Source organism: Nelumbo lutea, chromosome 8, assembly GCF_056320005.1.
Source record: "Nelumbo lutea isolate HS-2025 chromosome 8, American lotus-T2T, whole genome shotgun sequence".
In the NCBI taxonomy this organism is placed as follows: Eukaryota; Viridiplantae; Streptophyta; class Magnoliopsida; order Proteales; family Nelumbonaceae; genus Nelumbo; species Nelumbo lutea.
The window spans coordinates 22,524,464-22,668,642 of NC_142691.1; the positions used below are offsets into that span (position 1 = coordinate 22,524,464).

At 39.2% G+C, this 144,179-nt stretch overlaps 5 protein-coding genes and 1 pseudogene across 7 annotated transcripts in view; 3 read left to right on the forward strand and 3 right to left on the reverse strand.

The window, feature by feature from the left end:
* Positions 1-5,760: 5,760 nt before the first annotated feature.
* On the forward strand, positions 5,761-15,237 carry LOC148843321 (leucine aminopeptidase 1-like). Its single transcript, XM_088958818.1, has 10 exons — positions 5,761-6,264; positions 6,447-6,867; positions 6,961-7,155; positions 7,701-7,926; positions 8,381-8,507; positions 8,617-8,712; positions 9,623-9,700; positions 13,228-13,288; positions 13,514-13,701; positions 15,001-15,237. Exons 1-10 carry the CDS (start codon positions 6,061-6,063, stop codon positions 15,127-15,129), a joined length of 1,725 nt encoding a protein of 574 aa, XP_088814944.1. The 5' UTR covers positions 5,761-6,060; the 3' UTR covers positions 15,130-15,237.
* Positions 15,238-20,704: 5,467 nt separating this feature from the next.
* LOC148843322 (uncharacterized) lies at positions 20,705-25,045 on the forward strand. 3 transcript variants are annotated; one of them, XM_088958931.1, is made up of 7 exons: positions 20,705-21,192; positions 21,539-21,580; positions 23,077-23,159; positions 23,265-23,366; positions 23,491-23,705; positions 24,441-24,535; positions 24,610-25,045. In XM_088958931.1, exons 1-7 carry the CDS (start codon positions 21,051-21,053, stop codon positions 24,861-24,863), a joined length of 933 nt encoding a protein of 310 aa, XP_088815057.1. In that variant the 5' UTR covers positions 20,705-21,050; the 3' UTR covers positions 24,864-25,045. The 3 variants fall into 3 exon arrangements, with proteins under 3 accessions (XP_088815057.1, XP_088815058.1, XP_088815059.1); XM_088958932.1 differs by lacking the exon at positions 21,539-21,580; XM_088958933.1 differs by lacking the exon at positions 23,491-23,705 and having other exon boundaries at positions 20,760-21,192; positions 23,265-23,335.
* Positions 25,046-44,008: 18,963 nt separating this feature from the next.
* LOC148843323 (putative disease resistance protein RGA3 pseudogene) lies at positions 44,009-45,280 on the forward strand (annotated as a pseudogene).
* Positions 45,281-51,918: 6,638 nt separating this feature from the next.
* On the reverse strand, positions 51,919-82,736 carry LOC148843324 (ATP-dependent caseinolytic (Clp) protease/crotonase family protein). The gene is made up of 14 exons (XM_088956844.1): positions 82,374-82,736; positions 82,221-82,301; positions 81,900-81,968; positions 81,660-81,723; positions 77,965-78,044; positions 64,834-64,917; positions 64,527-64,611; positions 59,683-59,768; positions 59,460-59,581; positions 58,327-58,387; positions 52,657-52,755; positions 52,472-52,573; positions 52,342-52,383; positions 51,919-52,244 (listed from the first exon to the last, which is right to left on the reverse strand). The coding sequence occupies exons 1-14, from the start codon at positions 82,494-82,496 to the stop codon at positions 52,125-52,127; spliced, it is 1,218 nt and encodes a 405-aa protein (XP_088812970.1). The 5' UTR covers positions 82,497-82,736; the 3' UTR covers positions 51,919-52,124.
* Positions 82,737-107,373: 24,637 nt separating this feature from the next.
* Positions 107,374-117,402, reverse strand: LOC148843325 (uncharacterized). Its single transcript, XM_088956482.1, has 7 exons — positions 116,897-117,402; positions 116,603-116,807; positions 115,418-115,619; positions 112,307-112,500; positions 111,766-111,919; positions 108,663-108,827; positions 107,374-108,146 (listed from the first exon to the last, which is right to left on the reverse strand). Exons 1-7 carry the CDS (start codon positions 117,075-117,077, stop codon positions 107,685-107,687), a joined length of 1,563 nt encoding a protein of 520 aa, XP_088812608.1. The 5' UTR covers positions 117,078-117,402; the 3' UTR covers positions 107,374-107,684.
* Positions 117,403-135,767: 18,365 nt separating this feature from the next.
* PLMT (phospholipid N-methyltransferase) overlaps positions 135,768-144,179 on the reverse strand; it is a 14,907-nt gene continuing 6,495 nt past the window's right edge. The window contains exon 2 of the mRNA XM_088959729.1: positions 135,768-136,441. Coding sequence (XP_088815855.1) covers positions 136,192-136,441 — 250 coding nt within the window. The 3' untranslated portion in view covers positions 135,768-136,191. The remainder of the gene's footprint in view (positions 136,442-144,179) is intronic.

Consider the following 144,179-nt stretch of genomic DNA (forward strand, 5'->3'; position numbering starts at 1 on the left):
TGTGGACTTGTATAAATTGGACTGTATTCATGTTTTGTATAATCTTGAAGAAAACTTTTCAATGTTGATAAACTTGTAAAAGATCATCCAATTGAGAACCCAAATGAATCACCAACATTGATGGTTGTATTTCCATCACCTACATTATAATCTATTGGCTCTATACATTATAGGGGTCAAAATAATAATCATCAATAAAGTTTTACTTGAGTTCATCTTCATGGTGTCCCTTTTGAAGTTCCATTGTTTGTTGTCCATTTGTTGCTTTTTCATAATTGAAGTCATTTTCACATGCTTCTTGTTTATTTGGACTTAAACTAAAATCCTCTTGAAAAATTAGTTTGTTTTGGTTTAAAATGGGGTTGAATTACTCTTCCAGTTCTCTTTCTAGTTAACTTTTCAATGTATGATGGAAGTGTTCTTCTATCATTGGTTCTTGTGACCTAGAAAATATCAAAGTAAAATCAATTATAAAGAATCACTATAAAATAAATAATCATTTCTTTAAATAGTATACATGGGAAGTGATGAAGGGATACAAGATATATTGGACCATCACTCAACATTAGATATACCACCAGGTTTGGTATTTCCATTCATACTCCCAACTCCTAATTGAATTTTTGCTTCAGATCTAATTAAAATAACAAAACATAAATTTTAATTCAAATCAAATAAATAAAACATCATTCAATAAAATGATGAATAAAATGCTTAATAACATGAAAAAATGACTAAAATACCTATGACTTATGGTTGTTGGCCCTGTAAATGATTGATTCAAAATGCATACCACAACTGCATTACAATGTTGAGGGTATAAATCTATCATAGATTCTAATACTTAATCCACTTTTACACCTATGGATATTGAAGAGTGTTAATCAAGTGGATATTGACACTTGATTTTTATTAGTGACCCCTTCATTAGTAAATTACATGTTAAATGCAATTTTTGAATAAATTCAATAAAACTGATACCTTTAACAACTTGATCCACCTTGGAGTGTAATTTTCAACTATCCATCATAGTAACATATCAAAGACATGTATGATGTATTTATCTTGAACTTGTCGTCCTCATTCTCCTATATTTCTGTACATAAGGAAAAAAAAACCTAAAATGATTTAAATTCTTTGAATTTGGCAATAAGTGTTTGTGAGTCAAACACTTTACTATAAAAACTTAATGGTCCAAATTTGTTCATAGATGAAGAAGTGTGGAAAAAAAAAATTGTTCTCTTTGTTTGTGCTAATGTTCTCACAAAAATTCTTCATCTTGACAATAAGAGCAACCTTATGTATTACATTTTGGAGAACACAATGGAGAGAAAACATTGTAGGAAATTGAGGAAACCCACCACTTGTTACAAGAACAACATCAATTGCTTTATTATCCTAAGCCCAAATGAAGCCACCAAATTATCTAGTATGGGGAACTTCCAATTAGGTTCTTGTCATTCTTGTTATTCTCTATCTTTATCTTATCTTTTGATCTTAATTGGTTTATTTCCACTAAAGATGGATGAAGTGGTCTCTATGTTTTCCCAACCAAGCAAAGAAGTGGTCTTTTCAAACTATAAGGTCTTGGGAATTTCTGAGCAAAAAAGATGGACTTTATTGGAGTAAGGGAGAAGGTTTAATGCACAAAGCCAGATATGAGCAAGATGTCATCATTGGACTCTTGGATTCAGGTAAATAATAAAGCAAAAGAAAGGGAAGAAAGGAACCCTAAATAGCTTTATTTTAGTAATTAATGTTGTTGTTTATGTGTTAATGCATGTGTTGTGTTATTGATGATGACCATGTATATGACTGGAATCAAAGATTTCTAGCGATGAAGGAATGGAGCCAATACCAAAATCATGGAATGGAACTTGTCAAGTTGGAGGTTCTTTCAACTCCTCTCGCTATGATAAGTGTTTTTCTGTTCAAAGATACTTAGATCCAATTGTGATGGACTTTTTGAAGTAGGACCCCGTTTTAATGTTGTTAGAAACCAAGAAGGGTGTTTCCTATATCCCCTTGTAAAATGACATGCATCTTATCCAATAGTTAGAGGTTTTCCATTTGAATTGATTGTTGACACGTAATAGTAGGTGTTTGGTACCAGAGCATTTCACATGTAGGTTCTAATTCACAAGTGATTTGTTTTACCTGCTTTTTTTTGAAAAATAGAAAAAAAAAACTGGGATATAGGCTGACTAGGCATTTAAAGTGATTTGTATTAATATTATAATATATTTACAATGACAACTATATAACACCTCAAAAGTAGTTTACTTTTTCAAATTTTAATGTGTCATGTCATTAGTGTGATTTAGAATCACCCAAGTGATTCAAGAAACTTTATTTTGACGTTTCAAGAAGCCCCTCCTTTCCCGAATTTCAAGGCTAACGCGACTTTCTAGACAATTCTATTTATTTGTTGATGTGGCGCACATGACACATCAATAGAAATGGAATGGTTGTGAAATGCATTGGTGCCAAACACCTTCATAGTTGCTTGGATTAATTGGATAGGATCAACCATCCATTCAGAGCAATTTTTCTTTATGTAATAAGCCTATAAAATTAATTTGATCATCATTAAATGGGCAGTTTGAACAATTTGAAAGAAACCTCATTGACACGTTTGAATAGCTCTATATACAGAGCTTTTGTTTGGTTACTAGTATTTGACGTAGATGTGTTATAGTCTTATAGATAGATAGATAGATAGATAGATAGATAGAGAGAGAGAGAGAGAGAGAGAGAGAGAGAGAGAGAGAGATGCTTACTTTATTAAATAAGAGGGGAAAGAACCTTCAGGTGATGAAGATTGAGGATAGTGAAAAGAGAGAGAGGAGTTTGGTTTGGGAGTAGGAATGGCAATGGGATGGGTTCGAGGCGGGGATCATATTCCCCAAATTCGACCCCGATTTTGAAATTAATCCCCATTCCCATCCCCAATCCCCGCTGAGGATATAAGTTATCCTCCATCATCGATCCCCGATGGAGATGGGTTCCCCATGGGGACCCAAATCCCCGAAATTTTTTTAGATAACAATATTTTTTGAAAAATAAATTTATTTAAAATAAATAAAGTTTTAAAGTATAAATAATGTTTTGATATATATAAATAATATCATATACATAATAATATATTTAATATATTCATAATCAAGGTCAAGGTGGGACGGGGACCAAGGTTTAAAATATCGCAATGTATCGGGCCGTATTGTATCGTTCCGACAAGAATCTAATACATGGAATGTGTATGTGTAAAAACTTCAAATTTTAGCCATAACAAGATTTGAACCTTGGTAACTTGATTTTAACAACCACTAGTTCACTAACAAGCCACACATATTTGTTTATTATGATCATATGCATTTTTAGTTTTAAGTAAATTTTCACTTTTCTTAATGAGCAACAAATGTTTATTAATAACTACTAGAATTAATTAATAAAATTTATATATTAATAAACATAAAGATTAATTATATTGGTTTTTTGAAAATTGACACACATTTTAGTTTTTTTTTTGGTTTTTTTTAACATTTTAGCTATTCCATCATTTTCAATGGTTACTAATTGCGTCTCGATATGTCACACTTTATATAAACCATTAAATTATGGCTTTGTTACATTTAAATTACTTATTTATAATTATATAAAATTTATAAATATTGTTAGTAATATATTTTTTGGGATTTATTTGAATTTTCTACTATATTTACGTGTATATTGATTTTTTGTTCATATTCATACATATGGAAAGCGTATCCCAATACATTTCTTATAATTATCTTTTCGGTACACTTTGCAATTTTGATACTTTGAACCTTAATGGAGACTTCAATCCCTGATCCCTACTCAAACCCGATTGGGGATTTCTATTAATCCTCGTCTCCGTCTCTATCCGCCAAAGCACTCCCCATCCCCGACCTGATGGGGTCAAGGAAGTTGGGTCCCTATTAGGATGGGGAAAATTATCATCCCGGAGAGATAGAGAACTTGAATGAGTTTTTTTTTTTACTGGTGGGAGAGAATAAAATTCGGGGCTTTCTGGTCAGTGGTCCCAAAAAATTGACTTTTTTTTGTTCTTTCACTGTTTTTGCAATTTATTTGAAAACATTACGGAATTTGTCAATTTGCTTATTTATTTACGCTAATTTTCTAAACTTTATTAAATTTTAAAGTAAAATATGAAAACCTCTCCTGAGGTTTCTGATAATCATAAAACCCCCTCAAGTTTTACTTCAACAAAAACCTCCCGGAAAACTCAACACAAACCTCCCTTCTGGTACTGTGCCAAACGGAAAATGTTGATGCAGTGTCTTTTTAAATACACATCCTATCCTTTTACCATTTCACAATTTTTCCAGATGAAGAAACCCAGCTTCTCCAAAACCGTCCCATCGATTCTCCTCCTCAACGAAAACATTACGTGATCTTCAATGAAACGCTCAGGAAGGCCTTGATATTGATGTTCATGAATGACCCAAAATTGAACTTCTGTAGTTGGCAAACGGTGGGCAATGGGTGCTTGACTACTACTTGCTTCAGACTTTGCACAAGTTGGGGTTCTTCTAGATCATTCTCCGATGGGCAATGGCTCTCCTGGTCAAGGTTCTGGATGAAGAAACCCAATGCCACCAAAACCATCCTTGTCAATGCTCCTCCACACCACGATGAGGAGGAGCATCAGATTCTAACAAAATCTATATAGAAGACCTACTACTTGATCCAGCCAAGCCCTCTGGAAACCAGGGATCAAGTGCACGTCCGCCATAAGGTTCTGGATGGATCTAATAAGTTGATCTTTCAGCTCAGCTCATCCAACTTTCTCATAAGCTAGCTCTGCTCGATCTTGTTCCAGGTACTCAACTTTGTTGGACCCAGTTGGTTTGTTCTGATTCTTTATGGAAGGCTGAGCATAGCCATGAGAAGAACCTAGGTGATAGTTCAAAGGGCCTTCAACTGCTACAGTTCTGGGGCTCTTCTAGAGGCATGCAGTCCTCCTCTTTCCCCCATCTCACCGGCTCACCGCCCAGTTCAGAGAGTGTTTAAGTCCCAACTACCCATTGCCATTTAAAACAATTCAAGATTTTACTTCTCTAATTCCTTTTTCCACTCTCAAGTCTCAACCAACATAAGGTCTCTCTCTGAAGATGTAAGCTAATATACTGGTTGCATCACTGTTGGAGTAGGAGAAAGAAGAAATGAGAGGGGGGTAAAAAAGTGGAGGAAGAGAAAAAAAAAGAAAAGAAAGAGCAATAGTGCACTGGTTTGGTTGCAAAAAACAGGGGGGGAATGAGAAACCTACTTCTACCAAGAAAAGAAAAAATATATTCACCATGTTTTGAAAATTTAATCAACAGTGAATGGTAAATTTGTCCTTTAGATTTAACATTTGAAAGTCAACAAGGTATTTCACATTTTCACTTGGCGAAGAACGATTTAAGGTAAAATAGGTATTTTGGAAAAATAATGCATCAGTCAAAAGTTTTTCGTCTCGTCAGTAACGGAAGGGAGGTTTGTATTAAAATGTCCAAAAGTTTAGGAGAGGTTTTTATATTTTATCCTAAACTTTATGCAAAAAATCCATAATAATAATAGTTTTATTCGACTCGGATTTTAATTAAGATAAGGTGGGTATGGATTCGCCTTAGATCCGATTATTAAGCGGATGCAAAAGCTATCACATCCAAATCCAGGAAAGTCGACTTCGGATACGTGTTCACTCGATAGATTATGTGTTCTTCGTGGTAATGTACCTCCGTCAGAATCAGATATTAGACACTGTGAGATCTGCTAATTGTCACCGAAATCGGAGGATGTTCGAATCCAATCCAATGGTCAAAAGTGTCCCATCCTAACATCACCATTCTACCTGCTTGGAACACCTTCTATAATAACAATTCCAAAATCAGAGCTTCGATAAGGAAGAGCGACGTATCAGCACCACCACATCCACTTGACAGATGCATGCAGCGTGCGTATGATGTCAATGCCCGACATTCGAGCGCACCTGATTCTTCTTGATCCATAACGGAAGGAAACTTTCCTCGGACTATGGCTGTAAATGTTGTTTCGCTAGTCTCTTCCCTTGTTGGTTCCTCCACTTCTCTAATCCTTACCAAACTACGCCCGTCTCCTGCTCTGCGCCTCTCTCTCCTTACCCCTCTCTCTTCTCCTCGCCGTCTCCGCATGGCTCATACGTCGGCCATTCGGGCCACTCTTGGTCTTACTCAACCCGCTAATGTTGAGGTCCCCAAGGTCTCTACTTTTCCCTTCCTTGAAACTTTTGCAATCTCATTCTCTCTTTTTACATGATTATTGTTGCTTAGAGATTGAAATATCCAGATGGGTTTGTCAAATTACTTGTTTGTTGGCGTTTGTAGTGTTGATTGGTTTAGAGTTTGGCATGCATGTTACCTGTTTGTGAAAACTTTTGACAGATTGCCTTCTCTGCGAAAGAAATCGATTTGGTGGAATGGAAAGGAGACATCCTTGCAGTGGGTGTTACAGAGAAAGACATGGCCAAGGATGAAAATTCTAAGTTCAAAAATTCGATCTTGAGAAAGCTAGATGCCCATTTGGGTGGCCTATTGGCCGAAGCGTCCGCGGAGGAGGACTTCACAGGGAAATCTGGACAGTCAACGGTTCTCAGGCTTCCGGGTTTGGGCTCGAAAAGGATCGGTCTGGTTGGGCTTGGGCCGTGCTTACCATCGTCGGGCACGACTACTTACCGGAGCCTTGGTGAAGCTGTTGGAGCAGCCGCTAAGGCTGCCCAAGCAAGTGATGTTGCTATTGCGCTTGCTTCTTCTGAGGGGATTTCTGGAAATTCAAAGCTTAACACTGTTTCAGCAATAGCATCGGGTATGTGTACGATGAATTGATGCCTTCTTAGGTTGAGATTGGCGTTCTTGTTATATTATGATGAATTTGTTGGGACTTTTCTTGTTGTCACAGGAACTGTGCTGGGGGCTTATGAAGACAATAGGTTTAAGTCAGAGTCAAAGAAATCGTTGCTTAAGTCGGTTGATATCCTTGGTCTTGGGACTGGACCTGAACTACAAAATAAGCTCAAGTATGTAGGTGATGTTTGTTCAGGGGTGATACTTGGGAAAGAGCTTGTAAATTCACCCGCTAATGTGCTTACCCCTGGTTCGTAAGAGTTCTTCTCATCTTTCTGAATCTGCATTTCTAACTATACCTGGACTTATTTTTTTATTTTTCTATGTTGGTGTTCTATGCATATTTGGTAATTTGTTCATGAAATAGTTATTTTCCATCTAGGAACAATACTTTATGATTTGTTCTTGGCAAAAGCGTGGTTTTTGGCGTTTTAATCCATCGGATATGTGACAATGTAATGGAGAATCTGGAATCAATAAATGAACTTGTCTTCGGCTTAGCGGGACAATCATACTAAAAGTTGTAGAAAAGCATAATGCCTTTCAAGTGATCGTCTTTTTATATTTTATGTTGACACGAAGGACCAGTAGCATCCCACCAAATATACTATCTGCTTCATAGATAATACTGTCTCCCTTCACTTACTGTCTATATGGCTATATCATCCATTTGGGAGACCTAATTGGCAGTCGAACTTCTTTCTTGTGCTTATTTGGCCTTGTATTTGTTGGCCTCTGGAAGAAACTGATAAAGATTACTGAGTGTGGCTCGTCACTGTTTGTCTGTCATATCAGGGGTATTGGCGGAAGAAGCTTCCAAAATTGCTTCCATGTGCAATGATGTTCTTACTGCAACAATATTGGATGTGGAACAATGCAAAAAACTGAAAATGGGTTCCTATCTGGGTGTTGCTGCTGCTTCTGCAAATCCTCCACATTTCATTCATTTATGTTATAAACCTCCAGGTGGTGCAGTCAAAGCCAAGTTGGCATTAGTCGGAAAGGGTTTAACATTTGACAGGTAATTACTTCCCTTCGCTATTCTGTTCTTACTTAAAAGCAGAGAAGTAATTGAGGAATAACTGCTTTAAAGTGGGATTTCATGAGGGGAGCCATATTCATGTTTATATCTATGTGGCACACAACAAGGTCTTAAGAAAATTTAACTGATTTGCCACATGCAACCATCTAATTTAGACATTTTTTATGTGATACATTTAATGATCCATCTCTTTATGTTGGGATTGGCTTACTTTTATCCTTAAGTAGAAGTTTCAATTAATACATGTTTCATAGGTCTTCCTGCACACATTTTTTTGTGAAAAGGCTGTCTGTGTCAGACTCATCACACAAATAACACCTATTCCTGTTTCTATTGTTGCAACAAGAAGGCAATGGAGGGAATATCCTTGCTTCTTTTTAGCTTTTGCGTCTATTACACTGACTTGAATGTTTTTCATCTTCTATGTTAACAGTGGTGGCTACAACATCAAGACTGGACCAGGTTGTTCTATTGAGCTCATGAAGTTTGATATGGGAGGTTCAGCAGCAGTGCTAGGTGCAGCAAAAGCCATTGGCCAAATCAAACCTCCAGGAGTAGAGGTAGGTTGTTTATTTTTTGTTGGGTTCCACAATTTGTTCCCCCCCCCTTAAAGCAATTAAAATTGGTTGGGCATGGTCTTGTACATGGCTAATGGTCCTTTATCTTCAGGTCCATTTCATTGTTGCAGCTTGTGAGAACATGATTAGTGGTACAGGCATGAGACCTGGGGACATTGTCACAGCTTCAAATGGCAAGACTATTGAGGTAATACGTTTTCTTTTAACATTATCTTCTTGTAATTTCTAGGTTGCTTTCTTTAACACCCCTGCCCTGCCCCCCACCAAAAAAAAAAAAAAAAAAAAGAAGAAACTAAATAAACCCTTCACCTGCATGTGGGAGGGGTCTCAACACATGACATATCCATCGTATTATATATAAGGGTAAATGACCATGGTTTCTATTTTACTTCATACTTAACTATCATATTCTCTGTCATACAACAAGGGGTAACATTTATCTTTGCCATCTGAATTTTTCTTCATGGGAAAAGGGTTCTGATCTTTCAAAACTTGATTTGTTTCTATTTTTCATCTCTTGTGCCATGTGGTGTTGCTTCAAACATTAAACTGGATCCACTTGACACTCATGCCCAACCTTGTATTGGCATGGTTCCCCTTTGACATCAGTCTAGTTAATAATTGGAAATGCACATCTGAGCACTCAGTTTGGATTTTTTTGTTCCATCTTTTAATACTTCGGGTTTTCATTCATCCTATGGTTCATCAACCTGCAAAGAGACCTTAGATCAGTCTTTTTTTTTTTTGTTTTTTTGATGGTCATACTTTGAAGACAATTGTATTTGTACATATTTTGTCGATGCAACTGTTGTCATCTAGCTGCTAGTCCACTAATGATTAAAAACTGCTTTGTACCTTAACCATCTTAAGACTTTGGTGAAAAGTGCTTTGTACCTTAACCAGTATCTTCCACTTTGTTCTTGAATGTTATTACTGCTGGTTGTTTATTTATTTTGAGGAGAACATGTTGCATAGTGTCATAGAACAATCTGGTGGCCCTTCAAAGGCCCTGCTTACTTTTTATGCTTATGCTGAAAAATTCTTTCAGTTATATGTGAGGTTTAAGTGTGGCTTGTGGGATTCATTATCTAATGCAGGTTAACAACACTGACGCAGAAGGCAGACTTACTCTTGCAGATGCCTTGGTATATGCTTGCAACCAAGGTGTAGGGAAGGTATGGTTCAAATACAATATCATGAATTATGATATTAACTGACTTTAATGGTGAAAAAAGTTCAAATTGTTCTTTAAGAGAAAGATATGGCCTCTAGATAGGGCATAATGATAGAACATGATTCATACATCAGGTAAGGAAGATGAGGATGATTTGGAATGAAACTCATGTCTTTTGGCTTTTGTTTTGGGTTGAGGACTTCATTGCAACTGAATCTTCAATAATGTTTTTTTTTTTTTTTTGATAATTATGAATCTTCAATAATGTTAGCACATATGTATGTGTGTCAAGCTTTTAAAAGGCTAAAAGTGGAGGCGAGGCATAAGCCTCAAGGTGGTTTGAGACCAAAGCCTCAAAGTATAAATATAATTTATTTTTAATTTTTATTTTTATGTATTAAATTGTGTTCTTTATAATGTGATGCTTTTCTTTTAATTTAATTTTATATTTATAACCTTTTTACCCAAATAAAAATGGCTTTAGATATTTTACATATTTCAGACTTTTCCAATACAATCTAATTTATAAATGATGAAGAACTAAAGCTAGCAAAAGGGGGATGGGGGTGAGGGGTCTGCCGGAGTGTAGGTGGGTTAGTCGAAGCAGAGAGAGCCCCTTACACAACAAAGATGTTGGGGACAGATTGATCCCCAAAAAAAAAGATGTTGGGGTTTGCCTCTGACCCAAAGCAAAACTTGTTTAGGGATATTCTTGTTCATTGTAATTAGATTTGGGGAAAAGAAACCCTATTCTAACATGTACATTTAGAAAGAGAAAAATAAATGACATATTTTTGGTTTAAAATAAGTACTATGGGAAATTTTTAGTGTAAATTGTTTTATTTTATTTATAAACAACTAAATAATCAATTTTCTTAAATTTTAATAAGTATTATAACTAATTTATAATCTATTTTCTTTTTTTCTTTTTCCGGTTTTAATGCTTTTTGTATGAGGCATCAGCCTCTCAATAATAGCAGCAGTAGCCTCTTAGCAGATGGGTAAGGCGCTTGAGGCCAGGCATTTTGGCTTCACCTTGCCTCGGGGCATGCACCTCAATGCCTCACTTCAGTGCTTTTAAAACTATGATGTGTGTACACACATAACATAGACAAATGCATAATGATACATGCACTTATGTATTTGAGATATTAAAAAATGATAGGGAACCTTTTTGAAGAGTTTGTTGTTGACTGTTACTCTTTTTACTATTTAATGAATAAAGTGTATAAAAATCTCATTTATAGAATATACTTTCATTGTCTTCTTCGATGTTACCAAAAGTTGCACCTCTGGTGTGCCTGGGCTCATAGGTGAGACTCATTTTCTGGTGTATGACTCACCTGAAAGGAGTGTCTTGCCTCGATTTTTGTCATCTTTCGATGAATTAACCTTAAATTTGGTATTGAATGGGCAACTTAAATATGTCACAAGTTGTAACTTGTAAGTATGATGTTTAGAGTCTAAAACCTATGAAAGACTTAAATGTACAAGGCGTTTTGTGTTAATAGCACAGTACTCTAAAATCAAATTAATAAACTTTCTGTAATATTTAATTTTTTTGTTTCTTTCAGAACTTAGATTTGGATATTCATATATATTAAGTTTTTCTTTTATTTTTTTTAAGTGGCACCACACTTCATTCAGTCGTATTCAGTCATGCCCTTGCCTTGTACATAGGGGTGACAATTGGGCGGGTGTTTGGATGGGTTGGGTTTGGGTTGAGCTTCAACCAACCCATCTAACTCGTCAACCCATTAATAACCCATTTGGAGAAAATAAACGGGTTAGGTTGAACCCAAACCTGCCTTGACCCCACCCAACCCATCAATTTTTAAATCATTAAAACATAGAAAGATGCAAACAAAAAAAAATTACAAGAAAAATAAAACAAATATTATAAAAAACACAAAAAATGAAAAAAAAGCTAACAAAATTACAAAAGGCATAACAAAATATTAAAAAAAATACAAAAAGATAATAGAAGTTGTAGGAAAATATAACAGGGATTATAAAAAACACAAAATGAAAATAAATAATAAAGTTGCAAAAGAAAAATAGAAAAGTAAATCGTAGGTAGCAAGAAATAGAGAAACAATGAAAGCTAGCACACGATGTATAGAATTAGTTATTAATTCTACCTTTGGGGATATTCATGAAACACTTTCTGGGCTCAATTTTTTAGAAGAAACAAGGGATAACTTAAGCCTGTCCACAATCGTGAAGTCCGAGAGTTCCCACCGATCACCGACAATGAGCCACAGAATTATCTGAGCTCATTGGGCCTTTTACCCCCTCTAGTTCTTATGACAGCTGAGGTCTTGATTTGTGGTGTTGTTATCCAAGTCTCGAAATTATCCAAGCTTTTTAGCTCATCGATCCTATAACCCCAATTCTTGGATGAAAACAGAGGTACTGTAACTGAATTCTTGATCCATGGTGGCGGTGCATCCATTGTCTCCTCACATGCAAGATGTGGTAAATTTATCACTTCTTCGTTTGAAATGGCTCAAAGTCACTGATCAATACCTGAAAATGAGTAATGGAGAAGATCCCAATAGCAGACATGATGGATGATATGCTGGTTGGGAAAATGCGAGGGATCTGCTGATAAAATTGTAGAGAGAGAGAGAGAGAGAGGTATAGTGTGAGAACAATTCAGGGTTTGGAACCAGAGAGGGTCAAAATATCATGAAAGGTAATGAGTTATCTGTTAGGTATCCATGACCCAACCCACCCAAACCATCAAGTCACCCTTTATTGGGTGACCCAACCTGTAGTGACCCAGAATTAAATGGATAGAACCCAACCTATCAATTAGTGGTTGGGTTGGGTTGAAAAATTGCCACCCCTAATTGTACATCAGGCTCTAGGTCTAGGAACAGCCTGAGCTTTTGTTTTGCTTGTTTCTTTTAAAGTACTTTTTTTTTTTTTTTCTTTTTGTATTCTCAAAAGAAACAAGGATAGGAGAAAAAGAGAAGTCTACTGAAATGGTTTTGACAGTTAATTTCTTTTGAATCCTGAGTTTGCAGTTGAGTAGTTCTTGTCTATATTGGTGGGCCAAGGTCCAGCCCAGATAGGTCATTCATATGGGTTCCTTCAGGTGGAAATGCATTGTCCTTGAACATTTGTGACGTTTGTCATCAAGCCACTAAAAATCAATGTAAGAAATGGGAAATTTGGGGATTTGACTAGGGAATTCACAGAAATTGTTTATTGGCCTTTATCATCATCTACTGGTAGTAACACTTATGAGTTTGTATATATGGTCTGCCAGCTAATCTTCTATTTAACTTAGCAGTTTGAGTTTCAAGATTTCATGGAATTTACATTATTCATGGATTCAATTTTGTCTTTGAACTTTTGTTCATTTGAGAAGATCCATCGTCCTTGACATTCTTTTGGATTCCGGGTTGTAAAATATATTCATTGAAAGTTATATTCTTTTCCATTGTCTCATTTAGATATTCCTTTTGATTCTACATAGGCGTTCCTTTTTGTAATTTTTATTTAAACTTTTTGATACAGATAGTTGATTTGGCAACATTAACTGGGGCGTGTATAGTTGCACTTGGGCCTTCCATTGCAGGTATATTCGGTCATATGTCTTTACTTTTTTATTCCATTCTTTGAAATTCATTTTCCTCTGGTCTTACTTTACCCTATGTTTTAATGTAACACAGTCAAAGTGTGCATGACCATTTTATATGGTGGCCTGCGTCTTACTCTTCAAAATATTTTCTAAATTTTTCTAAAGAGGTTAATTAGAAGTTTTTATCCATCTATCTATTGGAAACCTTTATTTATGATGCAGGAGTCTTCACACCGAGTGATGACCTAGCAAAGGAGGTATTTGCAGCTTCAGAAATCAGTGGGGAAAAACTTTGGAGGATGCCTTTAGAGGATAGCTATTGGGAGTCCATGAAATCAGGAGTAGCTGACATGGTTAACACTGGAGGCCGTCAAGGTGGTGCTATCACTGCAGCCCTATTCCTGAAACAGGTACCTACATGATTATGATCTGGTATACTATATACTTGTATAGGAAAATGCTTAGATAAGGACTTTTGCTCCTCTAAACTCCATTGAGTGGACATGTATGCCACGAAATTCATGAACTAGTTGGGCCTTGTTCAATAGATAGGTTCACATTGGAGATCTCTCAGCCAAAAAAGTTTGGAAGTTTAGTGTGAGAGTGATCCTAAGTCTTAACCATTCTACCACATTCCAATTGGATGGTTAGGGGAAAGTTTTCATGTTGTTTCTCATAATCGGAATGGTAGCTAACTGGCTACTGACCCATCTTCATGTCTGCCATACAACCACATGAGATGGTGCAAGTGAGGTTGATGACATGACATCAGACCGGCTTCTGAGTTTAGCCAAGAAATTTGGTTGGGCAAGCAGAGATCATTGGCAGAGGCCAATATTCCCATGAAGGGAATCCAGATCTGCTAGTACAAACAACGCTTGGCACAGTATAAGTTGATGCCACCTATCCTTAACATACAAGCACTACATGCATTCGTGCACCTTGTTTTTTGAAAATTCTCAAGGGTTAAGTACAGGTTGCACACAACAGGGCTGTCCCTAGTTTTGTTTGTTATTGGCAGATTCAAACTCGTGGTGGGCTGCTGACCTATACGGCTTTACCTTCGTCCCCACCACACAAAAAGAAGGGTCCGTTTGGTTTGTGGGAATAGGGGTCTAGAATCGGAATCGGAATCGGAATGGCCATGCTGTTTGGTTGGATGGAATCGTAATCCAATTTCCGTTCTTGGTGGCATGGCGTTTCTTCCTTTGAGGGAGGGAATGGTTATTCCAACCTCCATGAGATTGGGAATCCCATTCTAGCCTCAAAAACATGACTCTTCCAAACCCTATTTCTCTTTAACCTGATGCCAATCCTCCTTCCATCTTTTCTTGCTCCTCAGCAGCTAAAGCCGATCACTCTAGTGAGGTCAATCACCGCTGGTCATTGATTCTCATTTTCTAGCATTGTTTATTATTATTATTTTATATTTTTCAGTTGTTTTTCTTCGTCTCTCTGTTGGCCCCCTCCAAAATGCATCAATTGGAATTCGATTCTGATTTCCAAACCCAACAGGTGGGGGGATTAGGCCGTTATGATTCTGATAGGGGATTTCGATTCCCATTCCAACCACGAACCAAATGCAACAATAAGAAAAAACAAGTGGACAACTGGATGTATTAGTTTTTATCTAGCAAAAAGGAAAAAAGAAAGAAAGAAAACTGAAGGCATAATACGATTCTAAGATTGGATGGTTTCCCTTTTTGCAGTTCGTTGATGAGAAAGTTCAGTGGATGCACATAGACATGGCGGGTCCTGTTTGGAATGAGAAGAAACGCACTGCTACCGGATTTGGTGTCTCAACCCTGGTGGAGTGGGTTCAAGCAAATTCATCATAGTTCATGTTGAGGCATGGTAATCATGTGTAAGCACAATTCCAAGAGAGATCTCAGTTGGGTGTAGAAAAATTCGTTCATTATCAAATAAAATGTAATTGATGAGGAAAAGGAAAATGGAAAACGTTTTTTTTTTTTTTTTTGTTTTCAGAGTAAATCGTGGTTTGAGTCTGCCTTTTAATGATTTTCAGTGGTAATGAAAATGCATTTATGGTAAACTTGCTAGAGGGAAAATAAGATTAATGAAAACACAAAGGAATTAAATGGATGGGCATTGGTCATTTGGGTAAACAAAAATAAGAAGCAAAATATATTAGGGCTACCCCATTGCAGGGGGTTGTCTTACGCAGCCTCCCGGTTCTAAAATTGCTATGGATTTGAATCTTTGGGCTATCATTTGGAAGATGTTGCCCTGGCAAACAAGTTGCAAAATTCAGTTATTTATTTGCCTATAATTTTTATTAGTCATATATTGCCTGTATCTTTTATTACCTATTTAAAGCCTGTTTCTTTGTATGAAATTTCATTACGGTCTTCCATTTCATTGCATTATAGACTTGACTACCAAATAAAAAGCTTTCCCGGTTTGTCAAGTATTTGGACGGCCGGGGTGAACAAATGTTACACGAAACCTGGGAAATCGGATTTGATGCAATACAAATATGAAGATATTCCAAATGCATGGAACGGAACAGTGTTAGTACAATTTTGTTTTTTCTTGTGACGTTCAAACAATCAATTAATAAACTGCTTTACGATATATATTTAAATTATATTATTATTTATGATTTATTTTAATGAGAGTAACTTTTCTTCACTCTCTAGATGCCTTTCTGTGATGTTTCATTTGGCTGTATCATGGTAGATTTGCATGTAACACATGATGTGCAAAGGGGTTGAAGCATTTTAATTTCAGCTATTGGTTTTGTCATTTTTGTTAGCAATTATTTTCCTCGCTTTAATTTGTTTTGATACTAAAAGCAACGGACAACATACTTATAAAAAATGGAATTAGAAGGAAGCATTTGGGCGATTCTTAAAATTAAGAAGTAAATAAATTTGCTCAGTCTCATTCAAAATGTGAATTCACATGGGCATCCCACAGAATGCGCTCCACATGCCCCACAGCACATCCCAATGGTGTATTGAAAATGTCTCTCCGAGTTTACATCTGCACCTCACGGGGCGTCCCATAATGCCCCACAGCACATCCTGGTCTTGTGTAGGAAATATTTCTTAATGATGTCTCATCATCTCTCATACTTGTCATTAAGCCCAATGGGGCACAGATCTGAATTCCATCTCATCATGACAAATATGGAAGTATTCTCAATGTTCATGTAGGGTACCTGTGGGCCGCTAACCTGAACTTTCAGAATTTAGTGCACTGTGCACTGATCATACGTATTCTATAGTGTGGTGGCAGCTGGCAAGATTGTAGCTCTGTGTTCTTTCACATGGAAAGTGTACTGTGGTACTAGGTATTCCACTTCAAGTTGGCAACTCTTGTCTGTCTGGGTCTTAATTTCTTGTCCATGTATCTGTGTCTCTTTCTGCTTGCATATGTTTAAAAAATAGTAAGAGGAGGGCTCTGTAAACTTGAGTGTAGGCCAATGTTGTGCAAAGTTGAATTTCCATGATCTATATATAACATTAAAAACTGATATGTATGTATGTATGTATTAATCTTTATTAACTTTTATAAATGCTTTAAACCCTAATTGCTCTCACCTGATGATGAACATTGAATTCCACTGGAACCAGAAGGTTGCCATAAATCTTGATCATGTTTCGTGGGCATAAATCCACGATACCTTCTGAAGGGTTACCGTAGAAGAGTCTGGACCGCAGGGCGTCCTTCTGGTTGTTGATGTATACAGGGACGATGATCCCATGGCTGTCCAAGGAAAGGGTACTAAAGTTTTGTCTTTGACAGCAGAAAATGGGTCCATGAGTTACCCATTTCATAAAATGGCGGGGGTTTATACAAGAGCCTTATCAGCTCCATATCTCCACATATGACTCGAATCTGGCTATAGATCCTATCAAAATTTAGATCTGGCATGGATCCCACCATATATGTGTTTTTCCTTGTAGAGGTTGGATTTGCTCTAGATCCGACCTGTTTGTTCCCCTAATGACAAGATGAAGGGATTTCTTTTAACCATAGTTTAATTGAAAATGTGAAGATTTGGGGAGTGCTTGCTCATTACAGAGGTAGGCTCATTTGGGAGGGCTGAGTTGAAGATTAACTGCTTTAAAGCACTTGAGATTTGAAAAAAAAAAAAGTTGAAAAGGATAGCTGTCAGTCAATTTGAGCTCTTCAGATTTTTTACGAAACATAGCTTATAAGCTGTTCATGAGGGGCCCACCTCAGAAAGCCAGAGCCGTGTGTGTGCTTCAGCCCTTCAAAATGGGCACATAGTGTAGATACATAATTAAGCAAAGTGGCAAATCGCTATGTTTCCTTTGAAGGAAAAGGTAAGGAAATGAGGGGAAAGGTAGAAAAATCTTTACAAACATTATATAAATTTTCCTACTTTTTCCCTCCTTTCCCTACCTTTTCCTTCAAACCAAACATAGCCTAAAGGGCTATTGGTGGGGGATATATGGCCATAGGCCCATAGTCTAACACAAGAGTTTCACTACTCACTACTTCTTGGATGGCCAAGATTGCTCATTCCGTTTTTTTTTTTCTGACATGGTTAGAGAAAAAAATATAGTTCAATGTTTTGTGGTAATTTGTTTTCCTAGAAAGCAAGAGATTTCTAACATTTTCATTTTTAGGTATGGGTTTGCTAGCAAAGTGATTTAGGTTTTAAGCTCAAATTTTGTGTCTATAAGAGTAAATGGATTATATAATTATTGGAGGAAAACTAAAACGTATCGGCCTTCCTAAAATACAACATCAAATAAGCAGGCGGAAAATGTTTTATTCTAATTAGGGGAATATTGCTTATCTTAGAGGAAAATGATTTGACTCTGTTGTTCATAAGTTAGTCTTGTCGGTGCAGGAATTTTGGATTTTGGGCGTTCTCCTTTTGTTTTTTTAATCTTCTCCATTAAGTTCATGTGTTCTGTGAAGGCTTAGAATAGCTCCAACTATTTGCCATTATCCTAGATTTGTTCATGGGTTGGGCTGGGCTTTCACTCTTCATTAACAAATTTTTTCCAGGCCCAAACCTGAGCGTAGATCAACCATCGGGCCTATAACTTAGGCCTGAGCCTGAAACCCAAATCTCAACTTACTATCACTGAACAGAGAGAGAAAGAGAGAGAGAGGACCTGGTCAGGCTTGCTGCCGCCACTGAACAGAGAGAAGGAACAATTGAGAAGAAACAGCCGAATAGGGAATTGAGAACCACTGGTCCATTCGTCGGAGATTGCTACCTTGCTAGAGAAGAACGCATATTGATCCACTGGCCGTTGCTAGGTTGAGCTCTGACCTTTGAGACATGAGTTTCTTAGGAAAACAATGAACAGAGTGAGAGAGAAAAGGGGAACGTTGGGCTCAAATAGGGTTTTGGGACTTATGAATTTAGAAATTAGAAAGAAAAAAAAATAAAAACATGTATATATATTAATATATGTTATAATAAATATTATATAAACTAGTTGGGCTGAGCTAGGCTTTTTTGACAAATTCCAAGCCTGGCCCGAAACATAATCGAGCTTGGTGCTTTGGGCCCAAGGTCAGGCCGCAGGCTTAACTACATGTCCAAGCCCAACCAAGGAGCAGGTTGGGCGGTTGGGCTACCTGACCATGAACAGGTCTACACATAAAAACAAACGTAAAAAAAAAAAAAAACATGTTACAAGTTGAAAGGTTCAGAAGAGTTAGAAACAAGCCAAACAAGATAGACATAAGTTGAAGTAGTGCGAAATGATTTAAAGGCCCAATCTATAATTGTAGGAGCCATTCTACAATGTGAGTTGTTTTTGTCGTTGTTTGTTTTAAAAACAAATCAAAACCATTTGGCTTGAAAATAGATTATTTATCAAAAAAAATACAAATATATTTTTGGTTGTGCATGCATTTTTAATTTTCAGGATTAAAACCAAAAACATGTTTTTGAATTTTTGGTTTCAAAAACATGTTTTTATTTGGTTATTTAGCATCATGTTCCACAAATCATATAATTTTTACACTAGAAAATTTATTTTTATTTTTAAAACTATTATTTTGATGATTCCAAAAACGTATATATTTTTTAAACTAATCTAAACTTATTTTTGCTTACCAAAACAAAAATAAAATTCAAGAACATATTTTTTCTTTGTGATGTGATAATTTCAAAAACAAATAAAAGCAAAGAACATTGATGTTGTAGAACACCCCCATAGAGTGATTAGGCATTGTTGATTAGAATTGAGTTTGTAATCAGGCCAACCTGTGTTGTTTGCAACCCTCTCCTACTCCAACCACAATCTAGTGCTGTTAATGAGCTGGATCTGGTCCAGGATAGGATAGATCCGGTCCCAAACCAATAAATGAATATCTGAAACCATTAATTGGAAGTCACCTAATTCGAAGCTGCATTTAACATTCTTTATTTTAAGAAGTTATCTCTTTTTGCAATTAAATACTTAATGTTCATAGAGGAATTTTAACTGTAAAAAAGAAATAAGTGCTTAAAATAAGGAATGTCAAATGAAGCCTAATATGATGAATATGAACATTATTTTAGTGTCTCTGAGAGGAACTAAGTTGAAGGAAGTAAAAAAAGGCTAAAAGCAGACAAAAATGACATTGACCGAAATAATATTAAACGGAATGATATTGCAAAACTTGATCCTTGACCCCATATATATAATTGCAAAATGGTTTGGGCAGTGTTTGAGATTGCTTATTGTTTAAATAAGTGCTTATCCCAATAAGAACTTATTAGTGATTTAATGCTTGCTGAAAAAGTGTTTCTATCAAATGGGGGTAGTATGTATTTTGATTGTTAGGTTATTGAAAAAGCATTTATAGAAATGCCATATTTTTTGGCTTTGAATGATGCTTTTTGGTAAAAAAGAGCTTATTAAACATTCTTTGACGCCCATTTCAGCTTAATTGGATGCTTTTTGAATCTTTTAAGTACTTGTCTCAATAAACACTTATAACAGACCTAAATTATTAATGAGGACCTATAATTTGACAGTTGACCTATTCATTTTTTCAAGTTGATACATTTTATACGATGATATGATAGTATGTATGAGGGTTTTTAAAATTGAACCGGTCAACGAACTGGTCAGAGTCCGGTTCTCAGGTTAAATAATCCAACTGTTTGAATTGAATGAATGGTTTGTTCTAATAAAAAATAAAAAAAAATAGAAAATGGTCAAATCATTGAATGGTTTGAACGGTTCAATCACTTAGATCAATATTTATCGATTAAATCAATGGTTTTTGATAAAATAACAATTATGAGATAAAACGAAACTGATCACATGACTGATTCCTGGTTTTTTCGGTCCGATCCGGTTTAAAAAACCATGTTATGTATTACAAGTATACCACGATAATTGGATTAAGGGTATTTTTGTAACATGATAAGATATAGTAGGACCGGTCAGGTTTGCTTCTTTCAGTCCGACCCGATCCATTGACAGCCCTACTCCCCTACATCAATCAAATGCCTGGTCTATGTGTCATTTTGATTTTGTAGTTGGGTTCACTCTTCACAGGACTCTGGTTTCAGACAAAGGATTGATTCGTCTCAGTTTCTTTCTCGTTTGCTTGACCAGGACGACGAGATTTACTCAGCTCCAGGTTTAGAAGACTATAACCCAATAGAGTGTATCACTTGGGATCTGATCACTGATCACAGTGAGAAGAAAAGAAAGAAGAAAATGCCACTTTGTTCTTCGTATTCTCATAGAAGTTTCTGGATTGATCGTTGATCATGTAGAAGTAAACTTAGATTCCAAGAAAAATGAGCGTTTCTCTCACTGTAATGACCTTCAATCTCCACGAAGATCAGCCAGAAGATGGTCCAAACTCATGGGAGAAAAGGAGAGATTTGTGCATAAGCGTCATTACCAGCTATTCTCCGATGATCCTCTGCACTCAGCAAGGTTTTCCTCGTACTTGGTTCTTTTTTTCTTTTTTTGCTGAAGTGGTCGATCTGGGTTTTAATTTGGTCTGTTTTTCGAGATGGGTTTTGCTTCCTTTTGCCACTAGTTGAGTTTTCTCTTCTGAAATGATTGACTTGGGTTTTGTATAATGATGCTTCCTGACATGGGTTCTTGCTGCATTTCACGCTTTTTTCCTTTAAGGGAGGTTAACCATGGTTTTTCCGTTTTGACATTTTGTTGCTTACTTTTGTTTTTGTTTTTGTTTTCTGATGAATGCTTGCTTTTGTTTTAACTGTTTAATATGGGATCCTGTATCTGAGATTTTAGTGATGGATTCCTGCTGTAGGTGTAAGGTCGCAGTTAGATTTTCTTCAGCAAGGTTTGCCAGGTAATATGTCAGATTGATCTGGTACCAAACCCTATTATCACGACGGGAGGAAGGATTTTTATTTTTACAAAAGGGAATTAAAGATGAGGTGGCAAACAACTAATCAAGTTTTCAGTTCCTTTCGGATCTAAATATACAATCAATCATTTAATCTATCAAAAGGAGTGTCAATTAATTCAATGTTTTTAATTTCTAATTTAGATCTAATTATATAAGATTTAAATTAGTTGGTGGCTCAAGCTACAGTATTTACATTGTCTTGTGACTATTTGGGATTTCAAAGTTAAGGTATTCAACATAGAACTTTTAGTTTGCCATATGCTTGTAATTTTGGAATAGTTAGATATGTTTCCCTTCTTTTAGAAAGCTTTGCCAAGGTATTTTCATTTCCTTTCCCACTTCCTTATAGTGATTGTCAATTTCACTCCTTTCCTTGTATTCATTTAGTTCTCGTATCCATGTTTATATTTCCATTCCACTGCAAGACTGCCCAGTACAGGACACATTTTGTGGGTGGGTTTCAAGTTCATAATGACCCTTACCTTCAGAAAAGAAGGCGTTATCTTCCAACAAGAACAGCCATTCTTCTTTTCCACCTTCATGGAAATTGGTACTTCCTATAGGATTGCTCTAAGCCTAGATAACAATTCCTTCCTCATCTGAGACAAAACTGCCACTTTTCATGGGCCCAGGGTTGCCCAATGACCTACTTATTGATGGAATAGGATTAATCATCAAGTGGGTAATAGTTGTTACCTGTGATATGAGGAGGACACAGATAGACAAGGTTTCAGATGCAGAATTTACACAAAAAATTGAAAGTATTTGAGTATCTGACATAATACAGCAACCTTATATAGGTACCTGGATATCATAGATTGTTAACTTTTGTGAGTATTACACTGTTAAAGATATAATGGAGCGGAGAAGATTTATACTAGAACATTGAAGAAAAAACTTACATGTACTTAGCCTTTTGATTTTAGGAGAAGACATGCTTTGTATTAAGAAGCTTCTGTCATTGTATCATTTATTTCTTTGCAGTTTTTAGTTAGAATTTAAACCATTCTATTCCAGTTTTTTCTTGTTTTTAAAGTATTTTCCTATATTCTAACTTCAGACATTTTCTATAGCTAAAATGGCATGTTGCAGAAATTTTCTTTATCAGCTCATACTTTTGGACATGGTCTGATGTTTCATTCTAAACTTGGAATAGTTTGGATATACTGCTGAGACTTCAGAATTGAATACACAGCTTAGAGAACTAAATGTGGTGTGTCCATGGAAGTTTATTTTGGTTATCACTTATTAGTCATTTCATATGAAGTTTTCTTTTTCTTTTTCTTTTTTAGTTTTCCCAACAACCAATGTAATAATCAACCTACTTTTTGCATGGGCAGATATCACATTCTTTCTGCTTCAGAAGCTTTAGCAGCAGTTAAAAAACCACCTTTTCATCTGTGCTAAAAAATGATTCTTTTACTCTTGTCATTTAGGTTATGGCCAATTTGGGATTTCAAGAAAAGGACCCCATGACACTTCAGATGAGCATTGCACTATCTTTTATGACAAGGAGAAGGTATCGAATCCTTTCACTGGAACCTGTTTTAGATAATTGTAATATCTATTGTGAAGGGAATTTTATAAATATTACTTATTCCTAAGATTGTCTTATTTAATGAAGGTTGAGCTGCTAGAAGGTGGAACCTTTTGGTTGTCAGAGTCACCTTCCGTTCCAGGAAGCACATCATGGGGGTCTGTAGTTCCATCCATTGCAACTTGGGCAATATCCTGTTTTTCTTTTAGACCCCTACACTTGTCTCTTTTTTTTTCTTTCCTTTGTTGAATTTCTATCCAGATTTGTTACTTTGAACAACATTATAGGTTTGTTTGATTGACATGATTTCCACACATTTCAACTCAAAGGAGTAGAGCCACCTGGTTTTTCATTCCAGATAGTAAATACAAACATGGATGAATTTAGCCCTCGTGCCCGTAGAAGGAGTGCTTTGCTCACGTGGCAGCATATAGCATCCTTGCCTCCTAGCTTACCAGTTATATATTGTGGAGGATTCAACACTCAGAAGGAATCCACCACAGGACGCTTTCTGCTTGGAAGATCAAGGTATCGATTTCTGGAGATTTTGTTGATTTTATATTTTAGAGCTACATTATTTGTATTTTATATATTTTCCCATTCATATGTTATTTCATTCTAATTATACTATTTTCCAGTGTTACAATAACTGGTCGAGACCAGACAGTTGGATTATTTGGACTATCAACTTGTTGCAAAACAATTTGGGACAAGTTGTCTGTCCTTTGATCAAGTTTCCTTTCTGTTTTTTTTTTTTTTCTTTTTCTATTCTTCCTTTTATGTTCTTTAAATATTCATGCATTGGATGATTCAAACAGAAAAAGGAACTATGTAACCTTGAAGAGTTAACCACTATTACCAGTAGTTAGATATCCTTAAAGAACCAAAAAAATAGGAGATTTTTTTTCAAAATGGTTCAAGTGTTTTTTTTTTTGGGGGGGGGGGGTGGGGGAGGGGTGAAGTTAAAGAGGGTAACTAGCTTAGGTGGGAGTTTAGCCCCCAAAATGTTAGGATTCCTATAGGTAGGTTTTATTCTGTAAAATAGTCCTTATTTAGAAGGATGAAAGTACTCCTGTATTAATTTTTGTTACTATAAATAAGGACAACTTTTGTGTTTTTAGTGGGGAGGTTCCCATTTTCCAAATGGTACATTCCATATCCAGTTTCAGAATTCTTGCCTTTTCACTCTAATGCAATTACAAATATCTGGACTTCAATGTCATTTTGGCAACTAATGATTGCTGCTGGCTATTTTCCCTGCAGGGAGCATGGCGTTGTAGGTGACATGAGAGATGCATGGCCTAATGCACGTGTGAGGAAAAATGTTTCACTCATACGCACTTACCATGGATTCAAAGGTATTTTTATTTTACTTCCAATAGTGCAAATGACAATGAAAGTACAGCATACTCAGATTTCATCTCTTTTGCAGGAGATAAACAGGGAACTCTTGAATTCCTCAAGCTGATATTCAGAGCACTTTGCCTTTGCTGGGATCGGCAAACTCAAGATCTACATATTGATTGGGTACTATATAGAGGCCGATCTCTGGTTCCTGTTTCTTGTGAGGTAGTGAATGACAACATTGATGGTTTTTATCCTTCATCTCATTATCCAATATTTGCCGAGTTTATGCTTCCTCGTACTGTCAGGCTACTTGAAGCACCTGTTCAAGATGGAAGTTAGAGTGTGGTCTATGTTGATTTTTATTTCATTTTCTATTTTTTCATCATTTCCCCTCTTTTTGTGGTTCACTGTTTCACTAAGTTATTTCTTGATATTGTATTATGGCTGTGTTTGTTTCTCTATGTAAAATTTTTCAGACTGAAATATTTGAACTGTTATTTCCATCGCTTTTACAAGGAAAACTTGATATTCCATTCCTTTTAACTTTTTTTTTTTGATGTTTATAGTTTTGATTTTGAAAACAAAACCAGTTGCTATTCATCAAAAAAAAAAAAAAAAAACAAAACCAGTTGCTACATAGAAAAATAATATAATTTTGTGATGTGGTAGTTGTTTTGATTTAAAAAATAAAACCATACATATTGGTGAACAGCCTGTAGATTGACTATGAAGATTAATTAGAAAAATGTTTTTGTTGGAAAAGACTAAAGGCGTTGAAAATATAGCTCAGGTATTACAGCCTAAAAACAAATCACAATCATTTTAGATTGAAAAAGCTGTCTACCACCTATGTAGAAAATAAAATAGATATTTTGAAACCTATAGGTCCTTGACAAAGTGATGAAAAGGAATTGTTTTTATGTGTTTTTGACATAACACCAAAACCAACTTCATTTCCAAAATATTAACAAAAGAGTGCATTCTATGTTTTTTGGACAGATTGCATACTATGGTCTATAACTGATCCAACCAGTTGAGATTAAGAACCTTCTCTCTTAGTTTTATCTTTTGCATTTGGAAAAAATATCACATTTTGAAATCCTTTCTCCCTGCTGCCTTTGAGACCTTCCATACTCCTTTGAATTCTCATAGCTTCCACTTGCTCTACACTTTGCCCTTGCTGCAATGGAATTATAAAAGATAACATATATCCAGCTCTATTCTTTGTTGCATCAAAAGATCCTATTTATATATTGAATGTTACACCATACATCATGATAACTAGAGCTTTTTTTTCTCTTTTGTTGTCTCTTCCGAATCCCAGTGTATATGTAATCTCATTATATAGGATTCTTTTTTAACCCTAAACTTTACTCCTGATGGTGGGGTGATCACGTTGGAATTTTATTAGAAATAAACAAGATAAAATCACAAAATACAGGGAGGACATAGCCCACCTTGCCCCAAAACCCAAGAACAAAAATTTCACCCTAAAACATTCCATTCCAACCAATGAAAACAGAGTTGATCAATTCTGAAACTGATGATCCAGAAGATGCCATTGAGTTCACACCAGTGATTTGAGAGAGCATCTTGAACCCAGTTCTCTCAGCTCGGTAGGGGGAGCTCTGCAGGCTTGCCAAGAGATGGACAGCACGGGGTTGGGGAGCTCCTTGTATAGCCAGCATTTTGAGTTGTTATCTGCCCATCAAGGTGACCATTTGGAAATGGTTATGCCGGTGAATGGATCTACCATTACATAAATTGCAGAAAATAGAAACTGGTCTTACGAGTTATTGATTTGCTTGATAAGATCCTGAATAGGGATGGCAGTTTTTCCCATTTTTCCTATCCCTGCAGGATGTGGATAGGGAAATTTCCATCCCTGGTCCCTGGATGAGTTGCGAGGAAAATTAGTTCTAGCTTGATAGGTTGGACTCCTTATGGGCCTCAGGGCCTCAGACTGATTGTATTTGATAAAGGAAAACCTTATACCAAAAACTTCAAATTTGGTATTCAGTTCACCTTGGTTTTAACTTTTAAGTATGTACAAACGAGTATCATAGTTATCATTTTTTGTTAAAATTAATATGTAAAAACAACCCTAATTTCTGGACAACCAAGGATGTAATAAAACGTGTTCCAACTTTAAAAGCACTTTTATCTGGAAAGTCTGTCTTGGTACCCAACAAAAATTTCTTTGGAACTGCATTTTAGGAAGTTCGAAACTAAAGTCTCATGAAAAACAAACCCAGTGCATAAAAGTTGACAGAGAATAGCACCATGTCATTAGATATAGCATGCGTATCCATTAATATCAAACATACGTTAACTCTTTTGTGAAACAAGCAAAAAATTCACCCTTACTTCCTAACCACTATGATTTTTAGGCATGAACTATGAACACTGCAGAAAGGGTATTTGAATTTCATATATTAGTATGAGAAAGCTTTCTCCATATGTTTCATAGATATCTTTATCATTTTATTTGGACCATGTTTCAAGGTTTACTAAATCATGTAAGGAGGTATAGAAACAGTTGATTGATACTAATATTAGCAGGAAATGCATAAAATTTGTGTGGCATCTATCCAACAATTGATAATCCCTCCATACTTGTGATATTTTTTGTGTATTTGATACATTTTATTTGACACCCATTTTATGTTGTAAATTTAGGTTATTATTTTATAAGAAAATTCCCATAAAGTACTCAGTACTTTGGGCCTAGTGCCACTTTGGTCTGACAATTCAGTACCCAAACTTTCAAAATGTGCCAATCAAATACCCACTGTTAACCCGTTAAGTGGCATTTGAAAAGACACAAATGCCCTTCAAGTGTCATCTAATTTTCTTTATCAAACATTCGAACATTGACAAAAAATGAACATTCCCAAATCCTTGACTCTTCTATTCCAGAAAGTTGGGGTGACCAGAATGCCCATTGGGACATGACCCCAGCTTTCTTGAATAGAAGAGTCAAGGATTTAGGACTGTTCATTTTTTGTCAATGTTCGAATGTTTGATAAAGAAAATTAGATGACACTTGAAGGGCATTTGTGTCTTTTCAAATGCCACTTAACGGTTGGTTATTGGCAGGTACTGCATTATCACATTTTGAAAGTTTGGATATTGAATTGTCATGTTTTAACGTTCGGGGACCAAAGTAACACTAGGACCAAATTGCCCATGACCTAGAAGAACTCGCTTGGTCTTTGGGTCGATTTTTAAAACATTGGTTTTTTTAGAATGCATAGTTTTGGGCTTTGTGGCACCAAGCAAAAATCTCCGATATTCCAAACTATTTTAGGAAATTAGTTGCCTTTGATTATGAAAGTGCCATGTGCCTTTGGTGAGGGAGATGATACTGGACTTATTTATGGACCAAGTAGCCCAATGGGCCAGCCCAGACCGATTCATTCTTGATCGGGCTTGGACAAAATTTTAAGCCCATGGGCTCTAAGCAGTGAACCCGACCCAGGCTTTCTCAAATAAGTCCACTCCAAGCCCAAGCCCAATCCAATAATATTAAATATATATCTAAATATATAATTTTATTAAATTATTATCAAATTAATATGATATTAAGTTGATTAAAGGGTAAATTTCTTAAAGTATCGTTAGGTTCTTTGACAATTGATTAAATCCTCCCTTGCCATCATAATCCATTCGCATATGACACATGTAATGAAGAGAATTTTTTAAAACTCATTATTACAGTAATGGTCACGTTTGCCCTCCTTTATTCTTCAATTTTTTAAAGTAAAACCCAACATCTATCAAATTCATTTGCTGCAAGTTACAATAACCTCTCAATTTTGGTGTCGGTACTTTTGAAAGATTTAGTTCTAGTATCGTTGGTTTTTCCACAGGCAACAGTTGCAGTTGAGTTACTGATCCTTTATCCAAACTGAAGAGGAAGTTAGGATTATTTTGTGTTATAGGTGCTGGTGGAGAAGATACATCTAGAAACCGGATGGGGAAATTAATCAAAGTGTTGGCAAACCGCTCACTATCAGTTTTAGGATCATTGGAAGCGAAGGCATTCTAGAAATGATGGAGAAAATTGGACTTTACTTCCAAACCCTTATCCATAAAATAGGCTGATTTCATAGGATGGGACCCACACATTTATCCGACCAAGTAGATCTAGCTAGGTTAATCTTTTGGATGTTATCAACAATAGCTTGGGGAAAGATTTGATTTATAACATCCAAATACCATCCTAAGGTCACAAACAAACTCTAAGACATGAATATCCATCCTAAGCCCCATTGGCTTGAAAAATTCACCCTTGGCAGTCCAGGGTCATCCAGATTCTAATCTCCTTACCCTCATTTATTGCCCAACAACCTCCTTCTTTGAGAACTCCTCTACAAGACAATAGGCTCTTCCAACCCCCCGGCCCATCTCTAGTAGGGTAAGTGGACCAAAAACTATTATGATCTAGTTATTTTGCTTTTAACAATCTCAACCCATAGAGAATTTGCTCTGTACAAAATATCTATGCTAGCTTAGCTAAGAGAGTCAAATTAAAGTGATGTAGTTAGAATAAAACCTAACCCATCGTCTAGCTTATTCTTTGATAATTAGTCCGGCCAATCCAAGGTATTTTTCTCTTACCATTCTCTTCACCCCACCAGAATTTTCTAAAGATTGTAACAATTTCCTTGCACAAGCCCATAGGAAGTAAGAAGCAGGTCATAGTGTAAGTCGAAACAATAGTGATTACTGCTTTAATAAGAGTATCCTTACTTGAGGGAGATAGAAAATGCCGCTTCCATTTTTTTTTTACCTTTGATTCCAGTCTACCCAATAAATAGGAAAAGGCGCCCTACTTAGATATACCAATATGCGAGGGAGACCAAGGTAGACTAAAGGATTTGAAACCTTCTTAATCCCCGAAGATGGAAACTAAATTCTACAGCCTATGATGGGGACTTTTATTAAAGAAGAATTCCTATATCTGGAAACTTACATGTTTTCCATAAGCCAACATTGTTTCCTTGATTGGACCAACTTTAGTAATTTTGGTCTTCAAGAATATATAGGAGTCATTTGCAAATAAGAGGTGAATAACAGATGGGAAATTATTAGAAAATGATATTTTAATACCTAGATTTCTCCTCTAATTTCTAGAGATACAAGTATTTTTTACAATACATCTAAGAAAAGTAAGGATAGATAGGGAGAAAGAGGGTCTTCTCCCTGTCTGAGTCCCCTAGTTTGAGAAATTCTTTTACCAAGGCTACCATTAATCAAGAGATATGGCAAGAGACATAAGTGAGACATTCTATTATCCATCCCACAATTTTCTCCCCTAAACTTAATTTGCACAAAGTCATCCTAAGGAAGTTCCATTCAACCCTATCATAAGCCTTATTCATATCAAACATGACAGGCCATGAGACCCTTTTTTTGTTTTATATTTTTCATGAAGTGAAGCATCTCATGGGCTATCAAAATATTAATAGAAATCGTCCTATCAAGGAGGAAAACACTTTGATTTTGGATGAAAATTTATTGAGGATGGGATTCAACCTATTTGAAATTACTTTTGCAATGATTTTATAAATAGTGTTGCAAAGATTGATGGGACGAAATTAAGTAACATCCTTTGGACACTTGCATTTCAGAATTAGGGCAATGAAGTTTCATTCAGCTCTTTATGGATTCTTCCAAAAGAGTAGAACTCTTTAACTACTACAGTGAAACTTTCACCAACTATGCTTCAATAGGATTGGAAGAAAGAATTCAAGAACCCATTTGGACTTAGGGCTTTCCTAGGGTTCATTTGGAAAAGGGCTTCATTTATTTCTTTTGAGGATACATTACACTTCAATCCCTTATTGCCGTCGTCCTCAATAACCTTATCAAGATCTTTAATTACTCGTTCCATATTCTCAAAGTACAAGGTAAATTTTGGAAATAATCCTCTATCTCTTTTGAAATAAACCTAGGACAAATCGACTCCTCGTCGTTATTTTTATTTGGGATTATAGCCGATAAAGGCAACTTTTGGGTCTTAGTATCAATACAAATAATTTTTTTAAAATAATTTCTAGAATAGGGTAATTTAAAAAAATATATATCAAAAAAGGGTAGAAACGCTGTTCATCTTCTACCACTGAATAAATCTATCCACCTCTTGTCTCTATCTTTCTCTTTCCTCCTCATCTTCTTCTTTTGCTTCTTCTTTTCTACATCTGAGTTTGGAGAGAGTTGTGATGAAGAGGAGAACGAAAGAGCTTCATCCTCCCCTTTGGTCATCCCCTCTGCCTTCTTTTCTGCACATCCGGTCATCTCCTCCGCCTTCTTTTCTTCTTTTTTAAAAGTGCTTCGTTTGCCTCCATCTTCCTCCTCCTCCAGGTAGTGCTCAACAAGGAAAAATAGAGACCATGCATTCCATCAAAGTGGTCTAAAGGTGGAAGGCAGACAAAGCTCTTTCATGGTGATCCTAGCGATGGCCATTGAAACTCCTCCAGGTAGTGCTGAGCTCTAGATGCCGATCTTTCATGGAATCCACCTTCCCAACTCCAAGTAGCGCTCGACAATGAAGCTCTTTCATGGCCATCAAAAGGAGGAAGAGGAGGAAAGAGAAAGATACTGGAGGTAGATTTATTTGGTGGTCTGAAGGAAGAAGATGATGGACAGTGTTTCTACCCTTTTTTTATATATATATTTTTTAAATTACCCTATTCTAGAAATTATTTTAAAAAGATTATTTTTATTGATAATAAGACCCAAAAGATGCCCTTATTAGCTATAATCCCTTTTTATTTTTACTATTCAATTCCTTGCTCTTCTACTCAAAGTGGATCTATGAAAGAAGTTAGTGTTCTTGTCACCCAACAACATCTAGCTTTGTCTTGAATTCTGGACCTAGTGCATCTCCTCTCTTCTTAGTTGTTTATTTTGATTAGCTTCAAGCTCCAAGACTTTTGCCATTTCAAGCGGAGCTAGGATTTTCTTTTGAGGGGGGCCAAAAAGTAATAAACATGGATGGTTGGGGGGCAAAGTTAGTAAATATGGGTAGGGGGACCAAAATATAGGTAAGGTTAAAATGGGTATTGCAGGGATTTTCAAGGCAGGGGGCATATCCCCCCTTTACCACCCCTGGCTCCGCCATTGGCTCAACCCTAACATTTTTAATTATTTTAGGAACCTTTCCAAACACTTCTCTATTCCACTTTCAAAGAGCATGTTGCAAAATTCTGCATTTATTTCTTTAGTCCACCTAAAACCAACCACTGCTCTTTCCATCCTAGGTCTTCTTAATAAGCTCTACACAGCCCTCACTTGAGTTCCACATATTCTCAAATGTAAAAGGCCTTTGCAGCCTTTAGGGGATTTATGTCTAGGGAAATCGAAAGGTGATGGGAGCTAGTTATCGAGTAGTGAATTACTCTAGCCTCTTCAAACTTCATCCTCCAACTCTCATTACTTAAAGCCATATCAATTTTTTCCATGACATTTGCATAACTATCCCTTTTATTGTTCTAGGTAAATTGATGAGCATAGAAAGGAAGGCAGCTCAAGTTACAATCTGAGATAAACTTTTGATTTAAGAGAATTTTTGTTCTACTTAGAGGTCTGTCCCATTTTCTTATCATCCCTAAACACAATGAATTGAGGTCACCAATGCATAAGGGTGTTAATGGATCGATTTTGGATTGGACCCCGTCCAGTCCAAAATTAATTTGGACGGATTGGACGAACCAATAAGACATATTGGATTGGACCAATCCAGTCTAAAATATTTATTAGATTGGATTGGACTTAGTCCATCCATAATAAATTTATATTGGATTGGGTTGGATTAAGCCAATATCCGATCCATTGATATAAGATAAGAATATATGTGTCAATGGACTGGATTTGGGTTGAAACTAATCTAAATCAAAATGAATTTGAACAGGTTGGATGGTCTAAACATTGAATTGGACCGGTCCAAATTGGTCTAAAACATTCATTGGATTGGATTGGATTGGACTTGGTCCATTTATAATTGACTCAAATTGGACTGGATCGGATTGGACCAAATCTAGTCCAATTGACACCCCTACTAATGCATACCCAACGTTGCTTAACAGATTCTGCCAACTTTCTCCAGTCACAAAGAAAAAAACACATTTTCTCTTGTCACTTGGCTCTCCATAAATGAAAGTAGATAACCAATCACCCCTGCCCGAGTCTCTTATGAATCCACCTCTAATGCTTTGATAACAGTTAGGTCACAGTTCTCATATGAAAAAGGGCTAGCACCTTGGGTAAACCTACTAAGTCCACCCCCTAACAAACCCAACTTCTTAACCAAGGAAATTTCTTTCTACAATCCAGCCTAGAACACTTAGTTTTAATAAGAAAAAAACATCACATTAGGGTTAATTGATTTTTGTGACTCTTTTAGGGCTTTGGCTGTCATAGGAAAGCCCAACCCTTGATAGTTCCAACTCTAGATAGGGGTGGGCAGGGGTGTCAATTGGACTGGATTTGGTCCAATCCGATCTAGTCCTATGCGAATCCATTATAAATGGACCAGGTCCAATCCAACCAATGAATGTTTTGGACCAATTTGGATTGGTCCAATTCAATGTCTAGACAGTCCAATCTATTCAAATTCATTTTTGATTTAGATTGGTTTCAACCCAAATCTGGTCCATTGACACATATATTCTTATCTTGTATCAATGGACTAGATATTTGCTTGATCCAACCCAATCCAATATAAATTTGTTACAGATGGACCAGGTGCAATCCAATCCAATAAATATTTTGGACCGGATTGGTCCAATCCAACATGTCTTGTTGGTTCATCCAATCCGTCCAAATTGCTTTTGGATTAGACGGGGTCCAATCCAAAACCAGTCCATTGACACTCTTAGGGTGGAGTTGTTTTGTGACAGCCTCCCCAACCCACTCATTTAACTTGGATTCACTGAAAAAAAAAATCACTTTGCAGTACGAGGCTAAAAACTTACTACAAAAGAGGTTTGGTTTCAAGAGAGAACCAGCTTTTTGCATTTCCCTTCTTCTTTTGGCTAGTCACGTCTTGTCCTTGAATTCTCTCTTGACATTTAGAGCTACTAAGAGCTCCAGCTGAAAATAGTGATTAATGATACTCCACTGTCCAAAACCCACACCCACTACGCAGGCAAGTATATTATATTGTGCCCAAAAGCCATTTTAATTTTGGTTTTGAGCCTCAAAACCCACTTCTTGTTTTGCTCCCACCTCTTCATAGTGGTCACTTAGGGTCTATCTGGTTTCCAATAAACAGTGGGATGAGATGAGAAAGGAAGAATTTTTTTTTTTTTCATTTTCTTGGTCCATGTGTTTGTTTGCTGAGACCTAATATCCTACAGAATATGCTTCTAACATTTGGTTGATGAGACAAAGGGATGAAGAAATACTACAAAACTAGAACAAATCCATGGGGTTAGGAATAGATTTGGAACAAATCCATGGGAAAAACTCCAGATGTGGAGCAAACACATGTCCCTAGCCAGATCTAGAGTGCCAAAGTTAAACCAAAGATCTGAAGATGAAGACAATAACTTGTCCTTACCTTCGGTGGAAACATTAACTTCTCTGGATAACACACATGTCATTGAGAAACGAAACCATCGGAAACGTTACCTTTGCCGGAGAAGATGAAGACAATAACTTGTCCTTGCTGTCTTCGCCGGAGAAGACGAAGACAATGACCGCTGGAAACATTACCTTCTTCGGAGAAGATGAAGACAATAACCTATGCTTGCTGTCTTTGCTGGAGAAGATGAAGACAATAACCACCATAAACATTACCTTCGCCGGAGATGAAGGATACAGATGGTCGGAATTCAAACTGTTGCATAGGTGGGAGATGAAATCTGTCCACCCCTCGATAAAATTTCCTCATTGCCGTCGCACGACTTTCATTTCTCAGTGGAGTCGCACCTATTTGGTGAGACCCCACTTCCCATCGCAGCATCTCTCCCAAGACAAACATGAGAAAATAAGAATATTCACCTAATATTCTGATTTTCTAATCAGTATTAGGGCTGTTCATAAGAAGACTCAACCCGACCAACCCAAATCGATTGGGTTTTCTTTAGCACCGGTCGGTTTCGGGTTGTAAAAAATCATAAATCGATGGTTTGGGTCGGTTTCGATTTTCATATGTGAAAACCAAAACCGACCCGAAGCGAACCAACTTAGTAATTAGTAGTTAGTTCCTAGTTAGTATTTACAACCTACTTAGTTCCTACTTAACTAAGTTGTCTCTATCCTAGTTACAACCTAACTTAATTTCTAGTCTTCTAGTTAGGAATGACATTAATGGCAAGTATTGTAAGACAACTAGACAAGGAATTTTTTTGGAAAAGTTTAAAGAAAAGAATCAAAGTATCTTAGTTTTTATGGTCTTTTACACCAAATGGGCAACCAATTACAATTAGAATTAGGTGTCATTTTTTACTTAGATTAGTAGGTTTCTTGGAATATACAAATTTCAGTTTCTTTCTTTAATACAGTTTGACTTTCTATTTTCTTGATAACTTCTATTCTAACTTGGTCCGCCCCCTACCAATTTCAGTCTTCTTTCTCTAATAGAATTAGGTGTCATTTTTTACATCAAATTTCAGTATTCTTTCTCCAATTTACCAATTTATTATCATGGTTGAACTTAGAGCCGAAACCAACCCAAACCAACCCAACCCGACTCAAACTGACCAGGTCGATTTTGTTTAACACAGGGTCGGTTTCGCTTTCAATTTCAAGTAACCGGACTAGGTCGGATTGGTTGAAAAAATCTCGGTAAACCGACCCAACCCGACCCATGAATAGCCCTAATCAGTATCAATCAGGTATTACTAATTTTTACCCTTTTTTTCCTCTTTTTTCCTCATCTTTGAATCTATTATTTATTGTATATTCTTTGCTACAATTTTTTAATTAGGTCAAAAGACATAAAAGCTCCCCTGGGATTTCCTTATAGACCTCCCCTGTCAGATCTAGAAACTGTTTTCTCTGATGAAAGAAGCAAAGTGACTAATATACCCCGAGATTAAACTTGGAGGTAAATGGGTCTAATTAATCTAGATAAAAAAAAAAACCCCGTTGTCTTCAACAAACATGAAACTTGATTGCCGTTTATACCACATTGGGTTTCTCTAGCAAAAGATCGAAAGATCCATTGTTAGTTTATAAAGAAATCATACAGGGAATTTTGATTTTTCTTGGTTTTCCAAAACAAAAGATCGTTCTTTATTTATGGGGAAATCAGAATATTTTCTGAGTTTGATTACATTTTGATTGATTTTCTACTGTTTGAAAACAAAAATTAGAATTAGGAAGCCCACTTCAAGATGGACTGTTTGAAAACAACCTAAAGGTGTTTACAATGTATACGAGTGAAAATTTGTTATCCTGTTATCTCTACTGAATATCTGGAGTCATCAAAAAACAGCGAGAACAAGATTCCAAGAATTCCGAACACAGTATATGAAAATCCAAAAAAAATAGATACTTCAAGGCGTATCTCTTTCTATGGCCTGTCACTCTTGCTCTTGCTATTTCGTTTTGGGGTTTTATTTTTCTTTGAATCTTCGTTCAACTACGACTAAGGTCAGATCTCAGGATAGAGATAGAGAAAGGTGAGTTTGAATTTTTTGAAATGGCATCTGATTGTCTTGAGACAACTGTTGGTTGTTATGGTATACAATTCTTGATATATATATATATATAAAATCATGTATTTTTCAAAAAAATAAAAACAGTGACAGAATAATGGGTAGCGAACATAAGAATCATTTGGGTTATGTTTGGTTTGAAGGAAAAAGAAGGAAAATGTAAGGAAACCTTTACAAATTTTGTACAAGTTTCTCTGCCTTTTCCTATTTTACCCTACTTTTTCCTTTAAACCAAACACAGTCTTAACTATTCATCCCTTAATTAGGTTCCTAAAAAATATAGCCGGCACAGTCTAATTGGGATGCCAATACAGAAACGGTACAGAGATGGAAGTCTTCTCTCTACAATTCTTGGCATTTTTTCTTTTAGTCTTCTTAAGGTTTCAATTGAAAGAGAGTGAAATATATCCTCAAAAAAACAATCAAGAGTTTCCACGATTAATAGTTAATACTAAGAGAACTGTTTTTGTGAGAATTAACTGTTGAATGATCAACAAGGTGTGTAAGTTGTTTTTGGAAAGTAAGGGTATATAAGTAATTTCATAAAAGTACAGGATATATAAGCAAATAACCCTAGTAATAAAAATACATTGAATGAACGAAAATGACAAGTGACAAGTGATGCCTGTCCGTTGGGTTGTGGCCAATTTTATTAGAAAGGGTTGAAGGTTTTTGAAGCTGGCAACAAGACTGCAATTAATTTAAACTTTGAATTTTCAACGCATTTTGATTATTTGTGTCCATTGCATAGAATTTCAAGGGAATACATTCCTGTACCCTTTCATGGCTAGTGGGGATTAGACGTATTAGATACTTACAGCCAGTTTAGACTACTTGGTTTTGTTTGCTTTTGGGGAAATAACACAAGGAATGATTGTTTTAGTTATAAAAATTTATTGTTAAAAGAAGTAATTTTGTTCTATCTAAATATTGACAATTTTCCTACAGGTGGGAAAGTTATTTATTCACCTAAGTAATGGGTATCTTCCAAGAAAATAAATTTTTTATAAACTCCACATAAATCTGAAAAAAGAACATGAGTATTTTGATCGATGGGAACCAAAGTCTCATTGACCAACTTTCCCCTCTCAAAATCCAGAAAAAAAAAAAAAATGAACGCCATCTAAGAGTTTGATGACCTTTTGGCATGTAATTCCAATACCCATCTTCACTTACCTTACCCAATTACCCTTCATTAAATATAAAAATTTTCAGATAAGAAAATATGGACCAATGTTTTATAAGTAAATGATAGTTATCCTAATCTAAATTGTGCTTTATATTGACAGCATCCTAAGAATCATAATGGAGCATTTTGTTCCATCACCAAAAATATATATATTCCAGCATGCACAATTGTGGTCAATGTTTAAAAGTTGATTTTAAGCTTGTAACTAATTAATTAGGTTCAAAATACCAGCATGGTAAAGTGTAGAGTGAGATTGGAATAGATATGTATTATGACATGCTTTAAATACACATGGATGTGATGAAAATATTTGGATACACATTGAAACATTAAGAAAAACTCTTACAAATCTAAAAGATATACATTAAGAAAATCAAGGGTCATTTATTAGAAAACCACCTATAGTTTCATGGATTTACTTAAGCCTATTCTATAATTTTCATTTTACTAAAACACCCTTATAGTTTACAACTTATTTACTTAATTGGCCTTTCACTAAGAAATGTTTGATTTTCCATTTGAAAATAGTAACTTGATCACCTAAATTGAGTGGAAAATGTTTAAGGGCATTGGCCATGATTATTTATTCCAAAAGTACCCCTACAACTTCTTCCCACAAAAAACAAATTTGACCTAATAGAGTCACATAGATTGGTACCTTGTGTTTTATTGAGTCAGAAATGGTATTTTTTTTCCTTTTATTTTGGTTAAAATTATCAAATGGATTTTAATGTCAAAGCTGTCATTTTCTACTCTCATTTATTGGAAGGTGAATTAAATAAATCAATCGCAGGCTATAGGGGTACTTTTAGCAAAACGTAAACTATAGGTTATGTGTTAATACCCCTTGTCAAAATAGGGGAAATTGTCTAAAACGCATCATAAGTTTTCAACATTTCTCTTAAACTCATCACAACTTTTCAAAATGTCTAAAACTCACCATGTTAGTAAGTTTTTATTTCCAAAACTCACCTTCCGTTAGTGCACCATTAATGCTTCTTAGCAAAGGTATCCATGTCAGCATAAATAACATTTTTTATGACCAAAGTACCCCTGAATGGTGAGTAAGAGGAAAAATGGTCTTTTCAGTTTTCAATTTTCTTGTTTTTCTATGCATTTTTAGTGTTTTTGTTATAATTTCCATTGTTTTTTATAATTTCTGGTTTTTACATTTTTATATTTTCTATAATCTATAAATTTTCATGTATTTTTGTTATTCATTTACATTTTTTGTGTTCTTCTATAATTTTTGGTTTTTTTCTACATTTTTTATTTTCTGATTTTGTTTTTCAATTTCTATAGTTTCTATAATTTGAAAGTGATTTTTTATTTTGTTTGCAATTTCTATAATTTTTTTTTATATTTTTATATGTTTTTATGTATTTTATATTTGAAAATATTTTTTTAAAACTTTTTCTTTTTTTCATGTCTAAATATTAAAATGGTAATATATTAACACCCATTAATTTATGTGGTATATATTTTAAAGTTTTCTATGAAGGTTAAAAAGGTAATATATTAACACATGTTAGTCTATTTAATGTCAAGTTAGTGACATTGTGAGTTTTAGACATTTTGAAAAGTTGTGGTGAGTTTAAGAGAAATGCTTAAAACTCATGGTGAGTTTTAGACAATTTCCCTTAAAATAGACCTATCGTTGTAAATAATTATTGTGACAGATGCATGATAAATCCCATTCCTTTTTTCACCTCCCATCGAGGAGTTCCTACTTCGTAGGTTCAATGTAGTCTGTTAATTGGTCAAAAATATCTTGGAAGGGAACAAAAATAACAAGCCTATTTTACCATTTGCTTGCAAAAGAAAAAGAAGCAAAGGAAAAAGAAACAAAAGAAAATATTTCAATGCACAAGTAGTAGAGAAACTCTTTTAGAATCGAATTTAGAGTGTTAGTTTAAGGGTGTAAATGGATTGAATTCGAATGGAATCACTGAATATGTAAAATTGAATTCGATTAAAAATTTTGATATCCAAATTCAGTTTAATACTTGAGGGATATTGAAAATCACTGTTTGAATTTGAATTCGGTTAAATATTCAAGTATTCATTTTGATTCGAATTTGACCAATTAATTATTTTAGACAATTAATAAATATACAAAATAAAATTTTATTTACATAAAGTATATAAATATCTAAATTATTTATATAATTTAAATATTAGATATAAAAATTAAATAAAATATTTAAACATCTTATATATTATATATAAGAATTAAATAATCAATTGAATTTGGATTTTTATTGAATCAAATCAGGTCATATCGAAATTTGATTGATTATAAATATTCGAATTGTCTAAGTTCAATTTAAGATGCCTACTTATTATTATAGTTGAAAGAGTAAAGAAAATAAAAGAAAATTATGTATGCACATGGAACGGAAGGCAGGGGAAACGTCGGGCCAACCAGGTTACAATACCGTAGGCAACAAAGCACAAAATCTGGTCTATCATGATTGGCCCAGTATTACAGAACAGACGATTTTGAAGTCTATACGGCCATGACATGGTTGAGGACGTGGTCGATCGTGATTGGGAGTGTCAGCATCAACCTCGATTCTGTGAACAAGGTAAGATAAAAAGGTAGGATCATACTCCCAGACTCCCAGTCCCAGGGTTCTAGGAGCTTCTTCTTCATCAGTAATACAGTTAGTCCATCTCTGCTTTGTTTACTTTCCTTTCTGATCATGGCTTTTGTGCTCGAAACAATTGTTTCAGCTTCCATTGAAATTTTAATTTACAAGTCGGTGGACGCAATTATCCAAAAAGCTTCGTCCATACGGGGAGTTGAGAAGGATGTTGAAGCTCGAGAAAGAACACTGAAGATGATCAAGGCTTTCCTCGTGGATGCTGCGCAGAAAGAGAGTAGTGAGGTGGTGAAGACTTGGCTGGATGAACTGAATGATCTGGCTTATGATGCCGAAAACATATTAGACGAATATGCGGCTCATGTTGGACGAATAGAATTGAAGATGATAAAACAACAACAGAAGCAACAGGTGCGCTCATGCCTCAGCATAAGCCTTTGTTATAATTATGATTGTAATCCAAAGGTTGTTTTGCTTAAACATAGGATAGCCTCTCGGGTTAGTTGTTAACCAGTAATTGGAATGTCTACCTTAGAAAACAATTGCAACAACATGAGCACGAAGTTTCCGTGTCAATTGGACCGAATTTGGTCAAATTCGACTTGGTTTAATATAAATTCATTGCAAATAGACAAGATTCAATTCAATCTGATAAATACTTTATAGACCAATCCGGTTTAAGGTTTATTTTGATGGATTATAGATTAAGTCAAACTGGGATTGTAACTGGGTTATCGGTCTGACCAACTAGTAGAGTCTCCGAATTTTGCTTGAAATAGTTCTCATGTGACGTTATCCCTTTGTGGTGTCAATAAAGTATTTTGGTTTGAGCAAACCAAGCATAGGAAAAATGTTTGTAGTGATGAGAACCCTCTCCTATGTCCAAGGTTCAAACTTCAAACATCTATACACCTTGATACGTAAGAAGGGGTGTCTCACGGTATCAGTACCTCGAACCTAACACATCATTCTTTTAGTAATTTCTTTCAAAATTTTTGAATATATGCATCGTGCCAAAATTTCCCTATCTTGAAAAGGTTGTTTCGGGAGGCGGCCCATATGATATATTTATCGTGTCAAAATTTTTAATCTTGACTATATCCACCTTAGAGGCTAAACTGTATTCATATATTTAGATAAATTGAAAATAATTTTACATGCTTGACCATCACCATTATATGTGTGATTATATCCGGTCAATGTGCAATAATTAGGGATACGGAAGAAATAGGATACATGGTAGTGTTTGCAGTTCAACGGTTAGGATAATTGCCTTCCAAGCAATAGACCCGGGTTCGACTCCCGGCAAACTTAAACTTTTTGCAAGGGCTCGTTTGTCTTCAATTGTATTTTAGTGATTAAATGACATAAAGGTACCCAGCTTTCTTGAACTTTTGTAAGAGAGTCTTGTGTTGACTCAGATCACTCTTCTGCATTCAATAAACTGTCTTCACTTAGTGACTTGAAGGTACCCAACTTTCTCATGTAGGGACTACCTTTGCGATGCCATAAGCTGCTGTGGGAAAGCCCTACCAAACGGGTACTTAGAGAATAGCATCAACGGAAGTTGAACGACCTGTTTCTGTTTGTATACAACTCTTTGGAGAGGTCAAAAAAGGGCCTGTGCCAAAGCTACTGAAGATGCAGCCAAAGCTCCGGCCTCCAAGGTGGTCCCAACCACAAAGAAGGTAGAGCAGAAGCCTTGAGGCAAAAAAGAAGGTATTTATATTAGGGCTATCTACGGATTGGATCTGGATCGAATCGGAACAGGGTGGTCCCTGTCCAAAACTGATTATTAATTGGGACAAAATAAAATACCTAAAACTTTTCTGGTTAATTGTCAGGTGGACCCAATAGACCTGATTATATTAAAAATTATATTTGTTTATTTAAATAACAATTTAAGTTTTAAATTTAATAAAATGATAGAAAAATGTTAAATTATTTATACGTTAATAAATTAAGTATTTTTAAATAATATTATATCTCATATATATATATATATATATATATATATATATATATATATATATTTATATAATCGATTTCAGATTTGAATCGGTTCATGGCAAGAATCAAAACCAATCCAATTAATAATTTGGACAAAATCATGAAACCAGAATCATTATAATTGGTTCGGTTGGTTTGGATCCTTCGGATAGACCCCACCTATTGCCAACCTAATATATATGCACCATATACCCGAACTTGTTGAGAGAGAAAAACTTGGTAGCATCATTGGGTCATTTGGGTCAAACCGGGTTGCAGTGCATAACTCCTTGTATATTTTTCAGCTGGCCAAACCCTAACCTGGCCTAGAATTGGCTTGGCCCAATAGTCCATAGCCAGTAAATCGATATTTCAGGTTCGAATACAAGAATCATGTTGGATGGTCCTGTTTTTCTAGACTTGGCAAAGAAAAGAATGGCTAGGATGGTAGGTCAAGTCAGGAATAAACCTCCTATGAGACCTTATTCACTATTTTTGCCTTTGATTTGATATGCTATTTATTGGTTATGAAAGCCATGGATGCCAAGCCTGCAACAAAGAACAAACTGGAGGGGATGAATGGAAGATGTCTCTGGTGCTCAAAAGACATGAGAGTTGAGGAAATTCGGGATTTATTAATCAGTTGGGATCCATGTGATGCACAAGATTTTTTAATAGAAATTGAAATAGAGATAACCCTATGACATTCTCAATTGACCCGTCTTGGTCCAAGTACAATTCAAGCATTATTTTTTTTTTTGGTTATGTCTAGTCTGTTTAACTGAAATACAAGTAACACCCCAGTTAGAGGGGCTAAATTTTATATTAATTTTTGTTATTTTTAGCTAGAATCTGAGTAGACTTTAAATTAATAAAAGTCTATTGTATATACCAAAAAGTAGTTTTCCATGTGAGCAACACCTCTCCCTCATTACTTTTTTTTTGTTTTTAGATTTTTTTATTTTTATTTTTAATTATCTTTTATTAACAAAAGTGTAAATTTAATAATTTTTAATAGTGGAATTAATTAATTTTATATGCTATTACTAACATTTATTAATTTTAATTAATTTTAAATGGATTTAAATTAATAAAAAAGTAATTATATAACTATTTTTTTTATTAATTTTGTTACTTTATTAATAGGTTTGTATTAATTTTTATAATATTTACATAACATTTAAAATGGATTATAATAATAAGGTTTATTAGTAACATCTGTTAATGATTGTTAAAACATTATACAATTATTTATAATTAGAATAATATTTTATTATTTTTAATATTTACTATTATTTGTTAACCTTTATTATTTATCTTTTTTATTATCAAATTTTCCTCTAATTGGTATTTTTAGATATTTTTTACTTATCTTATTTTTAATATTTAAATATTCACTTAAACATTAATATTTGAGTACCCTTGATGAAAAACTAATTGCATGCATTTAAAAGGTATGTATATATAGATAGATAGAGAGAGAGAGAGAGAGAGCGAGAGAGAGAGAGAGAGAGAGAATGTGTTAGAATAAATCATTAGATGCTTTACCAAAAAATAAAAAATAAAAAATCATTGGATAGTTTCGTTGAGGACGTGAATAGCATTGGAGAATTTTTAGGATGAAGTTTTTCGTAGAAATACTTTTAGGAGATTGATTAGGAGAAATTTTAGGGAAGAAATGTTTTCAATGATTTGGAATGGGCGAGATGATAGGGGTTATACTAAAAAGTGTACAAAATAAAAAAAAAATAAAAAAAGAAAAATAGTGGAGAAGGCAAAAAAGAAGGCTACCGTGAAGGACAATTATGTTGGTGAAAGAGGTTAGCTTGGAAGTGGAGGAGACTGGCATAATTGATCGATATAATTCTTGTGTTGGTAAGAAGATAGTTTTGTCCAACAATCTTCAAGGGCTAATCACATTTTTCATATTTTTGTGGGAGAGTTTGTGCTCGAAACAATTGTTTGTTTCAGCTTCCATTGAAATAATGTGTCAGCATCAACCTCGAATATGCGGCTCATGTTGGACGAATGGAACTGAAGATGATGAAACAACAACAACAGAAGCAACAGGTTGTTTTGCTTAAACATAGGATAGCCTCTCGGGTTAAGGGAATTAAGGAATGCTTTGATGCCCTTAGCAATCGAGCAACTGGATTGGGTTTGCAACACATCAATGCAGGAGTAGGAGGGGGCTCATCAAATAACAGTGGCGGAGTCGGAAGTACTAGTCGGCAAACCACTTCCCTTCTAGATAAAGAATCTGGGTTTTATGGTCGAGAAGCTGATAAAAAGAAGATAATTTCTCTGTTGTTGAGTCAGGATGGTTCATCATCGGGTGGTGATGGAAAAAAATTATGAAGTGCTGCCCATAGTTGGTATGGGTGGACTGGGAAAAACCACGTTTGCTCAGTCTGTGTACAATGGCGACGAGAGAGTAGAGACGCATTTCAACGTCAGAGCGTGGGCTCGTGTGTCGGAAGAAACTGACAATGCTAAGATAACAAAAGCTATCATCGAGTCAGACACCAGAAGAGCTTGTCAACTCGATGAACTAGAGCCACTCCAAGGGGAACTTAAGGAGCAGTTAGATGGGAAGAAATTTCTGATCGTTTTAGATGATGTATGGAATGAGAAACGGGGGGACTGGGAACAACTGCGGAGACCATTCCAATTTGGGGAAAGAGGAAGTAGAGTTATAGCGACCACAAGACTTGAAAAAGTTTCAGCAATCATGGGTACCTTTCCTGCTTATCATCTGGGTTGCCTGGAAAATGAATACAGCTGGTCGATACTAAAACAACAAGCAACCATAGAGGATGCTGTTTTGGAAGCAATGGGCAGGAAAATAGTGGAAAAATGTAGGGGTGTACCTCTTGTGGTGAAGACATTGGGAAGCCTCTTGTGTTGTAAAGTTGAAGAGAAGAGAAAGATTGGAAATATGTGCTGGAAAGTGAAATATGGGAGCTGAAGGATGATGATGTGGAGGAGGGCATAATGCCAGCGCTGAGATTAAGTTGCCAACATCTCCCAGCGCATTTGAAGCGCTGCTTTGCTTTTTGTTCCATCTTTCCCAAAGACTTGAGGTTTGACAAGGAATACTTGGTTTCGTTATGGATGGCAGAAGGATTTATTGTTGTGGGAGGAGGAGGAATGAAACAAATGGAGGCACTAGGAAGTGAGTATTTTGATGAGTTACATTTCAGGTCATTTTTCCAATATTATAAGAGCGACGAGTCATTGTTTGTGATGCATGATTTGATCCACGATTTGGCACAATCTATTTCTAAGGATGTGTGTTAGACTTGATGGTAAGTGGTCGTGGTCAGGGTCAGGACTAGAGAACATTAATCCCGTCAACGATGATATAGCTGCATATGTTTCCAATTTCACCAACAATCGATACCTTGAGGACTTAACATTAGAATGGGAATGGGATAATGTGATTGGAGTTGGAGATGGAGATGTGGCCCTGCGAGTAATCCAGTGTTTTCATCCATCTCCTGCAAGGTTAGGCGTTTTGACAATTAAGGGATATTGGATGGGAGAGATGTTCAAATTGAGAAAATTGACACTGGAGAGATGTACATCATGCAAAATTATCCCATTCGGCAACAACTCTTGGAAAGCTACCTTATCTCGTGGAATGGATAACTGGCAAGGGGGAGAATGGTCCCTAGACTCAGAGTCGAGTGGTGACATAGACAGAGACCAAGTACTGGTCCTGGAAGGTGATCATAGTCATGGTGGCATACGGCAACAACTGTTTCCTTGTCTAGAGAGGCTTTGTATATACACGTGCCCCAAATTGGCAGTTCCCCCCTTTCCCCACAGAGGACTGCCAACCAACAATTTATGGAAACTTGAGATAATAAGATGTGAGCAACTCAGATCCCTACCTCAAGGGATGCACAACATTACTTCTCTTCAAGAGTTTAGGATCCAAGAATGTCCTCGCCTAGTGGCCTTTCCCCATGGAGGGCTGCCGACCAATTTATGGAAACTCCAAGTAGTAAGATGTGAGGAGCTCAAATCCCTACCAGCTGAAGGGATACACAACATCGCTTCTCTTCAAGAGTCAAGGATCCAAGAATGTCCTCGTCTAGGGGCCTTTCCCAGTGGAGGACTGCCAACCAACAATCTAACATGGCTTATCGTACAAGAATGTGAGCAACTCAAATCCCTATCTCAAGGGATGCACAACATCACATCTCTTCAAGAGTTGAAAATCATAGGATGCTCTCGCCTAATGGCCTTTCCCGACGGAGGACTGCCCTCCAGCCTTCGGTGGTTAGTAATCAGCAGGTGTCCTCTTCTACAGGAATCCTGCAAATTGAATAAAAGTAGAGATTGATCCAAGATAGCCCACGTCCCCGTTATAGAGATTGATGGCAAATTGATCCGACATTGAGGGTTTTGATTGGAACCTTCAAGGCTAATATATGGTGGTTGGAAAACAGACAGGAGAGTCTCGTCTGCTCACATCAAAGCGACAATGCAATCATGTTCTCCATCTTCTTATTTATCTCTCTGTGTTGATTTTTTTTTTTTTTTCTATTTCTGAGAGAGTTTACAAGTTAAGTTGATTATTCTCCAACTGGATTTGTGTTTTATTTAAACACAATGCATTCGTTTGAAGGTCTGGGAATTCCTTTTTATTTTCTTTTTTATGTCAACAAAATCTTCATTTATTCCTAAAATTTCCTTATTCTCCCCCGGGCTTTTTATACAAAAATTAATGAAATTTGATAGATTGACAAAATCAGATATGTTTAGAAGGAAACTGCAAAAACAGTGAAAAGGATAAAAGATCAACTTTTGTCTACCAATTTGCTCTTTCCCGGTTCTCTCCTCTCCACCTTTCTTATTCCCCCATTTCATAAAACATTATTTTCTTTATCTTCTCCTTCCTCCCCTGCTGTTGGCTTTCCACTAACACGACTTTATCAATGGTGACAATGAAAATTAGGAATTTTCTTCCGGCCCAGTTGAGAGAAAAACATGCTTCTTCAACCAGTGACATCCTTAAACCCATTAGCTCAGAGATTTTTTTTTCTTTTATTTTTTATTTTTTTGATCAGTGAAAGTAATTTTATTAACGAAAAGATATGAAAATTAGTACAAAGGTTGGGTAGACCCCCACTGTCCAAAAGACATTCCACCCAAATTTTCCTTACAATTTTACAATAGAGCCCAGAAACATTGTTCCTTATTAGCCCCTTGCTTTGCTAGCTGATCTGCGAATCCATTTGCTACTCTTGGAGTCCATTGAACTAATAACTGAATGTCATTTGCTACTACTCTTGGAGTCTTTCCATCCTGTTTTAGTAAGCTTAGAATCACTTTGGAGTCACCTTCAACTAAGGTTCAAAGTATCGGCCTGCATCGGCCGATACATATCGTTTCGGGACCCTTCTGATACGACCCTATAGTTGGTGTATCGGGTGTCTGTCTGGTTCAGGGGACGGAGAGGTCCTAGAGCGGCTCCCCTGAACCAGTTTTGAAGAAAAAAAAAAGTAAAATAAACAAGTATTGAAACGCCTGATACACCCCAATCGACTTATCGGGCATATCGATATTTTGAACCTTGCCTTCAACAACCAACTTTCTTGCGCCCCACTACACTACCCGTGTCATCTCTTATAACCCCACCAATTCCAGATATGCCAGGATTGTCAAAACTGCTCCCATCAAAGTTTAATTTGAGTAAATCAGATTCAGGAGGATCCCGACTCCTTAACACTATCCCTTCTATTTTTTTCTATAGAAAAACCCATGAGAGAATCAAATTCCAAATTTTCCAATTTAGTTTTAGTGCAAAGGGTTTTTGTCTTTGCAACGCTCTTATGAATCTTAAAAAATAAGAATTATTTATTGAGAGGAAAATAAAGAGGTTGGATTGTGTGACAATAGGAAAAGGGCTTGACGTCATTCCAATTCAGAGTAGCAAAGGAATAGTAAATTGAGCTAAAATGGACAAGTAAGTGAAGTCACTCGTTAGAGAATAAAAGCGACTCTGTTTTCCGTTCGGTTGGGTAGGAAGAACAATCGTTGCGATCCTGTTTTTCCCCTCTTTCTGTTATTTTTACTTTTTATTTCAAAGTAACTTTTCATTGATGGAAGGCATAACATCTCCATCTATTTGCTCGCACATGCTCCATCTTTTCATTCAGACTGACGGTTTGAAGAATGGAGACGACTTAACAGTGGCGTAAGGAGGAGAGAGACAATAAACAGTGACCATGAACAGGAGTGTTTGGATTTGAAAATTTAAGAGAATGGGTAATTTGGTCCTAAAACATTAATATTTTGTCGGTATCACTCCATCAGGCCATCTCTGTTTTCATAGAGAAATACAGATGAACCCGTTGCAGATTTTTAAATTACACTACAGATTTATAAATATTCAAAATGTCAAATACCAACACTAACCTCAAAAATTCTCACCCTTTGCTTTGCTGATCCGTCAAATATTTAATACTATTTACGTGGGTACCCCCACCAATGGACGTCATGGCCATATCTGCCCAGTCCGTGAATAATAATTAATTTGCAACCCACCCGAGTACTGCAAAGCAAAGTATTAGGGGAAAATCTATTTACAGCCACCGTGAATTTTGATAAATATCACCCCATTGGCTATTACATTTATTATATTGGTTGATTGGTCATGATATTTTTAGATATCATGTCTTTTTCATATCATAGTGGAATCCCACAGTTTGGTAATTGTAATCATTTCCTAATATAGTTGTAAATAATCTTTTTTTTTAATTAAAAAAAAAAAAAGAAAAACCATGACAATGTCCAAAATATCCATAATCAAAATGCTTATTTTGCAAGCTTTTTTGTACATAAAATCCCTACCCTAAATCTTTCTAATCTCTTTTTTCTGAAATTGATTTATTTTTCATATTTGTCCTTCATATCAATCACTCAAACATAAAGTTGCAATTCTGAAATCTTTTTTTTTTAATAAAATTTATATATATTTTTTTTTCTGTAGAAACATCATCAATAGTAAACTGTATAGGTATTTTGAACATTTTCATGCCTTTTATAGAAGATTCTAATAGAAGGATTTACTTGTAACTGTATCAATAAGCTTAAGGGAGATGATTGCAATTACCAAATTATTCCCCCTCCAACTCCAGCCCACCCAAGCAAAGTATTTATGCAGATGCCATTGCCTACCTACAAGCCCAACACAGACTCGAGATTGAGGCTGTAGCAACGCCCACACGTACAGCATTTTCGTATATGGAATAACAAACCCCAATGTGAATGGTTCTAATCTTCCAACTATCTGCTTATTAATTTAATTAGTCACGGAATAAACAAGAAGGTAACTCGGCAACTCGCCCAATCATTCGTCTAATACAAGTTTTGGCTTCAGGCTTTAAGAGATAAATCAATTTTTTTTCATCCTTCTACGAAAATATTTTCACGTCCATATGTGCCCACCACCATGCCCGGTCCTTCTACTACTTAGCATCATTCTTTTTTTTTTATTTTTTTGTAAACTTAAACTCTAAAAACCCGCCTAGACAATGGGAGGGGTGTCACTTTACTATCGGAATTATCAAAAGTTAAAAAGAAAAAAAAAATGAAGGAAAACTTCTTGATTGGACGTGCATCCAAACAAATACATTTTACTCGTTTAGGGTTCATATGTTTAGAATTAAGGTTTTAGGTGGTAAGATTTAGGGTTTAGATATGAAAATCAAGAGGTGGTTTAACAAAGGTGTCCGACAATGGTAGGAGCCAAGTGATACCCCTCCCGGGAACTTCCACAAAGTTATTTTATTGGCCTTTTGTCTGCAAAATGGTAAGAAAATGATCATCATATGTGTACCATGTGGTCTATTAAATTTTTTGAAATAACCAAGTTACCCTTATAGATGTATTTTCCCTTGCCTTTTTAGCTACTACATTTGACATTTTAAGAGGAGAAAGGGGTAAGCCAACTGATGGTGGCTCATAGGGCTGTTCATAAGAAGGCCCAACCCGACCAATCCGGACCGACCCAACCCAAGTCGGCCAGGTTTCTATCAATATGGGTCGGTTTTGGGTTGTGCAAATTCTTAAATCAATGATTCGGGTTGGTTTCGGTTTTTACACAAGAAAACTAAAATCAACCCGAACTGAACCGACTTAGTTCCTAGTTCAAACATGAATTTCCAAAGCCCATTAGGCCACCTATTTTTTGAATGATTGCAAGAAACTTTGGATTAGTGAATAGTGATTAATGAACAACTTTTGTGATTAACTTGTCATTTAAATTTTATCATAGGAGATGGCTGAAATGACGTTCAATTTATGATAGTTTTTAAAATTAGCAAGATTTTATCACAGGGATGAACTTAGAACCGAAACCAACTCAACCCAACTCAAACCGACCATGTCAGTTTTGCTTAACAGTGGGTCGGTTTCGGTTTCTATGTCAAGTAACCCGACCAGGTCGGGTCGGTTGGAAAAACCACAATAAACCGACCCAACCCGACCCGTGAACAACTCTAGTGGCTAAGTTGATAGGTTCTCTGACCTGTCGAAGTGGAGACCTGGGATCAAATCCCACTGCCACCAGGGGTTGGGGGGTTAAGGGAAAGGGAATGGGATACCCCCTGTTGTGTAGCCCTGTGAAGCGAAAAAGAGGAGAAAGGGGTATTGCCCACAACTCTGTTTAATCTGCTTCAGTGATGAGGGGTTTTGGTTCAAAAGAATTAAACCCTGGTTTTTTCCCCCTACTGGGTTTCAGAACAAAACCTGCACCATGTAAAACAAATGGAGTTAAGTCTGTCACTTTACTTTTGCCATTAACATTGCTTTACTTACAAGGGCCCGTTTGGTTCACAGTTGGAATCAGAATCAGAATTGAAATCCTTTGAAACTGGAATCATAATAGTTTATTCCCATAATCTGTTTGATTCAGACAGGAATGAGAATGGAATTAGAATAAGCAAAAATGAGATTTTATTCATAAAGGGACGCGGAATGACCACTCCCTCATATGGGGGAATGCCATTCCAGTATGAATGAGAATGGAAACCAAATGGGGCCGAAAGTTATGGAGGTGTCTACAGCTTTTGAAAGTTTAGATCGTTAAGTGACAATAACAAATCGCATAATTAGAGTTTTCAACAATCAATATTCTTTTCTGTTTATTTCTTCAGTTTTATGATTCACAAACACAAACAGATGTATCAAGATGGGTATTAATGTTTAAACTTATTAAAAGGCCCAAACTAGCAATTAATATTTTAGTAACCCTGAAAACCGATACATTCCTTTACACAAACAGCTCTTTAGTTGAGGACTTGAGGTCATTCACAGCTTCACTTAGTCGTAGCAACTAGCAATTGTAGGCTGCTTCTCCTAGGCTCAGTTTGGGAAGTATTTGCACTATACATATTTGTATCAGCACTTTTCCCAAGCTGTACCTTAAGCTGCTTGCACTGATGCAAAACTATAATAATGCAAATGATTGGGTGCAAATTCTGTTTTATTTTTGTTTCAAATTTTACTTTATTTTGTTTCGTTGCAGTACAAAAGAAGTAAAATATGACGTGAAGCAGAATAAAGTAAAACCCAAAACAAAACTAAACCAAACTTTGCATCCTTCTCAGTTGCATTCCCATGCATTTGCTCAGTGCAAAGAAAATTGCACAACCACCAAACGCAGCCTTCGGTACAATTGTTCAGTTAAATGCATGCTAAAATTTACACCTGATTCTTTGATAGATTCAATATCACAGACCGTGGGCTAGCATTGAAACAAGAATCATGGAAGCAGGTGATCATGGATCCTTTCCTAGGTATATGGACCAGAAAGCCCCTAGTGCAGGGCACTTAAAAATGTTCCAGTGGGGCAACCAAAATCATTCGATTGTTTCCTATTTCTTCAGCATAGATTAGTTGGGTCCAAACTCAATAAGCACGGATGAATGGAAACCAATGTATGCAATCAATATGATCTTTTAGCTGTTGACTCACCTCAATAAATGGCAACATATTGTACTAAAACAGATTTTGCCCCAAAAAAAGTAAAACGAGCCCGTTCATAATCCAAAAATAATGGCAAAACCAACACCTCTAACATCCAATCTCCACTGATGTATACAAGGAAAAGGCTGCAGGAGAAAATGGATCAGATGAAGGGTTCTCGCAATGATGTGGGCAGATCAAGTTCTGCCTCGAATTCACTTAGTGGCAAGAAGTAGCAATCAACCATGTCTTTGGATACTTGCCCCAGGCTTGGAGGGTCCCACTGCATTTTTTTAATCAGAAATCCACATAGTCACATCAGATAATTGACCAAATTTGCAAATAACTGATTAAGAAATTGAACAAAACAGATTAGATACCTTTGGAGCATAGTCCTTGTCCACTAATCGTGCCCGAACACCCTAAAGAAAGAAGTCCATGAAGCAACGAGGCAATGTCAGAAGAGATTTCAGGAAATGCTTGTCTATGAATAGTCTTAACAACCTATACCTCAGAGAAGTCATTATAGATCTGTTTGGAGATCCCATTAAGGGACATTCGATACTCACGGGCAAGGCATTGATCAAGAGACTGGAATCTGCCTTCCCTTATCTAAATGTAACAGTCAAAAAGAATCAATATCATTAACATACAAAGTAGACAGATATAAATTGATAAATAAGTTTAGTACTCACAGATCTTAAGGTAACTTTCAAGCTCAATGGAGAGGCTTCTTTTAGTTTCTTGAGCGTTTTAGTAACCCAAGCATCATAAGAATTAGCTTCCTCATCTTCCTGAACAAGTTGATCATAAGAGAGCATAGATACCACAACCAACCAGGAACTTGTTCACATACAATGTAACAAGTATATAACATGTGTAGAAATAAAAACTGAACGAATTTCAAGAGAAATAAATGATTCAATGATCTGATCAAATAATATTGCTATCGTCCAAGAGGAAGTAAAAGTATTTACTCGGACACTACAGTGGAAGTGTGTTGAATCAAGAGTAAACAGTAAACATCTTAATTATGGACATTTAATTTTGTCTCCGCTTATAAAAGGTCAAGCTGATACAATAGGCATCACATCATGATGCTTCTGATATCCAAATTGGATCCATAACTTCCTACTTGTGGAAAAAATAAAGAGGAAAAACAGGCTGTCTAATATCACTCCTCCATTAATTCATGCTTCAAGGGGGGTGAATCTCCTAAGAACATCTAGTGGAGAATAATAGACCTTCAATGTTATTTATTTATTCCTCTTCTCCCTTTCTCAAAATCGTTGTTAAGATGCTATGGGCTAGTATTCACAAAGTGTCGATGTCAATATATGTTTAAAGCATAGCAGTGATGCAAACGGATGGATTGGATTGGATTGAATGCAGATTGAAGGCCAACCCATCCCATCCATCAACCACCCACATCCCTTTGTAAGTCGCATTTCTAATATGTATGGGTTGCAACCCAAGCTAACTCACACCTAACCTAATCCACCCTAGTTGACCCACTTGAATATTTAAAATTATGTAACCAATCTGTATTGGAAAAAAAAAACCTTTGTTTTTCTTATAGTGCCACATGTCCTTAACTAACTGGTTCAACCCAAACATAAAATTTGGACTTCATTAGAGAAGTTGGAAAGGAGATAAAGAGAGAGAAACCACATACCAGGAGGATAGAAAATTATAAAATAGTAGGGAGATAAAAGATAAGCATGACAGAGAAACAAGATAAGAGAGAGGAGAGAGAAAATAGAAGAGATATCGAAGAGAAAAGCGAGAAAAAACATAGGAGAGGAAGACAAAAGAGAGAGAAAAGTGGAGCAAGGTTTTAGAAAGAGTGGGAGGCGTACATTTGGAAGCTCCCCAAAATGCCCTAAGGCACATGTTAGAAACATCTATGCTTCTGAGACATACACCTCATGTGCTTCATGCATGCCTTGCACAGAAAGAAACAAAAGAAAAGAAAGAAGAAAAAAAGGAAAAGGAAAGGGAAAAGGAAAAGGAAGTCTAGGCCAGGGGACTTTGCCCCTTAGAACCCCCCCCCCCCAAAACACCTCTCTGATGTGTGGCCAATTTGGTATTTTTGTGCCAGGGGCCCACTTTGCTTCAGCAAGAAAGCAAAACCCCCTTTCAGCTAGTCTTATACATTCTCATTCTTTTACCGCAAGAAATCTTTCATCAAAAAGAGACAAGGAAAACGAGACTCCTTCCTCCCCTTCCCCCCCTCCTTCCTCTTCCTCTTCATCTTCTTCCTCCTCTTGAGGAGGCTTACACCTTGTGCTCAGAAAGCTAATGCCTCATACGTTCTAAAATAAACCTCATGCTTCCAGATAGTGGGATGCCTCACGTCTCACCTCTGCATTTTAAAATATTGGGTGGGAGAAGGAAGAAACGAGAGAAAAATAGAGTAGAGAGAAGGAAGAGATGAGAGAGAAGTGGGATGAGAAAAATGAGAGGAGGGAAAATAGAGAAAAAAAAAGGAGTGAAGAGAGTAGAGAGAATTGGTGAGAGAGAGCAATGAGAGATGGGAGAAAGGAAAGAAAAACAGAGAGCAGAGAGAAATGGATGAAAGAAAGGAGAGAGTAGCAAAGAACCAATGTGCACCCATAACCCAACCCTTTTTACTTAAACCAATGGGTGGCTAAACCCATATTCAACCCATATCTTAAATGGATGAAAGGAAAGAAAAACAGAGAGCAGAGAGAAATGGATGAGAGAAAGGAGAGAGTAGCAAGAAACCAATGTGCACCCATAACCCAACCCTTTTTACTTAAACCAATGGGTGGCTAAACCCATATTCAACCCATATCTTAAATGGATGAATTTGGGTGGGTTGGGTAAGAAATTGCCACCTGTGCAGAAGTGTATCACCAGCATCATGTAATGTATTTGAAACCATTTGGAAGAGTATTTTTTTTAATCAGCAACATAATAATAGATTTTATTAAATTGAGAGACATAAAGTAGATAAAAGTGAAAGGATGGTCAGCCTCAACTAACCATCCAATTCAGATACAGTATTTGAAACCACTTCAGTGCATTACATACAATCGCCCATGTTCTGTCATTCCCAAAAACATAGAACTTCTTGTCACCCCCTATTTTGCTGGCCCATCTGCTAGGCTATTTGCAGTCTAGGTGCCCATCATATGATTGCTCTTAACTCATTAATTCCTTGACTTTCCTGATTTCATACCTATGCCTCTAAAGCCTCTCCTCCAAGCTTTCCAACCACCCTATTATAAATTTAGCATCTCCTTCAACTACCAAAGTTGTCGTATTTCATTAGTTTGGCTCTTTACAGTCCCTGCTAACACAGTCTTTAATTCTGCCCTCAGTGCCCTGATTGAGTCCCCAATTCTAATAATGTCATCCATTGTGAAGACAGCAAACAGTCCAAGAGTTTTTGCCCAATGTGCCACTTTAATGGAGATATTATCAATTAATTGTTCTTAAGTCCTGTTCCTTATCATTTAAGGTTCAAGCATTCTTTTTCTTCCCACACACACCATAACGTTGCAGCTCTAAGACACCTCAATAGGATTCTTCCTCTATTTCTTGCAGTGGAGAAGAATGAGGAATCAAACAGATGTCATTAGGAGGCACCCACCTGCACCCAAACAAAGAGAAAAAAAATGCTCCTAAATAGCAAGCACATAGCTGCATGAAAGAAATTTTCACCACTAGCATTTCACATGGGGCAGACATTTAGGGATAGAACCATGAAGACTGTTTCCACTATTAGGTGTCCTGGGTGTTAAGTTTGTTATGAAAACATCCCAACAGAAGGCTATCTTAGGTGGCACAGGACCACTCCAAATGGCTATGACCGAACAAAGAGCTTGTTGAAGGGTTAGAAGAGAGGCAAACAAAAAAAGAAGCGCAGGAATAGGAACAGGAGGAATTGAGCATCCAAAGTCTGGAAATTTGTTTTTTCAAATCAAGGACAACACCCTCTAGAGATTCTAGTAGAGCCAAAATTTTCTGGGTTTCACAATCCCTAAAGGCCCCTCTGCAAACCCAAGTCCCAAGCCAAACCTTGTGAGGAGAGAGTATAGCACTTAGAGATAAGACAATCAGGACACAGACAAAGAAAGTAATCTATCCTTGAGAGCCACATCTCCCTACCAAAGGCCCAGCCAAATTTTAGTTTTATCATCTGAAATAACATCATATTTAATGACCCGAAGAAGGAGAGTAATGCATAAATAGACTTCAAAGGAGTCAACAAGGTCACTCTTGCTTTGAAACATGCATCCTAGGCATTCAAACTAACACCATGAATACTTTTGATGACTGCATGCAAAAGTTTACTTGAATCCTTTGGGAATCTCCACAACCATTTTCCTAATAGAGAAGAATTTATGAATGAGATCCTCACCAACCCTAGTCGCCCTTGTTTTAGACTCCTATACAATGTTTTAAAAACTGACCCGGAGGCCAAACCGTTTTTGCCTCCGGGTTGCAGGTCACCAGTTTGACCGTCCAGGTCGAACAGGTTTACCGTCCAACATGTATGTATGTATGTGTGTGTTTATATATATATATATATGTGAGTGTGTGTGTGTGTGTGTGCATGTGGGTATGCATATATATGTGTATAAATATATATTTTATCAATAAATAATGTATAATTATGTTTCAGATATGTTATATGTATTTTTATATTCAATTTATGTTTTTAATTCATCTTTTATTTTTTTTATTTATAAAAATATTAAAATTTGCAATTTCTCAACACCTCATCCAAAAATGACCTTATCCACCAAGGCATACACTTATTTCCTAGTCAAGCTCACACGCCCAACCTCTACCTCCTGATCTATTCACTTCCTCCACACATTCATTTGCAATTAGCATCTGATAGGTAATTTATCTACCTCCAATGAATGCACCTTGATTCTATGACACCACTTCATACAAAACTTCATTTGACCTCAAAGATAGAACCTTGGCAATAATCTTATACATGCTAGATCCATACCTATGAAACTCAAAATTAATATGTCATGGTCAGACTACTGGTTGAGGGATGCATAAAACTGAATTTTGACGGCAGTAGTAGGAGGAACCCAGGCCCTTCAAGTATAGGAGGCATCTCCAAAAATAAGCTAGGTCACGTGATGGCATTTCTCAGGTCTGATTGGCATTGAGGATTCTTATAGGGCTAAAATTAATGGCAGTTGTGGAAGGGGAAGTCAAAGCAAAGGAGTTAGGTGTGCACAAGCAGACTGTGGAAGGTGATTCTCAATTGGTGGTCAAGTGTAAAGGGAATGTCTTAAGAAAATACCAAATCAATTAAAGAAGAATAAATGGTTATCTACGGAAAAATGGATGTGAGAATTCAATGTGTCCAAAGGATGGCTAACAGTATGGCTGATGTTTTGACAAAACAAGGAGAAATCAAATGTTTTGAGCTCAATTGTAAAATTTGTTATCTTGGAGATAAGCTGATTTGTCTCTATTTGTATTGTATTCGTTTTATCTTTCTTTAATTAATGAAAGTTACAGTTATTGATAAAAAAATCTTACACATGCTATCCACCAAGCTAATGGATCTAAAATCCTTCGGATGTACAGCTTGAGAAGTTTTAGGAACTAGAGCCACAAAAGTTGCATTTAACCCTTTGTTTACAATTCCGCTATCATGAAATTCCTTGAAAACCTCCATCAAGTTCTTTTGCAAAATGCCCCAACATTTTTGGTAAAACCCAATAGAGAAACCAGCTGGACTTGGAGATTTAGAGCTGTCTATCTCAAGAATTGCTTTTCCCACTTCCTCCTCTTCAAACTACCTCTAGCTCCCTTGCCAGATCCACTTCAAAGGTTGTACCACTCCAGCCCCAACACCATCAGTCACAAAGGAGCAGAGGTCCCATAAATGCATTTTAGTGATTCACCAACATAATGGAGATTTCTTCTTGATCGTCCACTAATTTGGCAATGAAATTCTTCTTGTTTCTTGCTTCCACCATTATATGGAATATCTGGTGTTTCCATCCCCGTTTTTCATTTACATCTTGCTTTTTGCATCCATGAAATCTCTTCTCTTTGAAGAATCTCATTCAGATTCCTTTATATCCAATCTTTCAATTTGGATGAGTTCAAATCATATAGTATTCTAACAAATGTGTCAACAACAGAAGTATATGCTTTACCCACTTCCAAAAATCTACTATAAGAATTACAGAAAAATAAAATTTCACATAAAGTGAAGCAACCAGTTTGGGGTTACAAGCAAGGGAACTACCTAGTATCTCTTGGAGAATGGAGATTCTTTTCTCTTGAGTTGTAACTCAATTATCTTGTTGTATCCTATTTTTTCACAAAGGAAAATGAGGTGCCTTCATGCTTACCAGAGAAGCAATAATTTCTTCGACTGTGTCATGGCAAAAAAATTTGTCAATTGTTTCAATCCTGAATAAATGACCAAAAGGAAAATGAGTTACAAGCCATAAACTAGATCAAAAGGAGTGTAAATTTTTATTCTTACTGAAGAGCAAAACAAGAAAGAGTCCATTCTCATTACCAAGAAAGATTTTTTTTCCTTTCATTTTTTTCTGTAACAAAACTTCAGCCAACCAAGGTTTTGATATATCAAGGAATAGAGAAGGGAAGTATGTTCTAAGCACACTAAATGAACAAATAAGAATCTTAGCTTGGCATAACATCTACATGCTATATTGCCCATCTGCATCAAGGTCCAATGAAAATTCAATATCCACACCAGGTTCCTGTTATATATCTAGGGAAAATAGGGTGCATTTCATTCAACATTCAATAATGAGAATCTGGTGGCCTAGCTTGTAGTCTCATGATGGGGCTGGCCATGGGGATCATATAGTAGCCTATGTTTCAGTGTAATACCAAAAGAAACCTAATCTCTACCATACTGTCTGTTAGTCCCAATAGGGTAACTATGGACTTTAAAAGCCTCAATGATTGTTACTAGTCTTGGTACTATCTTGGTTTTTTATACTAGTAAAAATGTAAAATTAACATTCAATACAAGATAATAGATTTTAAATGTAGGAAAAACCATTGGCTAAACATATCCATCTCTATTAATATTAAAATACTGTTCATCATTATCATCTAAGCTTTATCCCAACTATATGGGGTCAGTTACATGAATCCTGTTTTGCCATTCTATTCTGTTTAATGCCATTAAAATATTAAAATCAAGTTGATGGCCAAAATTGCAGACTTTGTTTTGAAATTTTATTTGAATTTCCAACTCAATTTTAGCAAACTGAAAGCTTCTCATGTGCATACAAATGTGAGTTGAATATGTGGTGATCAGAACACTATTCTAGCTTATTATGGAACCTTTGGTGTGATGATTTAGAATTAATTCTTAAATCAAGGCAAAATAAGCAATTATAACAAAAGTTTCCCCTTCCAACCATAAAAGAAAAGAAAGCACCTGAACTAATTTACATGGCACATGTCCCAAAATAGGTGGCAATAATAAGCAAAAACAAAATACCTATGAAGAACACTCCTTTTGTCAGGGTATACAAGATCACCATATTGCTCTAAGGAGGTTTCTATGACAGAAGGATCATCTGTAATCAATTTACCAAGTCGTTCTTCAATCCATGCAAGTCTCTGTTAACAAGAGATGATTATTAGAGGATACTGGACCATAGGGTAGAAAACAAGGCATCAAAAAGTGAAAACACAATGGAGAGGACATTAAGAATACAGACTGCATTGAGTGAATAGTGTGTAGCAAGGCCACAAGCAATCATTTCTACTCCATTAATTTTTTCTCCTGTTAAAGCCAAATATTCACCTGTAAGCAACAAACAAGCAACACACTTGTAGGTCATTGCCAGGACATAACCTGTGGATGATCACTAGTCAGCATAAACATGTAGCAGATGTATGTCCTAAGCTTGCAATTCAATTACCAAAATTACTCTATGCATCTTCAGTTGAATCCATGAAAACATAAAATCTCAACATGAAAATACATGCAAGCTTACCTCAAGGAAAATATACTTGAAAATAAATAATTATATTCTCTTTTTGTCTATTTGAAATAAGTAGAGGGACCAAGGCGCAAAACTACATTAATTAGTTTATCAGGTTCCAATGTAATGATAATGGACAGGATATCAATTTCATTTATTTTAATAAAGAACATTCAGCCTCCTACCAATGGGGTTGACTACAGGAATCCTGTGCCACCATTCCATTCTGTTTGGTGTCATAAACTTGGAAAATACAATTCTTTGATAATATGGCTTGGTACGATCAAAATAACCAGCCAATTTTCTACCAGAGAACATTAGTCATGTATCAGTCAAAAGGAAGCATCCGGTGTAATCACATTGCAGAAGTAGCCAATCTCTTTTATTTTAGCCAAGCTGATTAATGTGGAATGGCAAAACAGGATTCATACAGCCAACCCTATATAGTGACCAATGCAAGTGCATATAAGAAAATTTTAGGCAAGTCTCAAACAAAGAAACTAAAGAAGGGTCACATATTAGACCTGCAGGATGCACCATCAACCGGAAAAGAATCAACAGATCGATCAGTCAAACCTTGCCCAAGTTGGTTGAAATTTTATGCCATTAAAGTATGTTTATAGTACTCAAATAGTGTAGATTTTCAGCTCAAACCAACATGCAGAAGTGCCCCAACTAAAGGCTTCAAGATACTGGTTCTTGGGTTCTGCACAGTCATAGTAAAAGTCCTACCTAACAGGATGACCAGTGAACCCCGACTAGAGTCTTTAGTTTGAAAAGGAAGTTTTTACTTATTTTTGTCAAGTCTGAATACAAGTAGGAGTTGGAAGTTGCTATCTTGGGTCTATAAATACATATCACAGAAGAATTAGGAAAAAGGAGCTAATAACTGTTGATTGAAGGTTTTACTTTGAGAACTAATAATTGTTGATGGAAGGTTTTATTTTGAGAGCTAATAATTGTTGATTAAAGGTTCGGTATTTTTTGTGTAACTTTTTTCTTCTCTTGAGAGCATCCAGAGAATCGAAGATTATAAAGTGACGATGATAATTTAGGTCGAAATTAGCCAATAAAAAAAAGGAAAAGATAACTAGTTACTGTCAATTCTTCATTTTTTTCTTGCAGTAATGCATAATGAAGTCAAAACCTTTAAAGAATTCCTTAATTTTAATAAGCTATATACCATTACCAACCATAGTTTCACTTTTAAATGCACATTTTATATTCTTGTTAAAAAAATGTGAGCAAGCAAGAACTACTGTTACTAAGTCAAGGCAGAAACAACAAAATAGGTGGCATGTATGCACTGTAGACTAAAAATTTTTACTAGAAACAATCCAATGGCCATGAACAATACAGAAAGATAATGTGACAGATACAAAGGGTATCATGCTCCCTTTTTTATTTTTTGATAAATGAGTAGAATTTTATTAATCACAGAGAAAGTGTACAATCAGCCTAAGAGGAGGCATAAGATGTTACCTCCCCTTGGAACTGAGCACTACGCAAATCAACACACTCTAGCCTGAATTACAATTATAAGGTAGCCCAAAACAGATCACCCCTTGATACCCCTTGTTTAGCAAAAGAATCAGCCATGGCCTTTGCCGATCTGCTGACCTATTGAAACCTAACTGCCATATTCCTTGTCAGCCAATTAACTTTCTTCAAGAGATCCCTGTAACCCCAAAAGACTTTCTGAATTTGACACCCAGCCCACTATCACCTTGGACTCCCTCTCAACTATCAAGTTCTCCACTGCAAGTTTATTAGCAACATGTATATCTTGTACCACTGCTTGTATCTCAGCCCTTATAGAATCACCAACTCTTACCGGTCCTAAGAATAAAGATAGGATGTTGCTGTCCTTACCTCTCAGAATCCCCCCTATACTTGAGGGCCCTGGATTACCTTGGCTGCTTCCGTCAAAATTTAGTTTTACCAGTCCTTCTGGAGGAGGTTTCCGTTCTGCTTGTAGTCTGTTCTTTGTGGAGACTGATGATGCCACTGCTGCCCAATTTCTCCTTAAATCACCATAAGAATAGTTCACAAACAAGTCTGAAGTTTTCAGCCAAGAGGTTGTCCTTGTCATTATACACTCCTTTACTTCAGCAAGGCTTCTTTCCTTTACTTAAAATATTCTAGCATTCCTCTCCTCCCACATTGTCCACAAGTTAGCTGCTCTGATACACTTCCACATTAACTTCAGAGGGCAAGTTCCACCTGCACCCAAATAATAATAAAACCCAGTTCCAAATATTGGCAGCAGAAAATCAAGATATCAGCAAAGGGTGACAGTCCTCATGCCAGTAGGGCCATATCGGGCGTTTCAATACTTTTTTTTACTTTTTTTTTCAAAACTAGTTCAGGGGAGCCGGTCTAGGACCCCTCCATCCCCTGAACCGGTCAGACCCCCGACACACCCACTGTAGGGGCATATCGGAAGGGTCCCGAAACGATACGTATCGGCCAAGACGGGCCGATACATAACGGCACTTTGAACCTTGTCCACAATATTAACCTTACCATAATAGGCTTCCCAATACAGCTATTTTAAGAGGAATGGGCCTTGACCAGATTTCTTTAACAGGTAAAACCCAAGAGGAGAGGGTAGAACAGAGGGGGTTTAAAGAAAGAGGGACAAGTGAAGAGCCACTAAGGGTCAAAGTCCAAATCCTTTTTATCAGGTGTAGGAAGGTCCAAACACACAGAGTCTAGAACAAGCAACAGACCTAAAACACAAGCAGATTCATCATCCTTAAACTTCTTCGAAACCCAAAATCCTAGTTTAAAGCCATTGGGAGAACCGGGGGGAGAGGAACCATGAGATATATTTCTTTTTAAAGAGGGAGATAGAATAGATGGAAGGGAATCGGTCTTTTAGGAGTTGACTGCCCACCCAAACATCTTCCCAAAAGAGGATTGAATTTCCAAAGCCATCATCATACCTTACAAACCTGAAGATTTGGGGAAGAATGCTAGAAATTGCCTTCTAGGGTGTTGTGAGCAAAGCCCTTCGGGATACCCTGGCATCCCGACTGGATTCAAAACAGCCATGGATACTCTTCACCACTTCATGCCATAAACTCTCTCTCTCTAGGAGCCACCTCCAAAGCCATTTCGTTTTTACTCACTACATCCCCTAACCCTAAGCCATTGGGAGAACCGGGGGGAGAGGAATCATGAGATATATTTCTTTTTAAAGAGGGAGATAGAATAGATGGAAGGGAATCAGTCTTTTAGGAGTTGACTGCCCACCCAAACATCTTCCCAAAAGAGGATTGAATTTCCAAAGCCATCATCATACCTTACAAACCTGAAGATTTTGGGAATGCTAGAAATTGCCTTCTAGGGTGTTGTGAGCAAAGCCCTTCGGGATACCCTGGCATCCCAACTGGATTCAAAACAGCCATGGATACTCTTCACCACTTCATGCCATAACCTCTCTCTCTCTCTAGGAGCCACCTCCAAAGCCATTTCGTTTTTACTCACTACATCCCCTAACCCTAAGCCCCCTTATTTTTTACTTCAGCTCACTACTTCCCACCTAATCGAGTGGTCTTTTTCCTCTGCCCTAGGCTCCTATAAGAAATTCCTCATCAATTTTTCTAACCTCTTAGCCTCTCTTTTAGGTATTTTAAAGACTGACATTAAATAAATTGGCAGGTTGGCTAGTGTTGCCATAACCAAAGTTACTCTACCCCCCAAAGATATATAGTTTCTCTTCTAGGTTGCCAGTCCGTTTTCAAAATTTTCCACCATAGGGTTGAACACCTATTTTCCTTTGGGTCAGCACCTAAGGAGTCCTAAATAGGATAAAGGCCACTATGACCAAATGCAATCTAAACGGGCTGCAATAAACTCCATCTCCGTTCTAGTCAGGTTTATCCCCACTACACAGCTCTTCTCAAAGTTTATTTTCAGGTTTGAGGCCCTCTCAAAGAGAATTATTAGATCCTTCAGATTTCTCACCCCCATCAATTCACAACCCTCACAAAAAGTTATAATGTCATCTACAAACTGAAGATGAACAACTGGAACTCTATCTCTAACTATTCTCCACCCTCTTATTGACACAACCTTGTCCCTTCTAATAAGAATACTAAAAGCATCAACAACTAGTGTGAATAAGAAAGGAGACAAGGGATCACCTTGTCTTAGGCCCCTACTAGCTAGGAAAAAATCATTAACTATCCCGTTGACTAAGACAGAGTAATGGGAGGAGGTAAGGCAACCATTTATCCATTTCCACTGTCTATCCCCAAACCCACACTTCCCCATTTCCTCCACACATTCATTTGCTATTAGAATTTGATCAACTATTTGTTTCCCCTAAAGGCCTAAACAAAGGCACTTTGAGCTTGACTACTAATAAGGGAGGGAAGGACCTTTTTAATCCTCAGAGATAAGACCTTAGCCAAAAAGGGAATCATGCTCCTTACATAGAAAGGTTTATTCAGTGTCTTAGCATTAAGGGAGCAGTCAATACAAACTCTAGAAGAACATAAATATATCAAACTAGAGAAATCAACCATTAATAGGTACCTGTCATAAATTGCATGCTTAGTAGGACTCACCTAGATAGCCAGGTAGACGAGAGAGATAGAAGGAAGACCCAGCATCAGGATGGAAACCAATTTGAGTTTCTGGAGCAGAAAATACCTACCATTTGCTCCCATAATGTGAGAACTACTTAAATTGTTAATAAACAAACAAACTAGGCTGCAAAGATAAGCACAACATAGTGAATATGAAGAGATTAGATATAGTACAAAGTCAAATTTCAAAGTCAATAATGTTTAAGGCATGTGGTGTGTTGGTTAACATAATGATTTAAGGTGATCTCATCAAGAGATAAGAAAAAATGTATTGGAAGATGCATACAGTTTTATCAGTTGCCACGCGAAATGTCCCTAGAAGTGCAACCCCAGCCCCAGCTCCCATGGTAATACCATCCAGAATGGATACCTATATGAAGGGAATCGCATATACAATGGTCAATAGACAAAATACTAAGTCCAGACAATGGTTAGTACTACAGATAATTCAAACATCATTACAACAAAAAAAAAACAACTACTTATTCAGCTAGTATAGAAAGAAATTTTACACTAAAAAAAAGTTCCATCAGCACTATAAGGGTAGATCACAAGTCTATAATCCAATAGGAAATAAAAGGCAAGAACATGATATGATTAACATAAAGTTTAAATCTGCTTACGCATACTACATGTTTGAATGATACTAAGGCCCTCTAAGAACAGGGAGAAGAAAAATGAAAAAAAAAAAGAGCTAAGGAAAGTGTACAGCTTAAAAACAGCAGGATGGGGAGATGGGTTTTTAATCTTTCTTCTTTGCATTCCCTTTGTTTTCTGTTTTTGGGGAGCTAAGTTATTTCATCTCCCCTTTTGTATCCATATTCCCTCTTTTCTTTTAATTTAATGAAGATGGTGTTATTGATCCCAAAAAATAAAAAATAAAAAAAGAGCCCAAAGAGAACAAAGGACAAAACAGAATACCAAGTTGGAGATGGGAGAGGCAGAAAAATCTGTAGTGAGAATGGATCGAATGGGCCCTAGTGTTCTTTATTTCTTTTAAGTAGAGTTTAAAAGTTATGTTTCTTAATTATGGGCCTTCTTTTATTTTCTTTAATTATTTCTTTAGTGCTGGCCACCCCATTAAGGGCATCCAAGTAATTGTACTCAGATTTAGAATTATTAATAAAAGTGATGAAAGGGGGCTAGAGAGAGGTTCGAATTCTTCTTTTCTTCTTCCATTGCTGAAACTTCTTTTCTTCTTTCTCTTTCTCTTTTCTTCTTTTCTTGCATTATCTGAATTACTATAGGTGTAATTTTCAACTTGGTATCAGAGCGGGTTCTCACTTTCAACTATTTTCTCCTTTCTCTGCCCATACATAGTGTGTATGGAGAGCTGACCGGTTGATCAATTAGCTACTTATGCAACCCAGTTAGGAAGGTTTTTGGAGAGTTTTGTGGAGGCTTTTCATCCTTAGTTGAAGCCCAAGGCAGGTTCTTAGAGTTTTTTCTCGAAAACCCTAGATAACTGAAGAAACCTTGTTACTATTCGTAGAGACAGTTTGAACCAGGTGCTTGGGAATCAAAAGTAAGCCTTTTGATTTCTATTAGGAGCAGTTTTGGTTGGATTGAATTCTAGAACCTCTAGAAGGGGCGGTTGAAGTTTCTCTCTTTCTCCACATCCTGCAAGACCCTACAAAACCCTAATTTTGGGGGGTTGAGAGGTTATTCTTTGCCTAGAACAGTAAATCTAGCCTAGTAAAGCCCTAATTTTATTTTCGTTTGCATTCATTTACTCAATGGAGCAAATTGGAGGAGAGACCAAATATTCCACAAATTCTAGATTTAGACATGGGGGGTTAGTGGAGAATCTTTTTGGGGTTGTGACTATTGTGTTGCCAAATGGGGCCTATTATTTAGCTTGGTCTCAATCTATTAAGATACATGTGTAGTAGAGGGAAATGGGGTTATATTACCGAGAGCAAGAAGAAACCGGAGGAGGATCCAACCTATGAAAGGTGGATGCAAGAAAACTACACAATAGTGGATTGGTTAGTAAATTCTATGCAATCACACATTAGTCAACATTACTTGTAGATGGAAACTGCAAAAGAAGTCTAGGATAGTGTCGTAGAGACCTATTCCCAAAAGCTTAGTGTTGCTCAGGCCTGCACAGGCGTATGCTATGGTAAGCAGTGAGGAGAGCAAAAGACAGGTTCAGTCTATTGAGCCACAAGTTGATCACTATGCTAATGTGGGGATGAAGCCAAAGGTTAGCACTAGGAAGAAAGATGTTATCTGTGAATAGTGCAAGACGCCTACACACACTAAAGACATGTTGGAAGCTGCATCCAGAGCTTGTTCCTACTAGATTCAAGAAAGCAAATGGTGCGAAAAAGGTTGAATCTAGAAAAGGTGGAAATGGAAATGTAGCCACCTCTTCACAAGGTGAACAAGGACAAGGTGGAGAGAAATCAGTGGGAGAACAGCTTGCAGCCGCCAGGGCTGAATATGAGAAGTATGGCCGAATCATCAATCACTTAGAGTCCACTGCTATACCTCTTTTAGAGATTGTTCCTTTGCATATGCTCACTCAAGTATTCATGCCACTACACATCATGCTTCTATCTTAGGTACTCATAAAACCCCTTAGATAATTGATTCTGGTGCTTCTGACCATATGACCAAGTGTTTCACAGTTATTCACATCTTACCAACTTCTTTCTAGTTGGGATAAGATATCCCTTGTTGATGGCTCCCTAGCCCCTATCACGGAAAAGGGAGACATTGAGACCTCTAATGCCCTGACCTTATCATCTATTCTTCATGTGCCAAAACTTAATACCTATTTGCTTTCAGTTAGTAATTTGATTAAATCCCTAAATTGTAGTGTGACCTTTTTTCCTTTATATTGTGTTTTTCATGACAGAATCTCAAAAGGTGATTGGGGTGGCCATGAGGCAAATGGGATCTATCTATTAGACATGCCTGAGCAGAGCCAAGTACAACCTAAGAGAACTACATTTGTTTCAAAATCCACTAGTTGTATTATGTTATGTCATAGTCGTTTCGATCATTTGTCCTTTTCTTCATTGAGTCAGTTGTTTCTAGAGTTTCTTAAAGGAATTAGTCTATCGACTTTTCATTGTTAGTCTTGTGAGTTCTCAAAGCATTGTAAGATCACTTATCCTTCAGGTAATAAAAGATCAATTATTCCTTTTAATATTGTTCAGCCTGATGTATGAGGGGCTTACCTTACCATGTATGGGTGGGTATAAATATTTGTTTTTTTTATCAATAACAATTTCATTAAAATCCATTAAATCAACATAAGAATAATTACAACCAGGAAGACAAACGCTTCTACCTTGTTTAGCTAATCCATCAACTATAGAATTAGCCAATCTTTTAACCCAACTCATCTTAACTTCCATCTCTTGCACCAACCACTTAAATTTCCTCTCATTGTTGTAATTCCACAAGCCACTGTTGTCTTTATTCAGCCACCCTATCACCACCTCCGAGTCCCCTTCAATTATGAGTTTTTTGATATTCATCTCCTTAGCTTTCTGGACTCCATCCATAACTTCCAAGATCTCAGCTTTAAGGGATTCATCCACTCCAATTGGGCCTGAGAACAAGGTAGAAATGATCCCATTCTCATCTCTAAAAACACCCCCAATCCCTAATTGTCCAAGATTCCCCCTACTCCCATCAAAGTTTAGTTTTAAGAATCCAGCGAGGGGGTCCAAGACACACTCATTACTGGTTTGGTCTATGTACAGTTTGCAATCTCACCCCACTTCCTCAACATGTCATCCACTGTGTAATCTGTAAATAGCTCTAAGGATTTCAGCCACTGTACAACCCTTATATGGATTATAGCCCTCAGTTCTTCAGCCCCTCTCTTAACTTCTAAGAAGATCTTGGAATTTCTTTCTTCCCATAATGACCAGCATACTGTAGCCCTCAGTCCTCTCCACATAGTCCTTCCCCTTTTCATATGCCACCTAAAGAAAGAAGGGGAGAAAAGACTCTGCATGTCTGATGCATGGTTTCAAATGTCGCGAAATGTCACTAATGTCGCCCGACATATGTTTGATGTCAAGGCTCACCGACATGAAAATGGATGGTAATATAAAAATTACATTATTTCGGTCAACATTTCCTATATTTCGGAAATGTCGACCAAATCGGTCCAAATAACCAAAAAAAGGCAGTTTATCCTATTATGTCAACAGGATGTTGACTAATGTATATTAATAATATAATATATTAGTATATTATATTAATATAATACAATATATTATTATAATTTATTCCATTAATAATTTCTATTTAATATTTCAAATAAAATATTTATAAAAAAGAATTTACAAAGTATAAAAACAAAAGAATAAATTAGTTACTTTATAATATAAAACATAAAATATTTTTAAGTAATAAAATATTAACTAGTTAGTATTTATTAAAATAAAAAAATGCTTATTATATTTTATAATAAATTATATTCAACATTTAATATAAAAAATCAGAACAAAATTATTAAATTTTATACTAAATCATTAAATATTATAAATTTAGTATTAAAAATCATAATAAATTCATCAAGTTTTATAAGAAATCAGAATTTATCATAATCTTAATACTACAAAAAGAAGAATCGGTTTATTAAATTTATAATAAAACATAATGTATTATAACTTTAATATTTATAACTCAGAAAAAATGTATTTCTATTTACCGATGTGAAATAAATATATTAGAATTTATAATAAATCAGAATTAAAAATAAGAAAAGAAAAGATCAAATAACCTCGTAAAAACATGAAAATAGATAATAAATTAGTAAATCGTCATTTGCTAATTTGTTATTGATCTTAGTTTCTTAGCTTTATATAATGGTTGGGAATAAGATAATAGTCTAGAAATATGTATTAATGCTTCTTTTATCATTTTACAAAATATCATTGCATATTTCCACATATTTCATAATATTTCCACAATGTCTCTAAACTTTACAATATTTCCCCTCGACATTTCTGACATATGTCCTATATTTTGGTGAGCGACATTTCCATCGACATCGACATTTTAAACCTTGGTCTAATGGAGGGTTCCGTCTACACCCAAAGAGAGAAAAAGCCCACTCCCATATTGACTTTGCAAATTGGCAAGACACCAGTAAGTGAAAACCAGTCTCCCCATCTGCTTTGCAAAGAACACACCAATGAGGTGACAAGCAGGTATTGGGTCTCTTTTTTTGGAGCAGATCACCAGTGTTGAATCTTTCCAGATAGGCTTCCCAACAAAAACTGCCAACCCTAGGAGGAATTGGTCTGCACCAAACCTCATTAACAGAGAAAAGGGGGGTGGGGGTTGCAGGACTGGTGGACTGGCTTAAGACTTTGAAGAAGAAAGAACAAGAGAAAGAGCCAATGGGGGTAGGGGTCCAAATTCTAGAGTCCACCTTAGTGGGGTCTAAGTAAACATTATCAAGAAGTTCGAGGAGGCTCGAAATACTATCAAGGTCTGAGTCCCTCACAACCCTTCTCAGACCCAGGTTCCACCCTCCATGTTCTTGTGAAGTTTTTAGGCGATGCAGTTTTAACAGCTATCTACCTTATTAACCACATGCCTTCTTGAGTCTTGGGGTTAAAATCTCCCTTTGGAGTCCTCCTTCCTGATGTTGAGATTTTCTCTATTCCTCTGAGGGTCTTTGGTTGCCCTTGTTAATGGGACAGTGTATGATTTCTTTAAAGGATTTCGTGGGCTTCGGTAGTGTGACCCCCTTTCTCCTTTTCTTTTTACCCTGATTGTTGAAGCACTAAGTAAATTGATTTCAAGAGCAAATGGTGTGCAGTTATTCAGGGGATGGTCAGTTGGGAGGGACAACGTTTTAGTAACTCATTTACAGTTTGCATATGACATTCTCATTTTTTGTGATGGAGAAAGTAGGGAGGGAGTGAAAAATCTGAAGATGGTTGTGAATCTCTTTGAGAGGATGTCTAATTTGAGGATTAATTGGTCAAAGAGTTTACTGGTTGGAGTCAACATTGAAGAGGTTGAGGTGAGATTTATGGCAAATTCCCTAGGTTGTGAGAAAGGTGAGTGGCCAATGAAATACTTGGGTTTACCACTTGGAGATAATCCTAGATCTGCTAGTTTTTGGTCTCCAGTAGTAGAAAGAATAGAGAAAAGATAAGTGATCTAGAAAAGAAAATATATCTCATTAGGGGGGGAGAGAATAACCCTAATTAAATCTAAATCTCCCAATGTACTACATGTCTATGTTTAGGGTGCCACAAAGGATAGTAAGGAAAGTTGAAAAAATCATGAGGAATTTTCTCTAGGAGCGAGGGGAACAAAGAAGGATCATTTGGTTAGATGGGAAAAGGTGAGGAAACTAAAAAAGGAAGGGGGTTTGGGAATAGGTAACGTTAGAATGAAGAATCAAGCTTTGCTGTGCAAATGGCTCTAGAAGTTTCCAAATGAAAATGGGAAATTATGGCACAAAGTGGTTGCAAGCATTCACGGCACGTCAAGCAATGGATGGGATGTTGGATGTCTCCGTAGGGCTAACTTGGTTGCTCCCTATAAGGCCATCCATGATGTTCTCCCCACGTTCCTTAGATTTATCAAGTATGATTTGTCTTCTGGTAGTATAATCAGATTCTAGGAGGAATTGTGGATTGGAGATACTCCTTTAGGGGAGAAATTTCCTTCTCTTTATGATCTGTCTAGTTTCAAGGGTAAGCCTATTTCCGAAGTCCTAAATCATCATTCTCACCTTCCAGGATTAAATTGGAACCTTGGATTTAAAAGGAATCTCAGAGAGTTTGAATTACTTGTAGTATCCGAGTTGTTAGGATTATTGAATTCTGTTTTCCTAGGGGAAGGTGGGTCAGATTCTAGAATTTAGGATGCTAATTCTGATGGATCTTTTTCTTGTAAATCCTTTCTACATTTGATGGTTGTCACGCATAGGAGTGATTAAAAAATCCGAAAAACCGAACCAACCAAAAAAACCGACCAAAACCGAACCGAAAAATCGGTTAACCAAATCGGTCAATTCGATTTCGATTTGGTGTTTTAAAAAAAAACGAAGGAACCGGTTCGGTTTTGGTTAACCAATATAAAAAATTGACGGTTAACCGAACTAACCGGTATACATGCTTTTCTATATATGTTCTATATGTTTATGTATATTATATATATATATATATACATATTTTATATATAATAAATTAATAAATATGAATTACATATATAAATATATATATATAATATATTACTTATTATTTATTATTTATTATTTAAAATATAATTTTTTATTACATATTTTTATAATAAATATTATAAAAATTAAAAAAACAAAAAACCGGCGAACCAAATTGATCAACTAGTTAATCGTTTGGTTTCTGCTCGATTCCGGTTACCAGTTTTCCAAAAACTAGTACTACCGGTTCGGTTCACAGAAAAGGCCCACGATTCGGTTACCCTTGGCCACACAATCTTCTCTTCAATTTCCAGTCAAAGAAATTTGGTACCCTCCTATTCCCCCTAAAATCGGTGCTTTTTGTTGAGAAGTCTTTCATGGTTGTATTAATACCTTTGACGTACTTCAATGGAGAAGGCCAAATTGGTGCTTATCCCCTAATTGGTGTGCGTGTGTCCTGTGTAAATTGAGTGGTGAGACTGCTTTCCACCTTTTATCATGTCTTTTTGTCAGTTTTATTTGGAATTGGTTTACTTCCCTTTTTGGGTGTAGATGGTCCTCTCCTAACAGGGTGGAAGGTTCAACCCTAATGGTTTCAGTGGTAAGACAAGGAGGGGAAGGATTCTTTGGATGTGCACTAGAGCAACAATACTTTAGACCATTTGAGAGGAAAGAAATGATAGAATATTTGAAAGTAAAGAAAAATGCAAGGGAGCTTTAGTTGAAACAATAACATTGAGGGTGGCACAATGGGTAAAATGCTTAAAGTTGTTTTCAGATTTTAAAGTTGAAGACTTTTTCAGGGTTTGGGGATTATTGTTGCTTCAACATCTATGAGGCGACAGGTGTGTGAGACCTAGTCCCCTCCAACAGAGGGTTGGAAGAAGATGAACTTCGATGGGAGTTGTGTGGGTAACCCAGGCCCCTCAGGTATTGGGGGTGGGGGGGGCATTAGAAATGAAAATGGTTCCATTATTGCTCTATTTTCCGGTCCTGTGGAGGAGGGTGATGTGGCTAGGGAAGAGCTTCTAGCTTGTAGTATATGGGGTTAAGAAGGCCAAATAGTTGGGAATTAAAAGACTAATCATCGAGGGAGATTCAACTATTGTGATAAAATGGTTGCAAAAAGGGGAAGGAGTGACTTGGCAGCTGAAGAATGATTTCAGAAGGTTCAAATGGATGTCAAGGAATATGTCAATTCAGGTGGGTGGGGCTAGGAGATCGGCCAACAGTTTGGCTGATAGCTTAGCAAAGCAAGGGGTTCAAAGAACAGATATGTTTTGGGCACATTTGTAATTCTGTCCTGGGTCAGCTTCTATTTTTGCAACTTCTTGTTGTATCCTAAAGCATTTTAATTAATGAAAATTTTCAGAGTTATTGATCTCAAAAAAAAAAGTTATGTCCACACTCCCAGTTCCAAAAGACACAAGTTTAACCCCAAGGCTCAAAAGTGTATCTTCCCTGGTTATGCCTCCACACAAAAATGGTACTGTTGTTTTGATCCCATTAGTGACACTCGGTTTGTTTCCATGGATGTCACATTTGCAGAGTCGGTTTCTTTTTATGTCCATCCTTTTGAGGGGGAGAGATCTCTCAAGTTGTTTTCTTTATCCCTCCCTTTGCCAACTCCAGTTGAATCTTGTGTTGAGCCCTCCACAGTTACCCCATTCCCATGAAGGGATCCTCTCCTTTGAGGTCTTTCACTCCTGATCCTCCCCCTCCTCCTAGTAGTCCTCCAATTGCTTCCACTCATCCTATTCTCTAGAGGTGGTACCAGCGGCAAAGGCTAAGGCTAACACAAGTTGATCCCACACCTCTAGTCGAGACTCAATTGCTCTCGATTACTGAAGAGAGGACATGTCCATCACCTCCTCCACCAACACCACATTTCCAAACCTTGACCTACCTATTTCTTTGAGAAAAGGTAAGAGGAAATGTATTTCCAAACATCTTTCCTACAGCTTATTGTCCCCATCCTACTATGCCTTTCTAGCCTCCATTTCCTCTCAATCCATCCCAAAGTTTGTTTCAGAAGCCTTAGCAACACCAGATTTGGAAGATGCTATGAGTACTAAAATAGAAACCCTTCATAAAAACGATACTTGGGATATTGTTGACTTGCCAGCTGGGAAAGAACCTATTGGGTGCAAGTGGGTTTTCACTATCAAGTATCATGCAAATGGGTCAATTGAGAGGTATAAGGCCCGGCTTGTTGCTAAGGGATATACCCAAGTATATGGGATAGATTACATTGAGACATTTTCTCCAGTTGCTAAGATGACTTGGATGAGAGTTCTTTTATCCTTAGTCGTGAGCTATGATTGGCCTCTATATCAATTTGATGTTAAGAATGCATTCCTGAATGGTGATCTCACTAAAGTGGTATCAATTTCCTGTTAAGAATGCAGGGTAAGGTGTGTAGATTGAAGAAATCACTTTATGGCCTGAAACAATCTCCACGCGCTTGGTTTGACAGGTTTAGGGCTGCTCTTGTTCAATTCGGCTACACTCAAACTCCATCAAATCATACCCTCTTTATTAAGAGAAAAGGCACTCAGGTGACATTCTTTATAATTTATGTAGATGATATTGTGGTTACTGGTAGTGATACAAAAGAAGTCAGTACTCTCAAGAAGTTTGTCAGTTCTAAATATGAAATTAAAGATTTAGGGGAGTTGCGGTATTTTCAGGGCATTGAAGTTGCTAGGTCCAAGAAAGGCATTTTTATTTCTCAACGGAAGTATGTGCTAGACGCCTAGACCTTCTTACTGAGACTGGAAAACTTAGTGTTAAACCTGCCTCTACCCCTATTGATGTGAATTATAAACTCTCAGCCAATAATGGAGAACTTTTAGCTAATAGGGGAGTGTTTCAGAGATTACTAGGGAAACTTCTTTATCTATGTATGACTCATCCAGACATTTCATATGTTGTGAGTGTCATCAGCCAGTTCATGCATTCTCCCAGAGACACACATATGGTTGTTGCAGAAAGGGTGTTATGCTACCTTAAGGGAACCCCCAGAAAGGATATATTATTTGCTAAACATGGACACATGAAGGTAGAAGAATATACAGATGTTGATTGAGCAAAAAATGTGGATGACAAGAGATCCACATCAAGATATTGTGCTATGGTAGCCAAAAATATTGTTTCCTAGAGAAGCAAAAAGCAGTCAATGGTTGCTAGATCTTCAACTAAGGCAAAGTATAGAGCTATGGCCCATGGTGTTTCTAAGTTGTAATGGCTTAGATCTCTCCTTAATGAAATGGGTATTTCATGTGACAAGCCACTGACGTTGTATTGTGATAACCAAGCTGCTATTAACATTGCTCACAACCTAGTTCAGCATGATACAACATATTGTTAAAACTTCTTTTCTTCTTCTCTCTTTCCCTCTTTTCTTCTTTTCTTGCATTATTTGAATTACTATAGGTGTAATTTTCAACCAAATCCAGTCTACACCCAAAGTTAAAACACAGAACACATCTATAGAAACAAAACCAAGAAGAAAAATAAATAGTTAACACAAAGTAGAGCTTAAAAACATAGAACACATGCATAAAAACAAAAGGAAAAATTTAGGCTCCATTTGGAAGGAGTACAAATACAAATATGTAGAGTGCAAAACTTTGTATTTTGTATTATTTTATATCTATTTGTATTTCTACTCCTTCCAAACTGAGCCTTAAAAACAAACACAGAAATACAAACAAAAATAAGGCAGCAAAGTTCAAGCAAGATAAAGGGGAGAAAATAGAACAAACAAGAGCTGGGAGAGGATCCAACCAATACCCAAAGCCAAAGCATGACACATGTATGGAAGGTGGAAATAAAGCAAGAAACCCAGAGCCATAAAAGATCCCACTTAAATACCCTCTTAACCGGAGGAAATAGACAAAATAAAAGAACTTATGACAATGCCCCATATCTTACTACCAGAACACAAACAATGCAGAGATGTTTCAACAAATGATATAATAAGAAAATAGAAGCAATGGAAATCCATAAAGAAATTATCAAGATGGATAGGAAACCTCCAGCTCCTTTGGGAACCAGGGAGGGCTGGAATAGGGGGAGTTTTCAAAAATCATCATGGAGAAATTGTGGCTTTATTCTCAGGACCAATTGGGTATGGAGACTCAGTTCAGGCAGAGATAATGGCACTCTTGCAAGGATTGAGATTAGTAGTGCAGTTAGAAGCTAGGGAGTTGGAAGTGGAAGGGGATTCACTATTGGTCATCTCTTGGGCTAAGCAAGTAAAATCAGCACCATGGAAGTATAGATTTGCATTCAGGGAGATTGATTTTCTGGCTAAGAGTTTTAACTCTACATTTTGGTGGACTAAAAGGATAGAAAATGGACTGGCAGACACTCTAGCAAAACAGGGAGTTGATAGGCCTTCTCTATTTTGAGCAAAGCTATAGTTGGGTGTGTTAAAAGTTGGAAAATAAAGGGGTCCAAACCAGTGTTTTAAAAGGTGTGGGAGGCGTACGCCTGGAGGTGCGCCTCCAAGTGAGGCACTCCCAAAACGTCCTGAGGCGTATGACAGAGGCGCTGACACCTATAAGGCGTACGCCTCAGGTGCAAAAGGCATTCATGAGGTGTGCTAGAGGCATACGGCTCATGCGCCTCATGCACATCTGATATAAAAAGACAAAAAAAAAGAAACAAAAAAAAAAAGAAAAAGGAAAGGAAAGGAAAAGAAAGGAAGGGAAAAAAAAAGAAAGAGAAAAAAAAACGAGAAAATGAAAGATAAGGAAAGGAAAGGGAAGGGAAGAAAAGATTTTTATTCTTCTTAAGATAAAAGATTTTTATTACAAATAAAGAAAAAATGAGATCCCCCTTTCCTCTTCATCCTCCTCCTAACCCCCCCCCCCTCTTAAGGAGGCTTACACCTCTTGCGTTCTGAACTATGCCTCACACCTCTAGGTAGTAGAACACCTCCGCGTTTTAAAACATTGTTTCCAAGACCCACCATATTATCTCTCTAGGAACTTTATCATATGCCTTCTCTAAATCAATGAACACCATATGGAGGTCTTTCTTTTTCTCTTTGAACTTTACTATCAATCGTCGCAAAAGAAATATAGTTTCCATGGTTGACCTCCATAGCATAAAGCCAAATTGGTTCTTTGATACTTATTTCAAGTTGTAACCTTTGTTCAATTATTCTCCCAAATTTTCAGTGTGACTCATGAGTCTAGTCCCTCAATCATTATTACAACATTGAATGTCACCTTTGTTTTTAAGCATAGGCACCATACTACTATTTCTTCAATCATTAGGCATCTTCTTTTCGTTCACTATCTTATTAAATAGCTTCGTTAGCCATAACAAGCCTACCTGTACCATACCTTTCCACACTTCTATTGGAATCCCATCAGGTCTTAATGCCTTTCCCTTCTTCATCTTATTTAGTTTTACTCCAGTAGGTCTAACTCTACAAAGGTAAATGTTATTTTTAACACTCCTAGTATTGTTAGGTTCTTTTCCATTAGCACCCTCTCCTTGTTCACTTAATAACTTTTCAAAACAGTTTTTCCATCTTTGCTTGATTCCCTCATCTTTTACCAAGACTCTTTGATCTTCATATTTAATGCACCTAACATGGTTTAAACCTCTGACTTTCCTTTCTCTCATATTTGCTAGTTTATACATTCCTTTTTCCCCCTCTTTAGTGCCTATTTTATGATAAAGCTCATCTACGCCCTACATTTAACTTCCTTTCTTATGGTTTTATATCTTTCCTAGTTTTCTACATTTCTAGCTTTTTGCCATTCTTTGTAACATTATATCAAGATATTCATATAAGGCATTAACACAAATTAGAGTAGGGTCTTTGGGTCCCTTAACTTACCATCTGTCCCATGTTTGGGGCATCTAGACCCACCATCTATGTGTCCTACCCAATAGATAGTTGGTTCAAAAATCATTATGCATAGAGGATAATGGTTGTCTGATTTAACTGGATTGAACTAGATGGTGGAGAAAGGTCCCTCTTAAACTCAAAAAGAAGTTCTACAAATAAATCCAAGTGGTCACTTAAATATTAATTACCCAGCTATGTTGATTTTGTCATGTTAAATATCTTGGCAGGGCTTCATCAAATTTTGTGTCCTAATTCTTAATCACAGACGATGACAAATTATAGGGTCCTGTGTCCCCAAACACAAAAAACACCCTTTAGAGAGAGAAACTAGGGGTTAGAAGCAGTTACGTATTCCAATGTTTGATAATAAAGAAATATATGATACTCACATGTGGCTTCAAATATGTCCCCTGAAGATATATATACTTATACAATGTCCTAAAAAATTCCTTACAGTCTTCTACTTTCCCTGCACAAAGAAAAAATATTACAACATCATCCATGAACAAGTTTAAAAAAATAAGCAGTTGAGAAGACTTGATAACACAGAAGATGTCACTGCCCCAGTGACAAAGTTTAAAAAATTACTAATAATAATACAAATTTACCATTTTTCTCTTTTCCATGTACCATTTGAGATCTTGGCACAACTTGAAAAACTTCACTGAGATTTCTTGGGGTAAGGACCCAAAGGAGCAAAAGAATTGCATTTGGTGGCAGGGACAAGGCTTGCCTCCCAAAGACAGAGGAGGAATTGAACTGAGACCTTTGCTATCAATGTTGCCTTGTTGGGCAAGTGGATGAGTGGATCTTGCAGTTTGGTGAGGAGAAAGAGGCCTTGTGGAGAAAGCTAATCCAAGGCAAGTATGGTGAGTTGTTGGATGGGATTACAAATCCTGTCTCCCAATCTTACGACACGAGTGTTGGAAAGGTATTATAAAGAATCTGTCTCTTTTCCCAGCGGTGTTCCCCCAAGACGAGAAATGGGGAAACGTCAGATTTTGGAAAGACACCTGGTGTGGTTCCTCGCCATTAGCAGTCTCCTTCCCACACACTTTTCAAGCGGATAGTGACAAAGATGCCCTGGTGCGGAATTGTTTTGATGTCACTGGTGGTCATGTGACTTGTATAAAATCTGTGCCTCCAAACCTTGGTGAGCATGACAGAAGATGGTGGCAAGGGAATAAGAACAGAGCATTCTCAGTGAAATCCTTTTCTCTTCTCCTTTCAGCCAATGATGTGGCAGAAGTCCCCTGGAAATAGATATGGAAATTGGGTGTTCCATAAAAGGTGGTGTTTTTTGTATGGGGAGCAATTTTAAACAGGACAAACTATAGATAAGTATATAACCTTATGGCAAGAGGTATGTTCTTGATGAATCAATGCTCTTTTTGTGAGGGTGGGTGGGAGTCAATCAGCCATCTCCTGTATCACTGTCCCCAATCATCTGCAGTATGGACCCATTTCATTCAGAATTTTGGAAAATTTTGGATTTCGCTAGGAGACATTGCATGCCTGTTTTCTGCCTGGCCTGAAGCTGGACATAGCAAAAGAGGTCAATTACTGTGGTTAGATGCCCTTTAGCAACCTACTGAGTGCTTGGGGGAGAAAGGAACAACCGGATCTTTAGAGGCAATGGTTATCAGCTTGAAGCAGTGATTGGCAGAGCAAAGAGACTCCTTTTCCAATGGGTCTCCAATAGAAGCAAGTTCCAGGGCAGTTCTTTTCAGTCCATGAGTGATCAGTGGGGGCAAATGATGGGCTCTGATTCTCCTTTGTATAGCTATTTTTGATGCTTTGTAAATGCCGTGAATAGATCGTACTGTGTGGTTCCTTTTTCTCAATGAAGCATTTTGTATCTTTTGGGATTTTCCCTTATAGTAACATAATACTTACCTTTCAAAAATAATAATAATAACAATAATAATAATAGTAATAATAATAACAACATTTTACAGATTTTTGCAATACAATTACCTTTCCTTTGCTCAAAATAACAACATTGCTTCCCTGATTTTCTATTTGTTGGAGAACATTCCGGCATTCCTCTCGTCTAATATGGTTCACAAAACTACTATTTTGGTGTACTTCCACATAATCTTGCAGATATTGTCCAATATTGGTACACTAGGCATGTAACATAGTTCAGAGATATTGATCTTCAAATAGAAAACCACCCAATAGATTTTATCCTTGTTAGAGAATATCCTGTATCTCTTTCCTCTAATACAGTTCACAAGACTGTCACTTTGGTGTACCTCGACATAATCTTCCAGATCTTGAGTAATATTGGTACACTAGGCTTGTAATATAGCTCAAACATATTGATAATCCAATCAAAAACCCTCCTAGCAGAAGTTCCTTGCTTTTGGGGGTGTAGGACCTACATAGATTGTTTATTTACCAGAAACAACAAGGGATAGAAAGGAGATGTTAACATCTTATAAATGAAGCACAAGAAAAAATACCTCCAGGACCACAGACCCAAACCCAACAGCCCACCCATTGCAATCTAACAGCAATCCCTCTAAATAAGCTAAAAGATAAAGAACACCTTGTGTCTATTTAGATCATCCATTGTTCAGAATCGATCAGCCACAAGATTTTTCAGCATGGCCATCCATTTCTGCAGGCAGCAACACAATCTTTTTACCTATGAAAAAGAAACAATGCAAAAAATTTTTGGAGTATGGTTCCCTTTGTAATTATTTGGGATATTTGACTATTTGGAGGGAGAAAAATAGAACGATTTTAATGGAATTTTCAAATCAATAGAAGGATCATTGTCTCTTGATGTCTGAGTGAATGAGTTCACAACTTCACATCTAAACTTGAAGGCATGAAATGTTTAAAACATAGTCTATACAAGACAGCAACATCCACGAACGATGGAATTGCAATTAGAATAAAACCTCGTAAGCCCATGAAATTGCTTGAGTCATTCTTGCCCAGCAGACCAGATACCACTCAATCCTATTGACAACAACCTCTATGGTGGAAGCCTTTGAGTCAAAAGATCTAACTGTTAAGCTCTTTCCAGGTGGCCTAGCAGAGAGTGAGTGGTGCTATATGTTCCAAAGGATGTTACCCTTGAGGCTCAAACACAACCCTCCAGGCCGAGAACAGCTCACTCAAGTTCTCCAATAAAACCCACTACACCCACTTTACCCTTAGCCATACATACCTGTGATCAGGCCACAATATAATATTTTTTTCATCATTCAGGCCATACCAGAAGAAATCTCATTCCAGCTTTTCAAGAGTAGTAGCAGCAGATGGTGAGAGAAAAGAGGAAAATAACAAACAGGAAGAGTGGAGAGAGTACTTTAGTCGCTGTTAGTGTTAAAGGCTTGCTTAGGCTAAAAGATCTTAATGAGCTTATCAGGGACAATTTTTGGAGGATCTGAATATACATTTTGAGGGATCAACTTCTTGTTTATTTTTGGGTCTGCTTCCTTCAGTGGCTTCACAAGCCTGGTATTTTGTATTTAAAATATTTTTTATCCATTATTAATCCAAGAAAAACATTTAATCTGTGAAGAAAATAGTTTTCTGAACTACAAGCTAATTGCAGTTGTCATTTACTAGAATATTAAATTATTTATGATGCCACATAAAGAATGAAATAATGAATACAAGGTCATCTCAAAATAATGATAAGCAATTAGGTTTGAGTAAATTAATCATTTTCAAAACTTATATCACAAGAATCCAATGATTGGTATTGTAAGTTTTTCCCCTCTAATATGAGTTCCTGCAAACCACAAAATAGACCAAATCCACATTCTACAAACAGGCCAACTTTAATATTTACACATTCATGTGATGTAGGTCTATGCATCAGGGAGAAGAACGGTTATTGATCTAGTTCTTTGTGTATCCATTAACTTTATATAGAATTAAGAAAAAAAAAAACTAAAAGAAAATGTTTGCTCCCTTCTTGATTATAGTTTCTATTGCCAAACAACAGAAACCAAGACCAGTAACTTCATTCATCTTTAGATTGAATTTATGAACCTTTAGTATGATAATGGTATATATAAGTGAAAAAAAGAAAAAAAAGTGAAAATAAAAAGTGATTTACCTTCATTGAGCAACCGATAGAGGGTGACAGCATCTCCACCCGCGCAAAAAGCCCTGCCATTTCCCTTCACAAATTCAAAATGGTTGCTCAGTCTTCAAATGGAAGCATTACAACCAAAGCACTCAAAACTGAAATGGCACAAGAAACTGAAAAGAGAACGATGAAGCGAAGGAGATACAAGAAAATAAAAGAAAATACCAATTTCTGGAAGGTTAAAAGAAAACAAGGACGATGACTGACCTTCATGATGACAAAGCCAATATCAGGATTTTCCTCCCAGGATTCATATAGTTTTGTCAACCGAGCTGCCTGGAAAACAACTTGGTTTTCAAAATTCCCTACATGGGTAATAAGACAAACACTAAAACAACCAAAAATCCACAAAGAAAAAAAAAAAAAAAAAACCAGAAACAGACTGAACACCAATTTAAGTAGTAAAAGCATTGCATGAAGAACATCTTCCTTATTCCATAAAAACACTAACCGAACAGAAACCATAGTAAAAACCCACTGAAGAAATGGACGAGAGAATGAAAAATAAAAAAGCCAAACTAATAATACCATTGAAGTATTGAGAGCATTGAGAACAGAGGGTCTATTGAGAACCGCAGCTCGTGCATTGGCCTTTCCTTCTACTAAGACCTGAAAGAATTAGGAAGACACATTACAAAACAGACATCCAAAAACGAAAAAGGATGGGTTTGAGAAGCTGACCTCATTTTGGGAATCATCATATAGGGCGTAGTTGGGTTGAGCAGAGAAGCTTCGACAGGGAGAGATAGTACGCATTCTGTCAATAGAACGCCTCGCCTGTAGCAAAGCCTTGAAACTGTGCATCTTCCAATCCTCCTCAGATGCTTGCTTTCGTTCTCTCCTCAACCCCGAGCGAACAGTGAAGTAACAGAGTCGGGTCTCACACTGAGACTTTGGCAACTTCTCCCCTCAACTCAACTCAATCAAGGGTTTCGTTGAAATCCTCCTTAACAAATTGTTGCGACTTGTTTGTAAGGCCCGCTCTTCTTTCAACTCGAGTGTTTTCGAGTTTCGACTTCTATAGCCTTTTGGTCGAACCGGGTCATATGTGTTGACGATCTGACAATTTCATACATGAAGAGCAACCCAAGTAACTACCAAACCAATACGACCAAAAGGGAAACCGAATCGGGTTAATTGGGCTTCATCTCATCTCTAGACCACCCGAACTGTTTTTTCCGGCTCTATCCTATTCGATATCCAAATTCCAAAATATCAGACTCTAATCAATGGACTTGTGAAGCTCAAAATGAAATAAAAGTAAGAGGGTAACTTACAAAGACCCTCTTCTAATACGGGGTCACTAACAAATAACACATACCCTGAACTTTTATTTGCTACAAAATCTCTGAACTTTTACTTTGCAACAAATACCTCTTGACCATGATGTGTTAAATAATCAAAATGCCCACTTAAACTTTTTTTTTTTATTTCTATTTTCTTGCGTCTTACCCTTTTTCTCTTAAACCCTAATTGACTAAAAATACCTCCATTTCCTCCAAATGAAACCAAATAAAAAACAATAATCATTTAATTGGCATAGAAAAAGTTTATTTTAATTCTTGATTCCTATCTCCATGTTAAAATATAAAAATTATGCACTCATTAATCAAAAATCAAATGAAACCATAAATTTATATCTATTATAAAGAAACATCTACCATTTCATTTGAATATTGAATCCATCTAAAAATCTGCAAGGATCTATTTAGATCAACTGAGAGGACTTCAATGTTATATTTAGAAAATCAACTGAATCGTAAATCGTTCAAATAAATAAGAATATGGTAGTTTAGGGATTTATAAATTTTAAAATAATTAAATGAGAATCTTTTTCAAAACAACTAACATAACTCATGGAATAGGGGTGAGCATGAGTCAGTTCAGTTTGTTTTCATGATAGAACCTAGAACCTGTGCAGCTACACATGTAGGGGTTGGTTCTAGGTTCTTGGAACCATAGCTGCTTGCATAAAGAGCCCATCAGTGGGTCTTTGTAAAGAGCCAGCCTCTACCCTGTAACTAATTTGTGTAAGGTTGGTTTGAGGTCAATTCAGTTATGGTTTGAGGGGGTATTTTGATGCAAAGTGAAAGTTCAAGGAGTCTTGATGCAAATGAAAGTTTAGGGGATATTTATAAACATTAATAAACTCCATAATAAACATTAATAAAAATTCACAATAATAATGAAAATTTAGACAATACATAAGCCCAAAAATAGTTCTTGGGATGGATTCCATTTGGCTTTACCCAAATAAGAATGGCATAATGACTCCTTTTACCTTCTTTTTGCTTAATAAAGTCCATGAATCGCATGGGTCATGTCTTGACATTAATAGTATATAATACCAACACATGAAGTTAATCAAAACTAAATATTACTAAGATAAATTAGGAAATTTAAAATAAGTATTAATAAATAATATTAAAACATGCTAACAAGTTTTAGTAAGTATATATACATAATATTTCATTGGATGTTTTAAATTATCCATTTAATTTAAAATTATTGTTTTACTATATTTAACTTCCATTTAAAATAATGAAAATGAATAAAATCTAATAAAAATTAGTAAAAACCAAAACAAACTTATCTAAAAAGAAAACAATAAAAATAAATTCAATTTAGAATAATAAAAATTAAGAACTATTTATCTAACCATAATGAAAAGTGAAAACTAATAAACATTAACAAAAAATTAGGGTCTATTTGGTTCTTAGACAGAATCAAGATCAAAATTGAAATCCATCTGAATTGAAACTACCAATTGGAGTGGCCTTTTCCTCATGCCTGTTTGGTTCAAATGGGAATAAAAAAAAAAAAAAAAAAAAAAACAGCTAGAATGGATTCTCATTCCCAAGGGCGGGGGATGGAACAACCATTTCCTCAAATGGGAGAATGCCATTCCACCAAGCGGTTGGACCATTCTGATTCCAATTTTGATTTCAAACCCATATTCCCACAAACCAAACAGATCCTTAATAACATTTCAGTTGGAATCAATTTCGCTTTGCTCAACTGAAAATGCCATAAGGGTCCTTTGTCTTGAATTTTGTTTAACAAAGCTTGTGCATAGCACAAGTCCCTACAATAACAACAACAATAATAATAATTTTATAAATGTTGCCTTTACATTACTTATTATACACATTTAGATACTAGATTGAATAAAAATGACCAAATCGCTTAAGTGAATGATCAAGTGACGCCATGGTTTTTGTATTCAAATCTTCACATTCTCAACATATTTTGAGATTTATTTCAAGACAAATTCGGTTTCAAGGCCGATTCTTTGGATCAAGTCAAATAGGGCAAAACCCTAGACCCTAAAACTAGTTTGGGTGAGGGTCGATTCCAAGAATTTGAAAGTAAACCTTACCCAATAACTGATTGAAAGGTGTGGTTCAAAACCAATTTAAGGTTGAATCCATTCGGTTCCAGATAGAATCTACTCATTTGCTCACCCCTAATAGTAGGTATTTATTTTAGGCTTTCTACTCTACTGCATTATAAAGTGACAATTGAGAAAAGTTATTAAATTTGTGTCAATATCTAAGGCAACCATTTCATTGGTCATGTAAGCAAATCAAGTGGCTTACTATAATTTATATTGCATTTCATTTTGTAATTCTGTAAATGAGGATCTATATTTGTTTTGGACATTTATCACAAGTTTAGAATTCCTCAGTAGATGTCAGTTGCTACAGGTTGTATAGATGTTATTTCTTGTGAATTACATTTTAGAAAATCTGGTATGGGTTGACTAATACTCAACAAATCATCTTCCATACATCTTAAATGTAAGAAATACACAAACCTTCACCATTTTTATAAGAATTTAGTGGAATTCATTCAATCTTTTGTTTGCAAAATACATTTAATGTCAAGATACATTATATTCTGCCTCCAGATAATCAGAAGGTAATGCAGAATCATTTTGGTTCAGAGATATTTATAAGATTTATAATATCACAAACATAGCAACGACTAGTTATCAGCTTGACCTTTTGGGTCAGTCAGCAGTAATTTCCTCATCTTCATACAAATACCACAATGCCTTGCTTCGGAAAGGTACACGTCTAAGGCACTAAAAGTCCCATTGGTGGGTGCATGCTAAAAGTCTCTGGAGAGTGCGTTCCAAAATAAAGGGAAAATACCACCATCTCCGACCTCGCATTCTGTGCACTCGTGGGTGCATACGAATTAACGGAAGTTTTCTCCATTATTAATAATTTGGCTGATTGAATCGGCTATTGTTATTCTCCTCCACCGAATTCAAACATTCATGGCAACTCAGTGCACACCGGCGTCGTGAACGCATAAGCCACCTGCAGCGGGAAAAAATCCACCATCCCCTAGCTTTCATCAGATGACAAGAACTCCGATGAGAAGAAAGGAGGGGAAGAAGAAAAGAGAGAGAGATAGAATACACATGTTTACTAGGAAGACGATCAGGGAGAACAAAGACGAGACAAATACAAACAGGAAGATGATCAAAACCAACTTCGCTGCTTGAATGAACTGAATCATCAAATAAACCTCAAACCGAGACAAACACGAGTTCAGGGAGAGAGAAAGAGAGCATCTGACCACCAGCCTTCAACATGGAAGGAACAACGAAGCGAACGCAGAACTAAGAGAGGAGACCAGAGAAAACTTTCTTCATCAACAAAGCAGAATGGAGGCGACGGAGAAGCCGCCATGTGAAAACGAAAAAGCTTGTTGGTTAATGAATGAAGTGGGGAAGAAACATTGGAGACACCGAGAAGGCTGGCCAGAGACATTGAAGCCTTCTAGGGCTTGAATGCATTTCTTCTAGAGCTTGAATGCGTGCGAAATACATTCTCGTTCTTCATCGCAGGCATGCATTGCAGAGAATTCTGGTGTTCTTGGAGACATTGAAGCTCTTTGCAGAGGATTCTGGTGTTTTAGGGCTTGAATTCGTAGTTTCAACTCAAAGATTTCTTAGAGGAGCGTTTTCCGCTCTGAATTCCAGTGCGTTTCTTCACAAATCCATGTTGCTCTTCGCGGAGCCACCGTTGCTCTTCTCTAAAACATCTTATTATTTCTTCTCTGTCCCAATCCGACAGATTTGAAGACGATGAAGAAGTGAAATCTGGAAACTCCTTGAGGCTGAGTGAGAACTTGCGGGCTTGAAATGGGTGAATTTGAGCTTTCGAGCGCTTCAAATGCCGTGAGATTGGATCAGAGGTAGCTGAGGAGGGTGGAGACGGATAGAAACGTAGGACGCCACGAAGGCCGAATGAATTCCAGAGAGGAAAGCACTTGAAACGGGGAATTTTTGCACCCGGTTCGACTGGATACGTCCAGGTAAGGGCCCCAATTTTTGCACCCGTTTAGATCTTCCAGCCCCATCAACGTGTCTTTATCTGATTGGCAGGTTCACGTGTCCAGTGGGTGCACAGAATGCAGATTCACCGTCTCCCACCCCGCAACTCTAGGCGTAGGGTGCGCTGATTCAAAGTCCTAAATTAGGTATTTGAGATCAAGTTTTAACTCTTGTACAAGTAATAGCAAATTTATCCAATTTATGTGCAGCCATGTTAACTCTTCTAGAAATGTGATAAACCAAACAACTTGAGAAGCAACGCACCAATTATTCACAATCAGTGACTAAGGCGCTAATAAACCATGGTGGATTCAACGAATCCACCAACAAACATCTGATAAAGTGAAGGCGTCGCTCCCAACCAAAATGTTGAGTTTCACCACTCCTATTGGTGGTTTTGACCACCTAGTTGAGTTGACAACCAAAGGGGAGTGAGGCAAGTTGTGAATACCAGATTCCTTGAATTGAATATTTCCAATTCTTACAAGTTAGAACTTTATTCAGAACTCTACTCCATCCAACATTACCAGTGGAGAGCCATCTGATCAATTATCAAGTTCCTCAAATTACATGCCAATCAAGCTAAATAATGAACACTAGTTACTACTGGAAGGCACAACTCTTTCCAGTTCTGTACACCCATGAATTGATGGGCATTGTGGACGGTACCAAGAAGGCTCCACCAAGCAAATCCCAAATCCGACCAGTGGAAATACTATGATCTCTAATCCAGCTTACGATAAGTGGTTTCAACAACATCCACTTGGGCTCAATGGGATTTATCTTGACTGAGGAAGTATGCATGTTTGCCCAAGTTGTTGGTTTTTGCACTTTTTTTCAGGTATGGGGCGCACTTTCTAAGTCGTATTCATCACGCTCTAAAATCTAGCAGATGCGTCGTCAATTTTAGAGTCTAAAGAAGGGTGGTTTTAGCATCAATGGCACATGCAAAAGGCCAAAATTATTTCTGATAGCCTCTCTACACTATAATGAGGACCTAATATTTTACATTCTCTCTCAACTGGGATAGGAGTATGAATTTGTTACTACAATAGTCACCAATTGACAAAATATGGATCAATTAACAGTTGAATATGTACTTGGCATTCTTCTAATTCATGAGGCATGTCTTGTTGAACAATAGGAAATACATAGATGGTACTTCTCCAAATGCTAACGTTAGCTTCAAAGGCAAACCTTCCAATCCTTAGTCGCAGAATCAGAATTTTGCCCCCAATTAAGGGTGGATTCGAAGCCGAGCCAAGTCAAATAGTATGAGGCTTGAGTTCGGTTCACCAAGGTAGTACAAGGCTCGAGCTTGATTCAAGTCAAAAATTCGTAAGTTCGAGTTCTATTTGAGAAAAAATGTTTTTATAAAAATAAAAAATTATATATAAAAATATTTTTATTTGATATTAAAATATTAAGAACCATAATATTTTTATTATATATATATATATATATATTAGGCTTGAGCTTGGCTCATTTATTAATTGAGCCTATAAATTGGGTTCGAGTCAAGTTCCAATAGCTCGGCTCGTGGCCACCCCTACCCCCAATAATACAAATTGAATAGAGGATGAGAGCATCCATCTAATGGCTAATCAACCAACAATGGCAAGGGACCTTCATCTATTGTATGCCAAGTCTTTAACAAACCTACTTGGTCATGGTGCATTTAAGTGTGTCGATGCTGGTATGACCTCAACTACTAGAACCTCATGACTATATGATACAGAACTAGCAGCCTATCGCAATGGTATGTCCTCAACTTCTGACCCAACTTGGTACCTCGACTCTAAGACAACTCATTGCATGACTCCCAATGAAGAAAATTTTTTAAATTGATCTTAGTACTTGCTGATTACGCCAAGGTTAAAAATGGTACAAGTTTGACTTTTTCACATATTGGTTTTTCAATTCTATCATATTTTGATAATTTTCTTCAACTATGTGATTTATTCCATGTTCCTAGTCTTACTAAAATTGTTATCTATAAGCAAGTTCACCAAAGACAATGATTTTTACTTTGAGTTTCATTGTGATTACTTTCGCTTGAAGGACTAATTATATGGGGAGAACAATGCTATGGGGACCTAGTAGAGATGATTATATTGTTTTCTAGGTAGAGCGAAGCTTCAAAGTAATAATACATCAGCAGTTGTAGGAGAATATATTGTTCATGGTTGGCACCAACATCTCAAGCGTCCAAATCTTCATGTTGTGAGGCGAGTTTTGTCTCAAGATGGTTTACCATATGTCAATAAAACTTTTAGTCCAGTTTATGACCAGTGTCAAATAGGTAAGAATCATAGGTTACACTTGTGTTCATTTATTACCGAGTCTATTAGTCCATTGAAATTAGTTTATTTTGATGTTTGGGGTCTAGCCTTAGTATTGTCTAATTATGGTTTTAAATATTATGTAATTTTTCTTGATGATTATAGTAAACCTTCATGGGTCTATCCTATTCATAAGAAATCTGAGGTCTTTAATGTATTTATTGAGTTTAAATGTCATGTGGAAAAATCTTTTTTGACACCAAAAGCAAGTATTTTCAACTGGATTAGGGTGAAGAGTATAGGAATTTATCTTCTTTTTTGGACACCCATGGAATTTCTCATTGTCTTGATTGCCCTCACATTTATGAACACAATGGTACCGTTGAGTACAATAATTGTTACATCATTGAGTCTACCATGTCTCTACCTGCAATATCATCTCTCCCCTTCTCTTTTTGGACTAATGCAGCCATTCGGGAAAGGATGTTATGAGAAGGGATGGGATGGGATGTTTGGTTGCTGAGACCACTTATTCGATCAAATTTGTTTCCCAATGTTTGATTGTTAAAAAAAATTTGCAAGGTTCTTTAATTTCACACTACAAGTAAAATGAGCATTTGAATGGGCACTTCAAATGGCTACTATAATCGAATTCATTTCAGATTTTTGGTTTATTTATCAAGTAAAATGGGCATTTGAATGGAAACTTTGAATGGCTACTAATTAAAATGGGCAAAGTCTATTTTATTTTTTTACCAAAAAAATTTACTTCGTACTTGAGAATTGGTTGATCCAAGAACATATATGGAAAAGAAATTATGTCAGTAGGAACAATACCTCATGAAAAAACATTTAAATACTTGTTAGACTTGCAACAAACCTCTTCTGGTTTAAGAGATCTAGACAATAAACAAGGGTTTAGAGCGAAAAAAAAAACCGGGAGGGGGTTTATCTACAATGGCAATAACAAGGGGTTAGTAGATGATGAAGGCAACTTCATAGACAACAGATTTGACCTTCGTAGAGAATGAAGAAGACAATTTTGAGGACAACTTCAGACTCCTTGGCCGTTAGGCAATTGAAAGACATGGAAAGAAAAAAATAGGACTTGACAAAAAATACAAAAAAAAAAAAAAAACGAGGCAAAAGTACATAATATAATTACAATGCTACCTTTGCTAGAGAAGATGGTGACCTGGCTCCTAAATGTTTGGGGATTTGAATTTGACTAGAGGGAGAGAGATTTTTAGGCAAAGAAAATACAACAAAAAAAAAAAGACATTTAAATAGCATGAAACAGGGATGAAAGTGATGATCAAAGGCTCTATCTTTGTCAAAGATGAAGGTTTCAAAAGGTTTCAGTGGTCGATGTTTTGACCATTGCAGGGGTGGGAGCTGAAAGTTTCAGTGTGGCCTCGATAGAGTTTTCTCACTCTCATTGCATTGTTTTCATTTCTCGGTTGCATAAACTAAAGAGACAATAATGGTTTGATGCCACTTGAAAATTTATTTAGTGTGGCTCTTGATTATTTAATGCTAAAGACATTTAGTTGTGCTTGTTATCCAATGTTGAGGCCCTATAATGGACACAAGTTGTCATACAGATTACTTAGTGCATTTTTTTTCGAATATAACACAACTCATAAGGGGTATCATTGCCTCCACTCCTTTACTAGCCACAAATATGTTGCCCACCATGCAGTCTTTGATGAGACAAATATCCTTGGCCATTTTGTACATTCTCTACCATCCTCATTATCATTATCTTTAGGGGGCATTTATCTTAGTTCCTCACCATTAGTGCACGCATATGCTTTTGCACCTCATTCATCGTTTACATAAGGTGTTTCTCTATCTACAAATTTTGTAAATACTCCATCTACAACTTTTGTTGCTCCCAATGATATAACTGAATCCACTTGGTCCATTGATCACTTAGTCGATGTGTTCTAGTATTCCACCATGAAGAACATGTCTACTTACAAATTTATTGGTTCAAACCCCATCATCCTCCCATCTCCACTTCTTGACGTACATGTTGGATGGTAACCCACTCAATGACTGTTTCACTTCCTCAATCCAATATGGTTACTAGGTATCCTCTACCGAAAGCTTTATTGGCTGGATTACAAGATTACATCATAGAGCCATCTTGCTATTCTCAAGCCTCTAAACACTTGCTGGCATGAGGTTATGACCCATGAGTTTAATGCTCTCTATAGAATGAGACTTGGAGCTTGGTCCCTTCTCATGACAGTATATATGAATATTATTGGGACAAAGTGAAACGGTGGATTGATGGCTTTGTTGATCACTATAAGTCTAGTCTAATGGCCCAAGGATTTAACCTAGCAATGGGGGCTGGATTTTAAAGATAATTTTAGTCCAGTTGTTAAACTGGTAACCATACAAACCATAATTGTCTTAGCAACTTCTCTTGGTTGGTCTCTATAACAACTGGACTTTGATAATGCATTTCTCAATAGATTTGTTGTAGAAGAAATTTTTGTTCATCAACCCAAGGAGTTTGAGGATTAGCTTTTCTCATCATGTTTGCAAACTACACAAAGCTTTGTATGGCCTTCGTCACGCTCGCATGCATGGTATTCTCAAATGAGTTCTCACCTTCTTCAGTTGGGTTTCTATGTATCTACAACAAATCCATCCTTGTATATTTATTCGGAGTTGTGTTCTCTCAGCTACGTTACATATTTTATCTTCTTAAACCAGTAAACATACTTGATGCCATGCCCTTTACATCCCATGCCTGTTACCAGCAAACTATACAAATTCTATGGTATCTTATTGCCTGACCCGTATACCAGAGCATTGTTGGGGCACTTCAATATGTCACCATTATGCATCATGATATTTCTTTCTCGATGAATAACGTTTCCTAGTTCTTGAATGCACTAGCCCTCTCTGAACACTTGGTTGTTGTTAAACAAATCCTTCAATACCTCAAACACATTGCTGATCATGAGTAACAATTTATCTACTCTTCTTCACCTCTCACAAAGCCTTCTTCCGACACAAATTGGGTTGGCTGCCATGATGGCCTACAGTCTATTGCCTCATATGTTATATGTTTGAGGAGAAATCTAATTGCCTGAAGCTTCAAGAAGCAAGCAACCATTGCTCATTTCAGAATTGAGTCCAAATTCAGGGCCTATGTGCCAATACAACTACTAAAGTGCTATGGTTATGCTCCCTCCTACGAGAGATTTGGGTCATTCTCCTTCTGATATAATAACATTAGGGCCACTTACCTAGCCGCCCATCCAGTTTTTCATGCTCGAACACATCATATAGAGGTGGACTTTCACTTCTCATGGGATCTGATTCTTCAACAATCCCTACGAGTGCAATTCATCCCCTTCGGTGATCAGGTTGCTGATCTACTTACTAAGTCTCTTAGTGGTGTTCGTTTTTAGGATCTTTGGTCCAAATTTCATGTCCTTCTTGCACAATTTCCTTGAGGGGTTGTGTTGGAAAGACGCGTATCCTTTATGAACTCTCTCTCTCTCTCTCTCTCTCCTAATTCAACAGTTCTCTATTGTGATTTGTCCTTATCTTACCTCTTTGTAACTTATCATTATCCGATATAATCCTAATACAAGTATAACTCTATCACCACTCATTATAAATATAACATGGGGGTTGGTTCACAATTAATACATAACCACTATTATTATTTTCAATATTTGTAATCAGAAGGAAGTGATAGGCAGAAAGTAATCAGATATATGAAGAATCCAAAGATCATGATATATCCTAGTCCAGCCTTTTATATCCTACCTTCTATCAAAATTTTGTAAGTAAACTAAAGCATTAATATTCCAATCCAGCAGAGAATCTAGCCTTTGACCAAATGAAAAAAATCATAGAATCTAAATGTAGCCCACACAAGCACTCAAGTATGTTTACACATCAGGCTATGCGTACATGCGAGTGTCATGTTAGAATGATGTGGCATATAATGATTGGCTTAATATTCTCCGATTCCCACACATGAATCAAAGTAGAATCCCACCCACATTAGAGGTGTATGTGCTTTAAAGTTTTTGAGTGACTAATCAAAGTATAGATTGCCATTCTCCCTCCAGTGGTAGCCGGCTCAAAGCAAAGGGTATTTCCGTAGATCATGTGCAATGGGTTAGCTACATGATAATGTGTTCGTAATTTGTTTTTGCTCCATGGGGCTATCCGGCTATGCAACGGGGTACATAGAGTCATACCCCATCTCCCAACCTATGCGCAGGCGGGATTCAATCCCAAGCCTCCGCTACAACATGCAGGAGACTTTACCAATCAACCAGATGACACCTTGCAATAATGTGTATGTAAATTGAAGGTGGATATTATAAAAGTTGTAACCAATCAGGTGGTTTTCATTAACATCACAAACTCATAGGGTGTTTTAATTGGATAAAGTTCTTCAAGTATCATGCCTTTCAAGTATCATAATCAAACCCACTATATATTAAAATATTAAAATATTAAAATATTTTAATTTAACTTTTACCTTGAACCTAGAGCCAAGGCTATTTGAAGACAATAAATTCATCACTACACCATGCACCATGCTCCAATTACTTGCATAGTTACACGGATTTTGAATCTTGACTTCACACATTTTCTCTTCTTAGTAGATATTTGTAGAGGTGTAAAGTGGGCCGTTACAAGCCGTGTTGCCCTCGCCAATGAAAATTTTGGGGGTCGGCCTGGCATGGCCCACGGTCTAGAACCATGCGGGCCCATGCGGTGCCATCGGGATAAAGCTATTTATTTAAAAAAATTGACAAAAAACTTAAAATTTTAATTTTATATGAATTTTGTTTATATAATTGCTTATATACAATAATTAAATAAATTAGTATAATAAAATTAAAAAAAGTATTTATTTTATTAATATATTATTATATAATTATAACTTATATAAAATTATATAAATATAATATAAAATATATATGGGCCGTTCTAGGCCGAATTGTGGGTTGGGCCGTGTCGTGCCAGCCCATGGACCTAAAACCCCAGGTCCAACACGGCTCGCATGATCGTGTCGGACCATGGGCGGCATGGCTCGATTTACACCTCTAGATGTTTGTCGACAAATATTAAAATTTATATTTGTTGTAAATTTTAATACAAATTAAATTATTTTTTAGACCTAAAACATCCCATTTGCCGGTTCATGGGTCAGGCTGGGCTTTGCCTCTTTATAAATAGAAAATTACTAGGCTCAAGCCCGAGCCCAACCTGACCATTGGGCCTAGATCTTGAGCCCAAGCTCAACCCTATATAAAGCATGAAGCCTGAAGCCTGACTTTGATAGGTATTTTGTAACATATTAATTATATATTATTAATAATATGATGGAGGGTGATTTGGCCCGACCTCACAGCATGGGTACACGTGCGCGTGACCTTGCTCAAATAGTGACTCAGCATGACAGCGCAACGGATGCGACCACAACTCGGAGGGAAGGTCCCATTGAGTTCAGCTTGGCAACTCGACAGACAAACTACTCGCCGGGAGCCACCTTACCTGCACCTCCCCCTCGGGGCTAAGGCACTTCGGGGCGCCCTGACCTCTCTTGAGGCTCGAGCTCCTCCCAATGGACCTCGGGCCACTCCCATATAGGATTTCACCGATCCATCTCTAGATGCCCCGAGGTATAGACACCTCGGGTCAACCAGCTCGGCATAGCTTGCCACAGGCAGCTCGTCGATTACGGGATAGATCGGCACAAGATAAACTGCGGAGGGGTGGTACGGCGCACCATAGGAAGATCTCCTACCCAACCACCATACCCGAAAAATCTGGGACTACCGCCTTGTCCCTTGTCGGGGAGGGTCGTGCCTACCACCTTTAGAGGGTATCGTACACCTGATAGGCACGGACCCAGCAGTAACAACCCTGTGCATGCCGCCTCAGCCCTGCTTGTAACGGCTGTGGCAGGCTGACAGTGGCAGTTGTACCTACCCGGTCAGAGGCCAATAGGCCTGATGAAACGAAATTCTGTTATAAGGAGCCTATTCTTAGAAAACGGGTATCTTGAAATATCTTGCACTACCTCACTCTAAGTTTTTATCTTCTCTTTGCTTCTTACTTGGAATATTGAATCATCGGAGCATTCCCACTAGGTGAAACCCCCGGGGATTCTTCTTCTTCCTCATCTCAAGTACTTCTTGGGAAGCCACACGAGTGCTAGCTTGGAGTGGCCGGATTGCACACCACCATTTGGCGCGGCCTGTGGGAAGCGCTTCAAAAGGCCTTTCTCTAAACCTTCACAGTTCTTTCTTCCTTGAAAAAACTCAACACTCATGGCTTCCTCAAGCAACGTTGGACAAAGCATGGAGATGGATAACTCTAGGGAACAACCACAGGTTCCCATGATCTGCATAGGGCAGTTCACCATTCCTCTCTCGGTGGACGGAGTACCTAGCCTGAACGTGCCGCGAGCAACGGCGCCTGTGAGTGCTCCCCTTCCTTCCTCTGTAGAAACGACCTTTGCTGAACTGACTGTAGTTCCTCTGGCGACCAGCCAGAGCCAACTCGATGACCTGATGCAATGCATGCGCGCCATGCAAGCCCAAGTGCAGTAACTCCAGCAACACCAGCTCTATCAGCAGCAAGTGATGCACCACGTCTCCCAGTACCATTATCAGTAGTAGTTCCCCCCAACTGCCTCAACCTCAGCTTCAGCAGTCACAGCTCCCGCCTCGGCACCCAGCCTCGCAGCGAGCTAGGTCTCGCTGCTAGGACGAGCACCCCTCTGGCCAAGGCCCCCCAAAACCCTCCTAAAAGCCAGGTCTCCTCCCGTGGCAGACAAGAGGGACTGGCTACTCCGGTCTCTCCGCGGGCGTTCAGGTCAGGAGGACCCTAGCTCGCTAGGTCTACATCACTTCGACAGTCAAAGTTTGAAACCCCGCTCCTTGAGAACCGGTTTGAGATCCTGGTAGCAGACTCCAAGCAGGATTCCTCTGTCCGCAGCTATCACCAGTAGCCCGGGATGCTTTCGGACAACACAGAGGTGAGCAGCACAAACGTCAAGCCCACCAAGAAGCAGAGACGCCGCCGTCGAGCTCGCCGATCTGTCACCCGCGATTTGCCCGAGCTCGTGAGCAAAGAAGATGTAAGCTCAGCCGAAGTCAAAGCTCCCCTCCTCTCAGTTCCATCCCCCCTGTCTTCCAAACTCCTAGTAGTCCCAATGCCTAAAGACTTCAAGCTCCCCCCTCTTGACAAGTATGACGGGTCGTTTGACCCAAATGATCACATTGATGCCTTCCAGTCGTAGATGTACCTGGCGAGAGCCAGCGAGTCGTGCATGTGTGTGGCCTTCTCCACCACTTTTAGAGGAGTAGCCCGTACATGGTACCGGAACTTGGCACCTAGATCGATAAGAGGTTGGGCACAGTTCGTGCAAATCTTCACGTCCCACTTAGTCGCCAGCAAGCGGTGCCTGCGAACTGAAGAAAGCCTCCTCAACATAGTGCAAAGAGAGGTAGAGTCCATTCGGGGCTATATCAAGCAGTTCAAAGATGTGTGCATGCAGATACCATGCCTGGACCCCGCCGTGTGCCTCACAGCAGCCAAGAAAGGCATAACGCATAAAGAGTTCAAATGGCACATGGTCATCAACCAACCGGCGACCATAACCGAGTTTCTTAAGCTTGCAGACAGGTTTATAGCCACGGAGGAAGAGATCAACTAGAAGGACGAGGGCGCACCCGAGAAGAAAAAAGGGAAGGAGAGCCTTCAAGCCAAGGGGACAGTCGAAAGAAAAAAGATGCACTTCGGGGAGCAAAGTCGGGTCAGTCATTCCGAGATCCTATGGCGGGCCGAATTGATTACACTCCACTAAACGTGAAGCGGGATGAAATCCTGATGGCGATCAAGGATGCCCCATACATGAAGTGGCCACCCCATCTGAGGGGGAATCCCAATGAGAGAAATAAGAATTTGTATTGCAGTTTTCACCGAGATCACGGTCATAGTACCGAGACTTGTAAAAACCTCTGCGATGAGATAGAGGAGCTCATCCGTCGTGGATATTTGAGAAACGTTGTGCAAAATAATAATAATAACAGTAATAAAACAGGTCGGCAAGGGGGCCACGGTAGGGATGCTCCCGAGTCCAGTAGCAGGCCGGCCGAACAGCCACAGAGGCAGCCTTTGGAGGAGAGGCCGGTTTGGGGGACCATCCACATGATAGTGGGAGGTTCGATCGTTGCGGGTTGTACTTTAGCATCAGCTCGGACATCAGTTCGCGAGACAGCCCGAGAAGAAATGAATCCTCCAAAGCGGCCGAGGACAGAGGAGCCAATTTTCTTCACGGAAGACGACGCGTAAGGGGTCCACTACCCCACGATGATGCACTCGTAATAAAGCTGAGAATACATGACTTCAAGGTCAGGCGCGTACTTGTTGACTTGGTCAGTTCGACCGACATCCTTTTCAAAGCTACATTTGACCAGCTTCAATTGTAGAGAAGTGACTTGAAGCCCACAGACACTCCTTTGGTGGGCTTCAGCGGAGGAGAAGTCCAACCCCTTGGGAAAATAACAGTACTTGTGGAAGTCGGCACATGGCCTTGCATAGCCAGATTCAACCACAACTTCCTGGTGGTCGCGACCCCCTCCCCATACAATGCCATAATAGGCCGGCCGATCACCCATGTCCTGCGGGTGGTGGTTTCCACCTATCATTTGGCTATGACGTTCCCAACAGACTTTGGTGTGGGAGTAGCGCGGGGCGACCAGCTCGAGTCCCGCAAGTGCTATGTCGCCGCCCTAAAGGGAAAGACTAAGGTGGCCGACGACCTCGAACTGGAGTTGCCTACGGAGCAAGGCAAAGAGCGAGCCATGCCCACAGAAGAAACAATCGTAGTCCCAACCTCAGCAGTCGACCCAGCTCGGACGCTTCAGATCGGTGCTTCCGTCCAGGAACCTCTACAATCCAAACTAGTAAGCTTCTTACTTCAAAATTTGGATATTTTTGCATGATCCGCGGCAGAGATGCTCGGTATAGACCCCGGTCTTATAACTCACAAGCTGAATACTGATCCTGTAGTTAGGCCCGTTAGATAGAAGAAACACAACCTAGCCCCGGAGTGGTGGAATATGGTCAACGAGGAGGCCGAGAAGCTCATCGCAGTTGACTTCATAAGAGAAGTCCACTACCCTAGCTAGGTGGCCAACCCCGTCCTGGTAAAGAAGGCCAACGGCAAGTGGTGCATGTGCATTGACTACACCGACATGAACCGGGCTTGCCCAAAAGACTGCTTCCCGCTCCCCAGAATTGACCGCTTGGTGGACTCGACCTTAGGGCACGAGTTGCTAAGTTTCTTGGATGCCTATTCGGGCTACAACCAAATCAAGATGGACCCGATGGACGAAGAAAAGACTGCCTTCATCACAGAGTTCGGTCTATACTGTTACAAGGTTATGCCCTTCGGGTTGAAAAACGCAGGGGCAACCTTCCAAAGACTTGTGAATAAGTTGTTTGCGTCATTAATTGGTAGAAAAGTAGAATGCTATGTAGACGACATGGTCATCAAAACTCAATTTTCACATGAATTAATACAAGATTTGCATTTTGATTTTGAAAATTCGCGTAAGTTTAATATGAGACTGAACCCAAACAAGTGTGTATTTAGTGTGACCTTAGGGAAGTTCCTAGGATACGTCGTTAACAGGTGCGACATCGAGGCCAACCTGAATAAGATTAAGGCCATCTTACATATGAGACCACCTCGGAAGTTGAAGGAGGTTCAAAGATTGAATGGCCGCATAGCCGCTCTGAGCCACTTCATGTCCAAATCAGCGAACCGTTGTCTGCCGTTCTTTAAGGCAATCAAGAGCAAAGGGTTCGAATGGACACAAGGCTGTTAGATCACGTTTGACGAGCTCAAGAAATACCTCGCTAGTGTGTCGATCTTAACTCGGCCCGAGGAATGCGATGTTTTAGAACTGTACCTCTTGGCAAGCAACGAAGTGGTCAGTTTGGTATTAATAAAAGAAGTAGACCGGGTTCAATGATCCATCTACTATGTTAGTAAAGTATTGCAGGGAGTAGAGACGAGATACCCAGAGATAGAAAAGCTAGCATACGCACTAGTAATTTCAGCTCGGAAGCTCCGCCCGTACTTCCAGGCTCACATTGTTGTCGTTCTCACCGACAAGCCTCTGAGGCAAGTCTTACTTAAGCCCGAGGTCTCTAGTTGGTTGACGAAGTGGGCCATTGAGCTCAGCGAGTACGACCTCCAGTACAAGCCGCGAACTGCCATTAAGGCCCAAGCCTTAGTAGATTTCATCACCGAGTGCACATTCAGCTCCGAAGTCCCCAGGCTGGTTGAACATGAGGCTCCCAGCTCGGGTGAGCTCGAAGCTCCCAGGTTGGTCGAGTCCGAGCCCCGTGAGGTAGAAGCCAGTGTGGCATCTCTCCTAGTTCAGCCAAGTGCGAGCTGGGATGAGGAACCTTGGATCCTTCACGTAGATGGCTCCTCGAACCAACAGGGCAGCGGAGCCAGAATAGTTCTGCACGGCCCAAGTGGCACGAAACTGGAGTACGCGCTACACTTCGAGTTTGCGGCATCTAACAATGAAGCAGAGTACGAAGTGTTGAAAGCTGGACTAGCTCTAGCCAGAGAAGTAAAAGCCAAGCACATCGTTATCCATAGTGACTCCCAGCTGGTGGTCAACCAGGTCACCGACGAGTACGAAGCTCATCCGAACCCCTTGTGACGATCACAGCCCAAAACGTTCAAAACTTCTTTTGGAAGAGCATCGTGTGCTGCTTTGGATTACCTCGGGTATTGATTTCTAACAACGGCAAGTAGTTCAAGGACATCAAATTTCAAGACTGGTGCCAAGACATGGGAATCCGACAGAATTTTACTTCAGTTGCACACCCTCAAGCAAATGGCCTGGCATAAGTCACCAACAGAGCCATTCTTCGCGGACTAAAGGCGCGGCTGGACAAAGCTAAAGGATTATGGGCAGATGAACTACCCAGTGTTCTATGGGCCTACCAGACCACATAGAAGACCTCCATTGGAGAAATACCCTTCAATCTCACCTACGACACCGAAGCAGTGATCCCTGCAAAGATTGAAGTACCTACACTGTGACTAGAAGCATACAGTGATCAGACAAACGAAGATGAGCTACGTACCAACCTCGATCTACTCGACGAAGTAAGGGACCTCGCGTACATTAAGACCACAACCTATCAGCAGAGAGTAGCTCGGTACTATAACGCTAGGGTCAAGAAGCAGAATCTCCGCATGGGCGACCTAGTCCTTCGTAAAGTTATGGTACCGGAGCCTGACACTGGCAAGCTTGGGTCCAACTAGGAAGGTCCTTATCGAGTGAAACGAGTGCTCAGGGAAGGAACGTACGAGCTTGAGACCCTCAAAGGGAAACAAGTACCTCGAGCATGGAATATTGTCAACAGGACCTAGTCACCTCTATGGCATGGGCAGACTCCGAGAGTGGGCCACGAGCAACTCCTCCAACCTAAGGGCTGAAACGCAGAGCTAATAAGGAAACCTCGGCAACATACAAGACTTAGTCGCTCCATCAACATGAACTAAGTACTTGTAGCGCCCAAGGTGCAGGTGGCTCAGGCACGAACCTTGTAGTGAATAGCCTGCCCCAGCATGCAATGAGTTCAACCCGTTAAGGACAACTAATGACAACCTACCCTGGGTGCAGACAGGTCGGGCATATACCCTACTATGTCACTCACCATCCGTGAAGTGGTGATGGCGCTCGTACCCTGGTTGGGGTAGAGGTGCCTGATTAGCCACCGACTGAGCTTGAAGCCCTTGCGGTAGGCCTCGGTCATCACATCGTCGAACCTTGATGAGCTGACATAGTCGACGACGGCCTGGGCTTTGGCCTCCTTGAGAGCATCCTCGAAGATGGCGGTCTTCTCTTTAATGTCTTTTTGGAGGTCCTCCACCTCGCGCTCCAGCTTCCCCTTGGCCCCCTTGAGGCCCTGCATCTTGAGCTTCAGGGCGTCCCGCTCAGCCTTGAGGCTGTCCACCTTGAGCCCATTCACCTCGGCCCTCAACCTGTCCTTGTCTCAGGCCAGCTCACCCTTCTCCGCCATTAGTACCTCGATGAAGCTCTTCTGAGCCAAGGCGTCACTCTCCAGGTGGTGGACCTGACCGTGAACTGCCCTCAGTTCGGTATGGGTTGCGCGGGATGACTCCTCAGCCTTCAGAGCCTGCCTCAGATGCCGATCTGATTGAAGGGTCAAGGCGCGAACGGCGGAGTTCACCTGCCAAAGGAAAACCATTGAAAAGGGAAACCAACAAAAAAAAACAACAACTCACCACCATAGTATGGGTGGCAGCTCGGGCACCGAGCTGACCAGGAGTGAGATTAGCCCACTCGGTGACCTCCCCCGGGTATGCAGCCAGCTTGCTCTTCTCCAGGCTGCATTGGGGATTCAAGATGGTTTGGATCTCCTGACCCTCCGAGCTAGACGCCGTCATCTCTACATCATGAGTGGACTCCTCAGAAGCCTCAACGGCAGCTTCAGTAGGATGAGCCCCGGCAGCAGCCTCTATAGCATGAGCCTCGGCAACGATCTCAGCAGTAGGTTCAGTGGGCTTAGTAGAGGGCTCTGCTACCACCTCGAGCCCCTAAGGCACCGCGTCTCTTTCCAGGTCGATGACAAGTGGAGTGCCTAGGAGCTCGGGCTCCTGAGCCGAAGCCTGCGGAGGTTGAGTCTCGGCTGAGGCTTGGGGAGACTCAATGCGTGCCTTCTTGGCTATCCACTTCTTCCTCTTCATCTGGCGGAAGAGTCTTTGGTTGTCAATCTTCTCTGCCTCCATGGGACCTGCAGTGAATTTTGACATTAGCAATCCCGAAGTAAACATACATACAAAAATCCGAAATAAAGCAAAACCTACCCGAGTTCAAGCCGGCCTGGACAAGCTTCTCTTCGGATGTGAAGTCCTTATAATTTAACCCGAGCTGAGCTAGCATCTGGAGTGCCTTCTTGGTCTTCCCATCTAAGATGACACCGGGGTCTTGAACAACCACCCTCTAGTCAGTAGGGAAGGGCCACCCCGTCCTGCTTCCAGGCTGGGACTTTACTCGGAATCTGTGCATGAGCTTGAAACCCGGGCGGGGAGACAGGTCGTAAGAATGCCTGTGCCTGAAGAGAGTGCCTAAAGAACTCTTCTTTATGGCCAAAAGTGTGTTAAGAATGTCCAGGTCAATAGGGAGAGATCGGTCAAAGCGAAGAGAAATGGTCCCAACTATATTCTGTATGGAATTCGGGTGAAGTTGGTCCAAAGTAATGTTGAAGTGCACCAGCACCTCGGTAATCAAACGGTGGAGAGGGAGTCGAAGTCCGACTACCAATTGCTCCCTGAAGACCACGATCTCATTAGGACCGTGCTCCCATGGGAAGTTGTTGGTAGGGAGACTGTATGAGTACTCCCCAGGAAGGTGGAACCTCTGTATGAGGTCCTGGAGCCTCTCCGAGGTCATGGTGGAAGGGCCGAACTGGTCCGGCACCCGACCTTGATTGGAGGTAGACGCTAGATCGCCCGAAGCCACCCGTGTGTTGGGCGGCGGAGCAGTCGAAGAGCCACCCTGGGCCGAGGTACCCACCCCGTCTCATCGGCTAGGCTACCTACGCTAGATGACATGACAGGCAGAAAGGGAAGAAACAAACTGGAAGGGAAAAGGAAGCTCAGGAGAACTCACCAAAGGAATGCGGCCGGACTGGGAGAATGGGACGAACTGGAAGACCCGAGCTAAGAGACCTTTGTGGCGAAGAAATGGCCAAGGGTCCCCCCTATTTATAGCCACAGCTGCGGGCTCCTCGAGGCGAAAAATAGTTTAGCGCATTTTTTATGTCCGCGAAGTCCAAATCGCGTGAGGTCCATGCATAAACTAAACGCGACTCGGGTCTCTCTTGATTGAACCGGGCATTAGACTGATCCAGCTGGATGGAGCGCGCAATGGAGTGGCATAAGTACCAATGCCAAATCCACTCGGTGCGTCATGACCTCCTCGCACTGGGTCATCGCCACTAGCACAGGGAGTGGGGGGCAATGGATGGAGGGTGATTTGGCCCGAGCTCGCAGCACGGGTACACGTGGGCGTGACCTTGCTCAAATAGTGACTCAGCATGATAGCGCAACGGATGCGACCACAACTCGGAGGGAAGGTCCCACCGAGTTTAGCTTGGCAACTGGGCAGACAAACTACTCGTTGGGAGCCATCTTACCTGTACCTCCCCCGTGGGGCTAAGGCACTTCGGGGCGCCCTGACCTCTCTTGAGGCCCGAGCTGTTCCCAATGGACCTCGGGCCACTCCCATACAGGAAAACACCGATCCATCTCTAGATGCCCCGAGGTATAGACATCTCGGGTCAACCAACTCGGCATAGCTTGCCATAGACAGTTCGCCGATTACGGGATAGCCTAACACAAGGTAACCCGCAGAGGGGTGATATGGCGTACCGCAGGAAGATCTCCTGCCCAACCACCATACCCGACAAATCTGGGACTGCCGCCATGTCCCTTGTTGGGGAGGGTCGTGCCTGCCACCTTTAGAGGGTATCGTACACCTGACAGGCACGGACTCAGTAGTAACAACCCCGCGCATGCTGCCTCAGCCCTGCTTGTAATAGCTGTGGCAGTCTGACAGTGGCGGTTGTACCTGCCATGTCAGAGGCCAGTAGGCCTGATGAAACGGAATTCTGTTATAAGGATCCTATTCTCAGAAAACGGGTATCTTGAAATCTTGAAAAATCACTTGCGTTATCTCACTCTTAGCCTTATCCTCTCTTTGCTTCTTCCACAGAATACTGACTTAATCGTCAGAGCGTTCCCGCTGGGCAAACCCCTAGGGATTCTTCTTCTTCCTCGTTTCAGGTACCTCTTGGGAAGCCATGCGAGTGCCAACTAGGGGTGACCAGATTGTGCACCATCATAAATATTATATATTATATAATATTTTATACATTTAATATATGTAATACTTTTTTGCTATTAATTTTATTATTATATTATATATAATGTATTATTAACATATATATTACATTTCTGTTATGTATTTAATATTATCAGATTAGGCTCGACCTCGGGTCAGGCTTATTTAGAAAGCCATAGTCTAACTTAAAAATAGTTGGGCTCGATTTTTAGAGCCCAAGCCTGAGCCCACGAGCTTAAAATTTTGTTCAAGACCAATTTAAGATGGGCTGGGCCAAGCTAGCCGATCGGGCTATCCGGCCCATGAACATGTCTACTCATATTAATGCATATTTTAATTCTTCTATTTTCAATGTTTATTAATTAATTATATCTAGATGGTTCACACTCGGCATAAACTTCACATAAGCCATAGAATTTGTTTTTTCGTATGTGTAGTGATTTGATCTTTCCTATGACTATGACTCTGCCTTAATGTGGAGGAAATCCAAGATCCACTAGTATATATGCACCTTATCAACACTGACTATGACTCTGCCTCCACGAGTCCACTTCTTCTTTTGGTGACTATCCACTAGTATATATGCTCCACCAACCACTGCAAGGATGTCAAAGTACGCTCATGGTGTTGATCCCACTTGCAGATTTTGTGGCTCTGCTGATGAAACCATCAACCATCTCTTATTTGGCTAATGACTTGTTTGAATCTTAGAGTACTGGATGCACATTCCAACTGGAGTTTTTAAAGATTGGCTAATGACTTGGTTTCACAATGACACCCCCCTTTGGATGATCATCATTTATCTGTCTTTGTCATGGGTGGAGATTCGACCACTGTGATTTCAAGTCTGTTGGAGAATGGTTCATACCCTCTTTGGCGGCGGATCATAACATATGGCTGATAGCAGATTTTTTGTTAGTAAGTTTTTTTTACTGTCAGGGTCCGTTTGGTTCACAGGAATAGGGGTCTAGAAGCAGAACTGGAATGGTCCAATTGTTTGGTTGGACGGAATCGGAATCCCATTTCCATTCCTATTCCTGCTAGAGTGGCAACCCATTTGAGAGAATGGCTATTCCCTCCCCCTCCCTTGAGAATGAAAATGAAATCTCATTCTAACTTATTTTGATTCTGATTCCAACTTCGATTTTTGTTTGAATCAAACAGACTATGAAAATAGACCTTTTTGATTCTGATTTCAAGGGATTCCGATTTTGATTCAACCATGAACCGAATGGATCCTCAATTACTTGTATGGGCAATAAGGCTACTCATACTTCAGCATACATAGCATGCATACCTGGTATTTTTGTCCAATGTTTTTACATGGTACTCTATTCATTGATTGTACTTATTCAATAAATTAGGTGGTAAGGTACTTTGCCTTCTAACTTTTTTCCCAAAAAAAACAGAGAACTACAGATATGTCCAATGCAGATTTCTGAATCTCACCGTAGATCTATACACATTCAAAATATCAAATACCCACATTCTATGCATCAAGTCTGCCCGTAAATTGGCATCAATTCCAAACTGGCACCTACTCAAACAGTACTTTGGGCCTACACCCTGGGCTAAACCGTCATTCTCCAAAAAAAAAATCCAACATACTTCTTGTCTTTTCTTTTTTGAGATTTGATGCCAAAATCACCACTTAAAATAGGTGTTTGTTATGATGAAAGAAAAAAAAATAGAAAATATGTATTAAATTGGGGAGTTTGTAGCGTTTGATGATGCCACAAAGACATGATATATACCGGAATAAACTTATAACCAATCCATTGCTATCGGGTGGGTTTAATTTTCATTATATCCTTAGTTTCTAAGTGGAATAAAAATAATTAAACCTAACTTAATTTCCCAAATTAATTAAAAACCAGGATGAAACTATACCAATTGGATTGATACTCCATTCTCTTGGCTACGCAACTCACCATCTACGTCTACGTTTCTTCAAGCGACTCATCGTTCCATACAGAAGTCTCCGGGGATACGACCAAAGTCTTCCAGCGAGAAAACTTCTGTGAGGTGAGGTGTTGTATTAGGGTTGGAAGTTGGATGAGCAATAATCAGACTATCTAGTGTAGTGTAGGCGATTGAAGAGGTGGCGTGTAAGAAATCTAATTAGTGCTCAGTGTTGCATTGTTAGCCACGATTGTCTGAAGCATTGGATTCTCCAGTCGGAGGATAAGTCCCAATTGACAAGATTTATGGTCTGTGGGAAAATTGCAGGCCACAAGCATCGATTTTGTTCTGAAACTTTGATGCACGCCATTTTAAAAACTAAAGGTGTATGTGGGAAGATTGTAGAGTGCAAAATCTTATATTTTGTATTATTTTGTATGTATTTGTGTTGTATACATTTGCATTTGTACTCTTTCTAAACTGAGCTGAAACAAAAAATTACGCTGATGCAAATTTATGGAAGTTCAAGACTTCAAGTAAGCTGACTGCAAATTGTGGTTGGCTTTTGTTTTAGGTTCTACTCTCTTGTTTAGTTGTTTGTTTAGGAGGAATAAAATGTGGAGTAGAAAGATGTGGTACCCACTTTTCATGACAAAAAATGACGGTTGGAGGAAGGATGTTTATATGAAAGGAGTAAAATTGGAAGTGAAATGGCGTTGCCCCCAAGGGTGTCAATGGACTTTTGGATTGGACCAACCCGGTCCAAAATATTTATTAGATTGGATTGGACTTGGTCCGTCCATGACAAATTCATATTAGATTGGCTTGGATTAAGCCAATATCTGGTCCATTGATATAAGATAAGAACAGATGTGTCAATAGACCGGGTCTGGGTTGAAACCAATCTAAATCAAAATGAATTTGAACAGATTGGATGGTCCAAACATTGAATTGGACCAATCCAAATTGGTCCAAAACATTCATTGGATTGGATTGGACCTGGTCCATTTATAATAGACTCACATTGGACTGGATCGGATTGGACCAAATCTAGTCCAATTGACACCCCTAGTTGCCCTCATTTTATATGAGAGAAAATGAAGATGGGAGGAAGGTGGTGCAAATATTGCATCAGTTTTCGGATGCAAAATTTGCTGTATGAGTAAGTGCAAATGAGAAAATGAGACAAAAAGTGCAAATTATACATCAGATAGAGGTACAGATCAAAGTTACAAGCAAGCACATGTAAATATAAACCAGGGGTAAATTTTGCATCTACTTTGGATTTGCACTGCAAACAAACAGAGCCTTGATGGATATTCACATGAGAATGAGTTCTAACTTAACAACATAATGAACTCTAATAAGCACCTGCAAGCTGCAATGAGCTCATAGATGTAATTGAATCTTCTAGCTTCAAACCCAACTGAATACATTTACAGCAACTTGTTCTACTAATTCTTAGCTTGATGAGATGGATTACATAATTTACTCATCTACTTGAATATACCGGAGCAATCTGCAACGGTACAACTGGAGTGGCATAAGGTGAATTCCAATCTGCATCAAATATAGCTTGAAGCTGTGAGACAATGGCAGGGTTGTATGTTCCGAAGCTTATGCCTGCTGTTGTATAGAAGTAGTCCCATACAAGATTACTGGTTCCAATGTGTGCCCGTACATCACTAACTGCATACTTTCCATGGTTCACTCTGGATTTTCCAGGGTAAATATTGCCCGTTTTTCTCCCATATTTTCTGAATGCCCCAGTCATGTTGAACCCTGGCACCTTATAATACTTGATCTCAACTTTACCAGCACATTCATTATATTGCGAGGATGAACAGAGTATGTTGGAATAGAGAAGGGACTTCAAATATGCATCTGTGTTTTTGATAGAATGCGCCCAGTAGGCCACTAATATCTTGACTGTTGCGTGCTTGGAGAAGATGACCTGTTGTTCAGATGATCCATTAGAGCATAGAAACTTGAATAGGTACGTACGAGTAATCAAAATGGAAAGTGCAGAGAGATTGTAAGATGAACAACTAACAGGTAATCAAAATGAGTACAATGCATTTACTGTACCATCACAGGAGCTACCCAAGCAGATGTATTGCAAGGTATTTTACTCATGTTCCATTATGCAAAGAGAGAATACGGAACCAGATAGAGGCATATGGACTCCTAAGTCCCAATACAAAATATCCATTGTCCTCATCAGTTCTCAGGCTCAATACCAAGTTCTGGAGAAAACATCTTTATATTTGTTAAGAAATATGACAATTCTCTACAGGTGTTCAGAACGCCTCAAAGTTTAATAATTGGATACATCCTCTGGAAGGCCAAAAGTAGAAACACGACAATGTTTGGTTTTTTCAATGTACTTCTTGACTGGTAATTAGGGTTAAGCCCAATTCACCATTCTATTTTTAAAACTAAAAATTAAATCAAAAGTATTGTATGTTACCTCTGAGATTGCAGATGAAAGGGATGGCCAGTAGATTGTCGGTTTCGTGTACTGAGACTGACCAAGCCAGTCCATAGTACTAATTCTAAGAGTGGCCCCAGGACCAACTGATTTAATTGTATTTACCCACGCCTGTTCATCTGTCTGGTGCTTGTTAAATGACAACTGCAAAATACATGTTGAAAAATAAGTTGCGTTGCTCAGATAAAAAATGAAAATGGAAAGAAGTAATGTCATTAGAACTTTTAGCAATTTGTAAAGGAAGAATGGAGGATAAAGTACCATTTCAATGGTTTAACTTTTCCATAGATCAGGTGCAAGCTTCAGCCATAGTTATTCAGGGTCCAAAACGTGAGTGAGATTAACCCTTGACATTCAGTTAATGTTTCCCTCACTATTACTGTATCTATTAATTTATTAATTCATGTACTTATTTTTCTAGGTAAACTGGGATAGATGATCCTTTTTTTACTCATGGGGCATTTGGCTAATGCCATCAACCATATCTTGAGTTAGTGACAGGGTAAGAAATGATTTTATCCCCACATCTTAGGAAATGCTAATTGATGCAGGATTCAAGGAAGCTAATGTTTGTAGTTATAAGTCAATTATTTTGGATCAACAGAAGTAAAGCAAAAAACTTTTTCAAGTTTGTTGCTCTATTTATGACCTGTATCTGATGTATCAAAACTTAATTGTTTGAGGTGATTGTAGTCTAGCAGTGTGACTAGAAAGGGTTATTTGATTTTCAACCCAATGAGCCCAGCACCATACAATTCATACATGAAGTGGACAAGTCATGGCTGTACCATGGACAACATATCATTCTATGATCCAGATATCATCATTATCATCCAAGCCTTGTCCCAACTATATGGGGTTGGCTATATAAATCCTGTTTTTCCATTCCATTCTATTTATTGTCACATCCATTGTTACCTATGACACATCATTAATTATCTAAATAGTCATGCAGATAGGAATGGCAATGGGGCGGGTTCAGGGTGGGGCACCCCCTCCCCATCCCTGCCTCATATTCAAAATACCCTACCCCGTCCCCTCCCTGTCCCTAATGGTGGGGTGGGGCACCCACTCCCCATTGGGGACGGGGAATCCCTGAATTTTTCCTTCCCCGGTGCAACTACCTACAAATACATCTTATTGATATGGGACTTTGGGGTATTTTATGAACTGGATTATAGAAATTTGGGAGTATTAAATTATGGGATCCTGGGGTTTTAAGAATTTGGTGTAACTTAGAGGCATTTTAGAAATTAATATTAAACCTAGGAATATTTTACTAGTTTACCATCGGGTTTGGGGAATTATATGCAAACCCCGTCCCCGCCCCATCCCCGCTTAGGGGCAAAAATAATTTCCCCACCCCTGCCCCTTTTCCATTTAAGATCGGGGAAAACCTGCACACATTTGAGGCAGGGCAGGGCCCCAGTTTGATGGGAAAATTGCCATCCCTACATGCAGATTTGTGATGGATACTATTTCAGGGTTATTTGTGTCTTTTCTTAGAACCCTATTAGTTATAGCATTTGTTAGTAGAGGACAGAAGTTCTAGTTTGTTTTGAGGTTTGTAAAAAAAAAATTATTATTCAATCAAAACTATTACCTTTTTTTATAAATTTCAAGTTTACTATCTAAATGTTTCTCTTACTACTAAAATAATTCCCACACTAATATTTACGGTGTATTGCAACTTACTATTTTTAGTAAGATAATTCTTCTGGATATAGTTCTCTTAATATAAGGAATGTCCTCTAGTATACAAGATCCATTGTCATAGAGAAAGAAGGCTGAATTGGTGAACAAAATTATGTTTAGTGAAAACATCTTGTAGGGATTACTAATTAGCTGCAGGTATTGTCTGCCTTCTCTTATATTTTTTGCAGCAGAGTGGAATTTGTCGAAAATGAAATTTTTTAGCCGTCAAAGTCTCCATTGTAGTGCAGTTTGAAATGACGTTTGGGAGGAGGGGGTAGTCATTTCAAATCTGTGAAATCAAGACAGGAATGGAATTCAAATCCATATCAACACCCCAATCTAAAGACAGCCTTATATTCTTCTTGATTGTCTTCTGTTGTTCTGTTTTCTATGTTCTCTCATTCCCTTCTTCTTATTACTTTTTTTCCCTTGTGTTTCTGAATTTCTAATCTTGAATTTATTGCAGGTTATTACTGTAATCTGACTAGGTGTGGTAAGGCAGTCGTGGTGGTCTGACTCTGAAAGTCCTGAGGAGAATGGCGGTGGCAGTGATTGCTAGGAGAGAGAGAGAGAGAATATGGGTTCCTCTCTCTCCATAATGGGCTTGGTGGATATCTTGTTAATGGGTCCTCATATGGGTATGGGGCCATATTTATAATGATTTTGGGCTCTTGGAATTCTAGAATTTTTCTATATTTTATCTTTGCCCATTTTTCATTTTAACTATTATTACAGAAAATTCTAACACTTAAATTGATACAAATAGCTTTTCTTGAGTGAATAATTGGTCTAGGATTGGTCTGGTCTAGCTTGGGTTCATGCCGGGTCAGCCAGGTTAACATACTTATATAAATCCATTGTCTTACAATCACTATTCTTTACTATCCCTTTACTCAAAATAACCATCCTTGAGACTATCATTTTTTTCACTCTAAAATTCCCCATCTTCCCTATATACTTTTCTCATTCTCATCCCCATGTTAAATATTTGATTCTCACACCCATGCACCATCACTAATAATGCAAATTCCCACGCTAAAATTCATTTACATAGCATATTTTATGAATGAATGCCCTTTTTTACCTAGTACATGTTCCGTTTTGCTAAATCAAAGTTATCATATATACAATAAAAGACACGTTGATGGACCAGGGCACATTAGATGGTAAGAGTACATCTAATGGTACCTAAATTGCAAGCAAGAAATTGTGGTTCTTTCCTTTTGTTAGCTATGAAAATAGTTCCATTACTTAGGATCATACTTATGACTTATGAGGCTTCCTGGGTCAATAATAACTTGAGCTGTCAAATTCAGTTAAAGGTTTGCATTTTAAAACCTTAAAGGCATGTTTAGAAAAAAAATGATAGAAAATTTGGCAAAGTTACCTCTGGTGGAGAAAAAGAAAGATAGCTAGAGTAAAGCTCTTTTGTTGTACTAGTACATCCGGGCGTCTCCAGTTGCAAATGAAACATTAGAGGATCGAATATTGGTGGATAGCCTACTACATGATCAATATCCACATAATGAGATATGGGTGGCCTGCCAACAGAAAGAATTTCATATTGTCAATGGGTGAAAATTTTCACTGGTACTTATAACTAAAACATTTCTGCTTGGGATATGGTTAGAATCAGAGGAGACAGTTCTTTCAAAAGGATCATAGAAATAACTAAATGGAAATGATACTAATTCAGTTTTTGACAGAATTTGGTGGATAACTGTTGTTCTGCAGTGGTTTGTAAACCAAAAATCTAAAAGCATGAGATGTTTAAATAGAAATTAGAAAATATGAGGAAAGCGATGGCATCATGCACTAACCAAATATTTAACAATGCACTGAAATTTATATAATTTCACATCTTTTGTGAACCAATGAGTACTCAGTTAGTTTTGATGTATGCAGAAAGCCAACTTCATATTACAAACCTGCACTGTTGGGGTTCTTGGATAAAGTGTGACCAGCAAGGAACTTTTCTCTGAGTCTGCCATAGTTGATCCCAAATTTCTTTTGTGTATAATGAATAATTAAGAGATGCTAGAGCCCATAAGTTGTTAAAATAGAACTCCACTTTCTTTGCTAATTTTGGACAATTAGCAATATAAATTCCAACTTCTTTCACCTAAACACAATAAATAAGCATTAGAAAAGTAAAACATTATCCATCTCAATTAGTTAACCTGTAACATTTTAACTAAAAAAAGAAAGAGCACACAAGCATTAAAAAGATAACCCTAGATGATTGATATGACACAATTACACAAACACATTATATGATGTCTTGTTCTAAAGAGTGAGAAAATAGTCTTCTTTGATGGCAGACATAGAGTGCTTTACTGAACAATAAGGAAGCTACACTTGAGTAATTAGGGGGTAAGGCATTTAAGGTTAAAAAGTAATCTTAGAAGGCTACCAGACTATGATGAATTACATAATTTCCTCCTACAAAATTGTGGCAGAGACTGAAAATACTATATTTCCAATTAATCCTGATAAGATTCCACTTCATTGCTAACTTTTCCTATCAAATGGAATCCTGATTCCCATGACCATTGTGAAGCTTCCCAAGGGCCTCCTTTTATCAGCCCACCTCCTTTATGTCTTCTGTAAAGCCTTTTTTTATTTTTTTCCACCTGCTTAATAAAATATAAGGCTACTCATACCAAAAAAAAAAAAAAAAAGAAAATTCCATGTGGCAGTATTCCCATTTATCAAATTAATAGACACAAGCAGATCTACAATAGCAGAAAACAAACAATAAATGAAGATTTATGGGGGCTTTGGTACTTGTATCTAAACTGGTACTCCTGTCCTCCTTCTATCCAGACTTTGGGTAGCAGGTTTCTTTCTTGGAATGGATGTAATTCCTACTGTAATTTATAAAAAAAAAACAAAGTGGATTTGACTGACCAATACTGTTAGAGTGATGCAGGAATGGAAGCAAGGAAAGAATCCATGGGACAAAGAAATTAGTTTTCTCCTAATTCATTATCCAATAGGAAATTCATAAACGTTTGGTGTTTAGATTTTAGTATTTTTGAGCCCTTTTAAATTTATTTTGTAGTTTATTAATGACTTAGGGATAGGATTAGAAAGGGTCAATTTAGTTTATAGAAATTTATTAGAGTGTTTTTGAATCTTTAAAAAGTAGAAGATGTATAACTTCTACTCATCAATTCACCTTCATTCTCAGTATTCTCAGTTATCTGCTTTTTATCCTCCTGCAAAGAAATATCCACACATACACTTTTAAAGCAAAAATCTGATGATGTTTTTTTCTTGACCTGCGTGTTCTCTCCCTAAACTGATCATATGACTCTATGAGTTCTTAATCCACCTTAATTCTTTTTTTTGGCAAATCCAGTCCAGACAAACCACTTTCAACCTAAAGATGACTTTTGCAATATCAATCAACGAGACTCTTCACCAAATTCCCTTCAAATGTAGAAACCAGTAACCTATCATTAGGTAAATAAGGCTCACAAGACATAATTCTTGATACTTATAGCTATTATGAAAATCCAATATACACAAATAAAGTAGATGGAAGGGTTGAGGCTTACAAGAGTGGTAAAAATGTTAACAATAGAATGTCATAATGGTTAATCAATTGTCCCTCTTTATTTTCCCTTCTAAAAGAATTTTCTTCATAGATACCAGAAACAATAAATGTGATAATGATAAGAAAATAGTGAGTTTTTTAATTATAAATAACAGTTCAATTTTGTCAATTGATGCAAACAAGAAAATGGTGAGTTGAGCGAGAATAACACTATTTTTTTTTCAGCTAGCATGATAAACAGGTTATCATGGAACCTCTTTCTACAATTATGAAAATAGTTTACAATTTTCTCAAAAGTCAAAACATGGCGAAATTCACCATTTCCCTAAGGGGAAAGTTAAAAATATCCTGGAAGAAAAAATAAAATTCCATATCTCTCTCAACATTTCTCTGATATTTCAAAAAAAAAAAAATTCAATGTATCAATGAAATTTCAATTTGTTATTTGAAACAATCCAAATTTTGATGAAATATTACAGAAATTTACTACTTTTTCCAAATCCAAAATTGATTTCAGACATTTGATCTAGCAATTTTAACTAACTAGGTTTTCACTTTTCAGAATATAAAGCTCTTTGAAAAATTGTAGTTGAATAATTAATTTAAGAATAATTAACTCTTTATTATAATCATACAATTATGTAAATAAAAATAATTATTATAGCCTCATAATTTAAGATATAGGTTATTTTAATGAACCTAAAAGTAAAGGAGTTAGAATATAAGAGTTATACTTGATTTTTAAGATATTGATCTTGCATGGTAATACTTAAATGTTCCTTCCTATTAAAGACCATTTAAAGTTCTAATCTTCAATAAATTGTTGCACATTGTCAGTTGTTAAACTTTAGGTTTTAAGTGTGTAAAAATACCTTTTCCATATTTCCTGAAGTTTTCTAAGTACATTCTATGAACTTTCTAATCATTTTAATACTTTTCCAATTTCTTCTGATTTTCCAGCTATCTGAGCAAAATTTATGAAGTTTCTCCAAAATTTTCCCAATTGTACATGGAAAAATTCCAACTTCAAAGAATGATAATGGTAGTTTTGTTTGTTAAAATGCTTAATAGATACACTGCAGGGTTACAATTCAAGAACATGAATGAGGATGCTGTTTTACCCTGTCAACTGGGGCATAAATCCTAGGGACCATCCGGTAACAGTGGAAGTGGCTGAACTCAATGATTTGCTGCTTTTTCTTCTAGTGGACAAATAGTTATATGATAAAATATTCAGTTGTAAAGTAACCAACTTGCATTCCATTCGGCAATTATGGATCTGACAACCTACTTAATCATTTATTCAGTAAAGCAGAAAAAAAAGACATTCAGTTTGTCCACTTCAGCCATTATCAAACAGAACCTTAATACCTTCTTTTAACAAGCATACATATGTATATAAATATAGCTAATAGAAGATCACGCATTCTTTCATTACTGGACAAGATAAGTTTTCTATTGAATAAATAGAGAATACCTGAGTGAGAGATTTCCAGTCATTGTTAGCAGAACCAATATAGATATCTTTACGATCTGATATCCAGGCTTTTGCATGGACAATGCCAGATCCCCACCATTGATCAAGCTGCAAGGTTACAACCTCCACATTTGGCCTCCCTGAAGCGAGGTTTGATGATTCATTGGTATAATAAGGATAAAATCCGGAGTGCTGTAAAATCCTATAGAAATTTAAATCCAGAACAAAGACATGAGTTTACTTACATAAACTAGAAAATAAAAAAGGCCCTTAAATTAAAGAACAAATAATGGCAACAGTATAATGGAGTTGGCATGTATAACAAGGGATAAAACAACCATCATTATACGGAATTATAGTTATCCAAACATTTTTTCTTTTTTAAAAAAGAACTAGAGACAGGTATTAGTAAGCTTCTCTTCGTTATGACATACAGATAAATAATAGGAAGATTTTGCCACCCATGAGATGGTAGTCATGCCTATATTCCTTTTGAAGCCTCAAAATGTGCTTGGTTGCTTACCTATTGTAGTACACGGTCAAGTATATTAACATGATGGCAATTTCATTCTGAAATGTATAGAAACTTTATGAAATAAATGGCATGATGGAGACCAGTAAACTTGGTTCAAATGGTAAATATAGCATAAACACAAATGGACTCCATTTCAAATCGTCCATTTTTGATGATTACATGGTTTGACAACTCACTCCATTCTCCCACATCGACACTGAAGCCAGCACAAAAGAAGGCCAGTGTCAACCTCTTTATTATGAGTTCCCCTGATTGCAAACCATCCATCCACTTCAATCTCTAGAACTGAACTGAATTGATAACTCTTTTGACAGCAAGCATTATAAAACTATTCCAAGAAATATATACCAATTTCTTTCATCAAAAGCATAATCCCTAAACCCAGAACTTGGAACAAAACAAAACCAATAAAATCCACACTTTCGTTAACAGCATTGACTGGAGCCTCTCCACTTACTTGTTTTGTATCTTCAACTGATTGAAAATTTCTGTATGCAGCTTCTGCACCTGTTAACTCTTCCTCTAACTTCAACTAAATGACAACTAAAACTTACTAATCGAACAAAAACAAGAAGAGAATTTGCTAATGCCGTTAACATCTCAAAGAGCAAATCTATTTCGATTAACTAAAACAAAACTGGCAAATCTACCTCATATTCACTCTACGATCAGCAGCACTTTCGATTGCGCTATAAACAGTGAAACCATCATCAGCTCCGAAATGCTTCATACTGGACTTAGAGTAACCATAATCTCCTGATTGAGGGTCATCGGGGTGAGCCAAGAGCTGCCAATACTGTGCAATTATGTCCAGTCTCCGAGTAGAGTTTCCGGCTAACCACCGGAAAACATCAGCTAATAATGAATTGGACAATTGGTTAGCCAGAGCAGAAAGAAAGAAAAAAGTAAAGATAAATAGCTTGATACGAGAGAAAGCTCGTTACCAGTGGAAAGAACGCCCTTGACAGGACGGAGGTAAGGCATGTCTGTGGGGATTGACTGGACGAGCCATCCTTTGCACCCATAAATGGGATCAGTTAGAGAAGGTACAGCAAATGAACCGACACAGAGACTGAATACGAGAAGAAGCAAAAAAGCAGTGGCTGTGGTTGCTCTGTTCTTCATCTCTCTCTGTCTCTTAGCAATCTGTAGGCTTGCTGGAGAGCAGAGCTGAGGTCGGACGAAGAATTCGATTCGAAATGGTAGAGAATTCGAACTGGAGAAGCTCAGGTTGGCGCCTACTCTGTGATTCTGTAACGAAAGAGACCTTTATAGGCACGGCGCACGGAGCAGCCTGGCTTGACCCCTCTGCCGGAGTCACATCTGCTGCGGCCATAGTCGCAGCACTTCTTGCTAAAGCCAATAAAACATGTAGACATCTTGTTTGTCGTAGGTCCAGAACTCAGAAGTCAGAACGCCAGAATATCTGTCGTTTTGATCGGTTCGCCAGTGTGTCCGTAATGGGGCGGTAAAAAGAAAACAATGTGACCATGGTTACAGCAGATATGAATTCCGTTGGCCGTTAGCTACTTGCTGGGCCGTGGATGGAAATGTAAATCACGGGCGTCCCGAATTCCTGGCAGATGGAATTCCAATTCCCAAAGCATTGCGGAATTTGGCCCCACGAAAGCTATTTGGCATTCAGTGAGGAAGCTTCCGCTGGCCCCAAATCTTTCTCTTTTATTGTTGGCAGCATATGTCAGTGGGCCAACTGAAGTGAGACGAGAGGGGATAAGCCAGGGAGGTTCATCCGGTTTCGCTGTCATTTCCTGGTCTGTCCCAATGAAATTCTTTTTCCCTTTTTATCCTATCTTTCCGGGCTGGAGTTAGGGCATGAAATGGAGCGGGGTGATCCATCATCCTACCCGAAACTGACCCAAATGCACAACTAGGCCGGAGCAGGATGGGTTCAACTATGATATGAAAAAGATATCATATCTGAAAAAGTTCTGACCAGTCAACTGAGATCATAAATGTGGTAGTCAAAACTCTTCCCATATTATATCCTTTCCACATCAAATGATCAAAATATTGAATATATTAAATTAAAAATGATCAAAATATTATATATTGTTAATAATATAAATTAAAAATGACTTTTGATAATAAAATACGTTGAAAATAAATTTATGAAACTTGAATTATTATCATCATCAAAGTCTTGTCCCAACTATAAGGGGTTAGCTACATGAATCTTGTTTTGTCATTCTCTTCTACTCGATGCCATATCCCCGAATAAATTATGGATGCTTAAATCATTTTTCATTACTTCCACTTAAGTCATTTTTGTTTTTTTAATTTTCCCTTAGCTCTTTTAACCTCTTGAGCTTGTAATTGTTTACTTTTTAATAACAATCAATGACTCTTTAAAAATACAAAATTGATGCTAGCTGAACTAATAAATAAGACAAACTTTAAATATAAGCAAATTGATGAAGGAAGATTTAGCCCGACCTCTTTATTATGAGACACGTGGCAGAAACGACAGTTCGGCAAAAGGGGTCAAGCCTAGGCGGGAACAAGGGGACACACTTCGCCGAACTAACCCACCTTGTAACAGCTCGGGATAGACTTCGCTGAACTGCACCTTGTAACAGCTCGGGATAGACTTCGCCGAATTGACCACCTTGTAACAGCTCGGGATAGACTTCGCCGAACTGACCACCTTGTAACAGCTCGGGGTAGACTTCGCCGAACTGCCTTGTAACAGCTCGGGACACACTTCGCCGAACTGACCCACCTTGTTACAGTTCGGGATACCTCCGAGCTCAAGACCGCCTCGCTCAGCACTTCGCATCATCTTCTAGGCACCAAAGCCAAACAAGTCGTACCATGCCTGACACCAGGGAAGTCCGTGCCCGAGGGCGCCACGCCTGGCTGACTTGGGATCTGACGTTTTGACAGCAGCACTCTAAACGGCCACCTGCCACCGCCACTGACGCCGCCATCTCCAGTTAGACGGTTAGGCAGTGACGGTTCTGTCTCAGCAGAAGGGACGACGGACGAGTTGACAAGCGCAAGGGTAATCATACCCGATCTGACAAGGGCCTCGGGACGAGTACGCGAAGTGACTATAAGAGCCCCCTGCCCCCCGACAACGGAGGTATGCAAACTTTGCGCTACCTGGTATTACCTTGCTTTTGAAGGATTCTAACTTGAGCTTCGGAGCCTCTATACCAGGTTCCCCCCGGAGCTTTCCCATCTCTTCCGTTTTAGGTTCCCTGCTACCCCGAATTCAGAAGCAAGGCAGCGGACAGCTAAGACCAACCGGATCGCGCTCCATCACAAATACATTTAAAACGAATTTAATTAGATTAAATCAATTTGGCTATGGGCGGATTCATATTTGATGTAATTATAAACGGATCGAATTTGAATCAATCTTAATCGGATACATGGACACCATTTGCAACCCTAGAAATAGAGGGTTTCCCTTTTAAATTTTTACAAGGGATGTAATGAGTATGGCTAATAAAAAATGGGATGTGCCCAAATCAACCTCTTGTCTGTTGTGAAGGCTCTCCATCTATCAATTAAGTGAAAGGGCCCTCTTAGAATGTGGATGAAGTTTGGACTAAGATTTGGTTGTATCGTTACTTGTCCTTCTCCAAAAAGATTTTAAACTAGACATACACGAATATTTCCATAATTTAAAGCAATGTCTTGCTTAAAAGAGTTTATCTGCTTCCTTCCTTCATGCTCTCCTTAATTTGTGCTGTACTGCACGAACCCCTCTAGTTTCAATTAAGAAAAGCAGACAAAAATAAACAAATAAGTCATTTTGACAAGTTTCATCTATTTTTCTGCCTTGTCTCTCGCAAAAACAAAGTTTATCTCCTTATACGTCCAAACAAGCACAACCCACAGAAACAATGAAAACCTGTTTCCAGAATATGACATGGCCCATCTTCTGTGGCCTGGCTCCCAATCTTGGTCTATGGTTCAGTCATCTTCTATAACAATATCCCATTCTAGTGAATGATAAGTAGTTGGCTGCATTGGAGCCCAAGCCCATGGCCCAAACATCTCAATCCATCTACTGTCCTATGTGTACTGGTTGGTTTCTCCTAATTTATACATAAACTTCAAGTTGATCCACCCTGTTTTGATTCTCAAATTCACTCAGTTATGAATTCAATAACTACCAAAACATGTCAATAATCTACTTCGTATAAATGACACATTTTGGCTAGCTTCATGAAGGACATGACTAGAAAAGTTTATCACAATTGGGGGGGTGGGTCTCCAATGTGAAATTTAATTTTTTTTTGTTGTAAGTTCCAAAAACAAATAACAAATATATCGTTTAAAAAAATCTGATTCTTAAAACAGAAACAAAGAAAACATGTTCTTGATTGTATTTGCGTTTTTTTTTTTTTTTTTTTGTTTTCAAAACTGAAACTAAAAGGAGGTTATTAAATTTATGATTTAAAGAGCATGTTTTCATCTAATAATTGTTATCATGTTTATAGGACATTTTTTTTTTAGAGAGGTGTTTTATAGGGCATGGGTTGAAGTAGTTAGAAATGATTTAAGTGTCATTAATTTTACAATGGATATGACATTGAACAGAACATAATAGAATAGCGTAGCGGGATTCATATTGCAGACCCCATATAGTTGGGATAAGGCTTGAATGATAATGATTTTTATGATATCTGTACAGTACAAATTGTTCTTGTTTAAGAAACCAAGATTTGATAGTTTCGAAAACATGCATGGATTGGTTTTTTGAAACAAAACCAACTTGTTTTTGCTTCTCAAGACAAAAACATAATCCACAAACAAGTTTCGATTTTCTTGTTGATTAGAAATTCTAAAAACAACTGAAAAAGAGAACATTTATGTTGTAGAACATCTGGTATTACCAAGTTCATGATACAACAGCCTTTTTTTTAAGGGTCGGGAGTGCCCATCCCATACTCATAACTCCTCCTACCTTGGTGGCAGTGGGATTCGATCTCAAGTATTTGCTAGAATGACAAAAGTGACTATACCAACTGAGCCACCCATCATTTGGTCATAATAGTAATAGATGGGGCCTTGGAAATTTAGAAAACTGGCATCCTGAACTTGCTGAGTCAATGCCATGAATTGTATGAACTAATGCCAAAGTCAAATATTGTTGCTATCAACTAGGAGTACAATTGAATCAAGTTTTAATCTAACAGTTTGGGTTCCAGTTGGTTAGGCTCGATTAGAATTCAAATCTTAGTATAAGTTCAGTGAGTTATTTCTCAAATTTAACCAGTAAAATATTCAGCTTGAAAGTCAAACTTGAGCTCAAACATAAGAGTATTTTAGTCAAATCAAGTCAAGACATGGGAAAGTTCAACTTGGCTCAACTTGATTGCACCCCCCTAGCATCAATTAATCTGGAACTTAGCAAGGCTCAAAGTATCAATACATTAGATAGGCATAAATTTCATACCCAAGAGTTTTTAACAATTGATACTCCATCTTTGTTTTTATTTTTTCAGTTTGACAAATTGAAAATATGCATAAATGAGGGTAAATATCAATGTTTAAACCCATCAAACAGCCCTTGTTCTTTAACATTTAACATTTCGGTAACTCTCAAAACTGCTACATATCGTACAATACACACCAACAAGTTACCATAATTTTGAACTTGGAGCTTAGAAACAAAAAACCACAATCAGATTCCTTGGGCTATACTGCTATTCATTATTAATCGAGGTTTTAAATAGTTGCTTCTCCTTCGGCTATTCATTATTATCTTAATGAGATCACGTAATGTTGAGTTTCCCTTGACATCGGGTTCACTCACATTTGCTAATATGGGTGCTGATCGAAGATGGTTCTTATGATGTCTATATGAACGAGAATGATTTAGAATTTTAACTGCGAAGACTAATCCGGGAAGATCATTTGGGCTAGTGTGTGGTTCAGGTGAAATAGTTGTCTTTTTTTCTTTATTTTTTGGGTTGGGTTGAGTTGGTGAGGGGGAGTTTTTGTATTGTTTGGGTTTGGGGCAAGGTGGGTCACGTCCTCCCCTGTATTTACAGCTCTTCTGTGCTTTTTTTTTTTTTTAATAAAATTTCAAGGTGGCTGCCCCTTCATTTGGAGTAAAGTTTAGGGTAAAAAAAAAAAAAGAAAACAAAGAACCATAAGGTCCACAACCATGATCTCCTGCAAGCAAAAACTCTGTTCAGCATCCAGCTGCACATTTGGGGATATCTTCCTTGCATTTATATCCAATTTATAGGAAGATGTTTCCAATATACAGTGGGATTCCCAAGCTTTTACAGTGTGTGCAGAGTTCTTGCTTGCAAGAATCCTGTCGCCCAATTAAGTGACTTCAAATGGTACTGAATTACAGAAATGGCATGGGTTGAGATGGATCCTACTTATTTCAGGTTAATCCAGCAAGAGGAGATAGGTATTCTTATATTGGATACAAACCTAGTTATTCTCTATCCGAAGCAACAGAGCCCATGTATGAAGATTCAAGCATGTCAATAGAATTCCATGCAATATACACCCATTGGTGATCCAAGAAAATTTTAAAGAAAGTATGTCTCTTTGGCTCCATCCAAATTAGATCCATCCTCCAGCACATTTGGCTTATGTTCAAAGTTATTTATTGCTGTTTAATATGGGTATGCTAGAACAGCTTATGCTAGACAAATTTAAACCCTTTAGGATCTGTTTGGTTTACAGTCAAAATCGGAATTGGAACTGGAATTGAAATCTTTCCGAATTGAAATTTGATTGGTCTATTACCATAGTCTGTTTGATTCAGACAGAAATAGAAATGAGAATTAGAATCAGTAAAGATGGGATTTCATTCCCAAAGGAGGGGCAGAGAATGACGATTCTCTCAAATGGAGAAATACCATTCCAACAGGAATGGGAATGAAATTCTAATTCTGCCCAATCAAACAGTTAGAATTGAAACAACCATTTCACTTCCAATTCTAGACCCCTATTACCGTGAACTAAATGGGGCCTTAGTCTCTGTCTTCATTATTGGCTCTATGACATGCCTTCCAAGCTGATTCTAACTTTGTTGGATAACTCATGACATTCCTTCCAAGCTGGTTCAAACTTTGTTGAATGATATTGACTAGGGACAAAGGAAATTGCTATCTTTCTCTCTTGCCATTTAGCAAACAAACCACTTTTGCTACCACGAAATCAAAGCCTTTGATGTATTGCTGCTGAGGCCCCGCCTTGAATTAAATGGGGTGATGTTATGGTGGGGCCGTAGAAATAGATCATAGGTCATGATTCTCCGTTTTAGCCCTACGCTAAAAGCCAACTCAGATTAGCTGAACACCATGGCTGTATAGCAGGTTATGGCATGAGGCTTATATGTATTTTATGACCACCGTGGGTATTATCATAGGCTTCACAGCTCGCTAAACAGCCATTGCGTTCAGGAATTCCAATGCTTTTTGCCAAAAGGCCCAAAACCAGAAAATTACAAGATGGGCTGGTATAGGGATATTTTGGCCCATGCAGAGCACGATTACCAAGATATCCACATCTATAATGATCAGGATATCCATAAAAATGGACAAAAAACCTCATAAATTAAAGCTTGAATGAAGTACCAAAATACCCTCAGCCAGAATGCTTTAGCAGCAATTTCTCCTGCTGGTTCTAAAGAGTAGATTAGTTTCTTGCATAAAGGAACTGGCCGTGTTTCTCCTTGGTAAGGGTTTCTGAGTTTCTCTAACTCAACTGATTTGTGCAGATTTAGGTGGTTTTGTATTGATGTATGATTTTGCTTGCTGATTTGACTCCACATAAGCAAATTAACTACTATAAAGAAGTATTTAGTTGGGTAGATTTAACTTGAAAGGCAGCCACTTAGTATGGAGCAGAATATTAAGTAGTCAAGAAACATGTCCAGCGTGGCAAAAAATTGTATACTGAGATGAATGAGTGGGAAAACTAAGAATGATAGCGCCCCAAACTTCCAATAGGTGATAAATTAAAAGAAAATAAGCTGAATAGGATGATTTTGTCGTGTGCAAAACCACCAACAATATCCGAAAAAAAAGATGATCTATTACAAGTTGAAAGAAATAAAAAAATGAGAGGTAGACCAAATATACAGAATGGATGATAAAACAGGATTCATGTGGCGGACCCCATATGGTAGGGATACGGCTTGAATAATAATGATGAGATGATTTAACTTGAAGGCAGAGATCATATTTTGCACTGGATTATATACAGGGGTGGCAGCCTATTGGCAGGGAAGAGGTCAAGACAGGTTTCTTTTATTTGAAGGACATTTCCACTCTATTTGTCCTATGTGGTTGTCTAACGGTGTCTACACTTTTTTTTTTTTATGGTTGAGAGATCTGAAAATTACCTCAATGTTTGGGAATTACAGTACGTGGTAACAAATTAAAGAAAATGGAATAACTCTGTCTAGTCTTTTCCAATTCATGCAGTGAGGATTTGGAAGCTTCATTTGAACCTGCTCTCTCTTTCACAAGATGGTTCTGATATAGGAGTGTCAATAGGTCAGGTTAAATGATAAGCTCGGCTTGGTCTGATCGTATGGGGTTTGGTTTGGGGCAAGTTTGTTAGGGCGTAGGGTCAGATTAGGGTTTCAGTGTTTCAACCCAAGTTAGTAGGTTCAGATTTCATCATCCTATCCCGCCAGGCTATGATATCCCCACATACACAACAGCACAAACACAATGTTTCTATTTCTACGTAGACACGTAGAAATAAGAACGCTTTCATTACCCATTTACCCTTATTTATATTATCCCTTGTACACATTGTTTTAAAAATCCACACGAAGTCCCAACAGTTTTTGCTTCTGAGTCATGGGTAGCCGATTTGATTATATATTGATGGAGTGCGATCCGGCCGGTCTTAGCTGTTCGCTGCCTTGCTTCCGAACGGGGTAGCAGGGAACCTGAAACGGAGGAGATGGGGAAGCTCCGGGGGGAACCCGGTGTAGAGGCTCCGAAGCTCAAGTTAGAATCCTTTAAAAGCAAGGTAATACCAGATAGCGCCAAGTTTGCATACCTCTGTTGTCGGGGGGTAGGGGGCTCTTATAATCACTTCGTGCACTCGTCCCGGGGCCCTTGTCAGGTCAGGTATGATTACTCTTGTGCTTGTCAATTCAGCCGTCGTCCTTTCTACTGAGACAGAACCGTCACTGCCTAACCGTCATCTAACTGGAGATGGCGGTGTCAGTGGCAGTGGCAGGTGGCCGTTCAGGGTGCTGCCGCCAAACGTCAGATCCCAAGTCAGTCAGGCGCGGCGCCCTTGGGCACGAACTTCCTTAGTGTCAGGCGTGGTACGACTTGTTTGGTTTTGGTGCCAAGTGATGCGAAGTGCTGAGCGAGGCGGTCTTGAGCTCGGAGGCATCTATAGGGCAGGTCAGTTCGGCGAAGTGTATCCCGAGCTGTTACAAGGTGGGTCAGTTCGGCGAAGTGTATCCCGAGCTGTTACAAGGGGTGAATTCGGGCCCCCGATAGGGGGTTCAGTCCGCTCGTGTCCCCTTGTTCCCGCCTAGGCTTGGCCCTTTTTGCCGAGCTGTTGTTTCTGCCACGTGTCACGTAATAGAGAGGTCGGGCCAAATCTTCCTTCATCAATTGCCCCCCACTCCTTGCGCCGGGGGGTCTTGCCATGGTGCGAGGAGTTTCGCGAGTTAGCAGGTGGATTTGTCCCGTCCTTCGAACCTTCACTGCGCGAGATGCTTTCGCTAGGGTTCTTTCGGTTTCCGAGAAGGCTGGAAACGTGCTTACTCAAGAACGCTGGTGGTTGTGACAGCGCGTGTTTTAAATTTCAAACCACTTCGCGCCGCTAGGACGTGACAGCGGGTCATTTCAAAAAGGCGCGCCACTGCTGTACATGCGCGGGCGACTGTTAGGGAGACGTGTGGTGCGTCAGTTTTGAAAAAGCCGCGTGTCAAAGTGACGTCGGTTTCAAAAAGACGTGTGCTGACGTTTCGCTTTTTTCGGAAAGACGTGCGCCAATCACGTCTCGACCTTAAGGGTTGTGCGGTCGGTAAGAACGTGGGCTGTCGGATCGTCTTCGGTTTGCACGGTCGATTCTTGGTTACTGTAGCTATAAATAGTGGGGGACCCCGGTTGGTTTGTCACTTCTGCGGTTTGTCTACTGAGTTCGCGTCCAACCTTTCAGCTCGCGTCCAAGTCTTTTCCAGCTCGCGTCAAGGTTGGTTATACAGTCTTCACGGTTCTTTGGCTTGTTCTTCAAACTTTCCGGTGAGTACTTTCTTGAATCCATCTTTTCCCCAATGTCTAGCTTTGATAGCTCAGACGATTCTTCGAGTAGGGCCGACGTAGGTTCCACCAACCGAGCCGTGTCCCGAGACTGCCTCAGTGATCTTGAGGTGGAGCTTGAGGACTATGAACCAGTAGGCCGAGTCGCTTCGGGCAGTTTGGCGTCTACCTCCCGCCGAGGTCGGATGCTAGACAGGTTTGGTCCTTCGACCATGACGCCTGAGGGGCTTCAATCCATACTTCTGTCTTACAATCTTCCTGGGGGGTACACATATTTTATTCCTTCGGGCAGCTTTCCTTGGGAACACGGTCCTGACGAGATCGTGATTTTTCGAGAGCAGCTCGCTGCGGGGTTGCGACTTCCTTTCCATCCCCTTCTCGTCGAAGTCATAAACCACTTTGGTGTCACCATTGGTCAGCTTCACCTGAACTCTATTCGGAACCTGGTGGGGACAGTTTCCCTTTTTTGCGAGCAGAACTTCCCCTTGGGCTTAGAGATATTCTCCTCTATCTTGATGCTCAAGAGACAGTCGGGTTCTCTTCCTGGGGGGAGACGGGCGTATTACCTTTCTCCTCGCCAAGGTTTTAAGCTTCTGCACGATCTTCCTAATAAGGTCCCGGCTTGGAAGCGGGACTACTTCGACGTGCGAAGTGCACAAGGATGGCCCTTTCAGACCGAGTGGGGTGAGGCCACTCCCGATTTAGGCGTAACTCTCGATAAAGAGACGGTGAAGGGCCTCCGGCAATGGGCACGACAAGGCTTAAAGTGCCACCACTACTTAACGGAGGCCAAGCTTATTGCAGCCGGCCTGAGTTCGGGTAGGTTTCTAGCTATGCGGTTCTTGCTTGCTCTGTTCTTTTCGTTTTTTTTTTTTGATGTCGAACTCGTTTCTACAGGTGTCATGGACGCGGAGAGAACTCGTGGGGGGTGTTTGTTTCAAGGTATGAAGAGGAGGAAGCGGGTCGCCAAGCGAACTCGTACCGAGCTACCCCTGGATGAGGAGCCCCAAGTTCCTAACCATACGCCGGAGGATCTGCCCAGGGAGCCCGAAGTGACTCCACCGGTGCACGAAACTGCCGGGGCGCCTTACGCTGAGACCACTCATACGGGCGCTCCTACGTACTCAAGTGCTCCTGCTCACTTCGGGTCTGCTCATACGCGGGCTGGGCCCTCAGGCTCGGGAGCTCAAGGGGAGTTTAGGAGCATGTTGACGCCAAACTACGCTCTTCAGAAGAGTAGGGACGCTACTTTCCCTGAGGAGGTCGCGGCGTGGACCGATCTTCCCTTGAATCAGGTCGCTTGCCGCGCCGTAACACATGCCATGGTGGTAAGTTAGATTCCGTCTTTTTTATTCTGTTGCTTCTGCTGACATTTGCTCACTTGTTTCTTTTGGTAGGTGAATTCTTCAATTCATGCCTTGGCGGCCCAAGTGGAGAGGAGCTCGCGATAGGCGCGAGCTGCTGAGGCTGCCGCTCATGCTGCTGAAGAAGCCTTCCGTGCTGCAGAGGCAAATACCCAGGCTGCTGAGGCGGCTGCTTATGCTGCTGAAGAGGTGGCTGCTTATGCTACTGAAGAGGCTGCTCGCGTCGTGATGGCCAGGCAGGCGAGGTCTTGGCGTGACGCCGAGGCCATGGGGGTAGTTGTCAAGCATATGGCGGACTTGAAGTTGGATTTGCAGCATCAAGTCGAATATCTTCAAGAGGACATCAGGGAGAGAACACATATTTTTTCCCAAGGCATTGAAGACGCCAAGAAGAAGAAAGTTGAAGACTACATTGCCTCTCCGCGTTTTGACGATCTGATGGTGGACTCTTACAGGAGGGGGTTCAAGTTGATCCAGTGGATGATCCGGAATACGTACCCCGACCTCGATGTAAGTGCCATAACCACTTCGCGTATAACTCAGGAGATGGCCAATGCTACCGATAGCGAGCCGGAATCTGAAGGAGAGGCAGGGCCTTCGGGTGTTGTTGAAGTACCTTCCGATGGCGAAGAAGTGGCTCCGGGCATGTAAATTTTCTTTTGTCAATGTACTGTTTCTTGCAATGGAATGTCTTTTTCCCCTTGCTCATCTTCCCCGAACTGTTTCTTTGTCTGCCATTGTCCGGGCTATTAAATTTCCACGGTCTTTTATGCCGCGAACTGGTTTTTTGCCGAGCTGATAATATGCTCTTCTTTGTTTGTCTACGCCGAAGTTCCTCTTGGCTTGCCTCGTGGCACCTAGGACTTGATTTCGTCCACTTCGCTTGGTGGTTTATAGGTAGTATCGCCTTAAGTTCACAACGTTCCACGCTCGAGGTACTCGTTTGCCTTCCAAGGTTTCGAGTTCGTATGCGCCCCCAAGCGCTCTTTTTACTTTATAGGGCCCTTCCCAATTAGGTCCAAGCTTGCCCATGCCGGGTTCGGGCACCATAATCTTACGAAGTACCAGGTCGCCGACTCGGAAGCTTCGTTGCTTTACTCTGCTATTGTAGTAGCGAGCTACCTGCTGCTGGTATGCTGCTGTTCGGATGTGCGTGAGGTCCCTTACCTCGTCCAGTAGGTCAAGGTTGGTACGTAACTCATCTTCGTTCGTCTGATCGCCGTATGTTTCTAATCGCAATGTTGGTATTTCGATTTCCGCCGGGATCACTGCTTCAGTGTCGTAGGTGAGGTTGAAGGGGTTTTCTCCTGTGGCTGCTTTTTCGGTAGTTCGGTGAGCCCATAAGACACTTGGTAGCTCTTCGGCCCACAATCCCTTAGCACGATCCAGACGTGCTTTCAGTCCGCGCAAGATGGCTCTGTTCATTACTTTCGTCTGACCGTTTGTTTGCGGGTGCGCGACTGACGTGAAATTTTGCCGAATCCCCATGTTCTGGCACCATTCTTGGAACTTGATATCCTCGAACTATTTGCCGTTGTCGGAGATTAGTACCCGAGGTAACCCGAACCGACATACTATGTTCTTCCAAAAGAAGTTTTGTATGTTTCGAGCCGTAACAGTTGGCAGAGGTTCGACTTCTATCCACTTCGTAAAGTAATCTACTGCAACAACTAAGAATTTTCTTCCGCCTGTTGCTGGTGGGAATGGCCCTAGGAGGTCGATGCCCCATTATGCAAAGGGCCACGGGCTGGCGAGGCATTTGAGGTCGGAGGCAGGTTGATGGTGGATATTAGCGTGCTTCTGACACGTCGCATTTTCTGACGAGCTCGACAACTTTTGCCTTCATCGTTGGCCAGTAGTATCCTTGTCGAAGTGCCTTTTGGGCGAGTGCTCTGCCCCCCAAGTGTCCGCCGCACAGGCCTTCATGAGTGTTGCGGAGTACGAACTCGGCTTCGGCAGGTCGCAGGCAACGCAAATATGGGAGCGTGTACGACCGTCGATACAACCGTTCGTCTATCATGACGTATTTGGCCGCCTGGCGCTGCACCCTCTTGGCCGCATTGCGTTCTGCAGGGAGGGTTCCGTCTATCAAGAAGCTCGCGAGTGGATTGATCCAGCTCGGCTCTGCCTCCAAGACGGGAGCGACCTCCTCTGTCCCCCCGAGAATACTAGGCCGAGGTAAGTCCTCTATGTACACAGTTCTCATATTGTTGTGACTTGTACTGGCTAACCGGGACAGGGCGTTGGCCCCAATGTTTTCTGACCTCGGGATTTGCCTGATGATGTGTGACTGGAAGTTGAGCATGGCTTCTTTTACTTTGGCCAAATATGCGATCATGGAGAGATCGCGTGCTTCGTACTCGCCGGTAACTTGGTTCACCACGAGCTGAGAATCGCTGCAGATGACCAAGTGTTTTGCCTTTACCTTTCGCGCTAGGTCCAGCCCGGCGATCAGTGCTTTGTACTCTGCCTTGTTGTTGGATGCCGCGAACTCAAAGCGTAGTGCGTATTCTAATTTTGTGCCGCCCGGGCCGCACAAGACTATTCCAGCTCCGCTGCCTTGCCAGTTCGAGGAACCGTCCACGTGAAGGATCCAGGGCTCCTCATCCCAGTTCGCGCTTCGCCTGACCAGGAGAGATGCCACACTGGCTGCTACTTCACGGGGTTCGGACTCTATGGGCTCAGGAGCTCCGGGTTCGCCCGAACTAGGGACCTCGGGCTCGACCTGTGGGGCTTCGTGGCTGAAAGTGCACTCAGCGATAAAATCTACCAAATCTTGGGCCTTGATAGTGGTTCTCAGTTTGTACTGGAGGTTGTACTCGCTGAGTTCGATGGTCCATTTCGTCAGTCGACCGGAAACCTCGGGTTTGAGTAAAACTTGTCTAAGAGGTTTGTCAGTTAGGACGATGACGGTGTGAGCTTGGAAGTATGGGCGGAGTTTTCGAGCTGCTATTACTAGGGCGTATGCTAGTTTTTCTATTTCCGGGTACCTTGCCTCTGCTCCCTACAAAATTTTACTAACATAATAGATGGGTCGTTGGACCCGGTCTGTATCTTTTATCAGTACCGAACTGACCGCCTCGTCGCTCGCCGAGAGGTATAGTTCTAAGACCTCGCCCACCTCAGGCCGGGCTAAGGTTGGCACACTAGCGAGGTAACCTTTCAGTTCGTCGAACGCGAACTGGCAGTCCTGGGTCCACTCGAACCCTTTGCCTTTGATTGCCTTGAAGAAGGGTAGGCAGCGGTCTGCTGACTTAGACAAGAAGCGGCTTAAAGCGGCTATGCGACCGTTTAGCCTCTGAACCTCTTTTACTTTCCGAGGTGGTTTCATATCTAGATGGCTTTTACTTTGTCCGGGTTGGCCTCAATACCGCGCTGATTGACAATGAAGCTTAGGAACTTGCCCGAGGTGACGCCGAAGACACACTTGTTGGGGTTCAACTTCATGCTAAACTGACGCAGTATTTGGAAAACAGAATCTAAGTCTTGTATTAATTCTTGTGAAAACTGAGTCTTGACGACTATGTCGTCTACATAGCACTCTATCTTCGTACCAATCAGGGGCCGAAATAGCCTATTTACAAGTCTTTGGAAAGTCGCTCCGGCATTTTTTAGTCCGAAGGGCATGACTTTGTAGCAATACAGGCCGAACTCGGTTATGAAGTTGGTTTTTTCCTCATCGGATGGGTCCATCCTAACTTGGTTGTAGCCCGAGTAGGCGTCCAGGAAGCTTAGCAACTCGTTTCCCGAGGTCGCGTCCACTAGGCGGTCAATTATGGGGAGGGGGAAGCAATCTTTCGGGCAAGCTCGATTCAGGTCGGTATAGTCGACGCACATGCGCCACTTGCCGCTTGCCTTTTTTACCAACACCAGGTTGGCCACCCAGCTCGGGTAATGGACTTCCCTTATGAAGTTTGCTGCGAGGAGCTTCTCGACCTCCTCGTCGACCGCTCTCCAGCGTTCTGGGGCTAAGTTGCGTTTCTTCTGTCTAACGGGTCTGACTACAGGGTCAGTATTAAGTTTGTGAGTTATCAGTCCGGGGCTAATGTCGGGCATGTCGGCCGTGGACCAGGCAAAAATATCTAAATTTTGAAGTAAAAAACTCACCAGTTCGATTCGTAGGTGATCCTCGATGGAAGCTCCGATGCTTAGTGTGTGAGCTGGGTCCGTAGCCGAAGTCGGGATTGCGGCAGTTTCCTTCGTGGGTGAAGCTCGTTCCTCACCTTGCTCCGCAGGCCGCTCCAGTTCGAGGTCATCGGCCGCCTTGGTTTTTCCCTTAAGGGCGGCAACATAGCACTTGCGGGACTCGAGCTGGTCGCCCCGCGCTACCCCTACACCGAAGTCCATAGAGAACTTCATGGCCAAATAGTAGGTGGAGACCGCCGCCCGTAGGATATGCGTGATCTACTGCCCTATTATGGCATTGTAGGGGGAGGGGGTCGCGACTACCAGGAAATCATGGTTGAGTCTGACCGCACAAGGCCATGTGCCGACTTCCACAGGGACAGTTACTTTTCCGAGGGGCCTGACTTCCTCTCCGCTGAAACCCACCAGGGGAGTATTCGCGGGCTTCAGCTCGCTCCTCTGTAACTGCAGCTGGTCAAATGCTGATTTGAAGAGGATGTCGGCTGAGCTGCCCGAATCTACGAGTACGCGCCTGACCTTGAAGTCGCTGATCCTTAGTTTAATGACAAGCGCGTCATCATGGGGGTAGTGGATTCCTCGTGCGTCGTCCTTCGTGAAAAAGATTGGTTCTTTGGTCTTTGGTCTCTTTGGGGGGTTCCGTTCTTCGAGGGCCGCTTCGCGAACTGAAGTTCGGGCTGCTGCCGAGGTACACCCCGCTACCACCGAACCTCCCACTATTACATGGATGGTTCCCCGAACTGGCCTCTCTTCCGGAGGTTGCTTCTGCAATGGTTCGGCATGTCTGTTGCTAGACTCGGGGGCATCCTTTTCGTGCTCCCCTTGCCGACCTGCTTTATTGTTATTGTTGTGCTGTACAAAGTTTCTCAAGTATCTGCGACGGATGAGCCCCTCTATCTCGTCCCGGAGGTTATTACACTGTTCGGTGCTATGACCATGGTCTCTATGGAAACTACAATACAAATTCTTATTTCTCTCGTTCGGATTTCCCTTTAGGCGAGGTGGCCACTTAACGTACGGGGCGTCTTTGATCGTCATTAAAATCTCCGTCCGCCTCGTGTTTAACGGTGTGTAGTCCGTCCGAACTGCTAGGGGGGCCCGAAATGACTGGTTCGGCTTCGGCTCCCGGGTCGGGTTTTTTCTATTCACCGGGTTGGAGAGCTCGCCTTCTCTCTTTCTTTTCTCGTTCCCGCCTTCGGTTCGCTGGTTGATTTCTTCCTCTATCCTCATGAACTTATCCGCGAGTTTGAGGAATTCGGCCACGGTTGCGGGCTGGTTGGCCACCATGTGCCATTTGAATTCTTTGTGCGTCACCCCACTTTTGGTTGCCGTGAGCTGCATTGCGGGGTCCAACCGCGGTATCTGCAAGCATGCTTCATTGAATCGTTTGATGTAGCCCCGAATGGATTCTCCTTCTCTTTGGACTACTCCGAAGATGCTCTCTTCTGTTCTGGGGCACCGTTGGCTGGTGACGAAGTGTGTGGTGAAGACTTGCACGAACTGGGCCCAACACTTTATCGACCCGGGGGCCAGGTTCCTGTACCAAGTGTGGGCTACCCCCCTGAGGGTGGTGGTAAAGGCCACGCACATGCACGATTCGCTGGCCCTGGCGAAGTGCATTTGGGACTGAAAGGTGTCAACATGGTCGTTGGGGTCGAAGGACCCGTCGTACTTGTCTAGAGGTGGGAGCTTGAAGTCTCTAGGTAAGGGGACCGCCATGAGTTCTGATGCGAGGGGGGAAGGAATCGAGAGAACCAGGGCAGCCCCTACCTCGTCCGAGCTCGTGTCTTTGCCTCTGAATTCCGACAAGGAGCAGGTGGCGGTTCGACGACTTCGCCGGCGCCTTCGCCGGCGCCTTCGCTGTTGAGCGGGCCTTGTACTGGCGTTGCTGGCCTCCGTGTTACCGAGCTCGATGGGCCCGGAATGCTGGTAGTCCGCCGCCAGGGCGCTGAATCGGTTTTCGATGAGCGGGAGCTCGAGCTTGGAGCGTTGGGGTGCCGACCTCGCGGGTGAGGTTCCCGACCCGCCTGCGGGTTGCGAGGCGGGGATGACACTTTTCTCTCTTCGGCCTGGGGATGAGGCCTAGCTGTTAGGGTGGTTCTGGGGCCGGGAGGCCTTCGCTTGGTGGGGGCGTCCATCCTGTGGGGAGGCCTTGACCGGCCTCGGAGCAGGGTGGCGAGGTGGAAGTAGTGGTTGGTTCAGTGGCAGTTGGGGGAACTATTGTTGATAGTGATACTGGGAGATGTTGTGCAGCACTTGGTACTGGTGAAACTGGTGCTGCTGGAACTGTTGCATTTGGGTTTGCATTGCCTGCATGCACTGCATCAAGTCCTCCAACCGGTTTTGGCTGGCTGCCAGGGGGACGGCAGTCGGTTCAGTGAAGGTTGTCTCAATGGAGGGAGGAAAGGGGATGCTTGTGGTAGGAGGGTTTACGGGTGCCATTGCTTGTGGCGCGTTCAAGCTGGGGATCCCATCCGTCGAAAGGGGGATGGTGAACTGTCCAACGCACACCACGGGGACTTGAAGTTGTTCCCCGGTGGCGTTTGTCTCCGTGCCACGTCTGGTGTTGTTGGAGGAGGCCATGAGTGTTGGGTTTTTTTTTTTTTTGAAGAAAAGGGGTTATCGAAGTTTGGAGGGAGGCTTTTTGAAGCGTGATCCCACAGACGACGCCAATTGATGGAGCGCGATCCGGCCGGTCTTAGTTGTCCGCTGCCTTGCTTCCGAACGGGGTAGCAGGGAACCTGAAACGGAGGAGATGGGGAAGCTCCGGGGGGAACCCGGTGTAGAGGCTCCAAAGCTCAAGTTAGAATCCTTCAAAAGCAAGGTAATACCAGATAGCGCCAAGTTTGCATACCTCTGTTGTCGGGGGGCAGGAGGCTCTTATAATCACTTTGTGCACTCGTCCTGGGGCCCTTGTCAGGTCAGGTATGATTACCCTTGTGCTTGTCAATTCGGCCGTCGTCCTTTCTGCTGAGACAGAACCGTCACTGCCTAACCGTCATCTAACTGGAGATGGTGGTGTCAGTGGCGGTGGCAGGTGGCCGTTCAGGGTGCTACCGCCAAACGTCAGATCCCAAGTTAGTCAGGCGCGGCGCCCTTGGGCACGAACTTCCTTAGTGTCAGGCGTGGTACGACTTGTTTGGTTTTGGTGCCAAGTGATGCGAAGTGCTGAGCGGGGTGGTCTTGAGCTCGGAGGTATCTATAGAGCAAGTCAGTTCGGCGAAGTGTATCCCGAGCTGTTACAAGGTGGGTCAGTTCGGCGAAGTGTATCCCGAGCTGTTACAAGGTGGGTCAGTTCGGCGAAGTATATCCCGAGCTGTTACAAGGGGTGAGTTCGGGCCCCCGGTAGGGGGTTCAATTCGCTCATGTCCCCTTCCCGCATAGGCTTGGCCCCTTTTGCCGCGCTGTTGTTTCTGCCACGTGTCACGTAATAGAAAGGTCGGGCCAAATTTTCCTTCATCATATATATATATGTGTGTACAGGTATATATAAATATATATTTTATCAATAAATAATGTATAATTATATTTTATATATAATATATGAAATATTTTATATTTAATTTATGTTTTTTAATTTAATTTTAAATATTTTATTTATAAAAATATTAAAAATTGTAATTTAAGGCCAAAAAAGGTTTTTTTTGGAAAAAATAACAAAGCACCTTGAGACACATAGATCTCGAAAAATTATCCAAAAAAAATAAAACCTATCAGACATTGGAGTGCAAAGTTATGACCTCTTGAAGTTTACATACTCAGTTAGTATGCAACTTACGACCCAGTCACAGGGTCAAATGGGTCAACGATCCAATCATCCAGGTCAGATGGTTTTTACCAAGTCAATAGTTTTTTACCTTCTTCAGGTTTTACTTAAGCCAGACCCAAAATCTTGAATGGATGATGGTTCAAACAGTTCAACCGGCCGGGTCAACGATGGGTTGAAAACCCTTGTACCTAATTATAATTGGTCATAATTCATAAGTCATACTAGTTTACATCTTTCCCCATTTATTGTTTGTCTTCGGTTCTATCTCATCCAACAGGAAATGTAGTTCTACAAATTAAAATCGAAGTCCACATTTTATTTTACACTTCACTAGAAGCTATCTGCCTCACCAAAGATGTGGGATTGCAGCAAGATGGATACAAGTTCTACATCCTCCACATTGCACCATGCACATATCAACATCTATATTGGTATTCTGGATTGACTAGTGGATTTTTTCTTGGATTAGGAGGCCATTATGCATCAGCTGTTGGACGAAACTAAAGAAAAAACATTAGACTCTGGAGCTAAAAGTGAAAAGATCTCCTTGACCTCAAAACAACACAAATTAGTAGTACAAGCACTAAAAACCCTGCTCTGACCCCAAAACAACACAAATTAGTACAAGAGCAGCTTCCTCTCTGCACGAATGTTTTCTGCTTACCAGAAGTGGATAGTTCAAGGAAGAACGCTTGTTTGTCTCACAAAAAGTGGCAAAATCAGGAGAGTGGCTTTGCACGAGTGGCTGGATTTTCTTTGGATTCTATCCATATCATGAACACATAGCCAAATACCCATAGAAGGATGTACCGAAGAGGAACCCAATGTAAACATGCAAGAAGACTCAGAATGCTTCCTATGTATTGCGGATCCCTGATGTATCCAAAAGGGAATTCTGTTACCCAAGGAATGTCTTTTCCAAAGCGTACACCATAGTAAGTACCAGTCTCACCCAGCAACTGATATACCCTGTAACTTAAATTCTTCAGTATAACAATCTCACATATTAAAGTACAACACACATAGATGAAATTTGCAAACAAAATAATTTGAATGGAGAACAGATAAAGCTCAACAAAATCTAGCATATTTAGAGTCTTCTAGGTTTAAAGCGTGCAGTAGCCAAAAAAAATACTGAGGGACCTACTGACATCTTCAAAAAATGGATGGGATAGATGGGACCTACTGACAACTCTTCTCATATAAAACCTGCCATTAGAAACTGCTACTTTGAATGCTTCCGAACATTTTCCCAGAGGCAAACAAGACTGAATACTTCAGAAAGGTTGTGCTTCATGGTCCAATAAGATGGACCTTGGTACCTGAAACACTTTTTGGATTGAACAGCTTCTTTTTGCAAGATCTGCTAATGACCTAGCGGATGGTATAGCTCAATACTGTGTTTCTAGGTTTCTACTGTGGTTCATCATCTTTGGGTTGACACTGTAATTGCTGGTTAGAACATCACCGCTATTAATGTTTTCTCATGCTTTTACTGTTGGCTTGGACTCCTCGAAACAATCTATAGAAAAAGGGGCTTTTAACTTTCGTATTTTCTCACTTTTCATTAGTGAAATACTTTTGATGCATTGGTGATTTTTTTCTCATTTCAAAATCACATTAATTATGGGATTTCTAGTTATTATGTGAAATTACCTTGCAATCATACAACAAAACTACTCTTTTTTTCTTTAGGATTTATCACCAAACTTACTTAAAATTTGCTAATAACCTGTTTGATGTTGAAGAATGATAAGCATACAATTGTTGATATCACCTTTACAACATAACATAGAAGATAGAGGCAAGTGCTTGCACTATTGTAACAAGTGTTCTCTTCACCATGCCATCAAGTGCCAACCTCCGTGCCTACAGACGCCACTCCAGCGTCCAAGTGTGTGTTATGGGTGGGCTACGCATGTACTTTTGTATGAGGGATTGCCAGTGGCACTATTGTAATATTGTAGTATACTTTTTCGCCTTTTTGATGTTTCTTAATGTCACTCTCCCAAAAGCTTAACGTACTCTTTGAGGGGAGGTAGGTAGTCGAGTGAGTTCATAAGCATGTAAAGGTTAAGCACGAGATCCCCTCGACACTGTACTGTGTGCTTGTGCTTGCTACCGATTATTGCAATACAAATAGCCTTTTGCTAATTCGTGTTCCATCTTATTGCCTTTTTGTGTGTGTTTGCTTGTTGCGTAGGCTTACTCGTCCCTTTCGAGTGCTGCACGGGGCCCCAACAATTATCCCTGTGACAGTTGGTATTAGAGCAGGAGCTCCTCCTAAGCCATTCGACCCGCGACGTGAGTGACAGCATGAAGCACAATAGGCACATCGTGGTGGAGATCGAGCATGGACTCTCCACAGCCCATGAGGCCGATGATGCGCCCGCCGATGACATCGGCAAGGACAAGGAACCGAAGCCTAGCAAACGTGAGAAATCTTCCAACAAGCATGCAACCGTTGAGTTGTACATGCTACGTTGTGAAGCCACCGTAGGTGAGATGCGAGACTCGATAGATGAGCTACATCAAAACATGGAAGCCATGGACAACACACTGGTCGAGATTGAAGGTCGCTTGAGTGGAGTCGTGGACGAGGTCCGAGACATAATCAATGGCACGCTCAAGCAAATTTGCAGCATTGCATGCCAACAAGCAAGCTCCTCCAACTCACAGGTCCAAGATAGGCTTGATAGTTTTCAAGCCCAGCTCGATGAGATGAAAAACGAGTGGGCAACGTGGAGAAGAAGCACCTCCACATCAATGGCCATCCAGGCCCAACTAGATGAAATGAGGGTGGAGTGGGCCTCAATGAAGTCCGCCGCATGTTCCTCCTCTGACACCCAAGCTCAATTAGAGGAGCTCAAAGCAGAATGTGCAATCCTGAAGAGGGCCGTCGCTAATCCAACCAGCACTTCCTTTACACATACTTCCTCCCACATCACGATTAGGGAGCCAACCCCCTATTCGGGTACTCGCAATGCACGAGAGCTCGACAACTTCCTGTGGCAAATGGAACAATACCTTGCCGCCGCCAATGTGACTGATGAAATGACTCAGGTACGTACTGCTACTATGTATTTGACTGATGTTGCTATGTTGTGGTGGCGCAGAAGGTGTGTTGATATAGAACGTGGTACGTGTGTTATCCGTACCTGGGCTGACTTTAAAAGAGAGCTGAAGAGACAGTTCTACCCAGTGAATGTGGAATACCTCGCTCGTCGCAAGATGAAAACTCTCAAGCACGGCGACTCCCTCCATGATTATGTCAAAGAGTTTTCAGCCCTCACATTAGAAGTCACCGACATGTCAGACAAGGACTTATTGTTCAACTTCATGGATGGTCTAAAGCCTTGGGCCAAGCTCGAGCTCCAACGACGCAATGTTCAGGACCTTGCCTCCGCCATGGCCGTGGCCGAACAACTTAGTGAACAGATTGTCGGATGACGAAGGAAGCAGACCAGCCAGCCTGCGTACCACGGATTTGACTGGGGGAGATAGACAACCCAGTCCTCCGAAAGAGAAGCCACCCTTCAACCACAAACCAGTCGAGCACCACAAGGGGAAGCAGCCACAAGGAAGTCAAAGCTACTACAACAACAGATATCAAGGGAGACCAAGCCGTCCTCCCATTTGCTACATTTGTGGGGAGGAGCACTTCACCAGGAATTGCCCAAAGCGAGCAAAGCTGAATGCCCTCATTGCCAAGCTAAGTGATGATGAGCAGAGTGATGGGGAACGGAGTACCCAGGCGCCAAGAGTGGGCGCCCTCCAACTTTTCAAAGCCATGATGAAGAAAGGGGCTACCTCCAAACAGCCCTCCTCAGTCAAAAAAGGACTGAGTTATGTTGATGTAACCATTGGCGGGAGGCCAACTAGGGCCTTATTTGACACAGGGGCCACTCACAATTTCATATCCATTGCAGAGGCCAAGAGACTTAACTTGGCCGTTTCCAAAGAACCTGGCTGGCTCAAAGCAGTTAACACAGGTGCCAAACCTATTGAAGGCATGGCCCGCCGAGTAAGACTACAACTCGGCACCTGGGATGGAGAGATTGACCTCTCTGTCGTCCACATAGATGATTTCAATATTGTCCTTGGAATGGACTTCATGATACAGGCAAAAGCAGCACTGGCGCCTCACCTTGACACCCTGATGATCTTGGACGAGCAATCACCTTGCATGGTTAACATGATCCGCACCGCCAACACCAAGAAGAAGCACGTCTCTGCCTTACAACTCCAACACCACCTTCCACCATTGTTGGTAGAGAGATCTACAACAACCACCATTGCAACCAGAAGTGATCGCAACAACTCCGGGAAGAAGTCAATGCCAGTGCCAGTGCCAACGTTAGTGCTAGTGCCGCCACAACAACAGCAGTGGAAGCCACCGTTGCAGTAGAAGCCTCATACACCCACAACTGGTGGGCCCAATAGAAGACCCAAGGCCGTGTCAAGCAACCACACCTACTACCACAACCACCGGGGAGAGCGAGTGCCACCCGAGCCATTTAGGGACCACATTCACATCATCCCTCAAGATAAATCCCGTAGTAGCCTTGTGAGTCACCCTTGGGGAAAAATGCATGGGAAACAACACCCTAATAATCCAAAATACCATTTTGACCCAGCCTTGGCCACCGACTTTCCTTCCACCATCAGGAATAAGTCAAAATCCTACCTTGAAGCAGCCAAGCAGGGACTTAACTTACGGATTAGCCATAGGTTTTCCCACCATCAAGAACATCCACTAGCAATCTACCCAACCTACTATCTGGGCCTTGGAAGAAACTCGGTTCATGGAGCAGTCGAAGAACCTTCTTTCACCAACAATAAGTTCAAGCCTCAAGCAGAAGATAGTCTTCGAGGACGAAGACTGAATTGAGTGGGGGAGACTGTAACAAGTGTTCTCTTCGCCACGCCATCAAGTGCCAACCTCCGTGCCTACAGCCGCCACTCCAGTGTCCAAGTGTGTGTCATGGGTGGGCTACGCATGTACTTTTGTATGAGGGATTGCCAGTGGCACTATTGTAATATTGTAGTATACTTTTTCACCTTTTTGATGTTTCTTAATGTCACTCCCCCAAAAGCTTAACGTACTCTTTGAGGGGAGGTAGGTGGTCGAGTGAGTTCATAAGCGTGTAAAAGTTAAGCACGAGATCCCCTCGACACTGTACTGTGTGCTTGTGCTTGCCACCGATTATTGCAATACAAATAGCCTTTTGCTAATTCGTGTTCCATCTTGTTGCCTTTTTGTGTGTGTTTGCTTGTTGCGTAGGCTTACTCGCCCCTTTCGAGTGCCGCACGGGGCCCCAACAATTATCCCCGTGACACTATGGTGAAATCTTGGGCTGTCAAGTGTGAGAAGACATGCTTGAGTTTAAGATAAGTCACTTTGTGCAAGAAGATACTGAGGATTAGGTGTATATCCAGTCCACCCCTCTCAAGACCATAGCTGTAACCAGCATTGAGTAATGGCCCTTTCAGGGTCATATTTTGGTGCAATGGTAAAATCTCAGGCTAACAAGCATGAAATGCAGTTTTGATCTGAGAGCACCACTTTGTCCAAAAAATGCCAAGGTTAGGTCCTTATCCAGTCCATTGCTCCCAATATCCTGGATAGCCAGGAATAATAACATTGAGTAATGACTCTTAGATAATCACTTAATGAAAGGAAGTTACACGTTTTTTTAGAATGACATGCCAAAACTTGGTTATATCAGCACCCATGTACACCAAAGAACTATACAATGGGAATATACAAAAAGTTCTATTCCACTGGGTCCCACTCTCTCCTTTCTTCCACTGGGTCCCACTCTCTCCTTTCTTCCACTGGGTCCCACTCTCTCCTTTCTCTTTCCCCTTCCTCTCCTGATTTCTCCTCTCCTCAAACCTCCATTTTCTTTCTCCCTTTTTTTTCCCTCCACCAGTCCACCTCTCCTGATTTCTATTCCTAGTCCTTCTCCCTCTCTTACCTTCCCTCAGATCTCCCTCCCTTTTCTCTTTCCCTATTTCCTTCTTTTCTCCCATCTCTTCTTTCCTTCTTCGCATCGAACCCAACATCCCTCCTCTATAAAAATCCTAAAATGTCTTGCACCAAGTTACGAATCATCACACAGATCTGATCTATCACTTAAACATTTCATTATCAACCAACAACTTCTAGTTCCATCTTGCACCAAGTTAAGCAACCGTCACCATCATTAATACGGCATCACCATAGAGCTCATACAGGATACAGCCCACCATACAGCTATTATATGCAAGAACATATATCAAGTCATGGATCCCACATTGAGGCAAATGAAAGATGTTAAGAGAAGTATTATATCCCTTTTCTTTGTTTAAATCTTTATTTTTTCCTTATTAAATTAGCCAACACATCAAGACTCAAATATCAAATATTTAAATTAATTTCCTCATTACTAGCTTTGTTAATTTAACAAGGAAAAAAATGGATTTAAAACAAACCTCACAGCCCACCATACACCTGTCGTACACAAGACCATATACATGTACAGTCATGGATCCCCATTGACACGAATAGAAGATGTTAAGGGAAGTCTTGAATCTCTCTTAGTTTAAATTTTATTTCTTCCTTGTTAAATTAGCCAACACATGATTGTATCTAGTATTTGATAATTCATGATTTCGATATCAAATATTTTAATTAATTTCCTCATTACTAGCATTTTAATTCAACAAGGAAAAATGAAAATTTAAACGAAGAAAATGGATTTAAAACTTCCCTTACTGCCTTCTATTTGTTTTAGTGGTGATCAATATCATTGTATCTGTTCTTACATATGACAGGTGTATGGTGGGATTCAAGAACCTTATAGTGAAGTTATATGAATGATTGTAATGGTTACCTGTCCCAGTGTAAGATGAAACCAGAAAAAGTTGGTTGATAATGGAATTTTTAAAAGATAAATGGGATCTATGTAATGCTCCAAGGTTAAAACCCAAAGAGGGATATCTTGGGGTTTTTATAGAGGAGGAAGGGACGTTGGGTTTGGTTCAAAGGAAAGGGAGGGGGAGAAAAGAAGAGACTAAGGAAAGAGAAGTGAGACGGAAGATCTCGGGGAAGGATAGAGGAAGAGAGAAAAACAGGGGAGAATGAGAGAGGAGTGAGAAGAGATGAAAGAAAGGGGGTGCAGGAGAAGGGAGGAGAAAAAGCGGGATAGGAGAGAGAAGAGAATTTGGGAGAGGAGTGACAAAAGGGGAGAAAAAAAAAAAAAAAAAAAGGAAAGTGAAAAAAATCCTATACTTAAACCTGCATCTTTCTTGCCACCATCTCTTCTGTTTCACTTTTTTTTCATCCAAATGTTCAAGCATTCCTTTCGGTCCATATAGCCCAAAAGAATAGAAAATTGAGTTACTTTCCATACCACCACACCATTTTTGCTCAAACCCTTAATCCACCAGCTATTAAAGATGGCTTCAGCCCACACTGGGAAGCAACCCTCAACACCAAAAGATCCAACACCCTCGACCATAACTTCTCAGAAAACTTGCAATGAAGAAACAAAACTGCTTCATTGCAGACATTACACAGCACATATCCTCTGCTGTTCAATTGCATTCCCTTTCTTTGCAGGTTATCCCTAGAGCATCTCTTCAAAGTAGCTGCACACAAGGCCAACTTTAATGGTACTCCTGAGCATCAAATTTTTAAAGCTGGAACGTGTTTTTTTTTCTGATGAAATTAAAGCTGGAACATGTTCCAATGTTTTAACATCTGAATTCACCAGGTAGATACTTAAACTTTGAGGACACTTTGAACCAGTTCATCCATCTGCAATTCAAGGGGGGACCATTACAAAACCTTTGCTCTAGTTCATCTTTAAGTTAAATCCTAGCACTAGAACTTCCACTTGTGTTCCTAGTTGACGTGTAAGAGATCTGCCTGTCTCTGAAAATGAATAAACAAAGAACAAAATGGCATAATTGAGCCATCTTCCATTTACTGGAATTATTAAGCATTTAATTCGATCCGTCTTTTCATAAGGCTCTTCACTTCTATTCCACATAAAGGAGCTTATCTCCTTTTCCAAGGCTTCTATATTTCTAAATTCCTTAAGGTTGTGTTCAGATCAGAGCAAAATAATCTGGAGGCAGAAGGGAGACAATTCCACAATTTCTCAATTCTGCTGATTGGATTCAATTTCATAGTAGAGTGAAAAACTGAAAGTAGTGGATTTAATCCTTCAATTCCATTTTTATTTGATCTTGGGAATAGTTTTTTTTTTTTTTTGGAAAAAGGTAAAGTAATTTTATTCAATGAGAAAGCCAAATACAACAAGACTCAGGTCAACTAGGCCTTCCTGAGCCCAAAACATATTACAAGAACATCCATGATTTAGTACAAAGAAGGAGAGAAACATTCTGACTTTTAAACTCCTCATTCACCGACACCCAAGAGCAAATCTTCCCCACCACTTTCTGCACAATCTCATCTGGACTTTTAGATTGATAGAAAATTCTATTGTTTCTTTCCATCCAAATGGACCAAAGAACAGCCTGCGGAATATTATTCCAAACAAGCCTGCCTTTCTTGCTAAGACCCTCCAATCTCCAACTCATAAACAACTCCTTCATAGACTTAGGCATAGCCCGACACACCTCTAGTTTCTTGAAGAAATGTGCCCAGATTGAAGAGGAGATCAGACAGTGAATGCACAAATGATCTATAGATTCA

Bases quoted from the DNA above. Each gene is read 5' to 3' on its own strand.
- LOC148843321 (XM_088958818.1), top strand. From the start codon at position 6,061: ATGGCTGTAAATGTTGTTTCGCTAGTCTCTTCCCTTGTTGGTTCCTCC. The intron at 7,156-7,700 runs GTTCGTAAGAGT...CTGTCATATCAG, and splicing joins CGCTAATGTGCTTACCCCTG to GGGTATTGGCGGAAGAAGCT. The intron at 13,289-13,513 runs GTATATTCGGTC...TTTATGATGCAG, and splicing joins ACTTGGGCCTTCCATTGCAG to GAGTCTTCACACCGAGTGAT.
- LOC148843322 (XM_088958931.1), top strand. From the start codon at position 21,051: ATGAGCGTTTCTCTCACTGTAATGACCTTCAATCTCCACGAAGATCAG. The intron at 21,193-21,538 runs GTTTTCCTCGTA...TTCCTGCTGTAG, and splicing joins GATCCTCTGCACTCAGCAAG to GTGTAAGGTCGCAGTTAGAT. The intron at 23,160-23,264 runs GTATCGAATCCT...TATTTAATGAAG, and splicing joins TCTTTTATGACAAGGAGAAG to GTTGAGCTGCTAGAAGGTGG.
- LOC148843324 (XM_088956844.1), bottom strand. From the start codon at position 82,496: ATGCACAGTTTCAAGGCTTTGCTACAGGCGAGGCGTTCTATTGACAGA. The intron at 59,769-64,526 runs GTGAGTCCTACT...TGTTGCTTACAG, and splicing joins TCGTCTACCTGGCTATCTAG to GTGAATATTTGGCTTTAACA. The intron at 59,582-59,682 runs GTCTGTATTCTT...TCTTGTTAACAG, and splicing joins CACACTATTCACTCAATGCA to AGACTTGCATGGATTGAAGA.
- LOC148843325 (XM_088956482.1), bottom strand. From the start codon at position 117,077: ATGAAGAACAGAGCAACCACAGCCACTGCTTTTTTGCTTCTTCTCGTA. The intron at 112,501-115,417 runs GTATTCTCTATT...TATTGTGTTTAG, and splicing joins ACTGGAAATCTCTCACTCAG to GTGAAAGAAGTTGGAATTTA. The intron at 108,828-111,765 runs GTAACTTTGCCA...TGTATTTTGCAG, and splicing joins TTTCTTTTTCTCCACCAGAG to TTGTCATTTAACAAGCACCA.